The following is a 144179-nucleotide window of genomic DNA, read 5'->3' on the forward strand; positions in this document are numbered from 1 at the left end:
CACTCCAAATCGGCAAATCAAGTTATTTCTGACAAAATCTGCAACCACTTTCTTGGTGACGTCTCTATATGAAGCAGCTTTGACCCACTTAGTAAAGTAATCAATAGCAACCAAAATAAATCTATGTCCATTTGACGTTGGTGGATCTATTGGTCCAATAACATCCATACCCAAGCTACAAAAGGCCAAGGTGAACTCATCGCATAAAGCTCATGTGGAGGCATTCGAATTAAATCTCCGTGTATCTGACAATTTGTGTACTTCTGCACATACTTGCTACAATTATTTTCCATAGTCATCCAGAAGTAACCAGTTCTCAGGATCTTTCTAGCAAGGGAAAACCCATTCATGTGGGGACTTTAAACTCTGGCGTGCACTTTCTTTATTAATTTATTGGCTTCCACAACGTCAACACACCTTAAGAATCCCAATTCTGGAGTCCTCCTAAAAAGGATTTCCCCACTTGGAAATAATTATTCGCTAAACGCCGGATTGTTTTCTTTTTATTATTGATGGCTTCTTCAGGATACATTTTCGATTCTAAATACCTTTTAATATCATAGTACCATAGTTTTTCGTCAGGCTCCTCTTCAATGTGCGCACAATGTGCTGGTTGTTCCTTCAAGCTTATTTCCAAAAGATCAATGTAACTTTGATCTGGGTGTTGAATCATGGAAGATATAGTGGCTAAAGCATCAACAAACTCATTCTGTATTCTTGGTATATTTCTGAAGTAAACTTCCTTGAATCTTCCACATAATTTCTGCACCAGCTCCACATAAAGAGTAATTTTGGAGTTCTTTACAGCCTATTCTCCTCGTACTTGGTGAATCAGTAAATCTGAGTCTCCGATAACTAACAATTCACGAACACCCATATCAAGCGCCAATTAGAGACCTAAGATGCAAGCTTCATATTTGTCTATGTTATTGGTGCACGGGAAATGCAACTTAGCTATTACTGGATAGTGTTGGACTACTTCTGACACTAAAATTGCTCCGATTCCTGAACCTTTAAAGTTGACCGCCCCATCAAAGAACAACCTCCATTCGGGGTAAATTTCTGCAATGTCTTCTCCTACGAATAAAATCTCCTAATATGGGAAGTAAGTTCAAAGTGGATCATACTCCTCATCAACTTGATTCTCTAACTAAATGATCTACTAAAGATTGCCCCCTGATTGCCTTTTTAGTCACATACACAATGTCGAACTCACTCAGCAACATTTGCCACTTAGCTAACTTTACCGTAGGCATGGTTTTCTGGAATATATACTTCAATGGTCCTATTCTGGAAATGAGATATCTTGCGTATGAAGATAGATAATTCCTTAACTTTTGGGCGGCCCATGTCAAAGCATAACACATTTTTTCTACATGAATGTAATGAGCCTCGTATGGTGTAAACTTTTTACTCAAGTAGTAGATGGATCTCTCTTTCTTATCGATCTCATCATGTTGCCCGAGGACACATCTAAAAGCATTTCTGAGACTTACAGGTAAAGAAAAAATGGACTTTCTTTCCTCGGTGGAACCAAATCGGTGATGTAGACAAATATTCCTAGATTCGGTCAAAAGCTTTCTGACATTCTTCTGTCCACTCATTCACGGAATCTTTTTTCAGTATCCTGAGAATTGGTTTACATATAACTGTTGACTGGGCAATGAACCTACTAATATAATTCAAACGATCCAGGAAACTCATAATTTCTTTCTTGGTCTTTAGTGGCGGAAAATCTTTAATTGTTTTGATTTTACACGGGTCTAGCTCGATGCCTCTTCTGCTAACTATGAACCCCAGTAACTTCCTGACTGGCACACCAAAAGTACACTTAGCAGAATTCAACTTCAAATTGTACTTTCTTAATCTGTTGAAGAATTTTTTCAAATGGGTTAGATGATCCGAACTCTTGCGGGATTTGATAATTACATCATCCACGTACACTTCAATCTCTTTAGGAATCATATCATGAAAAATTATCATCATAGCCCTCATGTCTATTGCACCCGCATTCTTAAGACCAAACGACATTATCCTGTAATGATAAACACCCCAAGGCGTGATGAGAGCTATCTTTTCTGTAACTTCCTCATCCATTAATATTTGATGATACCCGATAAAAGAATTCACGAAAGACTGCATTTCATGATTTACACAATTATCGATAAGGATGTGGATGTTGGGCAGTGGGAAATTATCTTTAGGACTGACTAGATCTACTCAAATCTCTATAGTCAACATAAATTCAAATCTTGTTGTCCTTCTTCAGCACTGGGACAATGTTGGCTAGCTATGTTGGATATTTTGTGACCTCCAAAACCTTAGACTAAATTTGCTTCGTCACTTCTTCCTTGATCTTCAAACTTAAGTCAGGCTTAAATTTTTGCATTTTTTGCTTAACTGGATCATACTTGGGATTGATTGACAACTTATGCGACATAATGTTAGTGCTCAATCCGGGCACATCATTGTAGGACCAAGTAAATATGTCAATGTACTCCGGCAACAAGTGAATGAGTTCTCTTTTTTGTGCTTCTGCTAAGTGAACACTAACACTTGTTTCTTTGATTTCTTCATGATTGCCCAGGTTGACTGTTTTTGTTTCCTCCAGGTTGGGCTTATCTAGATTCTCAAACTCCTCTATGTCTTCTACTAGCCACTCCTCATCATCTTTTTTCCAATCATCATCATTTTTTTCACTTTGTTCATCTAAGCCTTGACATGACATAGGCAGGTTTTAAATTACTGCTAATATAATAAACAAACAAACCAAGTTAGATGATAACAAGCTAATAAAATATATTAATATAATCATATTTCAAAATAGCTTCTTAAATAAAGGGAGGCCATTTCATTAAAATTTTAAAAATAAGTACAAACTATGGCTCATGACCCATGCAAATACGGGCCCACGCCTTTTTGAAAGCAGTAAAACACAAAAAAGAAGTTTGAGACATAAAAGGGTGGATCACAGGGCCTCCTCTGGACCATCACCTATTTTAAAAAATACTGGCAATTTTCCTTTTATCTACCATGATAGGCGACGGGTTATAAGTGGAGTAGAGGTCCAGTTTTGCAAAGCCACTCCTGGTGCAACCTTCTTTACCCTACTAGACTTCGGGAAATCTTCTGGTACCGCATTGCAACCCTCGAACAGATTTCCTATCCCATCCCAAAGACCATCATTATTGGATATCTCACGCATATGAAATGACTGGTATAGGAGATGCAAGGGCCTAGGTAGACTCATCTTTGATTTATTATCAATCTTATCCTCCTCTATTGGCTAATATCCTAACTCATACTTAGATGCTTTCTCTGGTTCATAATAGGCTCAATAATTCCTTCCAGATTCTTACCCAAGCTCGACCAGGCTTGAACCCAGTTGTAACTGGGATAGATATCCATAACAAGAAATTTAGCCTTAAATTCAGCAGGTCCCATCTGGATGTAAAAATCAATTTCATCTATGGTATCTCTCTGCCCTCCATTAAATGATCGCACATTTACGTGGCTTTGGCAAATTTTCCCCAAATCATAGCCCATTTAAGCCAATGTAGAAAGAGGACAATTATTCAAACCAGATCCATTATCTATCAATACCCGATTAATCACATAGTCTCGATAAATGACAATGACGTGTAAGGCTTTATTATACATCACTCCGTCAAATGACAACTTTTCCTCACTGAAGGATATGCGATGACTTCCCATAATATTTCCTATCATTTCAGCTAAATTCTCGACACTTTTACTGCGGGAAACTACGCTTTATCCAAAACCTTCAATAAAGATTGTCGGTGGTATTGTGAACTCATTAATAGTGCCAAAATAGAAATCTGGGCTGGAGTCTTCTCTAAATAGTTGACAATTGATTAGTCTTTCGGTTGCATACGCCTCTAAAATTCCTCGGCCTCTCCTTCAATGATTGGCTTTTTCTGCAAATCCTTCATGTTGGTTAAATCTACAGGAATGTAGCATCGTCCAGATCGTGTCATCCCTTGGACGACGACATTCTTTACAATAAATTCCTTCCTAGGTCGAGGAGTGTACACCTGAGTTGGGGCTATCGTCACTATAAATAGAGGCTTCTCGTTGACACTTAAGGTAGCTATAGTTCTCTCTATCTTCTCCACCCCTTCTATTTTTTTGAACTTTTTTGAATTCACCTTAGTCATGGTCTTGCTGGACGTCCATTCGCCCTCTATTTCAATAATGTTAACTGCAGGTCCCTCATGATTAGGCAATGGATTACTGTTGATATTCGGTGCCGGTGACTGAAGCATGATGACCTTCTAATCAATCAAATCTTGAATCTTATGCTTTAAGTTAACACAATCCTCGGTACTGTGCCTCACCGCTCCCAAATGATAGGCATAATTTTTGTTGGCATGATAAAATTGAGAACTGTACTGATAAGTTTTGGTTGGATAGGCTATAAATGAATGGCGTACTTCAATCTCCCGAAGAGTTGGATATGACTTTCAGCCAATAGCGTGAAGTTTTGGGAAGGCCTTTTTTCAAGGTTTAGACGTGGGGTGTTATAATGATTTTGAGTAGCAGGAGGAGGTACTTGATGATAATTTAGAGGCGTTTGGATTTTTGTTCGGTTATTTAGGAGGGCATCTTGACCATGAGGCTGATAATTTGGCTATGGAACTTGATATTTGGGTAAAATATTTGGTTGTGGAGCTTTGGTATTGAGATTGGATATTTGGAAGTGGAGCTTGGTACTGGGGTTGTGTATTTAGAAGTGAAACTTGGTATTGGGATTGGATATTTAGAAATGGAGCTTGGTACTGGGGTTGGGTGTAAATACATGTTGAAAACTTGGTGATGGAGGTGAGAAAAGAATGTTCCTAAGCTTAAATTTCTTCTTCAACTTAGCAATAGAATCAGCAGAGACTGCACCTATATCTTTCTTTTAGACTGTACCTATATATTTTTTTTTCTTTGGGAACATAGAAGTCCCAGATGATGTTGGGGTTTTGACAATCTTTTCCGTTTGAATGCCTTCTTCTAGCGATTCCCTAATTTTTACCAAATCTACGAAAGTTGCCCTGACCATGGATACCATCCTAATATAATATTTTCCCTCCTGAGTGTGAGAGAATACAAACACCATCTCTTCCTCAGTCATGAGAGGTTGTACTTTGGAAGATTCTTTTCTCCAACGAAAGGCATAGTCTCAGAAACACTCATCATTCTTCAACTTGATCCGATCTAATGAGTATCGGTCAAGGACTATTTCAATGTTAAACACAAACCTATCAAGGAAACCTTTAGCCAATGCCCTCCAACTAGTCCATCTTTTCTGTTCTTAAGACGTGAACCAATCTAAGGCTTCGCCGCTTAATCTCTGGCTGAATAAGCCCATCAATAATGCCTTATTTTTCCTACCCCCTCTATTTGATCACAATACCTTATTAGATGGGCCATTGGATTTCCAGCACCTTCGAACACTTCAAATTTAGGGACCTTGTATCCTTCTACTAGATCTACTCCAGCGTGAACATATAGATCATCGTAACCTAGGCCATTATTGTCCCCCTCCCCGTGAGATTCCTTGATCTTTATAATCTCTTCATTTATAGCCAGTAACTTCATTTCATGCTCGTTCCTCCACTCTTTTTTCTTCTTCTCGTAATGGTCTATCTTGGGATTGGGAAAGGAATTGTAGATGTTAAGGGATATAATGACATGAAAAGGATTTGGAAGGGTAGCTTTATTTTGAGGATGAGAGGAGGTTGGGTGGTAGTTGGGGAGTACATTTTGGAACTTGGAAATTTTTTATGGAATTTGAGAGTAGTTTGGTGGTATATGAGAAGAATTTTACAGATTCAGAAATGAATTTTGTGAATTTTGGGATGGATTTTGTAGATTTGGGAGCAAATTTTATGGATTTGGGAGCGGATTTTGTGGGTTTGAAAATGGGTTCTGGGATTTGGGAATGAATTTTGTGGATTTAGAGACGGGTTTCGTGGGGTTAGGGATGGATTTTGTGGATGGTAAGCATTTGGGTTATTTTCTCGACTGGTGTTTTAGATAAGTTGAGGAGCAGAGATGGATGATATGTTATTTGGATGGTCCTCGAGAATAGGCATACTGAAGGGAGGGATCTGGAGTAGAGTCCCGTGTCCTCCTGGAATGAGTGCATTGACAGTGATGGCCAGGTTATCCAAATCTCGAGTATGATTTATCTCCTCCTGAAGCACTTCCAATTTTTTTGCAAGGTCAGCAATTATCTTGCTTTTTCTCTATTACATTGTCCCTAATGGTCAATGCATTTTCTTCATCACTTCCAGTAATATTAGAATGATGATTAGGGGATAGGATCTTATGCGCTTTTGACCAGGTGAAGTAAGGATGTTCTGCCAGCTTATTTCAACATGAAGTAATTTTATATTATCTGTAAAGTAAAATAACTCAAAGACAGATGTGTTAGTTTCCATATATGATAAGTAATGCAAGATACTTGACAAAAAGTAACCACATAGAGTTGTTGGTGCCATAGACAAACTGATCCACGAGAGCATAGTGGATAAATTTATCTATGATTCAAACAAACACACATAAACACATAAGGCAGTTATATCTCATAAACATTATAATAGTGTGTATCCTAACTGGGGTGACCTTTTTGAGGCAAGGGTTTGGGCCAAACAGATTTTGAAGAAAATATATGCCTTTTTTAAAGCCAGTCCATTATCCCCCCCAACTTTCATAGATATGTGAAAGGGCATAAATGCCTACAAAAGATAACAAAAAGGGGATACAATCTTTAGGGGAAAGGGAAATTACATGAAAGAAAATAAGGTCCTGCGCAGAGGAATAGAAAAACTAGCTACTGGATGCTCTTTCGTTTGTCCTTGCCTTCTTAGCCTTGTTCACCTCTTGTAATATTTGATATCTGTTGATTAGACACTGCCTAGCATCATCAGCCTCTTGTCTGGCTCGCTTTAACTCTTCTCTCAACATACGTATAGTTAAGGCATCCTCTATATGCATCTGTTGGTGTGCGATTTCAGTTTTTGAAATTTATCTTGAAGCCTGTTGATTAGGATCTGATGCTCTGATTCTATATCAATAACCAGAGTGGGTACATTCGGCCCCGAAATCAATGCTCCGGCGAGACTCTTCTTCAACCACTACTTGTAAGGGTCGCTGACTTCGGGTTCATACTTGATATGGAAAGAGACTTCCTTCCACCCTCTTCTTCTCCATCTATTTACCATGTAGTTTTTGAGCTGAGACTCGTCTTCGTCATACTCAGTGAAGAATCTAAGCATAGGCACAGTTTGACGTGTCTCCTACTTGATCTCAAATTGCCTAAGAACTTTGCCAGGATTATAAGGACGGGCCTCACCTCCTTGAATAGTGTATCTCCCTGAATGAAGATATTTAATGGACCATTGGACGTTGTAATCCCTTAATTCCCCAAAAGTCTTAAACCAAAATTCCAGAGATGCTTCCTTTTTTAGGTTGTACAGGAACAACCACATATTGTGCAATAATAGAAGATCCCCCCTCGTTTGATGATTAGGCTGTACCTTTTTAGGATTTACACTTAATGCATCATCATCCACCATTGCAAGATAAGGTTGCAGCCTTGAAAGAAGTGATTCTCGACTTGACACTTTTCCAAAGCTCGATATATGTCGGTTACAATCATGGGATCTAAGTTATGGAATACCTATTTAGAACCATATTCCACTCCATAGAAGATTGAGTGAGTCACCGTAATAACTCTTGGATGAATGGTGCCATTTTCCCCTTGTGGAAACACTATAGTTCCAAGTGGGCCTACCAAAAATGCGAATGCTCTTATCTCCCTCAATTTTGCTTCCAATTTAAACTTATGTTCGAACTTTTAAAAAGCATTAAACCTTCCAAACCGGCAATACAACTCACGAAAATGGATATTTTTCCCATCATGTTTCCCTAGCTAGGTGTCATCATCAATTAAAAATGCTTTCTTGATCTCTTGACGGTCCCATACAATCGGGGCTAGAATTTTCTTATCAGGTGTCTTTTTTCTCTTGAAACACATTTCAGTGTTCTCATAACAAATCAACACCATTTTAATAGTGGGGGTCAATTCAACATCACTGAAGCGAAACACCATATTTTGATTATCCCAAAAGGTTGTCAGCACATAGATCATTTCGGGCCAAACGTCTGTCTTGATCAACGAAGGCAAATACCTGATATGTTATCTAAAAAAATTTTTCTCTTCTCTGCTCATGTAATTCCACCATAGTTTTAGGAAGTTGTCAGGTCCAGTAACCAGCTTGAACTTTTTATGAGTATGCGTTGGGCCATACCCTACACGAAAGTAGACAAAGATAAGTTTCCCCTACCCCAAAGGGTAATGGATTGGATTAAACAAACATATATTTTCTTTAACAAATAAATATGATTCGTCTATAATTGACTCTAGGTCAATAGATGCAAGACAAGTTTTCTAATAGGCCCAATACCCCCTCGGATATTGAGTCGTCCTAGGCTCATGCCTAAAATAGGGTTTTGGTTTTGCTCTATCCTAGGTGTCTAGAGTGGATTTGAATCGGGTTACCAAGTGGACGACTTGGGTTTGAAAATACGAACAACCATCAGACGCCTCACATTCTAATAAACCGTCGTATTTTCAACACTTTATTTGGAGTTGAACAACAGGGGATGGAACATCCACGAAACCCCAAAACAATTTAATAAATCAATGCAGGATTATACTATGAGATGCAATAATTAAATTTTGCAAAATTGAAACATATAAACACGTAAGCGATTAAAAAGTTAATCAAAAGATTAAGTCAAACATTTGGTTAGAACCTAGTTAAATATCCCTAGCAGAGTCGTCATTTCTGTTTTGCAGAAATTTTGACTTTTAGAGTTACCACTTAATTTATTTGAAAATGAATTAAGAAAACCTTTGAAAGTTACTTAAACGATCCAAAACAAAAAAAAAATCATTTAAGTTTGAAGATTCTGAGTAAGCGGTTCCTACTAATACTCTTGGAAGGTTGTTAAGGCACCAAGAGTATCCGCTAAATTGTGGTTATCCGGACTGTTTGAAAACATCTTTTGACTAACTTCAAAAAGAAAGATTGATTGTTGAAAAGTAATTGGTTTTAGGAAAATATTGGGTAAAATAGATGTGGACGACTTAGTAGGAATTTTCACTAATTCTAAACAAATTAATAACAAAGCATGTAAAAGGGAAAAGGGAGAAAATAAAAGACTTAGGCCATTGGGCCCAAATCAATTGACCCTGTCCTAATCTAATTGGGTTTTTGGCCTACTTGCACCTGTCCTAATCTAAATATTGGGCTTTCGGCCCACAACCTGTCCTTAGCTAGTTTTTGGACCTTTGAGGCCCAAAATCTGTCTCACCTGTATTAAAATACAACTTTAGCTTCGAGTCTCAAATAAATGAATAAATAAATGAATAAATAAAAAGAAGAGAATAATAAAAATCGAGACTTTTCAAGTCTCTTAGTGACCTCATCAATGGGTTTTGATCTATATTCCTTCTTCATCTATCTTCTAGCACCCGCACGCCATGTAGTGGACCTTGGATTTAAACTTCGGACGTGACTCGAAGAGGTGAGCCTCATTGACCCTTTACGAAATGCAAGATGAGAGGAGTTTATTTGAACTCAAGATATTTTTTGCATGCAAAGAAAAGATAAAGAAATTAATATAAGTCTAAGGCATAATAGTTACATATTTCGAAGCAAAAGAAAATGCAAAAGAAAATACCAAGAATCAATTTTTGAATTACAATGATATGCACACGTATAACAAGAGTGAGAGTCAATAGATAAAATGTAAAGCAAAGACATCCACTTGCATGCCTCGTGATTTATGTTCATATTAAGAATGAATAAAGGTAAAAGGAAGAAGGTCATATTCAATGAATTAATGCGAGAAACAAACAATGTAAGCTTGAAAAAGTAAAGGGATGAGGCAACAAGAAAAATATTCACCACTTCTAAAATTGAACAAAGATAGACACTAATTCATATAACAAAAGAAAATAAAGGTCAACTTTTCAAGAAAGAGAATCTTTAAATTTCAATTAAGACGACATTAACGAAAATTCATTTATCTAAATTACAACCAACATTTTATAGAAAAACGTGTAACGACCTATGGTTTATATTTTTAAGACATCGTTGATTCTCTTTTGATATATGAATCAAGTCTTTACACATACAAAGAACATATATAACAATTTAGAAAAAGAAAAATAAGAATAAAAATTTAGCATCGCTAAAAGTAAAATATCGTTTAACAATCATGCTATGCATGAGTCAAAAATATCCAAATAATTTTATTTAGCCACAAAAGTCCGAACTTTCTCATCATTTTGACAAGACAACATGCTAACAAAAGAGGAATAAACATCTTGGATGAAAAATAAAGCTAGAACTTCATCTCTTATATGAGGATTCTGAAATCCATTAAAATAATTAGCAAGCAAATGACAAATTCTTGACTTAACTAATTACTATTTTTATTAAGGCGAAACAAACATTAATAACTATTTTTCCAACATAAAAAAAAAACAACTTTACATGCTAAAACAAACATATCCGCCAAAAATGAACTTAAACAAGACATGAGTTCGTCTTTGGAGAAAAGATCAAAACTTTATACATAACAATAAAATTATAAAGTCAAAAGGCAAAACAATCAATATTAACTATTCTTTTCAACATAAAAGATTAACTTTACATGTTAAAAACAATCATATCTACCAACAATGAGTTTAAACAAGACATGAGTATGTTTTTCAAACAAAGATCTAAATTTTATCCAAAATAATCAAAGAATAAGGTTAAAAGGCAAAACAATCAATATTAACTATTCTTATCAACATAAAGAAAATAATTTTACATGCTAAAAACAAACATATCCATCAACAATGAGTTTAAACAAGACATGAGTATGTTTTTAAAGCAAAGATCTAAATTTTATCCAAAATAATCAAAGAATAAGGTGAAAAGGCGAAACAATCAATATTAACTATTTTTTCAACATAAAGAAAATAACTTTACATGCTAAAAATAAACATATCCATCAACAATGAGTTTAAACAAAGCATATGTATATCTTTTAAACAAAGATTGAAACTTTATCTATAATAATCAAAGAATAAAGTAAAAAAGATAGGTACAACTTTTGCTATCTTATTTTTATATCATGAACATGAAAATAATTAAAATATCGATACCAAAACGTTCTATGGCCTTCAAAGTCATCTATGACAAACTATTCTAGCAAACAAAATTGTAACTACAAACTACGAAGAAGAAAAAGATGAAGAAGAACCAATAATAAAACTAAAAAAAATAGATGTGTTACCTTTTTGGGGGCAGCAAAATGAGACTACGAGCTTCGTCGGAATCAACCACCACCGAAAAACGTCGTCGGTAACTCAAAAATTTTGATTAGCCGACCAACTCTATGAAGCAAAAATATTACTAAATAAAAATAACTATTTTGCTCAAAAGGATCTTTTCTCCTTTCTAGCCTTTTTTTTTTTACTTTTCAACCCCCTTTTTCTACCAAAGTAGTGGTAGTATTCATAGGAGAGAATGAGGTTTTTCTTCCTTTCCTCCACCAATGTGGGAGAAAAGTATTTATAGAAAAGGATGACAATTTATTTCTTGTTATCCACCAATGTGGGAGAAAAGCCATTTGGGCGTGTTTTTAGAATTTTAAAATTGAAGATACGATGAGATGGGAGATAATGTAGGGGAAAATTGTACAATCTAGTAAAATTTTGAATTTCAAAATTGGAAAAGGACAAAGTTGGGGGGGAAATAGTACAATGTAGTACAATTTGAAATTATTTTTTTGTGGAAATTTGGGTAGAAGTTATGAGTTTTTTTGGGAATTTTGGAGTGGTTTAAAATATAACCCCAATTGGGATTTAAATTTAGCCATATTCATTTAATTTTGACCACATCAAAAATTGATTGACGGATCGCATTGCAATTATGGACAATTTGATTTCAATTATGGCCAAATCTAATAGATTGACTAAAGTAAATTGAAATTCGATATGAATTAATACTTCTTTTAATCCCGAGCTTCTTGATTTAATAAAATCAATTGCATATTTTTTAAATAAATTATTTTGATAATAAATTATATTAAAATTAATATTTTAATCATTATATTTATTTTCAAAATAATCCTTAATTAAAATCCAATATTTCATAGAATAAATATTTAAGTAATCAAATTATATAGTCTCGTATAACTGAACACGATAATCTATAAATGCTACTTAAAATGACAAAATTACGTACAAAAAATATTTTGAAAATTTTTTATTCGGATGAAATAAATATTCCAATTTTAATAAAAATCGAAGAAACTCATGATTAAATTTAGTATGATATTTGGTTGCCCAAATTTCCTTTAAAGTGGCTTTTTTCATGATGAAGCTTATGAGAGGAATTCCTATAGATGATAAAGTCAAGAAATTTAAAGTTCACGGGCCCTCTATTTGCAACTTTTACAGGACACATCATGAAGAGAACATTCAACATCTCTTTGTGGATAGCGATATTGCACAACTATGGGTAAAATTTGGCAATTGTTGTGGTATCAAAATTCACAAGGGATCCATTAATGTTATGGTGATGCAGTGGTGGATGGAAAATATGAATAACAAAATCCAAGAGACGATGAACCATTATCATCCTACTATTCTGTGTTGGGAGATATGGAAAAGCAGATGCACTGCTAGATTTGAAGGCATTAAGGCGTCCATATATAGAATTATTGAGCAGGTTACATGATTGATGACTCTTATACTCAACAAACGGTTTTCTTACCATGATTTTAGAGGAAAATGGGACAAAATTGTGCATCAAAATTGACAAAAATAAACCTTTCTTGAGTACCAAGTTTATTAAATGGCAAAAACCTACTGAGAACTACCTTAAGCTGAACATTGATGGATAATGTTCAAAAGGTAATCCCGGGGAGGCTAGTGGTGACAGTATACTCAATAATCATCAAGGTAATATCAATATGGTATTTCAATCCTACTTTGGTAATTGTAGTAACAATATAGGTAAAGGATTGGTTATTCTAAAAGGCCTTCAATGGTGTGCAACCAATCATTTACAAAATGTCATTTTTGAGACCGATTCTATAATCGTGGTTGGCATGATAAAGAGTAAGAATACTATTGTGTGACAAATGCAAAACATTGGTAAGCAAATAAGAAAGATCATGAAAGATGGAAATTTCCAGATTAATCACTGCTTTAGAGAAGCAAATAGTGTAGCAGATGCTTTACCCAAAATGGAGTGGAGGGGAAACATGAAACTTTCTTCATGGAAGCCTTTTCCTTGCCACGACATGTTAGAGCTGCACTGAAGAACAATCAAGACGGTCTTTCGAATATCAGAATCAGAGTCAGGAAAGGACACTTTAATTTCTTGACGTGATCTTTTGGTATCTACTGTATATATGGTATTATTATCCTTTGGAAATAGTTGCTCAAGTTGGTTATGATGACTATCTTATTTTAGATAGGAGTATCATCCGTGATCAATGTGTAGGACATTTTTATACAAGAATGAGATTTTCATCCTCATTATACCTCATAGAGTGAAGGACTATATTCTTCCTCTTGTAAAACTTTTGCTTGAGATGTGAACCAGTAAGGGTCTGCCTAACCCCTACCATGGAGGTGGTTTATTTTAAAAAAAAGTAATTATGTTGAGAAACATTAGCTAGAAATTTTAACTTTCTCAGAGAATCACGTAGTTTATTCATTCTTCAAACATGTTATATAGAGAAGAAATCAAATGATTAGCCACCACATTGGCACTCGGAGAGAATGAGTCAACAAAGGTGCAAATATGTCATCGATGGGTTATTCTTGGTTGTCTCGATCTTCAAATAAATGAAAGTCATCATACATCTGTTCGATTGGTAGAAGAAAAAGATTGGTGAAAACCAATAATTGAGTATCTCGAGCAAAGAAGGCTATCTGAGGATACACGAAAAAGAGCAGACACTAAGAGAAGGGCACCATGATTCATCTTTCATGAGGGAATATTATTTCGTCGTTCTTATGAGGGATTATTCCTGCGGTGTCTTGACATAGAAGAAGCTCAATAGACAATGGAAGAAGCACATTCCAACATGTGTGGGGCATACCAATCAGGGCCTAAACTTCATTTATGCATCAAAAGAATGGGTTACTATTGGCCGACAATGGTAGCGGATTGTCTAGAGCATTCCAAAAGGTGTCAAGTGTGTCAATTCCATGTTAATTACATCCATCAGTCTCCAGAGCCTCTTCATCCAACTGTGTCCTCATGGCCTTTTGATTCCTGGGGACTGGATGTGGTTGGACCTCTTCCACAGTCGTCTAAAGGGAAAATGTACATCTCAGCTACTACTGACTATTTTTCAAAATGGGCTGAAGTTGTGCTATTAAAAGAAGTGAAAAACAAAAATGTTGTTGATTTTATCAAGTCAAACATAATTTTCAGGTATGGCATGCCAAGATGCATAGTTACGGATAATGGAACTCTCTTCAACAATAAACTTTTGAAGACATTGTGTGAGAAATTCAATTTTAAGCAACACAAGTCTTCAATGTACAATGCACCTACCAATGGTCTTTCCGAAGCTTTTAACAAGACGCTTGGTAACCTATTGAAGAAATTTTTTTCAAAAAATAAAAGGGATTGGCATGAAAAGATCGGTGAAACTTTGAGGGCATATCGTACAACCTTTAGAACTGCAATGCAAGTAACGCCATATTTATTGGTGTATGACGTGGAGGCAGTCCTTCCATTAGAACAACAAATTCCATCATTGCGATTCAAGAAAGGATTACAACTGAACATAACGCTCAACTTCGTCTAGCAGAGTTGGAGGCATTGGACGAGAAGAGATTAGAAGTGCAACAAAGGTTGCAGTGTTATCAAGCCTAACTTGCTAGAGCTTTCAACAAGGGTGAGACCACGATCATTTCAAGTAGGTGACTTCGTCTTAGCAGTTCGAAGACCCATAATCCTCAATAAACGCATTGGTGACAAGTTTACATCAAAATGGGATAGATCATATGTAGTGAAAGAAGCGTATTCAAGTGGCGTGTATAAGATTGTCGATCAAGATGGTGTAAGAGTTGACCCTATCAACGGCAAGTTCCTGAAGCAGTACTTTCCTTGAAGGTTGGCTACGCTCCTTAAGGCACGAGCTTAAACTATATGCCACTCCTGGCCCGCATGAGTCTAAACTGTGAACGGATCCACAAAAAAAATTATTACAAAAACTAATACTAATAACTCATCATTCTTGAACTATGTTATGACTTGATCCTTCCGAGGTACGTAGGCAGCTTAGAGTATTTTTACTCTAAGTTCAGTCATATGAGTTAAAAAAATAAAAAAAAAGTGAGGAAATCGCATGTCATTGTTTGAGCACGGCAATAATATTTTGAATTGAAATAGGTACCATATGAGAATAGACGTTCCTTCGCTAAGCTTACCGCGGAGTGCAAAGGTGAAGAGACAAGCAAGGCAAAACTGATTTCGACAATGCATCAGTATAAATCCGTAAAGGTGTACATCATCATTTTTACATATGTGGTAGATCTTAAAGTCTTCCTCGCAACAAAAAAAAGTGACTGATGATTCGAAAGCTCCTACATCAAGTTATGAATTTTCTATCATAGTCGCTCAAAGTTGCAAAATAAGTCATCAAATTTTGAACTAAGCTGACTTTGATGACGTATCTGTGTAAATTCGTATAAGCGTTGAATGTGGTTGTTATGTATGTTGTAGATATATGAATCTAATTTTCAACCACAAAAACGACACCTAATTCCTATACGCCTACATCGAGATACAAAATTTATCGTGACGCTGCGCAATGCTGATAAAACTAGCAAACCAAGATTAGAAGATTAGTTTTGAGACAATATCTGGGACGATTCGGGTGTAATATGATTATGATTCCTACGTGAGACGTATCTCTACGAGTCTAGTTTTCAACGCAAAAAATGGCACCTGATTTTGATACTCCTATGTCAAGATACGGAATTTATCGTGACGCTGCACAAAGCTGATAAGACTATCGAACCAAGATAAGAAGAGCGGTTTTGGAGTAATATATGGGATGATTTGGGGACAATCTGATTGTGATTCCTGTAAGACATGTAGCTTTTCGAGTATAGTTTCCAACGCAAAAAATGGATCTTGATTTTGATGTTTCTATGTCAAGATATAAGGATTTTCGTGAGTCTGCACAAAACAAACAGAAAGTGACCAAAAGAACTGAAAGGCTGATTCCGGAAGGTTACCTGGGCAAATTCGGAGAACCTTTGGCCATGATTTTTACGTACATTATATTTACATGAGTTAGCCTGTCAACTGAATAAGAGTTTCATAATTTCAACCCACCTAGTTCGAGTCATGAATTTTTTTTACTATAGTCATTCAAAGCTGGAAAAAAAATTGGTTGTCACGAAGTTCAAAAGATTTGCACGAGTGTAAAAAAGAAAAAAAAATCTTTTGGTCATGACTTTCGTGTGCATTGTAGTTCCGAGAATTTTTATTCTAACAACACAAGTGACTCATAATTTTGAATTTTTATCTTATGTCACAAATGTCAAGGCATATGAGTCAGGAAGACAAGTAAAAGAACATGTTGGCGTGTCAAGTTTTTTTTTAAAAAAACTACATAGCGCGAAAAACATTAAAAAAAATGTCACTTTTATTGCTCCAAGAAAGACTGTCATTACATCGTGATAAGGTCCAAAGTAAAACTAAAAACGGAAAAGAGATCATTCTTAAGCAAAAAAAAAATTAAGGGAAAAGCTTATGGCCAAGAATTTGAAGGCGACTTGTCTCAGCGATTTCCATTAGCTTAGCAAGATCTATGGTTTCTGTTTCCGATAGTGGACTGATTTTCTCAAGGGAATGAATCTCGCCTTCAATGTTGGTGACACTCTTTTCATTTTTGGACAACTTCTTTTGATGTTCTTCAATAAGAAAAATGGTCTTTTTCTTCTTTGACGTCCAGGCTACTAACTCTTTGTCGGCTCTCTCAAGGAATTTTTGAAGCTCTGCCAAACGCTTGTCCATCTTGACTTTGTCTTCATTTGCATCATGAAGACGATGTTGCGCAACGGAAAACAAATCCTGATGAGCATCTCTAGTTATCTTTTGGGAACTAGAAAATTTTGCAACATCATAATCTCCATACTTCTTTAAAAAGTTTACAAGTAGAACCTCCAAAGAAGAGAGGTCAACCTCGACCTCCCGAAGACCTTTAAGAATTAGAGAAACACCTTTCTCTAACTCTTGAGGTTTTTGGAGGATTCGATAGAGAATTGTGTAATACATTCACACAAGGTACGCCACAATCCGAAAACGTAGGACAACTTGAAAGCCGAAATAGCCTTTTGTGGTTCAAAATGTGGGCAATTTGCTGTAATGGCCGAACCAAATCCTTAGGGGCATTTGAAGGTCTATTATCATTTGCTTTAGCCACCATATCAGTAGTTGGAACATTTTGAAAAAATTCAATATTTTTGGGCAACTTTACCGATTGATCCTTATTTGAAGCTTGAGTCATGGCATTGTCAAGAGAAAGGTTGGGACTCTTCAACACATTGGAGGATTCATGCTTGTGACACAATCCTCACCAAATACATCAGCACCAAATATGTTGCTGGAAACGTCCACAAGACCCAACTAAAAAAAAGTTAATGTTGAGTAAAGCGGTAAGTTCTGATATTAAAAAAGTAATCATTACCTGATGTGCCAAATCAGTCAAAGGCATTGTTGAGCTAGCGGCACTATCTTCAAAGATAGCAGTGTCATTACTTATGGAATTCAAATCAACAAACTCACAATGTTGATCGCTTAAGCCTTTATGCTTTTTCTTCAAACACTTCTAGTGTGGTTCCTGGCTAGCATTGCTTTCATCCGAACTAGAGGCGACACTACCAATAGCAACTCCATCGAGTGAAACAGGTGATTTGGATGCGTCACTACAAAATGGCACAATGTCTAGAGACTTTTCAACGCCTTTACCCAACGGGCTGGAAGATTTCTTTCTTTTGTGGATAACGTTGATCACTTCGGAAGTGGAGATGGCTACTGCCTTGGGAGCCGATGAGAGTCTTTTTACTCTTTTATCCACATGTGTATCCATGCTCTTTTAATTTTTAGATTTAGTAGCGACTTGGACAGATTGAGCAGGATTACCCATTACCACCTTAGACTTCGAAGAGAGACAAAGCTTGCCTTGACCATCCAGCTGAAGTTGGTCTCCTTTGGTTGATGAAGTGGCATCATTTTTCTTCGGACCTCTTACAATAATGTGGGTATTTCACCTTAACATAGTCTCCCGATGGGCTGACCACCAATCCAAATATTCTCGTGTTATAAAAGGTCAATTGTCCAACGGACGTATTGGTATGTTAAGATTTGACAAACTTCCAAGACGAACACAAGAATCCCAAAGTTGAACCAAAGCTAGCAGCGAACCGTCAAAATAATGCTTTTTTAGAATGCCGTGACAAAATCTAAATTGGCGACTAAATCGATGAGGGCTATAAGGATCCACGACCAAATCATCATCATGCCTCAAAGTGACAAAACTTGAACGAAGTCCTATGAAGAAGTCACTCCAAGAATTGGGCAATTTGCCACTATTATCAATTTGTACCTCTTTTCCTTGTAGCAAGGCCAAATGAGGAAGTTTTTTACATTGACTTGTTGAAATAACTTATGAGCATCAACAAGGTCAAATTGTTTTGTATCTTTTCTCCTTAAATTAGCCACATTTGTGCCCCTCACTGCGGATGGTTTACATGGTAATAAGTTTCAAAATACTCACCTATCCATCCATAAACATAATGGATGGGGAAGAGTGCATGGCAGGACACCAAGTTTGAAGAAGTAGAGATCTCCCAGAGGCCGCGATAGATGCTTGCAAGAACTGGGACCGCTAAAGAAAATTTTTCTCTATGAGCCATCAAGCTTGCGACTTTAAAGACGCTAGCACGAATACAACCAGCCTTCTTGTTGGGGAGTAAAAATTTACAAATCCAACATGCAAGGGAAGCCGCTAAATAAGTTTCATCTCTGAGTGATTCTTCCATGCCTAACTCAACAAAAGGGGCATTCTCTTCTTCGGTTCATGGTAAAAAATTCATGTCAATATTTTCCAATGGGTCATGATTCATCCTTGGCTTCGTCCAATTTTTTGACATCTTTAGTGAAAGCTCAACATATTTTCTTGGTCCTCGAAACTAGAAATTAGTCCAATCAAGAAAAGAGACATCGTCGGTGACATCTTTTGTAAGACAGTAGAATGTCGAAAATAAGTGTGAGCAGCTTCTAGGGAGAAAAGGTTTCCCTTTGTCATCCACATATGTCAACTCCTTAGCCGAGGGAATAACTTCTTCATAAAATGACCCATGAACATGAAGGCCCCCGATGTTTCTCAAGTTCCATAAATATATGGACAACTCTCCAATAAAAGTAGAAACTATGTTGGTGGAAGGACGCCAATTCTCACAGAAGGCCTGGAGCACATTATCGTTACGGTCATATGTGAACAATGAAGCAAAAATAGCATCATAAGTCTTGTTGCACTCCAAGGTCTCCTTATTATAGGCAAGGACTTCTTCTATCCACTTCCAGTAGTCGGATATATATCGAACCTCCCCGAAGCCAAAGGAAGGGACACACCAACTGCTAAGGCTTCATTGTGACTAGGAGAGCTTGCAACAACACAATTTTGATATGTAGAAGACTTCAAAAGGAGAACCTTTGCAGTCATAATTTTGCCTGAAAAGTTATCCATGACGTCCTTAATTTCCGTCGTTGACCATTCTGTCAGATGGAGGGAAGTTTCCAACGGCTTTCTAACAAGCGAAAAGGCGCCAATCACCGGAGGATGAACTTTCAAAGTGAGGGCTTTGGCATGCGAATCTGATTTGTTTTCCACGATCTCAAGGCAAGGGTATGGAGTTTTACAGTCGTTGAAACCAGTCATTATTGGAGACTAGAAGCACCCTACACCATTCCTGAGGATTAATAAGAGAATAGAGATTAACCGTTATGAACACAAAAGTTAAAAAAAATAGGACATAAAAGAACTTGAAGTTGAGTGTAAAAAAAAATGAATAGCTCGCAATTGCAGTCACGTATTTCGTATTGCAATTACGCAAATTTGAGCGAGCAAGAGGAAAAAGGATGCTATGAAAGTTGCAGTTACCTGAGGAGCAGTTTGTGGAGTCAATCGTATTGGGCAAGGTCATAGCTTCACCGTCCGACGATCAAGCACAATCGAACACTTTTTTGGTGTGTGTATGGCTATCTAGTGCTTTGATGAATTTTCTCTACAAAGGAAAATCTTATATAAAAGTTTGGAGGAGAATCTCAATTTCATATATAAGGGAGGTTGTAGCAAGATTGGAAGTAAAGATTCCTAGGAATTTCAAGTTTCCAAGTAGCTAAAAGAAAATTACCATGTTTGAAAGATTTCTTTGAAAAAAAAAATTGATTATTTTTTGAGGACCAAAGGAAAGTTAACATTTTCTTGGTTCAAAAGTTCAATGCAAGAATCTTTACTAACATGCAAGGGGCAGTAAGTTAATGATTTACTCAATATGGTCCTATTTCAAATCCATATGGAGGGGCATCAATATTATCTAGTTTGTAATGACTTAGAAATATATTAGGGATCATTTATTTCACGCTTAACCAAGAGAAGAATTTTCACTATGTGAAAATATGTGGAAAAAAATTTTAGATCACTCAAAAGTGGCGGTCTACCTAGAAGGCACCGACAAGAAACAAGTACATTTAAAAAAAATAAAAACACATTCATAGGTACTTCAAGTCTCGTCGCGAAGTTTTCGACCAGCCTACAACGTCGACAAGTCTCGAAGTAAGGGGCATTTGTAGACATGCAAAATTCAATGGGCCAAATTCATACAAAAGTTGAATTTAATTCATGATCATTTGATTTTATTAACTAATTTGGGCCCTACAAATTAATTAGTCCAGTTTGTTAAATTCAAGCCCAAGGTCCATTACACTTGGAAGCCAAACTCATCAAGTGACGGGCATCCCAGTCAAATCCAAGACCAATGAGACGCCTCCACACGTACAAATGCTGTGGAAATCTCATTCAAATTGAAGAACCAGTCAAGAGTCGCCAAGTGTCAAGGTGACATGTTTCGGCCAATCACAAGCAACTAGTCTTACCCCCTACAACTATAAATAAGGGGTAACATGACATGTTAAAAAGAAGAAAAAAATAAAACACTTTGACAAGCATTGACAATGTCAGCATTGACTAGCAAGCTCTTGAAAGGAGCAATCAACGGAGTTCTTCCCGGAGATTATTTCAAAACAACAAAATACTTTCCGACATTCCAGACGATTGAAATACTTCTCTAGAAGTCCAAATCATCTAACGATTTGGAAAACATGCTACTAAAGGCCCTCGAATCATTGATAAATTTAGGAGAGAAGAATCAAGAGAATAACGGAATTGTACCCTCAAGATTCATATTAATGAAATTATTATTTTCTTTTATTTATTTTTGCTTGCAGTTGATTTTCCGTATCCACCACGAAAATTTGTTGTGAACAGTGATGATAGACATTTGTAAGATCAATTTATAGAGCCACAAACAATTCTTATGATTCCACTTTGATTAGTAAGAGGACTGATATCTCCCAGTCTAATCATGGCTGCAGCAAAATCAGTGGCAAATGTGTGAGAGTTATTGCTATATTCAGAAACAATGCTATCTGTGGATCCGCCACTAAAAAGGACTTGATCTGATTGAAGGAGACCCTTTCTTTGAATCAAGTTCTTGAAATAATTGTTATCCAATTGATTAGGTGTAACCAAATCAAGTGGAGCTAAGTTTCCATTTTGTTCTTCTTGAGGACATTGACGTTTTCTAATGCTAGCGAATCCATCATCAATGTCTGTTTCATTGCTATAAATCCTATCACGGAAAAGAAAGCATTGCGCTTGACCTATTGAATGTGCACCTAGAATTGGATGATTAAAATCGTTACAACTTCTTATCAATACAAGTATATGTGAGATCAATAAAATATTTATTCAGTAATTTTATAAGGTTTTACCTGACAAAGCAACCACATCCCTTGTGCTAAGGCCTTTGTTAGCAAAGCCAGAAATAAGCCTATCAAGAGGATCAAAAGGACCGGGGATATCAATTTCTGCAAGAGGATGACTTGCAGTGGTTGAATCTCTTCTTCCAAGTTTCACTGTCCATGATGGACCTCCAACCTGATTTTATAAACATGATGTTTGTTAATTATAAGAAAAGAAAAACATTTATATCTTTAGAGTATAAAGAAAAAGAAATTCAAACTATGGATACTTACGAGAGTGGATGCATCCCTAGCGGCTACTGCAAGTATGTCAGCACATGATACAACTCCTGGACATGTTTTCTCAAGCTCTCTTTTTGCATCTTCTATTATATCATAGCCTCTCGCTGACCCAAGATTTGGTAAAGCAGTCTTCTCACTAACAATCGTAGGGGTCTCATCAAGTAAGATAGAAGCATCGCAACCCTAAAGTTTAGGTCACAAATTGATCAGTACATAGTTTAAACAAACAATATCTAACTTTAAGTACCATGTATGGAGCTAGTAATAAATAATGTATGTCATCTAACAAACCTGAACAAAGCAATCATGAAAATGAAGACGAATGAGCGATGCAGCCATACGACGTTCATTTGAAACTGCTTGTTCAACACTTGTACGGATAGTGTTGAGAGCATTAGGGCAAGTGCGGTCATAGAATGTGGAAGAAAGTTGTGCACGACATTGCATACTAGAGAGTAGAACAAGAGAAAATATACCAACAATGGTTGCAAAAGAGTTGTTTGAAATACTCATCATTTGGAAAGTGTGTAATGTATAATGCCAAGAAATAAGAATAGATGACTAGTAGATGAAATATGTGAAGGTGATAGAAGAGGATTGTGTTAGTGAAATATTTGTAGGCAATAAAAATCGTTAGAAAAAGAAAAGTTAGACAAATAAAACAAATTGACATGAAGGACGCATACAATCGTTAGAAGATTTCTCGAAAGGTCAAAACAAGTTTTAGAGTTTGTTTGAATAGAGTTATAGCTTATGACTTATAAGTAGAATGCCATATATTATTAGGATTTTTAATTTTTGAATTTTTCTTGTTGTTTGACTTAAAATAAATGCCTAAAAACACTTTATTATCTTATTCCAACACTACCAAATGAGTAAAAATTGTTGAAAATCTCATGAAAAATACTTCATTACAAACATTGTTGGAAATTCTTCAAAGCTTGAGGCATGTCAGGTGACACTGTCCTTAAGGATATTTCATCTGATGTGAATGTCCCTCCCATAATTCGATAAGCTCTTTTAATATTAAATTAGCGGCCAGAAACCCAACTCCAACACCAGCACCATATTATTTAGGAGGAAGAATTATTTCTTGGTCTTGCGCTCTGCTAAATAAAAGGCATATAAGAAGAAGAAAGTATAACTTTTTCACCTCTCATTGTAAGTATAGGAGAAAAGAAATATATAAATATAGCAAAAAACAAGTAACTGCCAAAGTATAGAATGTTTGCCATAAAGTTAAAAGTCATTAAATGCATATTGAAGAAGGCAAATCTATTGTAACGAAACGTTGCCAACTTTTTTTTTTTTTTTTGACAAAAATTAATCGTTTGTTTGTAAATCTTAATATTATAACATAATTTCTTAAAGAAATAATAATATTCCTTTTGAAATATCCTAGAAAAATTACTGATTTAAAAGCACGTAAAATAGGTCTAATTCAATCGAGTCAGGTTAAAGCATGTTAGAGGGTCATTAAAGCATAGGCTGGTTCATGCCATGAGGAGATTGGATACTAGAGTATTAAATTATGGAAATATAGAGTATAATTTTTGTGAAAATAATTTATTAATGATTTAAAATATTTGATCAAAATACTAGTCTTGGTGCTAGTTGTCCTAGTAATTGTATTTCTACATGTCTTTATAATAATAAAGATGTACTGATCCTTTTTCGTTTTCTAAACAAAAAAATTCTAAAAATATATGACCAGCAACAGAAGTGGAAAAGCATAGCTTATTAATATAATTGATCGTTGTTATTGTTAAAGGCAAACATTATAATAGAGATAAAATATAAATAACATGCAAAATCCTTCTAAAAAAAGGTAAGTTACATATATTTGGCTAACCAGCTATGATAATTATATTCACTATACAAAAAATATATATTATTTTGTATAAAAACTATATATTTTATATATATCATCCATTAATATACAAGTATATTTTTATGGCATCAATTTTTTCTTTTTTTAAAGATTGTTATAATGAAATGTTATTATACTGTGTAGTCAATGAAGGAACTAGTGTGGAACGTACAAAAACGACCAAACCCAATAAGGTAAATGAACTACTATCCTAAGTCCATAAACTCTATTGAGTTTAGGTTTTGTCCATTGTTAGTGTACAAAATATTTTATACTATCAGAGAAATCGATTGCTCAAATTTTTATATAAAAATTGTAAAAAAAAATAAATTGAATAACCTACACAATAATAAGTCAAATTACCTAATAGTATACAATATTTTATTCACAGATAGGTACAAAACTTAAATTCCACTCTAAAACCTTGATTTCGCAGTTATAGAAATATCTACATGTATTATTATAATTATATTAATGCCTTGACAAAGATTGTGGATATGTTTCTATGATTGTTCGTGTATAGTAGGTAACCATATATCATCTTGTCATTGACATTTTTCCTTTTATATATATTTCCTCTCTTTCCTTTTTGATTTTTCTCCCTCTCTATCTTGGGAAAGCAATATGATTCCAAATTTGCAATGATTTATAATCATATTTTATTAGGCTGAGACGAGAAAGTCAAAGGAACAACGAAATGTCAAAAGTCAACGGTCAACCATTAAAATATGTATTTAAGTAGAAGATTTATTATTAAACTGAGAAAGATACATATTCATTTTAATTTGTCTTTATTATAGTATGGATTTAAATTATACTCTCTCCGTTTCAGAAAGAATGAATTACTTTAACTTGACACAAAGTTTAAGAAAATAAAATAGACTTTTGAATTTTATGGCTTTAAATTAAAGTTGTATCAAATGTATCAAAATGTCCTTTAATCTTGTGATCCTAAACATGTCATGTGGAAAGTTGAAATTAAAGTATTGCCAAAAGAAAGAAAGAGTTCATTCTTTTTAAAATAAACTAAAAAAAGAAAGTAGGTCATTCGTTTTTAAACGGAGAGAGTATATACATTATGATGGGAGGCCAGTTATTTGTTTTATCAGATTAAGTATTAAGGAATATCACGAATTTTTTCTATGATTATCTAATAAATGATCTGCTTGTGTACTCATTATTTTTAAAATATAGTGTTATTATATTTTTAAATATTGATATGCTTTCATTATTTTCAGAAGTTATAGTACTCATTTTTTCAAGAGAAATGATCTTAAACTAAGTTAGCCTCAATTATTGTCAAAAGTAATAAGTCGGAATTTCTAGCGGACTTTTGGTTTCGAAGTCAAAAGGTAAAAATCAATCCAAACAAGCATATAATCTGTATATCCCATTGTTTTTCAAATATTGGTAAAATAATATGCTTACATTTCAATCTTATTACTGCAGATATGCATATTCATGATAGTTGTTTAATTTTTTGAGACTATTATAACTTAATCAATGTTAGCCGAACACATTGGGAAAACTTTTAACAGTCTTTAAAAAATAACAGAGATTTTATTTCATTCTTGAAACACAATACGTAGAGAAAGAATCAAATGAATACAAATATACTTGGCAAACATACAAGTGACAGACTTGAAATTAGATCAATTGATAGAACTACAGACAGTTCTTATGATCCCATTTTGACCGGTAAGAGGACTAATATCTCCCATTCTAATCATGCCAGCGGCGAAATCAGAGGCAAATGCTCGAGGGCTATTGCTATATTCTAAAACAATATCATCTGTAGATGCTCCACTCAAAAGAACTTGATCCGATTGAAGAAGACCTTTTCTTTGTCTCAAGTTCTTGAAGTAGTTGTTATCCAATTGATTGGGTGTGACCAAATCAAGTGGAGCTAGGTTTCCATTCTGGTCTTCGAGAGGACAACTACGTCTTCTAGTGCTAGCAAACCCAGCATCGATGTCTGTTCCATTGCTATAAATCCTATCACGAAAAAGGAAGCATTGTGCTTGACCGATTGAATGTGATCCTAGAATCGGAGATTAAAATCATTAGAACTATTATCAAGACAAGTATATGATCGATAACATTTTTTGTTCAATAATTTTATAAGGTTTTACCTGATAAAGCAACCATATCCCTTGTGCTAAGGCCTTTGTTTGCAAAGGCAGAAATAAGCCTATCAAGAGGATCAAAAGGACCAGGGAGATCAGTTTCTGCAAGAGTGTGACTTGCAGTGGTAGAATCTCTTCTTCCTAGTTTCACAGTCCATGATGGGCCGCCAACCTGATTGTTATTAACATAATGTTGGTTAGTATTTGACAACACCTTCTTTATATCATCATAAAGAAAATCTATTCAAGAAATGAAATTCAGAGTACTAAGGATACTTACGAGAGTGGATGCATCCCTAGCAGCAACTGCAAGTATGTCAGCACATGATACAACTCCTGGACATGTTTTCTCAAGCTCTCTTTTTGCATCTTCTATAATACCGTAACCTCTAACTGACCCAAGATTTGGTAAAGCAGTCTTCTCACTAACAATTGTAGGGGTCTCATCAAGTAAAATAGAAGCATCACAACCCTATTTAAAGTTAAAAGTGCAAATAATAATTAGTATGTCATCAAACAAAGAATTTCAACTTAAAGTACATGAGAAATATGGAAATGTTTATAATCTAACCAACCTGAACGAAGCAATCATGGAAATGAAGACGAATGAGGGATGCAGCCATGCGGCGTTCAGCTGAAACTGCTTGTCTAACACTCGTACGGATAGTGTTGAGAGCATTAGGGCACGTGCGGTCATAGAATGTGGAAGAAAGTTGTGCATGACATTGCATGCTACAGAGTAGAACAAGAGAAAATGTAGCAACAATGGCTGCAAAATTCATTTTGTTTGAAATACTCATTTTAAAAGTACAAAGATGGTCTATGTCTGTATGATCTGAAGAATTATAGATATGCTTATTAGCTTTGTGATGTGTTGAGGGAATGTGGCACTACAAATATTTATAGGCATGGAAACACGTTATTTTAAAACTCTCTTTGGTCACTATTGGCTGCCTATTTGCCATGCATATCCGCGTTATTGCCATTTTGTGTTGCTACAGATTGACTTATTCTAATAGCAATAGTTGTATTAGGTGAAATGGATCGTACAATGTCCAGGACCCACAATGGTAATTGCGGGTCCATGGAAATCAACAATTTTGACTCAAACATCTTATTTGTATCAAAAAAATGAAAAAGCATAAACATGCATCTTAATTTAATATATTTACACAAATTATCACCTTTATAAAGTAATTACAAAAGTTTCAACTGATTATGTATCTTGATGTTTCGAGAGCTAATTATGTATATCGACAGAGTCCAAAAATAAAAAAAATGTTTGGAGAACTAATTTTGTATATTTATTTAGGAAAAAATGTATCTATGAAACAAATAGGTACAACAAATAGTAACAACACTTGTATTAATAAGCCCCAACTCAACTTACAGCAGTAGCTCTTCTATTTAAGTCTTTAAAATCAGAAATTATAAGAAAATCTGCAGCTAAAAATTAACTAATGATAAGAGAAAATAGAGAGAAAGTGAGTATGTTCATAACAATCAAATTGCTTGTTGTGCACTGCTCCATTCATGATCTTTTATGCTTCTTGTTTGACAATTTTACCCTTCTTCACGTGATCTTGCCCTTTTCCAAACGTAATCTCCAAGTCGTTTAGGAGGAATCAACTTTCTAGAAGTCCTATGTGGCAGTCCCATGTGCCCATCCCTCGTGACATCCCATCCAGACATTCTCATTTACAACATTACTCCCTTCCTGTAAAGCAACTTTGGCCTCAAGGTTGGAGTCAGCTGGATTCTCTATAGTCAGAATATTTAGATGCAAAGGAGTCACCTTCTAGTTTGGAGTGCCAACACAACGTTTCAACGTAGAAATATGTAAAACAGAGTGGATTTTTATAGCTTCTGGAAGTTCCAGCCGATAAGCAATAGAGCCAATGCATTTTAACACCTGATAGGGCCCAAAATAACTCCTCTCAAGCTTATGATCTTGCTGTAAGCGTAGAGTATTCTGTCTAACAGGTTTAAGTTTGACATATGCCCAATCACCCACTTCAAGGACGGTATTAGTCCTAGACTTATCAGCCAACAACTTCAGGCGGTTTTGAGCCTTCAATAAGTTATTCTTGAGGATTTGTAAGACTTCATCTTGCTAAAGTAAGCAGGACTCAACCAGTTTACTTGCAGTACTCCCCAAAATATATCGAGCAATAGTAGGAGGTTCACGACCATAGAGAGCTTGAAAAGAGGTTATGCCAGCTGAGGTTTGAAATGAAGTATTGTACCAAAATTTTACCCATGGCAGCATACCAACCCATTGAGAGGGTAAATATTATTCCACGCACTTATTAAGAGCCTCAGATTGCCCATCTATTTGAGGATGATAGGTTGTACTAATGGCTAAAGTGGATCCCTACAAGCAGCTAATCTTTTGCCAAAAGAGTGTAATAATCGTGGATCACGGTCAATCACAATAGAATGAAGAAGGCCATGGAGCCTGATAATACTTACAACAAAGTCCTTGACCACTTTATGAGTCAAGAAAGTTTATGGAAAGGGAATAAAATGGTCGTACTTGGTGAGGCGGTCTACTACTGCCATGATTGTGGTATTTCCCTTTGAGATCAGAAGACAAGTAATGAAGTCTATAGAAAATCCTCAAATACCTAATCCGAAATCAGCAACGACTGTAATAGCCCAGCAGGATGTAGGTGAGAATCTTTTACCTGCTGGCAAATTTGACATGCAGCCATAAAAGTTTGTACGTCCTTGAGTATCTGTTTCCAGAAAAAATTGGATGCCAAACGATGGAACGTGCATGCAACCCAGGCATGTCCTCCTATAGGACTAGCATGGAACTTAAAAAGTAACTTCTGGCGCAACAGAGAGTCTGTGGAAATCACTATCCTACCTTTATGAAATAATAACCCTTCTTTGAACTGATAGTCATCAAAATTTTCATCCACGCGATGTAAAGCCTGCTATATTACTACTAACTCATGGCTAAACTAGTTCAACTTCTTCAAATCAGCCTCTATATCAAAAGAGTTGATTGAAATAGTCTTGAGAACAGCTTCTGAAGTCCGAGATAAAGCATTTATTGCTGCATTTTGTTTTCCAGGCCTATACAAGATGCGAAAGTCATTACCAACAAGATTAGTGACCCATTTCTACTGCTCAGGGGTCTGTATAGTTTAGGTAGTCAAGTTAAGCAGTGATTGATGATCAGTAAGGATTGTGAACCGGTGCCCCAATAAGTATTGTCGTCACTTACTCACAGACTGAGTAATAGCAAACATCTCTCAGTGATATGTTGAAGTTTGCTGCATCCTAGAGCTTAACTTTTGGCTAAAGTAAGCAATAGGGTGGCCTTGCTGTGATAGAATAGCCCTAATACCTTGCCCAGACGCATCAGTTTCCACTCAAAACTCTAGCTTAAAATTGGGCAAGGCCAAAACAGGGGTGGATCCTAACCAATCTTTCAAGGTTTCAATGGCATGCTGCTTAACTTCTATCTATTTAAAGGAATCCTTGCATAACAAGTTAGTTAAGGGACCTGCTATAGCTGCATAGTGGTGAATAAACCAATGATAATATCCGGCTAGCCCCAAAACACTACGAACTTCTTTCACAGATCGTGGTAGCTGCCATTGCCTAATGGTACTGATCTTATCCTAATCCACTCCAAGGACTTGAGTGGAGATGATATAGCCAAGGTAATCAATAAAAGATTTACCAAACAAGCACTTTGAGTGTATGGCCACTAGTTGATGTTGTCGCATCAATTGTAATACCACTACTAAATGCTCTAAATGCTCACTCCACGATGCACTATAGACCAAGATATCATCAAAGAAAACCAGAACAAAGTGATGCATATGTGGACAAAGAATTTCAGTCATAGTAGCCTGAAATGTTGAAGGGGAGTTTGTCAATCTGAAAGGTATTACCAAAAATTCATAATGACCATCGTGAGTACGGAAGGCTGTCTTAGCCACATCCTCTGGCTTGACCTTGATTTGATGATAACCAGAAAGCAAGTCTAATTTTGGAAAGTCTTGAGCACCATGTAATTCATCAAATAACTCATCAATGGTTGGAATTGGAAAGCTATCACGGACTGTGATGCCATTGAGTGCTCGATAATCAATATAAAAATGCCACGTGACATCCTTCTTACGTACTAATAGCACAGGCGATGAAAATAGAATAGTGCTGGGTTGTATCACTCCCTCCTCAAGCATTTCTGCCACCATTTTCTCCATGACCAATTTTTTAAAGTATGGGTACCTGTATGGTTTAACATTCACTGGTTGCACCCCTGGAATAAAGTGTATTGAATGATCTTGAGCACGAGAAAGTGGAAATCCTGTAGGTTTCTAAAACACATCATCATATGACTCCAAAATATCTCTCAAATTAGAGGTCGTTTCACCTACACAATTCTCTTCAAGATCTGCCATTGCCAATAAAAAGAAAGAAGTAATAGCATCAATTGATGTCATATGCCTTAAGCTATGTAACTGGATCTGATGAGCATCTGAGGACGAATCCCCCTTCCATAATCACTTAGACCCCTATAAATTAAATTCAAATTCTCTTGTTGCATAATCAGTCACAACACGCCCCAATGTGGCCAACCATGCCACTCTAAGGACTACATCAGCGCCTTGTAAGGTAAGACATAAAGATCCTCGACTAGAGTACACCCTTGAATTAGTAAGTGAACTTGCTTCACCATACCTTCACATGGTAGCCTTTTTCCATTTCCTACCATGATTGTAAAATGAGAAATGAGCTCTACTTGGAGCTGAAGATATTTGGCCGCACGTGGTTGCATAAAATTATGAGCACTCCCTCCATCTACCAATACTTGGACTGGTGACCCATTTACTTTCCTAGTGAATCGTAATGTGGAAGGCGAAATGCCCCCTGTTAAAGCATGATAATAAATAGATGATTGCTCTTGTAGCTCTAAAGATTGTAATTTCTTGACTATAAAATCACCAGTAACAAATGGCTCCGGCAAGTTAGGGTCCAAATCTGATCCATCAGTAAGAAAAAGGATTTGTAGGGTTTTGTTACATTTGTGTCCCGCCAAGAACTTCTCCTCACAATAATAACATAGCCCACGCTTACGGCGACTTTGAAGCTCTGCAAGAGTGAGTCATTTGAGAAGAGTACGACTTGAAAGGGAAGGAGAGGTAGTGTAAGGGGTTAAAGAAGAAGATGGATTTTGATTTAGGGATGCAACATTTGGGGTACGCAAGAGGGGGATTGTTCTGGCAAAATTTGGCCTAACGGGTCCTTTCTCAGCCTGTATCCATCGCTCGTATATAGAGGCTAAGTTAAGTGACTTTTCATAACTCTTGGGATTATGGACCAAACCAGAGTTCTTAATATATTTACGAAGCCCAAAAATAAAGAGACATGCCATATGTTTATCAACCATGTCGTCGGTCTCGTTTGCAATGGCCTCAAATATGGCTTGATAATCCGCGACAGTGGTCGTCTGCTGGAGCTTCGCCAGGCATCCTTCAGCAGACTCTAATCCCTTTTTATGAAAATGGATCTGCACCTACTACACAAAGTGCTCCTAATCCACCAGTTGTTTATTTTGAAAAAGCCACTTATACCATTCTCAGGCATCTCTATCCAAATAAAAAGAAGTAAGTGACAAACATTAGTCTTCTACAATCCTGTAAAAATCAAAATATCTCTCTGCTTGAAAGATCCAAGCCTTTGGATTTTCTCCACAGAATCGACCAAATTCCACTGAAGCTGGTTTGTGACGGAAGTTAGGAGCTACTGGAAAACGGTCATCATGTGCATCCCTCTCTGGGCATTGGGTTTCTTCCCACCACTTCCATTAACAAAGAACAAATATCTGCGAGAATTGAGTCCTTCATACCCTGAACTGATTCTTCAACAAGTGATTTAAGTTCTTGGTCATCCATGGAAGAGCTCTGGATGAAAGCACCAATGAAATAAATAGGTACAGCAAATAGTAACAACACTTGTATTTATAAGCCCCAACTCAACTTACATCAGCAGCTCTTCTATTTAAGTCTCTAAAATCAGAAATTACAAGGAAATTTGTAGCTAAAAATTAACTAATGATAGAAGAAGAAGAAGGAGGTGAGAAAATCAAAGGAAATAGAGAGAAAGTGAGTTTGTTCATAACAATCAAATTGCATGTTGTGCATTGCTCCACTCATGATGTTTTATGCTTTTTATTTTCTAATTTTACCCTTCTTCACGTGAACTTGCCCCTTTCCAAACATAATCTCCAAGTCGTTTAGGAGGATTCAACTTTCTAGAAGTCCTACGTGGCAGTCCCATGTGCCCATCCCACGTGGCATCCCATTTAGAAATATTTTCATTTACAACAATCTTTGTTGAATGTATTATGTATCCCGATAAACCTAAAATAAATAAAAAATGTATGGGGAGCTAATCGTGTGTCGTTACAAAAAAAAAGTGTATCTTCATTGGATATATCAGGAGATAATTATATATCTGGACATACCCAAAATAGAGATTTTCAATAATTATGTAAAATATCAAAAATATTTATAACTAACCTCCAAACTGTCGAAATTTATGTTGTTTGTTCAAAAAAAAATTCAATATGTACAAATGATTTGTATCCAATGTAATAAACAATAAAAATATAGGAAAAGGATCAAATATTCCCCTAAACTTTGCGAAAAGGTCCAAATATACCCCCCGTTGCAAGTTTGGTCCAAATATGCCCTCGTTATTAAAGTTTAGGAGAAACTATACTCCTTTAAACGTTAAGTGATTTGCTGAAAATTTGCCTGTCCCTTTTTTCTTTTCTTTTTTATATTTTTAATGGCCACATAAGCAAATAATTACCACATCACAAAAAATAAATTCACCTTACTCTTTTATACCCTGACCCAACCCAAGATCCGATCCAAGACCCCTTTTAACCTTCGTAATACCCCAACCCATTTCACCTACGTATGCAAAGCAGCTTATTGCATTTGTTGCTGGTAAATTTTCCCCGCAGAACCTCAGGTTATTTTAAGCCATTGCCTAAATACATCATCTTCGATATTCCCTTTCTTCTTCTTTGGATGATATTCATTTTTTCTTGGGGATCACTAGAGATGTGTATTCTTTATTACTTTGTGCAGTTTTCATCTATCATCAAAGTTTTTATAGAGTTCATAAAGTTGACTTAATGAGACATGTGGGAAGATTCGATTGTGTCTTCCAAAATCTCATAAAATTTATATTTTCAGGGAAAAGGGTGTGCTTTTTTATGTCTTTATAGGGTCGGTATTGTAACTTTTGATGGTCCCGATATGAATCTGTTCTTTTAGAATTTTTTTTATTCTATTTATGTGCTTGTAATGTGTTTGATCTGATATGGTTCAATTATGGGGGTAGTTGGGTCATTTCACCTGAATTTGTCTACATTAAAAAGTTGGTCCACTCGTGGCGTCATTTTGATCCTGAATTGTTAAGTGATAAAGATATATTTGATGAGTTTACTTTAAGGCTGGGACTTTCTCAAGTTAAACAATTGCTAGTGACTGGACCCTCAAGTAAGTATTATATTGTAGATGAAGATAGTGGCATTAGGGTTATTCTCAACTTATTGTGTGATTAATTTAAATTTATCAACTTTTTTATTGTGAAGGAGGGTGAACTAACAATCTTTACTCAATATATCACACACCATACTGAAACTGATTTTGTAAATATTGAGGTTGGCACAGACTGTGAACATAGTATTGATTCTTGTGTTGATTTTGGTCTTTCTAAGGGTGAGGAGTATGATTATGAGGGGTTGGAGGCTATTAGCAAGGAAAGGGGAAGAGTAGTAAGTAATAGGTTAAAAAACTACAAGGAATTGTATAGAGATAGGTTATTTAAGGACATGAAAGAAGGTAGGTAGGCTATCAACTATTATGCATTAGCTAACAAAAGGGCTTTAACTATAATCAAGGGTGATACAAAGAGATCAAGGGTGATACAAAGAGGACTAGATATGGTTGTGAAGAGGGGTGTCCTTTTAGGTGTTTGATTTCATAAGATGTCAAGACTGAAGGATTCAAGATCAAGACTTTAATCAATAGTCACACTTATGAAGAGGCCTTTTTTAACCCTAGAGCTGATTTAACCACTTTGGCCAAATACTTCAGAAATAAGCTTCAAAATAACCCCAAGTATAAGGTCAAAGACATGAGAGGAGAACTTGAAAATAATTTTACATTAAATGTGTGTCAATCCAAACAAAAAAGGACTAGGTGTATGATTCTTGAGAAGTTGGAAGGTAGTTTTATATATGAGTACAATAAGCTTGAGGCCTATGCACAAGAGATTAGGATTCTAATCCTGGAAGGGATGTTGTGATGAATATTTCCAAGGATATCTTAGCAGAAGGAAAAAAGCAATTTTTAAGGATGTACTTATGCTTTAATGCTTTGAAGAAAGGCTAGAAATGTGGATTGAGGCCACTTATTGGCGTTGATGGTACATTCTTGAAAGGTAAATGTAAGGGTAAGTTGTTGGTTGCTCTAGGACAAGATTCTATGAACAGTTTCTATCCACTAGCATGGGCAATAGTAGACAAAGAAACTAGCAGGACGTGGAGCTGGTTCATGGAGTTATTGAAAAGGTCTTTGGACCTTAAAGATGGTGTTGGAATCATATTTATTTCAAATATGCAAAAGTTAAGTTTTTCATTTTTAAATTAAATTTCAGTTTCAACATTCTTTTTTCATGATTAAATAACTTCTCTTTTATTTTTATTTTTTAATTATAGGGATTGGTGGATGTTGTTGACAAAGTGTTGCCCGAAGCTCACCATAGGTACTGTATGAGACATGTTGAGAGTAATTGGTGTAAAAAGTGAAGGAGTGGTAAAATAAGAAAGCTTATGTGGTGGTGTTCATGGAGTTCATATGATGAAGAATTCAAAGACCAGTTGAAAAAGTTAGGACAATTGTTAGAAGAAGCTGCAAGGGATTGGGTGAATTTTCCATCGAAGGCATGGTGCAGGTCTTATTTTGATACTCAGTGTAAGAACATGATGGTTGACAAAAATTTTATCAAGCCATTCAATTCATAAATCCTGGTGCCTAGAGGTAAGACAATAATTAAGATGCTATAAGAGATAAGAGCGAAAGTGATGAATCTATTAGTGAAAAATAAAAATAAAATAAAGGCTTGGGTGTTAATGGTATTAGTCCAGAATGCATGAATTTGTTCAATGACTGGTGGTCTATAGCATATTTATATAAGGTGGAATTCAATGGAGATTGGGGTATGAGGTTTCTGATGGAAAAGATAGACACATAGTTAGATTAGAGCATAAAAAGTGCACGTGTAGACTTTGAGATTTATCAGGTATTCCTTGCCCGCATGCCATCAAAGCATTAATGCTCAAGAAGGTGATTCCAAAAACTGAAATTCATTGGTGGTATACCAAGGATGCTTATATATTGACCTACAAACACAAGATGCAGTCCGCAAGGGGTGAGAGGTTTTGAAAGGTTGAGGCTTCTCATGCAATGTTGCCTCCTAATGTTGTGAAACAAATTGGCAGACTTAAATCGAATAGGGATGGAGAACTTGATGAGGTAAGAACAAGGAAGGATGAATGGTCACAGTCTAGAAAGGGCACTCAAATGACCAAATCACAATGCAAAAGATTGTTACAAGGTAAGCTACAAAATACTTAGTTACAACATCTTTTTAATTCTTATGTGATTAACAACATAATTATTGACAATATTTTTGTAGGAAAAGTCAGCTGAAGGTGCATCAAGGAAAGGGAAAAGTCCAATAATAGAAAGTAATTTGCAGTCAAAATAGTAGGAGAGGAAGATGATCTTGAACAAATACAAGTTGCAACACAAGATTTTGAACCATATGGTCTCGATGTTGGAAATGAAGAAGATTTTCCCCGAAGACCAATGGTATATCCTGAATTTGAATCTTGGGTTGAGAAGTTGATGACAAGAGGTGTTCCAACTGGTACAAAAAAAATCAGTTTTACTGGAGATCACACTGGTGTTTTAGTGCCAACTAATTTACCTTATTCTCCGGTCAAGACAACTTGGAAGGGCAAAAAAAGTATTCTTTTCTGGATAATTGCAAATGAAAGCAAAAAAAAAAGGATCAAAATGGGGGTTAAAGACAAAGGAGGACTTGCACCTGATGGTGCTTCTTTGTGATGTAGTTTAATTTCTATTTATATATTTGACTTAATTTTTTGGTGGTTAATCATAGTTGATTGACAAATAATATGGTAGGAAGGAACTTTTATTTTGGGTTGGTTAAGCACCTGATAATTAAGTTATGTCAAACTTTCATATGCCTTGATGAATGGCACTATGAACATATCTTTTTTTGTTATGATGATGTTATTGTTGAATGATATTGATGATACTATCTTTTGGTTAGTTGAATGAATGAAAGGTGTTGTTGCTGTTTTGTTCTATTTTCTTGTTGTTTTTGTTCTTTTTTTTTTTTCAGATTTTAAACTATTTTTATTCAGTTTTTGTTCTATTTTTGTTTAATTTTTTGACTATTTTTGTCCAAATTTTTTACTGTTTTTCGCCCAGTTTTGATGTTGTTTTTGTTCAATTTTTTTGCTAGTATTTTTTGTTCAGTTTTTGTGCAGTTTTGTCCTTTTTGGCTGTTTTTGCAGATTTTTATTATTTTTTGCCCACTTATTGTGTTGTTTTTTTATTGTTGGTTTATCCAAATTTTTTACTGTTTTTGTTTTTTTGCAGTTTTGTGTTGTTTTGCCAATTTTTTGTATTGTTTTGTCAGATTTTTACGATTTTTATTTAATTTTTTTGTTGTTTTTTATCCAATTTTGTATTGTTTTAGCAGAAGCCATCTTCCGAATCTCTGTGTCAATAATATCCAAGAACAGAAAGGTTTTACATGTACATGAATATATACGAACTTGAACTTGAGAAAAGGATGTTCATAGGGGGGTTACTTGCTTGTTATTCAATGATGATCAATCACTTTTAATTTCTGGCTTAAAGGATGGATCTGTTTGAGTTTGGTTGATTATAATGGTATTTGATGATTTGTTGAGGAGAAAAGCGAGACAACCTTATGAGTATAGTTTCTCTGAGCATTCTTTGAAGGGACTGATGTTGTACTTGAATACGGCGGAGTTAATGCTATTGTTGTTTCTGCTACAAAAGATGAAACTTGCAAGGTTTGGAGTCTTTCGAAGAAAAAATTATTGAGAAACATTATGTTTCCAACAATAATTAATTCAATTGCATTGGACTTTGGAGAAGATGTCTTCTATGCCGGTGGTAGAGATGGAAAAATATACATAGCAACACTAAATATTGTTGCTGATCCCAACACTCATTATGGATTGCACATTCTTTGGTTTCAGAAAAAGTAACGCTATTACATGCTTAGCATTAAGTATGGACAGGGGCTTGCTAATTTCTGTATTAGAGGATGGCATGATTCCGAGTGTGGAACATCAAAAATCATAACATCGTCTGCATTTTTAGGCATGCAAAAGGTTCAATTAACAATATTGTTGTTGTTAGACAACAATCTCTTCAGAGTATCAAAAGATCCTTGAATTTTCAAGTGTCCTTTATAAAGAGGCATGGGGTATCATTAGCTCCACCGTTGGAAAAGTACGCTAACTCAGCAGATGAAAATGACTATAAGGCAGTAATGGCCTCCGCACTGACCCTAATAGAGCTGTTGAAGCTTCATATATCGGTATTGAGACACTAAAGCCGGCCCAACGGGAACACTGGTAAAATATTTTTAAACGAAGCAAGTATTTATATTAAAATAAATAAGATATTTTTACAACAAAGTCTAACATAATGTACTGCAAACAAATGATAAACATGGTCACGATAACTTACATATTTTGGTCATCAGAAATTTCTAGTAGTATGTGTTCATCGATTTTTTCAAGACCAACTACTATGATTTAGATATAATCAAAATAAAGAAAAAAAATAGAACTGAAATTTTTTATTGAACTATCAGTAGTATGCCTTCAAGAAAATATCCATGACCAAGAAGACCAACATGATATGCTCTCTAAATGGCTAATAAATGCTACAATAATACAAGTTTTATACAACAAAATCGGCCACCTCTCTTCACTATTTCTTCATAAGAAGAACAACAGTATGAGCCGCGATACTCCTATTCTCACCAAGACTATCAACTTTCTCATGAGTCTTTTCTTTCAGGTTTACAACAGAAGGATCACTACTAGAAAACATCATTTTTTCAACGGCTAATGTAGTCGAAATGTGGTCAAAAAATAAGGTAGTTTCAACTACTTCCCAATAGTTTCATGATAGTCGGAATATAGCTTATCGGAAAAATATTTCTGACTATTGTAGTCAGAAATTTTCGTCTACTATAGTAGGAAACGTAGTCGGATATTTAATAAATATTAATTTAATAATTATAAATATTTTGACTACTCTAGTCGGAGATTTAATAAATAATTATTTAATAATTATAAATTTTTCAACTACGGTAGTTGAAAATTTAATAAATAATTATTTAATAATTATAATTATTCCGACCACTGTAATCAAAAAATTAATAAATAATTATATTTTTCCTACTACTATAGTGGGAAATGTAATAAATAATTATTTAATAATTTTATATTTTCGACTACTGTAGTCGGAAACTTAATATATATTAATTAAATTATTGTTTCGGCTACTTTAATCAGAATTTTAATCGGCTACTGTAGTCGAACGATGCCTACAAAGAAGGCTTCTGCAACTGACTGAGCAGAAAAAGTAGATGTAAGGGCAATGAAGTGCCCATATTTGGATAATCTATTCACGACAGTCATGATAATGGATTTTTTTTTGGAACTAGGCAAACATGTGATGAAATCCATTGTGATGCTTTCAAATACCATAGAAGGGACTGGTAGAGGCTGCAATAAGCCCGTGGGCAGATGATGCGAATTTTTCATTTGTTGGAAAACATGACAAGCAGATACAAAACTATGCACGTCCTTCTTCATATCTTTCCAATAGAAATTGAAAGATATTCTATGATAAGTACGAGCAACCCCAGCATGCCCCCCCCCCCTCCCCACTTTAATGTTATAGAATTCATGAAGTAATTTCTGGTACAAGGTCGAGTTTGTTGGAATAACCCACAAAAAATAGCAAACCATTCCGAAAATGAAATTTCGAATCCGTAGGATAGGTGTCTTGTACGAACTGCTGAAAAGCCACTATTCGAGATGAGTTTGGTTTAAGGCCTTGAGCTCATCTTCGAGATCATATCCTCTGACAGAGATACTGAAGAACACAGATTCACCAGTTCGTGAGAGTGCATCAGCAGCTTGGTTTAATTTTCCAGGCCGATAGATAATCTGAAAATCAAAACCAACTAACTTACTTAGCCATTTTTGCTGCTCTGGAGTTTGAATTGTTTGATTCGTCAAGTTTTTAAGGGATTGCTGATTGGTGTAAATGGTAAATCTCCGCCCAAGCAAGTACTGTATCTACTTGCTAACCACTTGGGTTATAGCAAACATCTCCCTATGATAGGTGGATGCTCTTTGCATTCTATTGCTCAATTTCTTGCTATAATATGCCACAGGGTGCCCCTTTTGTGTAAGCACTGCCCCTATACCTTATTCAGTTGCATCAGTTTCAAGCTCGAACACTTGAGTAAAATTAGGTAAGGCTAACACTGGTGTGGAACTGAGTTTGTTTTTAGAGTTTCAAAAGTTATACGAGTTGCAATCGTCCAGTGATAAGAATCCTTGCGAAGGAGGTCCGTGAGAGGTCTAGCAATGGTTGCATAATGACGTATGAATCTTCGATAATACCCTGCCAGTCTAAGAAAACTTCGTACCCGTTTCACATTCTTAGGTTCTGGCCACTGTTGCATTGTAGAAATCTTAGAAGAATCCATACTAAGACCTTGATATGAGATTACATGCCCTAAGTAATCAACTGAAGTTTGTCTAAATTGACATTTGCTTCGCTTGGAAACCAACTTATGATGTTGTAGAAAATCCAACACTATTTGCAAATGCTTCAAATGCTCCTCCCACGAAGAGCTATACACAACAATGTCATCAAAGAATACAAGGACAAAACGACGGAAACATGTTCTAAACACCTCATTCATGGTAGCCTAAAATGTTGACGGGGCATTAGATAACCCAAGTGGCATCACTAAAAACTCGTAATGTCCATTGTGATTTCGAAAGGTTGTCTTTACCACATCATCTGATCTAACTAGTATTTGATGATAACCCGACAAAAAATCAAGTTTAGAAAAGTATATGGCACCAAATAGTTCATCAAATAGCTCATCAATAGTGAGAATTGGGAACCTATCCCGAATGGTGACTGCATTTAAGGCTTTGTAATCCATGCAAAACCTCCACGTACCATCTTTTTTGTGAACCATCAACACGGGTGAAGAAAAAAGACTTGTACTGGCTTGAATTACTCCTTCTTGGAGCATTTCTGCAACTAACTCCTCCATGGCTTGCTTTTGAAAATAAGGGTACCTATACGGTTTAACATTAACTGGTTCTGCCCCAGCCACGAAATGTATTGTGTGGTCTTGTGGTCTAGATGGTGGTAGTCCTTGTGATTTTTGGAATACTTCATTGAATGATTCCAGTAGTGCAAGAAGGGTAGGATCAAGCTTCTCATCAGTACCAGGCGCGGGGTCCACTACCTATAAATAGTAATAAGATAAAACTGTATCCGCGGCCAAGCATCATCGGAGGCTATGCAACTGTATTGGTTGAGCACTAGAGGGTTCCAAACCCTTCCAACAAACAGTAGACCCCTGGTCAGTGAAATCAAATAGGCGTTGGCCATAGTCAGTAACTACTCTTCCCAAAGTGAAGAGCCAAGAGACACCTAAAACAATATTCGTACCATGTAAGGACAACACATACAAGTCAAGGGTGAGATTAAAACCTTGAATTGAGAGCATAACTTGGCGTACAACGCTATGATATCGCAGACGCTGACCACTTCCAACCACCACCAAAAAACTAGGGATGGTCTCAATTGATGCTGAAGAAAATTTGCTGCTCTATCCTGGATAAAGTTACGATCACTACCCCCGTCCACTAGGACTTGAACTAGAGATCCATTCACATGGCCAAGATATCAAAGTATGAAAGAGGGATTTCCACCGGCCAAAGCATGATAGGAAATAGCTGAATGTTCCTGGACCTCTAAACATTGCAATTTCTCTGCTTTTATGTCATTAGAAATAATTGGCTTCGAAACGGGATCGATATCGCAATCATTTGTGAGTAGCAATAATTTGGGTGGGAATTTGCACTGGTGCCCATCTGTATATTTTTCCTCATAATAATAATAGAGACCACGATCGCGACGACTCTGGATTTCAGCATGTGAGAGACGCTTTAAGGGTGGTCGTGAAGCAGCTCAGTTGGAGGTATTATTGCCGGCTAACGTAGATGATAAAGGTTGATTAGAAGACTATGAATTAGGACTAGGTAACAGAGGTGTACCTTTGTTAGCAAGAACTGGTCGGGTTGGGCCTTTTTCGGCTTGGATTTGACGCTCATGTATAAGAACATGTTTAAGTGCCTCATCATATGTGTCAGGCTCATGACTTAGGACTGAGTTCTTAATATCCTCCCTAAGTGCAGAAATAAAGAGGCTTACCAAGATCTTACCGGAGATATCATCTATTTCATTAGCAATAGCTTCAAACCTCCCTTGTAGCTCTAAAATCGTGCTTACCTATCGGAGTTTTACTAACCTTCCCGCTACTGACTCGAGTCCCTTCTCCTTGAATCAAATCCAAACCTTCTTCGTAAAGTGCGTCCAACCCACTAGTTGCTTGTTTCTAAATAACCACTGATACCATTCCAAAGCTTCACCATCTAGGTAGAAGGATGTCATAGTCAACTTTTGTCCATCCTCGATGCCATAAAAATTAAAGTAGCGCTCTGCTTGGAATATCCAAGCCTCTGGATTCGCACCACAAAACCTGCCGAACTCCACCGATACAGGCTTATAACGGAGGTTAGGTACCGCCGGTGGATGAATCTGGTACGTTGTCTTGTTACCAACAACCTCCAGAAGCATACCACGAATTTTTTCTAGTTCCTTGGAGATTGAAGTATTTTGTTCCTTCTCCGATTTTTCTACAAGAGCCTTAAGTATGGTAGGGTCCTCCATTAATGACCTCTGGATAAAAGCACTAGTGAAACAAACTAGAATTTCCAACCGCAATTAGGAGTCAACTGATTGTATTAAACTCAATCAAGAAATTACAAGATGGAGATTTGTAATGGAACAATAAGTAAAACTACCGAAGATAGAAGAAATAGGGAGATGGGAATAGAGATACTGAAAGAGACGAGAAGTAGGCACTATCTTAGGAATTCCCTACCCTAATACAATTACTGATAACTATTTATTTTCCTTATGCTGCAAACCCTATGCCTCTGTTTTACATTTTTTCCCCAACTCCCACTATGAAGTCAGCAAGTCTTTTGGATGGAATCCTCACGCGCTCACTTCTTCTCTTAACTTCAACTCGTTGCTGATTGTGTGTGTCCACGTCAGCAGGTGATGTGTCCTCCACATTAGCCTCATGGTTCACAACAGCCTCTGTGTGGGTCTTGCAAATATTCAATTTGAATGGGAAGAGACTTCATTTGCACATACTGGCATCAGTTTATGTTAATCAAATAAACAAAAATGAAACCTAGCTTATGCGGAATAAGAAACTAAATGCAAAAACTATTTCCTGTAAGCCGCATAGAGGGGTAGCCCGGTGCACTAAAACTCCCGCTATATGCAGTAAATAGTAAGTCACATTACTATCTCAATTCATTTACTACTTGAGATTTCCTCATTTTTCATCAAAAAGGAACCACTTGTCACTACCACAAAGCGAAACCAGAACATTTGTCAATAAATTATGTAAAGTAAATTAATAAAGTTAACAACTCTCCAAGCTGTGAGAGTGCATGAAATAAAGCTCTGCTACACATCATGTTGATATCAACTATTCTACTGGTTATGCCATGTATCAAGAGAAGAAAACAGTGGTTGACATAGGAGGCAGGTAGGTCAAACAGAGGGAGAGGACCAACTACGAACCCCCACCAAGGAAAATACTGTATATTATTTCCCTAAGTTGTTAAATTCTCTAAAACTTGTGCTGAGTTGTTTATTTATACAGTCATTATCTTATTTGTGTGGTTTGTATGCAGGTAAGTTGTATATGATGTAACTCATTTCATATTAAAAAAGTTGTATATAATGTTCCTGAAGATTACAATCAGTCAACTAAACATAAATATACCAAATGAGACATAAAATTTTAATGTGGTTAAGAAAATTGAAATGCATCTAATGATGAAGGTGCACAGTTCACTACTCCAAAGAGAATATAAAAGAGAGTACAAACAAATTGAGAGAATAACCGCAAAAAATTCATTCTTGAAGAGATTCACAAGACTTTTATCTTACAAACTAAGTTGCTAGACTGAACTCTCTAACTCTGCAAGTGTACAATCTGAAAATAGATTTTTTTAATAGGATATGAGTAAATTTTTCCTAAAAAAGGAGAAAGACAAATATGAAATTTTATATTAATTTTCTGACAAAATAATGTTACACCTCCTCCACATAATCTTTAATAGGTTGGATTTCTTTCTCTGCCACAGTAACCATAACGTGTGGGTTGAACAAGATGAAACAAACTAGACCTGAGCACATTAATGACAGAGCAAGTTTAGGAGAGATGCAGCAAGAAGGAAGGAATAGAGAGTTCCTTCAAAGCTCTGGTTCTCATGGTAGCTTCTCTACTAGGAATACTCGATTAGAATTTTGTAGATTTTCTGGCCAAGAGTTGAGAATTTAGTTGTACAAAGCTGATCAATTTTTAGTATTAGAGGGGTTAAAAGGGGTGTGGATTTTGGGTCGGGTCATAGGTTGATTCAAATTGATGGGTCGGGTTTAGATTGTAGAAGAGGTGGGTGGGTTTATTTTTTGCTTGTGGCAATTATTTGCTTATGTGGTCATCATAATATCCTATTACCTCCTAAACTATACCCAAAATGGCAGAGACAAACCTCAACTTAAAGAGGGTCCTATTACCCCCCTGAACAAATTAAAAGTATAATTTTGACACCCTTAATGTCTACGTGGCACACACGTGTGCCTACGTGGACACTTCAATGTGCTGTGCCACGTATGTACCACGTAGGCACTAAGGATGTAAAAATTATACTTTTAATTAGTTCAGGGGATAATAGGAAGTTGAGGTGTGTCTCTGTCATTGGGTATAGTTCAGGGGGTAATAGGGTATTATCTCTTAAAAAAAAAAAAAAAAAAAAAAAAAGAAAAAGGAGACTTGCAAATTTCCAGCAAATCACTTAATGTTTAAAGGGGTATATTTGCTCCTAAAAGTTAACAGGGAGGGCATATTTGGACCAAACTTGTAACGGGGGTATATTTGAATCTTTTCGCGCACAAAGTTTAGAGGCATATTTGACCATTTCTCTAAAAAAAATTACTCTTTATTCACTTTTACTTTTCCACTATTTCAATAAAATATCTATAAGCACTCAAACACGTTATTTATATTTTGTGTTGCTATTGTTTGACTAGTTCTTGTAGCTATTGTGTTAGGTGAAACGGATACGAACGATGTGGAGGGGAAGCAGACACATTAATAATTATCGATTTAGCAGAACTCGATAGCTTTAACTCAAATCTTATATTTGTATTTAAGTGAAATTCCTTTAATATTTACATATAATCTAATAATCTATACCAAAAACTTAAATGAAAAAAAAAAAATTGTGGTCTGAGACTTGAAAATCAATAATTTTTATTTTGTATTATAGTGGTACGAATGTCATTTTCCAATAACAGATTTGGGGATTACCTTGAAAGTCAACAGGCTATCTCATTACAATAATTGAATTATACAATCGAACTTTTTATTATAAAAAAAAATGGTGATGAACTCCAGCTAGCAAGCATCGTTGAATATTATGCATGAAACCTTCAATCTGAGTATATATTCTCAAACTAAGTTTTAATTATGTTAAACATCCTCGAAATAATTTCAAATGAAAATTTAATGCATTTCAAATAAATATATATATGTTTAGCTTAATTTAGTTATTATGATTAAATTGTTTACAGTTTGTTTACTTTACTATGTTCAAAGAACACTTACATTATTCGAAAAACGAACAATACAACTTTTTTATTACAAGAAGGGTTTGCCATTTAAGAAAATTTGATCCTCATCTACAGCACTTAATATTATATTACTTTTTAATTTCTAAAAATATTAATTTTAGTTTGAAAAGTAATATAATTTATCACTCTAAAAAAAAGTTAGATACATGGCGACTAAGACATTTGAACAAGATTTGGTTGAAATTTGGAAGGAAGAATAAAGTATTAATTAAAGTTGAAATTGGAATAGGAATTAGGTTTGGTCATGAATTTCAGTAAGAAAAAAAATTGAGCTGAAATTTGAAACGCTCCTCAAATTTTTTTTCCAAATTAAAAGTTGAAATAATAGATCAGATTATAAAAGACAAGTGGTTGATAAGTTGAATGTATTATTCCGACTATAAAATATTTAATTTTTATAAGTCAGAATTTTATGTTTCTAATTTATAGTTCGAAATTTAAAATTTTGATTTATATATTTTTTTTAAATTATTCCCCACGATTATGGTTTCATTAAAAATATGTATAACTTGAAATAATTATTTTGAAAAGTTTATTTTACTTCCACATTAAAAGTTAAGCTTATTTGTTTTACTTTCTACTTAACGTAGCTTATTTCGATCGCAAATTCTATTAGACACCAGACTTTGGAGGGTAGGACTTTTTGATAAACAGAAAGCAACATCTAATATTTTAATTTCAAAAGAATTCACATTATATTATTCAAATAAAGTGTTTTCATGAATTTTCTAATAAGCTTCCTTTGCAAAGATCTTTTTTTATAATTGTTTATATACGGACCTTATTTATATAGTATAGTCCTATCCTACATCATCTTGTCTTTGACAATTGTCCTTTTATATTTTCTCACTTTGTTCTATTTTGGGAAAGCCAAAGAAAGAGTACCTTTCATTCCAATGATTCGACGATATCTAATTGTAGGATAAAATAATAAAATGTCAAAGTTCGCTGTTAACGGCATCAAAATATTAAAATAACGAAATATCAAAGTCAATTGTCAACGGCACTAAAATATTACTATAGGAGATTTGTTCTTCCATCATCTAAATACAGTCTATTCTGAAACAGCCATTTTAATATAATATAAATTTAAATTATGTATGCTGATAGGATAAAAACTTCATTAATACTATAAGGAAGTTTTAATTTGTGATAGGATATTAGTTATCCATTTTATCATGGGAGTATTGGATAAACAAAAATCACCAATATAAGTATTCCCTCCGTTTTAAAAAAAAAAAATTAATTTGACTTGACACAGAATATAAGAATGTAAAGAAAGTTTTTAAATTTTGTGATCTTAAATTAAATTTAGATCAAATATAATAAAATATCTTTTAATCTTGTAGTCATAAACACGTGAAAAGTTGAAATTAACATATTATCAAAAAAAAAAAAAAAAAAATTTGAGTCATTTCCTTAAAACAGATTATAAACGAAACGAGATTTTCTATAATATAGATATATGAGGCTAGTCTAACTTACTATTGAAGCCAAGTAATGACAAATTGTGAAACATCTTATTATTATTACTTTATAATAAGAGGGAAAGGGCAGGAAAAGCAGACAGCCCTCCCGTCAACGCTGGCTTCTTCCGCCTGCTTCTTCTTCGGCTATTTATTTCATAATTTTATTATATCACCTAATAAATTATTATAGGTTATTTATGTATTAAAAAATTAATAATATTTAATAAAAAAGTATAATAGACATTTATGACGTGTTTGCTTCAGTTTCTTTAATCGTAGCTTCATTAAATATCACTCTTAATTAATTATTTTGTGTCATTTGAGTATTAAAAAATATATATATTTGATAGAAAAGGCAAAAAATAATATGAAATAATAAATTAATTATTGATATTTTAAATGAACTTGACAACTTATATGAGGTCTACTTAAAAAAAATCACAAATATTTTTTATAGTAATTTTGCTATATCACTTTTAATTAGTACTTGATTTTATTATATCACCCCCTAATTAATTATTATAAGTTATTCACATACTAAAAATTAATAATATTTAATAAAAAAAAAGGTAAAATAGGTATTTATGACATTTCTGTTTCAACTGCTTCAATTGTCTCCGTCAATATGTCTGTTTCTCCTGCTTATTTCATAAGTTGCTTCCTCTGTGATTTTATTATGGCATCTCTAATTAATTATTATAAGTTATTTATGTATTAGAAAATTAATAATATATAATTAAAAAAAAGTAAAATAAATATTAATGATATATCTGCTTTAGCTGCTTCACCCATAATTTGACTATATCACCTATAGTCAATTATTATAAGTCATCTAAATACTAAAAAATTATTATAAAGTCATCTAAGTATTAAAAAATTAATAATATTTAATATTAAATTTACCTGACGTTTTTTATAAGGCCCATTTAATTTTTTTCGCGCAAGTATTTTTGTATAGTAATTTTGTTATATCACTTCTATTTAGACATGTCTATTTCGCTGTTTCAATCATGATTTTACTATGTCACTCTTAATTAATTATTATGACCATTTACATATTTTTTTAATTAATAATATTTGATAAAAAAGATAAAATAGATATAAAATGAGAAATTAACTCTTGATGTTTTAAATTAGCTTGATGTCTTATACAAGGTCCACTTCAAAAAAAAATCACAAGTATTTTTTAAAGTAATTTTGTTAAATTACTTCTAATTAGTTGTTGTGAGTCATTAATACATGTCTGCTTCGCTGCTTCAATCGTAACTTTACTGTATCACCCATAATTAATAATTATGGTCATCTAAGCATTATGACACTTAAATTGGAATAGAAGAAAACAATATCAGACATCACAATAATTTAAAACTTAAATTATTTAAAAAAATGTAATTGACTATTAATGGCATAAAAGTTTGGACAACGAGAGCAATATATATTATTTGAAAATTGCATAAAACATATTATACATTACAATAGTTGATAACTTAAATATCTACAAAAATAATATATTATATATTTTTAAAAAATATTATAAATCACAATAATTGAATCCGTGGGAGAAGCAGGCAGGTCTCCGTCAACATGCCTGCTTCTCCTGGCTGCTTCTCTTCCCTGCTTCATCAGTTGCTTTCTCCGTAATTTTATTATGTAATCTCTAATCAATTATTAAAAAAAATTATTACAAAGTCATTTAAGTATTAAAACATTTATAATAATTAATGTTAAATTTACTTGACGTTTTATATGAGACCCGTTTGATTTTTTTCGCAAGTATTTAATTATTATAAGCTATTTATATATTAAAAAATTAATAATATTTAATAAAAAATTAAAATAGATATTTATGACATGTTTGCTTCAGTTGTTTCACCCATAATTTGACTGTATCACCCATAATTAATTATTATAAGTCATTTAACTATTAAAAAATTATTATAAAATCTTCTAAGTATTAAAAAATTAATAATATTTAATGTTAAATTTACTTGACGTTTTATATGAGACTCATTTAAATTTTTTTCGCAAGTATTTTTTATAGTAATTTTGTTGTATCACTTCTAATTAGACATGTCTGTTTTGTTGTTTTAATCTTGATTTTACTATGGCACTCCTAATTAATTATTAGGGAAAAGGACACTCTATAACACTTTTTAAAGCAAATTGCCATTAATTATTAGGGAAAAGGAAACTCTATAACACTTTTTTAAGCAAATTGCCCAAGTTTGAAAACTTTCCAAAAAGTGGTCAGTCGGATATACTATTTTCGTTGTATAGTCATTTCTTAATTTGGATCATTTTGGCCTACGTTGTCCATATACAATCCATATACAATACTGATACAGTCTATATACAATACTGATACAATATTCAACTTGGACAATTCGGCCATTTAAAAATATTTTAATTTTTTTTTGCTATAAATTTTTTAACTGATCAGATATTCTGCTTTCTTTTATTGTTTAAAAATAATAATTAAATTGTATAAAAATGATATAATTGTTAAATAGAATATGTATCTACATAAAATAAATTTATAGAAATTGTATAGTTCTATCAAATATGTATATGTATAAAATATATATAAAAAAATATATAGAAAGTGTATGAAAATTATATAATTGTTGTATAAAATGTGTAAGAATAATGTAAAGTTATTGTATAAATTGTGTGTCAAAATTGTAAAATTTTCATATAGAATATTTATATGTATAAGATATGTATAGAAACTGTATAGAAGGTGTGTAGAAATGGTATAGAACAAGTCAGTAAATTCAAATAGCTAGAAAGTGACATTTAAATTTCATGGCCATTTTCATGAAAATAGTTTAATTTAAAGTGTTGTTTCTGTCATTTTCCCTAATTATTATGACTATTTAAGCATTGTATCAATTAATAATATTTGATTAAAAAAAAAAGTAAAATAGATATAAAATGATAAGTGAATCAAAAAAAATTACAAGTATTTTTTATAGTAATTTTGTTATGTTACTTCTACTTAGTTGTTGTGAGTCATTAAGACATGTCTGTTTCGCTGCTTCAATCGTAACTTTACCGTATCACTCATAATTAATTATTATGTTTATCTAAGCATTATGACACTTAAATTGGAATAGAAGAAAAAATATTATACATCACAATAATTTAAAACTTAAATTATTTTTAAAAATATAATTGACTATTAATGCCCCAAAAGTTTGAACAGCAAGAGCGATATATATTATTTGAAAACTACATAAAAGGTATTATAAATTACAATAATTAACAGTTTAAAATATCTATAAAAAATCTATTATATATTTTTTAAAAATATTATAAATCACAATAATCAAAATAAATTTTTAAAAAAATATTTGTTGGGCCCGGGCTATTAATAACTAGTTATCTTATAAGAGGGAATGGGGTGGGAGAAGCAAGCACCTCTTCATCAACGTGCCTGTATCTTCTACCTACTTCATTAGCTGCTTCCTTCGTAATTTTATTATCTCATTTCTAATTAATTATTATTAAATTATTATAAAATCATCTAATTATTAAAAAATTAATAATATTTAATGTTAAATATACTTGACGTTTTATATGATACCCGTTCAATTTTTTTCTGCAAGTATTTTTTTATATTAATTTTGTTAGATCACTTCTAATTAGACGTGTCTGCTGTGATGTTTTAGTCGTGATTTTACTATGTTGCTCCTAATTAATTATTATGACCATTTAAGCATTGTGTCAATTAATAATTTGATAAAAAAAAAAAAGCAGGCACCTCTCTGTCAACGTGCCTGCTTCATCAGTTGCTTCCTCTGTAATTTTATTATCTCATCTCTCGTTAATTATTAAAAAATTATTATAAAGTCATCTAAGTATTAAAAAATTAACAATATTTAATGTTAAATTTATTTGACGTTTTATATGAGACCCTTTTAATTTTTTTTTCGCAAGTATTTTTGTATATTAATTTTATTATATCACTTCTAATTAGACGTGTCTGCTTCGCTGTTTTAGTCGTGATTTTACTATGTTACTCTTAATTAATTATTATGACCATTTAGGCATTGTGTCAATTAATAATATTTGATTAAAAAAAAAAGGTAAAATAGATATAAAATGATGAGTTAATCAAAAAAATTTCACAGTTTTTTTTATAGTAATTTTGCTATATCACTTCTAATTAGTTGTTGTGAATCATTAAAACACCTAACTTTATTATTAGTATAAATAACATAAATACCAACCTTTTAAAAGTAATTATACTCTCTCCCACTTTTTAAATTATTTTACTCTCTCTCCCTATTAATATACATAACATAGCCTATAGATACATAACATTCTGTGTATATGTGGAATTTTTGTAATTTGTTTAGGGAGTTGGGATTTTTTGTAATATTGAAAACATAAGTTATGTATTTGTGTAATTTTTAGTTATTATATCACTCATAATTAGTTATTGTGTTCATCTAAGCATCATGACACTTAAATTGGAATAGAAGAAAAAATATTATACATCAAAGTAATGTAAAACATAAATTATTTAAAAAAATATAATTGACTATCAATGCCACAAAAGTTTGTACAACGAGATCGATATATATTATTTGAAAATTATATAAATAGTATTATAAATTACAATAGTTAACAACTTAAAATATCTATTTTATATATTTTAAAAAATATTATAAATTACAGTAATTAAAATAAATTTTAATAAAATATTCGTTGGGTCCATGACTTGCACAGGCTATTGGTGACTAGTTATAGTAGTAAAAACATTCAACTTTCTTAAAGCTTAAGGAAAATTTTATTTCGTTCTTGAAACAATACATAGGTAAAGAATCAAATGAATACAAATACACTTAGCAATCATACAAGGAATAGGCTTCCGAAAATTAAAATTAATTTATAGCTCCGCAAACAGTTCTTATGATCCCATTTGAACCAGTTAAAGGACTGATATCTCCCATTCTAACCATGGCAGCAGCAAAATCAGAGGCAAATGCACGAGGGCTATTGCTATATTCTAAAACGATATCATCAGTAGATCCGCCACTTAAAAGAACTTGATCCGATTGAAGAAGACCTTTTCTTTGCCTCAAGTTCTTGAAATAGTTGTTATCCAATTGATTTGGTGTGACCAAATCAAGTGGAGCTAGGTTTCCATTTTGATCTTCTTGAGGACATTGACGTCTTCTAGTGCTAGCGAATCCAACATCGATGTCTGATTCATTGCTGTAAATCCTATCACGGAAAAGGAAGCATTGTGCTTGACCTATTGAATGTGATCCTAGAATAAGAAAATTAAAATTTATATTCTTAGAACTTCTTATCCATACAAGTATATCTATGGTACAAATTTGTGTTCAATAATTTGATAAAGTTTTACCTGACAAAGCAACCATATCCCTTGTGCTAAGGCCTTTGTTGGCAAAGCTAGAAATAAGCCTAGTAAGAGGATCAAAAGGACCAGGGAGATCCGTTTCTGCAAGAGTATGACTTGCGGTGGTAGAATCTCTTCTTCCAAGTTTCACCGTCCATGATGGACCTCCAAACTAGTTGATATTAACATAACATGATTGATTAGCATTGACAATACTAATTACTAGCATGAGCAACTTTTTCATTTCGTAGTGTAAAAAATGTGAAATCTAAATTACAAGCACTTACAAGAGTTGATGCATCCCTAGCTGCAACTGCAAGTATGTCAGCACATGATACGACTCCTGGACATGTTTTCTCAAGCTCTCTTTTAGCATCTTCTATAATACCATAGCCTCTAACTGACCCAAGATTTGGCAAGGCTGTCTTCTCACTGACAATCGTAGGAGTCTCATCAAGTAAGATGGAAGCATCACAACCCTAAAATTAAAGTCACAAATTAATTTGTATATAGTCAAATTAAACAAAAGATATCTAACTTTAAGTACCACATATAGAGCTAGTAATATATAAAATGTGTCATCATCTAGCCTACCTGGACAAAGCAATCATGGAAATGAAGACGAATGAGAGATGCAGCCATGCGACGTTCACGTGAAACTGCTTGTCTAACACTCGTACGAATTGTGTTGATAGCATTAGGGCAAGTACGATCATAAAATGTGGAAGAAAGTTGTGCATGGCATTGCATGCTAGGGAGTAAGAGAAGAGAAAATATAGCAACAATGGCTGCAAAAGAGTAGTTTGAAATACTCATTTTGAAAATGCTACGTGTATGATATGATCTATGATATAAACTATAGATGCTTATTAGCTTCGTGATGTGTTGAGGGAATGTGGCACTACAAATATTTATAGGCATAGAAACACGTTATTGTAAAGCTCTTTGGTCACTATTGGCTAGCTAGTGGTTTGACTTGTTCTTATAGCTACCTATTGTGTTAGGTGAAAATTGAAATGGTTCCGTACGGTGTGTAAGGAGGCACAATTGGATTTAAGATTTTGACAAATTTCAGTAGCTTTGATTTAAATCTTATATTCGTGCTAAAATTAAATTAAATTAATATGTATAAATAGTTTATATGAAAAATCCAATGAACAAAAACTATGTAGTCTAAAATTTATATTAAGTTAAAATTTCTGATTGCCATCTCGTTCCCTAGGTTTTGTCACTATAGGAAGCGTCATGACTCAAATATCTTAATTTTGTATTACAGTGGCATGAATGTCATTTTGAAAAACATGGTATTTTGGGCATTACATTGAAAGTCAACATGCTATATCATTAATATAATAAAATTAGAATCGAACTTTTATTATTAAAAGAGACTTGGTAAAACTCCAGCTTGCAAGCATCTATAAGAATGTTCTGCATGAAAACTTCAAATGAAATTTAGTGCTCTTCATATTAATATATATTTTTAGTTTAGTTTAATTGTTATGATTAAATTACTTGATTTAATACAATTAACATCAAGAGTGAAACAATTTTAATAGACAACTCTATAATATGCGCTTTGATTTGTATAAACACTTGGTACGAATAAATTTTACCTTTCTATTTAGTTATTATTGGTTGCTACACCATGTTACTCCCAAAGTTAACTTGTAAGAACCTATCTTATATAGTAAATGGACTCTTAGTTGGCTGTCTTTCAAAAGATTATCAAAACATTCACTTATTAGTATTTTTTTTATCTCAATTTATATGATTTAATTTTCTTTTTAGTCAGTTCCAACAAAATAACATATTTCTATTTAGTAATAATTTAGCTCGCTATAATACTAATATTTATATTATTTTTTAATATCTAAAAGTATTAATTTTACTTTGAAAGCAATATAATTAATCTCGGTTAAAAAAACTAAATGCATGTTAACCAAGGTGTTTGAATATGATTTTGTTGAAATTTGAATAGAAAAACAAAGTATTTAAAGATGAAGTTTGGAAAAAGATATATAATGTGTTTGGTCATGAATTTTAGTTAGAGAAAAAATTGAAGTTTTGTGGGAGGAACTTGGAACGTTCCTCAAACTAGTTTCCCAAATTCAATAAAGTTGAAATAATAGACCAAATTATAAAATACTAGTGTTTTGTATTTTCAACTCTTTTGGGTAATTAATATCAAAATAGGCTGGTTGGTTAAAAGAAAAAACCATGCAGGTGAAGCTTCTGAAGCTGGCAAACTTCTAAAGATGAGAGGCATATAACATATTAGACAAATTTCATATTAAAATACAGAGAAAAAAATAAAGAGTTTTCATAAAACAGCATAATTAATTAGCTCATATGATACACAGTACACACGCTTCTAAAAATGTATACGCCATAATTCAAAAAATTAAATTTGTATGAATCCGATCTCCAAGATGAATGATACGTATACCATGAACTTGAATCATGACATATCTTGTATAGAACCACGTTATCAATTTTATTTTTTTTCAACACATCAATTACTTCCTTTCATATTTGTCGTAATCATCAACCACAGTAACATAGTACCACTTCCTATCATAGGTAGCCTCACGACTTTTTAAGAAAATATCTTAAAATATTCGTCAAAATTCTGATTCGGCTTCTTGACATCTTATTAGTAAGCTTTGTAAATCAGTCATTTTTTTATTTTGTATCATAGAGGCATGAATGTCATTTTCCAATAACAGATTTGGGGATTACGTTGAAAGTCAACAAGTTATATCATTACAGTAGTTGAATTAGACAATCGAACTTTTTATTATAAAAAAAAAAAAAAAATAGTGATGAACTCCAGCTAGGAAGAATCGCCGAATTTTATGCATGAACCCTTCAATAATATTAGTATGTATATTCTCATTTGAAGTTTTAATTATCTTAAACATCCTCGAAATAATTTTCAAATGAAATTTAATGCATTTCAAATAAATGTCAAAATAGGCAAGTCGGTAGAACATGCATGTAGGTAACTTGTGATACTCTCGATGGAAGATGGGCTTATGTAGGACAATAATGTCAAATAAGACGACAGATTTTTAGGCTTCAACTTCGAACACTGAGGTGTACATAAGTGAATCTCATATTGAAATGGATAGGAAAAAAATAAAGATTTTTATATGACACAATTCAATTAGTTCATCAGGTGGTACAGCACGCTTCAGAGTTCAGAATCTCAATATGTCATATTCTGAAAAATATATCTTTGTACCAAAACCAAGAATACATAATGAAGGTTAAATTTGTACGCACTCGGTGTATACATCAAGTCAATACATGCATGATATGTGTTTAAATTTAAAGTTTATATTATTTAACCATAATTAAATAATATGTATTTTATTTTATTTTATTTTATTATTTAATATTAATAAATAACATTAATTTAATATATGCATAGTATAGAACACCTCACTTTGGAGGGTAGGACTTTTTCATAGACAGAAAGCAACATCTAATATTTTAATTTCAAAAGAATTCACATTATATTATTCAAATAAAGTGTTTTCTTGAATTTTCTAATAAGCTTCCTTTGCAAAGATTTTCTTTTATAATTGTTTATATACAGAGCTTATTAATTTATATAGTATAGTCCTACATCATCTTGTCTTTGACAATTGTCCTTTTATATTTCCTCTCTTTGTTCTATTTTGGGAATGCCATAGGAGAGGGAGTACCTTTCAATCCAATGATTTGATGATATCTAATTGTAGGATAAAATAATAAAATCAAAGTCAAGTGTTAACGGCAACAAAATATTAAAATAATGAAATGTCAAATCAATTGCCAATGGCGCTAAAATATAACTATAGGAGAAGATGTGTTCTTCATCATCACAATACAGTCTATTCTAAAACAGTCATTTTAATATAATATAATAAATTTAAATTATATATTCTAATAGTTTAAAAATTTATTAATACTATAAGTAAATTTTAATTTATGATAGCATATTAGTTTTTTTTGTTTTGGTTTCCCATTCGGTATTTGGTATCAGCATTGGAGTTCGATTAATCCGAATTTGCGCCCGAACCTGAGACCTCTGATTAAGGAAGGAGCAGTCATATCGGCTGCACCACATCCTTAGGTTGTATAGCATATTAGTTATCAATTCTATCACGGGAGTATTAGTCTATTGGATAAACAAAAATTACCAATATAAGTATTTCCTCCATTTTTATTAAAAAAAAAATAATTTGACTTGACACGGAATATAAGAACGTAAAGAAAACTTTTTAATTTTGTGATTCTAGATTAAAGTTTGATCAAATGTACCGAAATGTCTTTTAATCTTGTAGTCATAAACACGTGAAAAGTTGAAATTAATATATTGCAAAAAAAAAAAAAAAATTGAGTCATTTTTTAAAAACAGATTTAAAAGAAAAATAGATCATTCTTTTGTTAAACGAAAGGAATAAGAGATTTTCTATAAATATAGATATATGAGGTTGTTCTAACTTACTAGAGACAATTTTGATTCCTAACCACTTTCAAAACTTATTTTGATTCATAGACACTAAATTTCTTTTTGATTTATTTTTTAAGGTTAGGTCTTGAAAAAGGTAAAAAGTGGGGCAGGGTTGTGGGTCATCGGTTCCTTTAACATTTTTAAAATTTGGAAAAAAAAATACAACTTTTTAAAAACTACAACATGATCCCTTTATATATTTTTCCATTTTTAAAATATCATTTTTAAAATATTTATTAAATCATTTAATATTTTCAACTACACATTTCTCTCTCCTCAAAACCTTCCTTCTCCCGATTTTGGTTTCTATTTTTTCGAGAAAAATAATTCGGTTGATTCTTGCTTCCTCAGGCAAAATATTTCAATTTAACTTGCTCAGGTTACTATAATTTTCTTCCCCAATCAGTTTTAGACCCATTTTAGTAAAAAATTTTTATGACGCTTTGTGTTGGGGTTCTTCGATTTTGACAAAAATTGCACTGTTCTTTGTTGAATTAGTCGAAATTTGAGTGTTTTTAGTTAACATTGTCGATTTTGCATGTTTAATCAGGTTTTGCTTTGGATACTGATTAGAGATTTTTTCAATTTTTGTAGTTATATTGCGTTTGATTTTAAATTTTTTGTACTGAATTGGACCCATTTTAATGGTGTTCTTGTTGTTGTGAATTGCACTGCAAATGTTGGAACTTGAATTGCATGTCTGATGTGAGGTATTTTCTCATTTTTCTTAATAGACCAGTGATCGATAGATCGACCATTGCAGATTTATTTTTGCTGCATTTGTTCTTTTTTTTAATAGACCAGTGGTTGATAAATCGACCACTACAAATTCATTTGTTGTTGTAGATCATAAATGGTGAGAAGAGTTCATAGAGCGATTAAAAAGCCTGTTTCCACTGCTTCTACCAGCAGGAAGCAAAAATCCGAAGAAGTTTTGAAATTTGCAAGAGAAAAAAACCCGTAGTCGATGAATCGGAGTTGAAAATCGAATCAAGAATCCTTATTGATATTTTTGAATATGACGAAAGTAGTGCACACGAGAGTGATGATACTGAGGATACCGAAGGTAAAGCGAGGGGGAAAGCGAAGAAGAATGTGAAAGTGATAGCGGAGACGGTGAGGATAGGAGAGATAGCGGAGACGGGAAGGAGGATCCCCATCATTGCCAATTTGTGCGAGAGATATCTCCGTTGAGTCGTACGGCCTAACAACTTGGATGGATGATCTTGGTTTTTTTCCTGCAAAGATTTCTATGAGAGAAAGAATGGCGGTGTATCAAGAGTTTAGACTCGTTCTTGTTGAACAAAAGTTGTATTGTGATTTTAAGAAGACATATTTCGGACACTTAAGGCATATTCCAAAACTTTTTAAATTTAATGGATAGATGGTTCATTATATGTTGCTGCGACGTATTAAAAATTAAAAAAAAACTGCATGAAATTTGGTTTTGTGTGAACGGTAAGCCAGCTTGTTTCGGCTTAAAGGAATTTGCTTTGATTACAGGGCTGAATTGTTCAGCATATCCCCGTGAATCAAAAATGAACAAAGTCCTCCAAAATGGAGAAAGCTTTCATTTTAAGGTGACGAAGAACAAGAGTATTACTACTGCAAAGTTGATTAGATTGATAAAAGGTAATAGGCTGAATAATGAACAAAAGTTGAAGTGTGCTTTGATTTGATTTGTGCATGCGATGCTGCTGGCAAAGGACCTGTCAAAGAAGGTGGATTCGGACCACATCAATATAGCGTCTGATTTAGAATTCTTTAGGGGGTATTCATGGGGAAAAGAGTCCTTTGAGCTGAGCTTGAGCTATCTGAAAAAAGAAGACTGATCTGACCAAGCAGAAAGAAGCTTTTGTCAAGAGGAACAATGCATCATACGCATTATTTGGCTTTTCCTCGACATTTTTTGTACTTATAATCAACCAACCTATTGATTTATTATAGACTCTTACATATTTATTCAGTATACATAGACATCGTAGACTTACTTGTGCTTCTATTGATTGGAGGTTTAGATATATGAGGCCTTTCCTCATCTAGGAAGGTACGCCGGTAAGTCATTGGATTCTTCCCTGTCCATTTTCCGTCTTCTTCGATGGCACACGTTGAAGTGCAACAACATAATGGAAGGCGACCCGTTTAAGTACAAAGGAAACAACATAAAGGTAAAATTATATTTATTATGATATGATACTAATATTATTATATTAGCGAATGTTTTGTAATTTATTTTTATTTTTTGTAGATTGTGCACCCGTACCTTACTTCTACTGTCCATGAGATGGAGCATAGATATGCAAAAACTTTTAAGTCATATACGGATGAAATTAAGGATACGTCTATCAATATGTTGAAGGCGTAGCTAAAAAGTGCGACTGTCCTGACTTCATCAGTGGAGGTCGCAGACGAAGACGAAGATTTGGGTGGCCACCATTACGTTCCAAGTCCACCACGCGTTTCTGATCATACTGGTTCAAGTGGACTCAAAACTTCACCAGACGCTTCTAATAATGATGACCTGCGCAAGCGCGTTTCTTTGATCTAGAAAAATCTACTGGATATTGCTTCTTTTGTTAGAGATTAGAGGCTAAGGAGAATCGAGAAGAATAATAAGAAGCAACAAGAAGAAGCTAAATTAATTTATTTTTTGCTCTTTCAATTTATGCATATTTTTAGTAATCCTTTCAAAATAATATAGTGCAACTCGACAGCCTCCCTCTTAGCCGGCATTAAGTAAACCTTGAAGAACTTGCAGTCGCAGTGACGGACATGGCTGCAGTAGATGAAAAAGTGAAGAAGAGAAGAAAGAAGAAGAAGCGGAAGAGGAGAATTCAAAAGAAGAAGAAGAAGATGAAGGAGGAGGAGGATGAGGAGGAGGAGGAGGAGAAGAAGAAGAAAAAGAAAAAGAAAAAATAAAGGAGAAGGAGAAGGAGAAGGAGGAGGAGGAGGAGGAGGAGGAGGAGAAGAAGAAGAAGGAGGAGGAGGAGGAGGAGAAGAAGAAGAAGAAGAAGAAGAAAGAAAAGAAAAAGAAAAAGAAAAAGATGAGGAGATGATAGCTGAACCAGAAGAAGAAAATGAGGAGAAAACAAAAGAAGATGGTGAAAAGAAATCAGAAGAAGAAGAAGAAGTAAACAAAAACAAGAAGGCAGTTGAAGAAGAATTAGTAGTCGAACAGGAGGTTGAAAACATTGAAGAAGAGAAGAAATCGGCAGAAGAACAAGAGAAGAAAAATGAGAAGAAGTTGAAGAAGAGAAGAAAAAACAGGAAGAAAAAGAAGTGGATGTGATGGGCATTATTGCGGAACTTAATCAAGAAAATAAGTAGTTTTGTGGATTTGGAACAAACAATTTTCTCAATGATTTATTTTTTTAGTGATTTGTTCTTTATGGATAATTGAATTACATATATTATTTTTCTTTATGGATAATTGAATTACATATATTTGACATGTCAATGATGACATTTACTGATGAAATAATGTTCAGTTATTCCATTATCTTGTTAGATTAAACAGCTGGCTGCATTGTGTTACCAGTTTAGTTGTTGTCCTAATTTATAGTGGTTGATTGGAAACATAATAGAAGTTGTTCTCTATAATTTATAGACTTAACATACTATCGATTGAGTAACTCATATATTTACTTACCGTAACTATCATGGTTTATAGAGGTCGATGATAAAAGACATAGACATGATTCTCTATTAATTATAGATTATACTCAGGAATGGTTTAAGAAACCTTACGTCTATTTATTCAGTTTCCTATATCTTTATTATCACTACAAAAAAAAATCGCGTTTAGCAACAGACCGATAACTTTGCTAATCAATATATATCCGTCGCTAAAGCAATTTAGGGATGGATCAATGATGGAATATATGTCGTGGCTATATTGCGCGTTGCTAACAATTTAGCAACGAAAAAAATAAAATTCATTGCCAGATTTGCAACGTCATAGAGACGACATATATCCGTTGCCATTTTTTAGCAACGAATATATTCGTTTTTATATTTATAAATGTCGTTACTAATTTCATGTTGTATTTCAGCGTTTTGACTATTTCATGACCAAATATTTCATTGCTAGTCCGTTACTAAAATTTTGTTATTTAGTCCCCAATTTTTCTGACAAAAAATTATGTTCCTCAATCCGTTGCAAATGTTTTTTCTTAGGCAATGATTAAATTTGTTGCTAAATCTGTCGTCATTACTTTTCCTCCAATGTCTTTTTTTATTTGTATTTTGAATATTAAAAGCATATTATAAAATTCTTAAAATACCCAACATTCATATAAAAAAAAGTCACATATATAGATAGCAAAATCTTCTTATAATATCCAACATTTATATAAAAGAACCCACATATATAGATAGAAAAATTTAAACATCCTCAATAGCAAACATAGTAACATGTAAAAACATTAGTATGTCCAAAACATCCTCAATACCTACATCCATCAAGTGTAATTTGTTGTTGCATAATTTTAAATGTTTCAACAAAATAGACCATCAAAAATCAATGCACTGATCGTCAAAAGTATCACAACTGATCAAGATCATTGAAATTATCATCTGAGAAATCAAGATCGTCCAAAGTAGTAGTCGGAGGTGTGACAAATGATGGTGAAGAAACTAACTTCTGTACCTCCTCAATGACAATAAGAATAAATTAATTTTTAAGTGCGGGAATCGATCGCTTCACAAACGCATTCAATTCTAAATCTGCAGCTGGTACTGATTCATGTGAAGCTGAAGATGAAGTCTTTCCACAAGAGATACAAAAAGTTTGCCTGTAGTAGCCTTGGGCTTCAGATCCAAGACCAGATACTTTTCGCTTCTTTTCTCCTCCGGCAGCTTGGTAATATGCTTCAATTTGATCAATAACAGACTCTGACAATATTTTTTCTTGCAGTATTTCTTCAAATCTTTTCTGTAATAGTGGAAGTGAAACTATAAAGGATTGTACTTACAAATGATTAGATACCAAAAACTACTTTAAACTAAAAAAAAATAAGAATTAAGTAAACTACTACATTAAGATTTAGTCTTACATGGATGATTCGGGAACGTTCATCAATGAAAGATTTTCCATCATGACCATGTGTGTGAACATGCAAATGTAACTCACTTGGTGTCGGATCTAAACCCATTTCAGCAGCCTGTAAAAAAGAATTGTTGAGCATTGTACTACAACGAAACTACTGAAACATTTTATGTAAGCCAGAAATGTTTCTAAAATCATAATTCAATTGGAATCTAGTTGGTCATCAAGTAAATATTATTATTCGCGTGGTCAGAACTACGTTAGCTAATTTCATATTTCATATTAAGCAATCACTGGAAAGAGATTGTTGCATTTCATTTTAACAAAATCACTGAGAATATATGTTAATGAACATTTGGTTATATACATAATGTAATTTCTCAACTAACAGAGTTTGAATAAATCTCTCCTTTAGCTCCGTCCCTGATCCTTGGGGACTATTTGATAGAATACAAATGAAGAGAAAGTAGATCACTACTCATTCAGTGATATCTAACAAAATAAAACATATAGGAGAAATAATATGCATAGTCTTACCTGCGGTTACAAAATCAACAACTAGCTAAGATATGTTGCTGCAATTCTATAAGATAAAAGTTCAGATACAAAATCATTCATGGCTTAAAAATGTCCCTATTTGACTATGGAAACAACAACGATATACCCAATAAGATCCCAAAAGTAGGGTCCGAGAAGGGTGGGATGTACGGAGACCTTACCCCTACGAGTAAAAATGCTATGATGAAAATGCCCCTATGGAACTATGACATAAATTTTCTAACTGAGGTGCCAATTTATGGACTAGCAATCCTCCGTTTCTATTTTCAATTCTTACTTGATACCCATTTTCAGCCATTGATCAGAAATGAGCTCATCACAATGTCTATGGTTAAAATAAAAAAGAAGGCCTAATGACCCAAGCGAATTATTTTCACTATCTTCCATGCTTAAATCTAATGCCTTCATTCGAGAAGCAGAGATCGTATTAGGGGAACCAAAATAAACATAATGAACTAACCCATGAGAATGCTTATTCAGCCATTCTATGGATGTCTCCTCGATCCCATTTGTAAAAGTGTACTACTAAAAGTGTATAAGATCTTAATTCTACCCAATACATCTCGAAGAATATATAAATATAAGAATCCTCAGTAATACACCACTAAGCGACATATAAGCACAGTTTACACCACAGAATTTCAGGTTACAAAACAACAACAAAACACAACATACAAAATACTACACGAAGACAGAAACAGTAAAGAGTGATCACTTTTTTTGGACTATTTTAAAGTAAAAAAGTAGAATATGTAAAATAACCACAAAGTCATAAGAAGTAATAGACAGGAAGCAGGAACTACAATATAGTCACTGAAGGTTAGAACAATGCAACAATACAACATAGTAGTCTCTTTCAAAAAGAAAAAACCAATACGATATAGTCCCCTACAATCGCAATTAACCATTCACGCACTTGGTTTTCAACAAGAAATCACCACCAGCCCCAAAATAAATAGACGCACACATACATAGATTCACACACATGTTAACACACACAATATAAATTTAGAACCTAAATTATATTTATCCGCAAAAATGCAACAACAACATAACCTTGAACTAAGTTTAGACAGTCTCACAACAAATTACAGTTTAATACTTGAAATATATACTTACAAGTCTCTTTCGATACTCTCCAATTGAGATAGATCCTCCCGTGTGAGTTCCAGCAGTGACTTCTCCTCCCGTGTGAGTTCCAGCAGTGACTTCTTTACCGCCACGATGATTCTACATATTTATTTTTGACTTTTCAACACACTTTGGATCTGTCCAAAGTCGCTGTCAGCTTTCCCAGACATCTTCAGGTATAAAATCTTGCCTAATCCCTTTCTCTTTGATTTTCGCAAAGAAATTTCTATACACAGTTGCTGTCTTACTCTGCCACTGTTTCTTTACTGCAGCATCACTAATGGAATAATCCCAATAGAAGTGTTTTTGAAATAAATTTTCAAAATAACACATTAATAATGTATTTATAAAAGTAAATACACTTTAAAAACTCAATTATGATGAAGATGTGTACCTTAAATTCTCCAAAATAGCCATCTTTTATATCACATGAGACACCTTTCCAATTGACTCCATTGTGATCAAGCTTACTTTTGAAAGACTCGTGTATGCTATTAGAGCATGCTTTAGAAGGTTGCAATCTGTATCAATGTGACAACATGATTTAGAGGTCTATTATAAAAAATATATATAATAATAATAATAGACAAAAAGTAGACTAAGCCTACAGAAGTTATAGTAACAAGGGTCCGTACATGGCTCCTACTGGAATTATCTTCTCCATTTGTGTTGCTATGAGATACGTCCTCACCTATTTGGTTGGTTTGTGAAGACGTACCAACAGCTGTTGGGTTGATCTGATTTGGAGTAGTAGGAGGCATACTACCATGATTAGAAGTTGGAGCACCTACGCCACCAGCTGTTTGAGGCGCAACTGTAGGAGTGGAAATAGTAGGCATGTTTGCAGTAAGAACAGGAATATTACTCCTAGCTACTGACTTCCCCGCACGCCCTAGCTTCCTCGACCTGTACCTCTACCCTGAGTCATATCTATTAAAAAAATTGTACTTGTTAAAGTGGAAATAAGATGCAAATTTTGCACAAGAAGTCACATCAACATACCTCATTGTTATTCTTGAATCTCATGTAACACTAGAATACTCACAACAAGAATCAACAATAGATCAAGAACCACTAACATAATAAGAACCACCAAAATACTCACAACAAGAACCACCAACAGATTAAGAACCACCAATAGAACCACCAAAATGCTAAAAAATACTCCCATTGTAATTTTTTCCACAAGAATTTCTTTCAAATCAAGAACCAACAATAGAACAAAAACAACCAACAAAATAAAAACCACAAACAGAATCACCAAAATACTCATAGAAAGAGCCACCAATAGAATAAGAACTACCAACAGAACCACCAAAATGCTACAAAATACTCCCATTGTAATTCTGTCCACAAGAACTCTCAAATCAAGAACCAAAAATAGATCATCAACCAAAAAAAATAAAATATATACATATATATATATACACACAGAAAACAGACTACAAGTTGATTATATTCATCCATATTCAAGGATTAAGTAGATTAGTTAAGACCCTCACCTATTTGGTTCCTTAAAGTAGATGTACCTGCAACTGTTGTGTTGATCTGATTTGGAGCAGTGGGAGATGATTCAGGTGTTGTATGATTGATACCATCACCAGAAGTTTGAACCATTGATATAATGTGAGGAATTAATGGTTGAACTTGATTTGTATCATTTTGACCACCTATGCCATCAGCTTGAGGACTAACAATAGTAGGACTGGGAACAGTAGGTATGTTTGTCGTAACATCATTATTACTCCTAACTACAGACTTGCCTCCATGCCCTGTGCTTTCGCGACCTCGACCTCTACCTCTAGCCATATCTATAAAAAAAACTGTATTAGTTAAGTGGAGATAATATACAAATTGAATATTATCAAGAGAACCAAACAACAATATGTAGATTAGGTATCAGAAAATGTAAAAGCACAGTTGTAGCTTAAAAATATGGATGAGAAATGAAAGAGTCAAAAATTGACAAGCAGAGCATAAAACCAGTTGAAGCAACAAGTTTTGAGTAAACAACGAGTTGAGACAAAGAAAATGATACTAGTTTGACAAAATGACTGCTCCCAAAATAAAATTTTGATACAATAGCATGTTTTTTATCAAGCATTAATTAGTATCTGTGTCTTCTTTAAAATCTTTCTCTTCATCTTCCTCAGTTTCCTCAGTTTCATACACTTCTTTTGTATCATCCTCTTAGACCTCATGATGCTCTTGTAATAAACCATCATCAATGAGTCCATCCATTTCAATTAAACCACCATTTGGATCATGTAAGTGTATGCTTTCATCCATGGCAACATTCATGTCTATCTCATAGACTTGAACTTCTTCAACTTGAAATGAAATATTTAGTTCTGCATCTGTCTCTACTTCCTCATTGGGTAATTCAACAATATTTTGAGGTTTGATCTTCAATACAGCTGCCCAATCATCCTTGTCTTTTTTCTTTCTAGGAGAAGATACATAACACACTTGAGTATCAATCAATTTATACTGATTATGCTTTTTAACACCAACATCCATAGTTGGGTCAAAACATTCACATTTGAATAGTATAGTTCGATTTAAAGGTGCTTCACGGTATTCCACTTCTATAATCTCTTTTATCCGCCTATAGAAATCACCAAAATTTGGATCAGAAATACAAACTTCACTGTTCATTGTTGATCTTGCGCTATCTTAAAAATTCGTATGAAACTTGTATCCATTAACAAAATTCACTGAATGATATGTAGCGCCTATCAATGGTCCACGAGCAAGACTACATAGGAATTTATTCTCAATATGATGAGCCGAACCTATTTAGAAGATTATAAAATATAGTTCAATTTCAGAAGTCAATTTAACTGCATAATTGTATAAAAGATATTAATTTTTGAAGCCTTACATATTGCTTGAACCATATAGAGAAATTTACTTCAAGGCTCTCATTTATTTGATCTTGAGAGACATTTGGAAATTCTTCGTGCAAACATTGCACAAACATACTTCATTTAAAGGAAAAAAAATTAATTTCAAGTCTTGATATATGAACATGCTTATAAAACTAAGTTGATCCAACTAACTTTGTTACCTCACATATGGCTCAACCTCATCACAATTTAGCAAAATGTAGGTTTGGGCAACCTTGATTTCTTGAAGAGTAAGATTCCTCTTTTTTTCTCCCCATAATCGATCGGGATGGGTGAATATTGATAAATTTTCTTCAACATCTTCCAAAATACCACCATCATCATTTTGATCCATATTATGATTATGTGTCATGACATATGGTTTAAAATAATGAGAAAACAATAGTGCTGACTCTGTCATCAAGTAAGCTTCACATATAGAACCGTCAATGCTTTCTTTATTTCCAATCATTCTTTTAAGACTTTCAAGATACCTAAATAGAAAAATGAATAAACCATCATATGTGAAAAGTTAATAATAACATAATTGTCACAAGTTCAACTTAAATTTTTGCATTACCTTTCAAAAGGATACATCCATTGATATTGTATAGGTCTAGCAATCTTTGCTTAATATGGAAAGTGCACAGGCAGATGTTCCATTGAGTCAAAGAATCCACGAGGAAATATACGTTCTAACTTGCACAAGATTTGTGGAATATCTCCCTGTAATACTTGGAGAGTAGTCGATGTAAGATCTTTAAAGAATAAGCTCAATTCTGTAAGTGCCCTCCATACATTACTTGGAAGTAGTTCACGAAAAGAAATAGGCATTAATCATTGCATGAACACATGACAATCATAACTTTTCATACCAAATAACCTTTTCGCAGTTGTGTCTGGACATCTACCCAAATTTGAAACATACCCATCTAGAAATTTTAAGCCTTTCACTTAATTGAACAAGATAGTTCTTGCTTCCTTGTCAATGGTATATCTAGCTTTGGGATATTTTTCAGAAGCATCCTTTGCCAACTGAGGTCGATCACAGTACTTGACCATATCTAGACGAGCTTGTGGATTGTCTTTGGTTTTCTTATCAATATTGAGGGTCGTATTAAATACATTATCAAAGAAGTTCTTCTCAATATGCATGACATCGAGGTTATGTCGAATCATGTTAAAACTCCAATAAGGTAAATCCCAAAAGATGCTTCGCTTTTTCCATCCACTAGAACTACATATTCATTGATTAACTTCTTCTGCATCTAACTCTGTTACTTTTCTTATGCCCAAATCATAAATTTAATTCAATATCTCTTCTCCAGTTCTGTAGGGTGGTGGTGATCTTTTGACAGTTCATCCTTTAAGAAAATTTTTATGATCTCTCCTAAATAGTTGATGTTGGTCAAGGAACATTCTGTGACAGTCAAACCATGATGTTTTCCGACCATTTTGTAATCTAAAAGATTGTGTTTCCTCCATACAATAAGGACAAGCAAACTTACCTACAGTATTCCATCACGATAAGACAAAATATGCTGGAAAGTCACTGATTGTCCACATCAAAGCTGCCCTCAATTGAAAATTTTATTTTTTGGAGATATCAAATGCTTCTACACCTGTCTCCCACAACAAGATCAATTCCTTTATTAGAGGCTGCAGATAAACATCAATTTTATGTTTGGGATTGTTTGGTCTAGGAACAATGACAGTTAAGAACATATAAGCCTCTTTCATGCACATCCTTGGAGGTAAGTTGTATGGAGTGACAATTTCTGGCAATGAAGAATATTTTCTCCAAGTTTGACTAAATGGTTGGAAACCATCAGTACATAACCCCAACCTAACATTTCTTGGTTCATCAGCAAAAAAAGAATGACTTTCATTGAAGTTCTTCTAAGCTTCAGAGGCTGATGGATGACGCATTACTCCATCCTCTTTTATATGTTCATGATGCCATGTCATGTCAGCTGCTATAGTATGGGGTGCATTTAATCTCTTTAATCTAGGAATCAAAGAAAAATAATACATCCTTTTGTAAGGGACCAATTTCCTCTTACGAGAGCCAACTCGACGTTTATACCTCTCTTTTTCACAAAATTTACAAGATGTAAGATGTTCATGCTCTTCCCAATACAACATACATCCCGATTAACAACAATCAATCTTTTTAACCGGTAAACGTAAGCTACGCACTAGCTTCTTAGTCTGATAATAACTATCAACTAGTAGGTTATCTTTCGGTAAAGCCTCTTTAAACAATTGCATCATTTGGTTAAAACCCCTCTGTGACAAGTATTTTCCATCTTAATATTTAACATTCGAGAGATTACTGCAAGTTGAGAAAGGGAAGAACCAGGATAAAATTTTGCATTAGCAGAGTGCAACAGTTCATAAAATTTTTGATACTCTAAATTGGGCTCCTCCTCCATCGAAGTTTTATGTTCCTCCTCAATTAAAGGTTCATACGGATGAGATGGCCCAGATTCATTATTATTGTAAGGTTGTCAACTCGAACCATGGTTAAAGTTGGGACCAGTAGCATCCAAAATCATTTGTTGATATGGATTATCATATCCTAATTCAAGTTAAGCACCATTGATCAAATAATTACCGAAAGAAATATCACCTATCACATTTGTTTCTCCTTGATGTTTCTAAATAAAATAGTCCTTAACAAATCCATCATGAAGAAGGTGATGTCTAACAGTTTCAACATCCTTATATTTAATGTTGCAATATTTTTTACATGGACATCTAATGTTATTACCACTCATGCAATTTTGTTGAGAACATGAAAACTGGATAAAGTTATTCACACCGATAACGAATCTAGAGTTTATAGCCTCTCGGCCGTCCAACCTATCATACATCCATCCATGCTCTAGATCAGTCATATTCCTATTAATGTTGACATAAACAACATAGTTAGAGTTTTATATTTTAATACTTTATACATCCAGGATTATTACTAAAGAGAAGAAAAATTAAATATCTTAACAAACTAGAATATCTCTTTCTATTTTTACAAGGAAATAGAATATATCAGTCATTTTTTGCTAAATAAACAAGAAATCACAAAATACAACATATTATTCATTGTCTTTCTTAATAAGTATTAGCGAAAAAGTTTAATTACATATAAAACTGAAACTTCTAACATTACAATCACAAGGCATAAGGCAAAAGCTCCTAACAACAATATTAAAACATCAAATTTCAGCAAAATACATACCTAAAATCTGAACATTAAACAAAACCTAAAAATAAGTTGCAACTTTGTTGGCAAAAATAAACAAATGAAGTTTACAACTTTATCACAAAGTTACATCACAAAAGTTAAGAATAAATGAACTGATTGTATTTCAATGGTGAATCAGATTAAAAACAAATCCTCAATTGAATGTAGACTATTAAGGCATCAGAATATTTATGGTTGCTCCTTTTCAAGCAATCGGTAAGTAAAGAAAATAGAGACAGTTTCACGAATAATTAAGAACACAAACGGCAACAAAGAAACATCTGAAAAACTGATCGAAAATCATTTAAAAGGGAGAATGTTATAGTATCAGATAGCTGCTAGCTCACTTTGTGGCACTTGCTGGTATTCTTAGTGGATCTCTCTGAAAATCAAAAGCATAACATCACAATCAGATTAAGAAAAATAACAACATATACCAAGTGTGATCCCACAAATAGAATATGCAAAATGATAAAGGATAAATAGTTAACAAAACAAAACAGAAAATGATTACACAATTTCAAAGGAACATGAAACATACTACATTTTGTTGTTTACACAAAACTAGATCAACAATTAGAAAAAATGACTCAAATTGCTCTATATTTTCTAGTTTTTTCAACATGCAACACACTGAGTACAACCTTACAAAAACACTATGCATAAAAAAAAAGAAAAAATTAAACCACACAAATGAAAAATTTGTTGAAGAAATCAGAGATTAATGAACCAGCAGCAGAATATACAGAAAAAATCACAAATATAAGAGGAAAAATATTATTCTCATTTCGATTAAATAATCTCTAACACAATAATCGGACAAAGGAAAGTTAAAGAGCTCAAACAAACCACAAATGGAACTTCTACGAAAAAAATCAAAAACCCTAACATAATCAGTGTACGCAAAACAGTTAAAATTCAACCACACAATCAGAAAATTTGTTGAAGAAATTTCAGATTAGTAAATTTCAGATTAGTAAACATGCAACAGAAAATATCAAAAACCCAACAAACAGAAATTCTGAGAAAAAATCCGGTTCCCATTTTGAGTAAATAACCAATTATCGAACTTTTTAACACAATAATTGAAGATCCCTAAGTAAAAGAGCTCAAAAAACTCTAAACCTATCATTTACAACTGACTTCTAACATAGAAATTAAGAAATTAAAAGAGGAGAAACAACTAAAATTACGAGATATAGAATCTTACCTCTTATTTAAATTCGAAATTCACCGATTGACACCCTTTTCCACTGATATTGAGTGATTCCCTTTTCTCAATTGAGAGAAAAGATAGAGAAAAGGGAAAGGAGACTGTTTTTGAAGAGAGGCGGATGATACAATATTTTGAGACAAAGTGAAATAAAAGACTTAGCCCTAATATTTATTTGGTCGGGTAACGGATTCAGCGACGGATATAAAAATCGTTGTGAGTTATTTATTAAAAATATACTATTATTTGGTCGGGTAACGGGTTCAGCAACGGATGTTAAATGCGTTGCCAGTTATTTATTAAAAATATACCTAATATATTTTCTAAAAATATTAAAATACTTCCAGTGACAAAACTTTCGTTGCTATTTCCGTGTCCACCATGTCAAAAAAAATTTCCACCATTTATGTCGCTAATTTTGTCACCGAAATAAAGGCGCCAATATTTACCGCCAAAATATAGCAAGAAATTTTATATTCTGTCGCTAATCCGTCACTAATTAGGCTATAAATTTTAATTTCATTTATTTAGCAATAAAATTTCTATTGTTTTGCAATTCCATCGTTATTTAGCAACGAAAATGACCTTGTTGCTAGAAATCAGTTGCTAAACGCGGTTTTTTTGTAGTGTACACCTTTTCAGAAAGCCAACAACAATAACAAACCATACAATAAATTTTTTAGGCCTTTCTCTTTTTTCTCGGCCAAAATCAGCCTTTGCTTTACTTGATCCCTCAACATTTCGACTTCTTTTAGCGATCCTTTCAACTAATCCCTTTGCTCTTCGACTTCTTTTAGCAATATCATGAGTAGATCTCTATTTTCTTCGGATTCCCGAAGCCTTTGGAGTATATGAAACTTGAAAGCGCCTTTGGAGTATATAACCTTTCTTTTATAGAACAAAAAAGTAAGATATTACCGTTGGGTGTTGATTTGACGTGTACTTTATGACCGTTGTAAAAATCTTACATTTTCATTTTTTACTACTGGTCTTGTTTCATAGACCTTATTTATAATCGGTGCCTTCTCAGGCTTTTGGTAGATGCTTCACTGAATAGATATACAGTCTCGCATATACTAAGAACTAATTCCTTAATAACCGCACTAGATTGTGCTACAAATTTATAGACCATAACTAGCACATATTTTGAGATGGATTTTTTAATCAATAAAATAATAGATAATTGAATTTTATGCAATTAAAGGATCTTGAACAAGTCATGTGATCGTATGAGAGTCCACATAAATTAGATAAGGTGATCAATGATGTGTGAGGATGGGTAGTGCATGAACAACAAACATGCTTGGGGCAATGTTTACCCAAAGCACAAGTATGTTGTGGATAATTCATTTGTTCAACCACAACTCATCACCTCGCATCTTTGATCACCACTTCTATTTATGTGGACTCTCTTACGATCACATGATTTGTTTAGGCTCATTCGATTGAATAAAATTCAATTATTGATTATTCTACTAATTAATTAATCCTACTCAAAGTATGTGCTAGTTATGGTCTATGAATATGTAGCACAGTCTAGTGATTTATTTGTGGAAGTAGTTAAGAGTCTATGCTAGACTATATCAGGTCGAGGACAAAACTAAGCATAGTCTAGCATAGATTTTGTACTACTTCATTAATACATGTACTAGACTATGACACATATTTATAGACCTTGACTAGCACATATTTTGAAAAAGTATTATTTAATTAATGAAATAATAAGTAATTATATTTTATGCAATCGAATAAGCTTAAACAAGTCATGTGATCGTATGGGAGTCCACATAAATTGAAAGTAGTGAAATAAGATGTGAAGTAATAAGTTGTGGTTGAACAACCAACATCCTTGTGCTAAGGCCTTTGTTGGCAAAGCCAAAAATAAGCCTAGTAAGAGGATCAAAAGGACCAGGGAGATCCGTTTCTGCAAGAGTATGACTTGCAGTGGTAGAATCTCTTCTTCTAAGTTTCACCGTCCATGATGGACCTCCAACCTGATTAACATAATGTTGGTTAGTATTTGACAACACCCTTTTTATAGCATTTAAAAAAAGTTTCTTTCGAAGAAAAAGAAATCAAATTATGGATACTTACGAGAGTGGATGCATCCCTAGCGGCTACTGCAAGTATGTCAGCACATGATATGACTCCTGGACATGTTTTATAAAGCTTTCTTTTTGCATCTTCTATAATACCACATCCTCTAACTGACCCAAGATTTGGCAATGCAGTCTTCTCACTAACAATCGTAGGAGTCTCATCAAGTAAGATGTAAGCATCACAACTCAAAAATTAAAGTCACAAATTAATTAGTATATAGTCAAATTAAACAAAAGATATCTAACTTTAAGTACGACATATAGAGATAGTAATAGTATTATATAATGTGTGTCATCTAACAAACCTGACCAAAGCAATCATGGAAATGAAGACGAATAAGGGATGCAGCCATGCGACGTTCACGTGAAACTGCTTGTCTAACACTCGTACGACTCGTGTTAAGAGCATTAGGGCAAGTACGGTCATAAAATGTGGAAGAAAGTTGTGCATGGCATTGCATGCTAGAGAGTAGTAGAAGAGAAAATATAGCAGCAATGGTTGCAAAAGAGTTGTTTGAAATACTCATTTTGAAAATGCAAAGTATATGATGTAATCTATGATATGAAGAATTATAAATGCTTATTAGCTTTGTGATGTGTTTGAGGCAATGTGGCACTCAAATATTTTTAGGCATAAAAACACGTTATTGTAAAGCTCTTTGGACACTATTGGCTAGCTAGTGTTTTGACTTGTTCTTATAGCTACCTATTGTGTTAGGTGAATTGGATCCGTGCGGTGTGTAAGGAGGCACAATTGTATTTACCAATTTGACAAATTTGAGTAACTTTGACTTAAATTTCATGTTTCTATTAAAATTAAATTAACTTAATATGTATAAATAGTTTATATTAAAAAGCCAATGAACAAAAAGATATGTGGTCTAAATTTATACTATTAAGTTAAAACAAGTTTTGATTCTGCCTCGGTGTGCCATCTTGTTCCTAGGTTTTCTCACCCTAGGAAGCTTCATAAATCAAATATTTTAATTTTGTATTATAATGGCATGAATGTCATTCTGAAAAACATGAGATTTTGGGCATTATGTTGAAAGTCAACATGCTATATCATTAATATCGAACTTTTATTACATTAAAAGACTTAGTGAAACTCCAGGTTGCAAGCATCTAAGAATGTTCTGCATGAAACCGTCAATACAATATACATCCTCGGATTAATTTCAAATGAAATTCAATGCTCTTCAAATTAATATATATTGTTAGTTTAGTTTAATTTTTATGATTAAATTACTTGATTTGATATAATTAACATCAATTGTAAAACAATTTTAGCAGACAACTCTATATGGCACTTTGATTTGTATAAACGCTTGGTTCGAATAAATTTTAGGAAAAAATAAAACACATACATCTTAACTCATCATATTTATACAAATTTTTATTCTTACAAAGTAATCACAAAAACTTAGCTAATTATGTATTTTCGTTGTCTCACCCCCTTTTTAACCAAAAAGATAATTAATTTTAAAGTTTGAAAAAGTTTTATTATTAAGTGACAAAAAATGAAAATTTATTTCGAAAAGGATTGTTTATATTCAAAACACAGAGTCGCCACTTGGCATAAATCTTGTGTGCCAAGTCACCTTTGGAAATTTTTTTTCGAAAATGATTTTGACTCTTTTAAACTGATCCGCGAACAGAGATTTCGGTTAAGGAATTTTGTTGACCGAGGGGAAGGTGTTAGGCACTCCTCGATCCCGTGGTTCGACCACGGTCGCTCCATGAACTATATCGGCTAATACGACACTATGAATGTATAAACCAATAAACACATAAACACAAAACAAACAATCAAACAAACAAAACCAAAATTAGTGTCTAGTCCAATTTATTACAGACCCAAAATAAAAGGTACTGAAATGTAAACCTACGAACCTACACTAATCTTAAACTACGCTCCACCCGGTGCCTCGGGAATTGATCACGAACCTCCTTCGAAAACATGATATGTTGGGGCATTCCTCGGTGAATAAATATAACTTTTTTTGGGGCATTCCCCATCCAAATGAGTACAATTGGTCCAAATTCATAAAATAAAATCATTCAACAAACATTTTCAATATTCGACAATTCACAAGTTCTAAATTTGCCTACGCGAACCTATTATTTGCCTATCCGACTCGACTTATCATGATTCTATTACGTTCAACATCATCAATGAATAAAAATTTATCCAAATTTACTTTTATCGAGACCAATTCTTTCCCGCATTCATTCTCAAAATAATTAATCAATTCTTCAACTACCAATCCAAGTTTCCACATTCAAATCCAACATCAACCAACACAAAATAAAGATTCAAATATGTCAAACAACAAATCATTCACATTCACATAAAAATTAAAGGGAGAGAAGATAGAATTGGACCTCAATACCACTTTCAAAATCGATGTATTATTCCAATTAAACCCAGTAGAATCCACATTCAAAACCTTTGATTCGCACCTCAAGAGCGGACTAACTCCAACTCAGTCCCCAAAATTGAAACCTAAAACTGACCACGATGAACCAATCGAAACAAACAGAAAACAAATCCCTAAACCCGTACGAAGACCGATGAACCAAAATAGAAAATTGCAACTAAACAACCAAACCCGTGCGCGAAACTACCGGAAAATCGATTCAACACAGAACTAATTTTCAGCAACAAAAACAAATACGCTACTGGTTTACGTTTTTCCGGCGATTATGACCTTTTTTTGAGTTTTTTGGCGACAGTTTGCCGGAACAGTCGGCCTGTACCTTTTTTCTTTTTGATCTCCCTCTTCTATCTCTTTCTCTAAATTTTTGTTTCTTTTCCTTTTTCGATCACAACTCCTCTCAATTTCTCTATATCTCTCCCGTTCTCCGATCAGCTCTCAATTGTTCACCGTCTCTCTCTGATCTCCATTTTTCCTCAAAGGTGTGTATGTCAAAGCTGGGAGGTGTATGTGTTTGTAATGTTTTCGGTCAAAAATGATGAAGCGGATGTATATTTATCTAATGGAGCTTGTCCAGTGAGGTGTTTATTCTGTAATTCTTATATATGAGTGATGTGTGTTATTGTGTAGAAGAGACATATGGAGATGATGATGTGGGTTTGTGCGTATGTTCTGTGTGTATATGTGAGGGTGATTGTATATTGTTGTTCTGTGAGTGCCCCAAATTCCAGTGAGGTCCCTGTGTGTGATATATGTAAGTACCAGTAGGGAAACCGTAAAGGGGATAGGTAGGGGGTATGTGGGGGTAGGGTATGGGATGGTGATGTGTCAAAATTTGAGAGGGAGGGATTGTTAGTTTGTTCAAATTGGGATTATGTGGAAATTTAGGGATAAAATTTATTTAGAGTTGGTTATTATTTTGTCATTTTGTGAAAAAATTATAGAATGGGGTTGAGGTGCGTGGTAAGATAGAGTAAATGGTAAAAGTAATTATTGGAGGAACAAAATTACGTGTCTACATCATGCCCCCTTTGGATGTAAACACAAAGTGTTTTCAAACAAAGAAGTAAACAACGAGACAGAATTTTGTACCGAGCATTTTTCAAAAGAAAGAAACAAAAGGAAGAAGGAAAATCGAGTCTTGATCTTGGACATACTACTTACCCATATTATGAGGGCATCGAGTCACAGGTATCTCAAAGGGTTGGAAAGGGAGAGACTATACCGAGTTGGAGAGCCAACTAAGGCCCTGTCGAGGTTTCGGTCTGTGTCTCTGTTATTACATCAAAAATGAAAATTTCAAGTTAAAAGATAACATAAATTACAAAAGTTCTATTTATGCAGCTTCTATGAACTCTTGACATGAGTTTCTGATGCTTTCAAAATTGACAAAAAATCTGATCTTCTTTGGGGTTGAACTTGAGAATAGATTCTTTCTCCATACAAAATTTGATGTTGGAAATGAACTCACAAATCGATCATGTTCTGTCGGAGGTACTTCTGAACCTTGATCTTGAATTTGAAAATCATTGCCCTATTCTTTACGCAAGCTCCAACCTTACAATTTCTTCACCTTGTTGCTTGACTTTTAATTTCACCACCCTGTTCTTCAGGCAAGCTCCTGACTTGCTATTTTTTAATCTTTTGATTTTCAATTTCATTACCCCGATCCTCAAATGGGCTCCCGACTTATAATTTCCTCATTTTATTGACTTTCAATTGCTTCACCTTGTTGCTTGACATTCAATCTCTTAACCTTGTTGCTTGACTTTCAATTTCTTCACCCTATTCTTCAGGCGGACTCCTGACTTGTCATTTCATTATCTTGTTCTTCAGGCGAGATCCTGACTTTCATTTTCTTCACCCTGCTCTTCAGGCGGACTCCTGACTTTCAATTTCATCACCATATTCTTCAGGTGGGTTCTTGACTTACAATTTTATTACCCTTTTCTTTAGGTGGGCTCCTAACTTTCCATTTCATCATTTTATTCTTCAGGACGGCTCCTTACTTGCCATTTTATCACCCTGTTCTTCAAGCGGGCTCCTATCTTGTAATTTCCTCACTCTATTCTTCGGGCGAGCTTTCCACTTTTAATTTCATCACCTTATTCTCCAGGCGGGGTCCCAAGTTGAAAATTCTTTACTCTATTCTCCGAGCGAGCTCTTGACTTTTAATTTTATCACTCTATTCTTAAGGCGGCCTCCCGAGTTGCAGTTTCTTCACTCCGTTCTTCAGGAGAGCTCCCGACTTTCAATTACACCTCCCTATTCTTCGGGTGGGCTCCTGAGTTGCAATTTCACCACTCTGTTCTCCGGGAGAGCTCTCGACTTTTAATTTCATCACCCTATTCTTAGGGTGGGCTCCCGAGTTGCAATTTCTACACTCTGTTTTCCGGGCAAGCTCTCGACTTGCAATTTCATTACCCTATTCTTCATGTGGGCTCCAGACTTACCATTTCATCACCCTACTCTTCAGGCGGGCTTCTGACTTGCCATTTCATCATCCTGTTCTTAAGGCGGGCTCCTGAAATCAAAATCAAAACTAGAAAAATAACTATCCCACACAAAGATTATGATAAAGAAAGATTTCATTTTCCAGAAAAATAAAGTCTTATTTTGCTAGAAGGGTCCTAAAGTGATGTTCCTAATAACAGGAATTAAATTTTCTTTTTGTCCTAGTTTATCATCAAAAGCTTTTGTGGGCGTCAAACCCAATCACAACTACTTGCAAAAATTCATAATGCAAAGATGAATCATGATTCTAATCAACAAATGCACTCTTTTGAGGATAAATTGAATGATTGAGACCAACAAGTCCCCCTCTTAGGAATGAAAGTGAAAGATTCTTACTAAAAGTGCATCTTTTAGGATTAAACGCTCAAATTAGGAAGTACACCTACTAGCCATGAGACATAAAAGACCCAAATTAGAGAATGTATCTCTTTGGGTACAAGATGATGAATTTTACCACAAATGTGATTACCAAACCTGTACATCAACACTGCTCTTGCATTTGCAGAAATGAGGAATTGTACCTCTGGATATTTGCGCTTTGAAGTCCTTGATTTGAAGGTAACAATTGTTCCTATTTCATACAAAGAAAACTTGTTTAAAACAATGGTGGTTGATTTGCGGGTTTAGCTTTTGCGACAATCGCTCTTGCCCCCGTCACATTTAATCTTGCTTCTAACCATTAGCATATGTCATTGACTTGCTGTATCATTGACCCGAATTCAGATTATTAAGAGTGACTCTGAAACAAACATAGTATCTCTGATTTGCCTTATTTCTCAAATACACCTCTTGAACCTTGGTATTTTCATGAGTTCCCAAAATTGTTTGTCGATAAAACTTTCTGCATGCCTTATTTCGGCTTGCAATCATCTCTTTCATGTGCTGGTTTTTTTCTTACTTTGTCCAATTAAAGAAGCTGGTAGCTAGTTTTGAAATCTTTTCTCACTTGTTTTGACATAGACGATTCAAAGACAAGAAAAAAATGACAATGATTATTTATTTGGATAATTGACTCAAGAAAATAAAATAAAAATAAAGAGAAGAAAGAAAGACAATGAATGTCCCCATTTGAAGCAAAAAAATAAAAAAATTATCTAAAATGACAATCAACTCTGGTGATTATACGATGCACTTTGGATTAAGCTGCCTGATCTTTCCATCCAAACTTTATACCAATTGTTGTTGAGTTAATGGCCTTGAAACTTAGTTGTTTTCTTTGGTCAATTGCATTTAAAACCTCATTTGGCTAGTGGGGCCTTGTAGGGTTTTCGCCAACAAGCCTCTCTCATTTTTTTTTTCTCAGCTTACCATTGTCTTATGGTGTCCGTGAGGATTTTTCACCAATGAGACTCTCTTATTTTTATTTCTCTCGACTCACTATTGTCTTACAGTGTCCGTGAGGGTTTTTACCGATAAGACTCTTATTTTTATCTCTCTCAACTTACCATCGTCTTATGATGCTCCTGAGGGTTTTCACCAATAAGACTCTCTCATTTTTATTTCTCTCCCGATTCCTTATGCTGATTAATACAAGTAGTTCCCAAAATACGTCATCACATCCATTGTATGCTTATCCTTAACATTCTCAAAGATTGATCTGAAGGTCTTTCTTTGATTGCAACTTGGCTTTTGGATAGGTTAAAAAAAAGGATGGCATGAGGCCCAAACAAATCTTGAAGTGGGGTAGGACTTACAACTTTGGGAATCGACTCAAACAACAAAGATTAACTCATTCCCTAGTTTCTTTTGACTGGGTGATTCTAAATTATTTATTTGGTTGGACCAAGTCCAGAGTAGGGCAACCTACGTATCTCACTTCCGAGAGAGGAGAATCAGGTCAGGCGTAGTTCCTAAGACTTATTCCTTTGCATGATTCTAATTTCTTTTTTTTTTCAACTCTTTTTCTCTTTGAAACTTCTTCTGACTTTATTTTTCCTGACACTCTTTTTTTTTCTTTCTTTTTGGACACATTTTTGTCTCTCTTTTTTTCTTTTTGAAACTTTTCTGACTCTATTATTTTGCTCAACACCTTTTCTTTTGAACTTTGCCGATTCTATCTTGATTTCAAAAGAGGGGAATGAAAGAAAATAGAATTAAAGCTCAAATGGGGTAAACAAAGGATAACACAATGTTTGGATAGTAGAATGAAATACCTTCACCATATCAATCCTTGACAATGCAAGTACACGTCATGCAATATGAAATGAAAAATGAAGATCATCTGTGACATTTTAACAACACTAACTTTAACTGAGCATCTGTGCCACTTCTTCTTCTATACTTTTCAAACATACAACTCCACCTTTGGTGTACATCCCTCACATTAAAGGATCCATGTTTTCATGGAGCTGGTTATCTTTCTATTTCTCTTGATATAGGGATCACACGTCTACTATTTGACCTAATTGAGACATATCTTTCAATTGATGATCAAGTTATTCTTTTCATTCTCAAAATAATTGCTTTAATTTTCAAAGAAGGCTTCAACTTGTCACCAAATGTCTCAACACCCTACTTATTTTCTCAGATACTTTTTTCTAACTTTATCCCTCTGATTCAAAGTTCATGCTTAAATTGGATTTCAAGATTTGGCTGAAAATTCCGATAGCATGTCATGTCACTAGAATCAACATAAAATGTACTGTGTAAAGAAAACAAACAACACACATTTAAAACACAAAGGGAAAGGGACACTTCATTTAGTTGAAATAAAAGATAGAAGGGTTTGAATATAAACGACAAAGAGACAAAACAAGATAGATCCTGAACTATAACCCTAAAATAATTCAGAAAACAGAACAGAAAACAAAACAAACTACCAGACCTCTTCCTAGTAGGGTGAAGGGTGACTTCTCAATTGCTCAGCCCAACAACTTAGCCATTGATTTGTATATTAGCATCACTAGAACTTCCACCATGATCAGACATAATCCCTTCAACAAATAAGTTCCGGATCCCTATGCTTAACTCATTACTTCCCACTCATTATGCAGTACCACATGCTGGCGAAGAACTCTGTGGGACGGTTGAGGTGCCAATGTTTTGCACCACAATTAATTTTTCTTGAATCATCTTTTCTATTTCTCTTTTCAAAGCACAACAATCTTTAATAATGTGACCCTGAACATCAGAATGATAAACACATCGTACATTTGGACCAAAACTTCTTAAATACGGGTCGGAGTATACCCAAGAATAGGAGTGATCATACCCCGCTGTACCAATCTCTGGAATAAACTGGCATACGACTCTCCGATTGGTGTGAAGCTATCCCTCAACTTCTGCCTCATTTTATTGTTTGGCTTAAATCAAAAATCAGGCCTAGAAGGGCTTTGGTATGTTTTTAAAGTTCGAGGATGACTCTGAGGAGTCGACGCGTGCCATTGTGGGTAAGATGGAGGTTGAACATATGGTTGTGCATTATACATTGGATATGGAGGTGGGGGAATGTAGTATAAAGGATTTTAAGAGTGATTCTGTAGAGCTTGGGTATAAACTTGGGTTTGAGCCTGAGGGTAACGGTGGCGTGATCCTCTTGACCGTGTTTGTTGCCCAACTACAATAGCAGATGCATCTTCCTCATTCTTCTTCCCTCCGATACTTCCCGAACCTTTTAGAATTGCTTGAGTAATCGCTTTCAATGTTGCAAAACTCACAATGCGACCGGTCTTAATTTCATCGTCTATCATCTCTCCCATTTTGAGGACCTCAATAAATGGCTTGCCTAATGCAGGTAACAAGTGTTGATAACATATTTTATCCTGTGCTTCAATAATCACCTCCACTATCTTACTTTCTTTCATTGGTGGTTTCACCCTAGCATCTTCCATCTAATCGTATACTCTCTGAAACTTTCAGTACTCTTTTTCTTCATATTAGTTAGGGATTTCTCGTCAGGAATCAACTCCATAGTGTATTGAAATTAATGCACGAATTCACTAGCTACGTCATCCTAACAATTCCACTTGTCGATGCCTTGGTCAAAAAACTATTCTGAAGCTAGACCTGAGAGACTCTTGCCGAAATATGCCATGAGTAATTTTTACTTCCCTCCAACACCCCTTAGTTGGTTACAATAACGTCTCAAATGTGCTACAGGATCATCATGTCCATCATACTTCTCAAACTTCGGCATTTTAAAACCAAGAGGGAGATGAACATCTTGGAACATGCACAGATCTTTATATGAGTCACCTTTGTAACCCCCGAGTCCTTGAAAGTTCTTCATAGCCAGTTCCAAACTTTTTAATTCTCTGTTCATTTCTCTTGTTCTCCTGTCATTATGGATTTCTTAGTGTTAAGAGGAAATTCAGGCGGTTGAGTGTAGCCATAAGGACAAGTCAACTTAAATGTGGGCTCGGGAGCATAATGCTGATCACCAAAAATATCAATACATGATCTCCCGCAGAGTGGGGAATCACAACCATTGGATGGATATTAAAAATAGGAGCTTCAGGTGGAGGTGGTGCCGCAAAAGCATGAATAGTAGGTGGAGCTGAGCATGTGGTAGTTTTGTGCTGAGAAATGAGGAAATGAAAATTAGAAGTATTTGGATAGTGTTGCCTTGGATTAGACCCTATGCATGTTGTAGCATGTCAACAGAAATAGAAAACTGTGTATGCGAAACTGGCGGCAAACTAGAAAGATATTTCAAATTATCGATGGAAAATGGAGGAGGTGGCAACCCATTAGCCCAAGCTTGATGCATTTCTATCATTTGCTGCCTTAATTTCCGAATCTCTTTATTAGGTTCTAAATTCTCATTTCCCGAACTTCCTATCTGATTAGTAACAACAATCTCAGTATCTTTGTTGGCCATATCTTTTATTTTGACTCGGTGCAATATTGAGGACCAGCCAAAAATGTCACGATCCAACCACCTTAAACTAACTGAGCAACAGAAACAACAAAGGCGTTAGAATGCAACACTTTTCAAAAACTTTTTTTCTTTTTGTCTTTTTTTTTAAAAGACCACCGAACCCAAGAAGGGCGTCTATGTATCTCACTCCCGAGAGAGGAGAATCAGGTGTGCGTAGTTCGTGAAGTTTGGCCACAAAATGACCGATCAACTCTCTTTCTTTTTCTTTTTCTTGAAACTTTTAGAAGAAAAGAAAATAACAAAGTCAAAAGAATTGACGAAAATCTTTTTTTTTTTTTTTGAATTTTTCAGCTTTAACATCCCTATACAAAATGAAACCTATGATTACCAAAGAAAAATCTTTTTGAATTTTCAATATTGAATTTCATACGAAAATGAAGCTTGAAACTATTAAAGAAAAATCTTTTGTGGTTTTCTTTTAGAGATGTATATGACACCTACTCTAAATGAATAGTGAAGAAAATCTTTTTGAATTTTTCAGATTCCTATACAAAATGAAACCTATGATTACCAAAGAAAAATCTTTTTAGGTTTTCAATTTTGAAATTCATACGAAAATGAAACTTGAAACTATTAAAGAATTTTTTTTTGTACTTTTCTTTTAAAGATGCATATGGAACACCTACTCTAAATGAAGAGTCAAAAAAATCTTTTTGAATTTTTTAAATAAGATCTCCGAACCCACAATAGACTGCCTACGTATCTCACTCCCGAGAGAGGAGAATCAGGGGTGCGTAGTTCATCCAGATTAGACAATTAAGGACTAAATAACAAACTGAACCTTGACTTGAGAGACACAATCAACGACATGCAATAAAAAAAATGTCAATAAAATCTTTTTTGAGTTTCAATTTGACACTTCACATAAAACTGACACCAACAACTATGAAAGAAATTTTTTTTTTGGTATTTTCGTTATACGAAATGTACAAAACTTCTACCATCTTTTGAAATTTTCTTTTATAAAAACTCCCATTAAGAAATATCTTGTTTGAAATTTTTGAATTATGGATGCTTACTAAAGAAATAAAAGGAAAATCTATTTGATGTTTTTGTTTTTGACAAAATGAGTACAAAAGGTAAAAAATTTTAAAAAAATTTAAATTGTGAAAAACAAAAACCATAAAGAACACTAAAAAGATAAGAAACTCTTTTTGACTCATTTTTTCTTTTTTTTTTCTTTTTTTTTTTGCCTAAACACATGCTCCTTTAATTCTAGCACATGCTTTCTTCAAATCAATCCGTCAAATGGCCCCGTTACCCTGAAAGATGCAACATTTAGCATATAGAGATGGTTTAGAAGGGAGTCTCTTATGCAGGATTAAGTGGGTCCCGCTAGGTCTCAATATAATGCAAATAAGCATAACCTAAAGGTTGACCTACGCTGGGATCCACTAAGAAGGCTGTTTGGAGAGAGTATGGTCGATAGTGGCTGCGAAAGCTTTCCAACCACTCCATACATCTGACGGCCCCCTCCTAAAATAAGGGTGACTCAACTAGAGTTAGTGTACACGACGTGCACTCCGAGGCTTGTTGCAAAAAGAATTGACTCGGGTTATGCAAATGATGTCAGATATAAAATGGTAACACATAAAGAAAGACTGTAAACACGTAGCACGTAGGCACCCAACAAAGATAAAATAAACACACACTATACAAAATGGATCAAATTGCGGGGGTTAATTTTGACGGTTTACGGGGGTTTTAAAACCCCATAAAATGTAATTACGGTGGTTTCCAAAACCCCCGGAATACGAGCCGTCACAAACAATTTACAACGGATTTTTTTTACCCCCATAATTATTTTACGGCGGTTACAACCCCCGTAATTAATTTGCGGCAGTTATTGACCTCCGTTATTCTAAATTTAATTCTTTTTATAATAAATTTTTATTTAAAACTTGCGGCGGTTAAAACCTCCGTAATTGTTTTAATTTTTTTTTAAATTTAGTAGCGCCCATCAACTTTCAATAACTAATTATAGATTCTAATTTTAGTTCAAATTTAATTGTTCCTTTAGACATAACCTACAATCCAATATTTGTTCAATTCATATATCATTAATACAACATGAGTAATTAAATATTGTAACTGACAAGCATATCAAAAATACATTAAACATTAAACTTTAAACTTAAATTTTCAACATTAACATCTTCAACCTTCAAATTTTCAACATTAACTAGTATCTTCAAATTCCAAAATCAAATTTACACACAAAACCTTCAATATTCTAAGATTCACTCCAACCACACAATTACATCATCATAATTGAATATCCAAGACAAATGCAATGAAATCAAAGAATTTCATTAGGATCATTATCATCACGTGATCTTCTTGCATCCATGGGCGAAATGGATCCACTAGCTGCATCACTTGGCTACATAAAAATGCAAAGAATAAAAAATCAATCAGATAAACTGTTTGTCTAGGCTACTAGAACTAAATGCGTTGACTCTATTCAAATACTCAACATAAAGATAAATTAGAGGTTCTTTAAATTTCTCACTTACCCCTGTACTAACATACAAATCTCTAATCAAGCTAAAATGTACTCCTAACAAACACTAGACCTACTGCTCCTTTAAGGGAACAAATACTTTATAGAACTAATTCTAATGTTCCCAGGAGAATTTGTTTTCTAGCCAGGGGGAAAAGAAAAACAAATTCTAACACAGATATTACATTCCAACTATTTTATTTTTTCTTTGTAAAATTAATTAACTCACTAATAAATTAACATAAACAAAATTAAAACCCGTCGCCGAAAGAACATATAGTGAAAATATGTCTATGCTGAAAAGAAAGTATTTCTTATTTATTAACTAGAATATGAGAAAATTAGGAAATGCCCAAAAGACCAAAGAACTCAAGAGGCAAAAAATGACTAAAAAAATTAAAGAAAACTAATTAGAACTCCAGATATAGAGTGGTAATTGGATTGTGCAACTTGTGTACCTTGCATAATATGGAAAGTCATCAAATGATACTTCTATATTTTGTCTGTCAATGATTGCAACATAAATTTTTTCCATGACTGCAGCAGATTTGGAAGACATCTTTGAAGTTGAGGCAGGTATTGATTCTGTAGTCCCCGGTCTTTCCTCCAACATCAGTTAATAAATACGTTTTTAGTTATGTATGGATCAGTCTGTGAGCTCATAGAAAGAAGGCCAAAAGAAACAATTCAGCCAATGACACAGCGTTGCCTACCTCTATTCAAGAGGGAAGATAATCTCACTAGTTATGTTACCGATATTTGCAGCGGAATCTGCTTCAAGGCCATCAAGCTTGTAGCAATGGATAATTCAGAATCAGAATAACAAGGGAAGGAGGCAGCTCATTTCTTGGGTGTTTTTTACCACTAACCTGAGATGTCGGTTTCAACGAAAATAGATCTCGACATGGGTACGAAAATGAAAAATCAAAAGCACGAGCAATAGCTAATGCATCTTTTACCTGATTTTCATATTCAACAATTCACTTCTTTCGGTACTGGTCCCAACATCTGAAGGTGACTTAACTGTAAGTTCAACCAATAGTAGCTGAAAAATCTATATAAAACAATGTCAAGGATATACAATCATAAAGATAAGAAATAGTAAGAGAATAACAGAAACCAAAAGGGCTGAGCAAATACAAATGGAATCATAATAGCTACTACAACATGCAGAGGATACATAAGTATTATTTTCCACTTGACCCAAGACTACTTCATCGCCTGAATTGAGAAAGCAAAAAGAATATTTGCTAATGGTCTTTCCATTGACTTGTACACGTTCGCTTCCTTTTCTCTCAAGCAAAGCCACCCACTTGCCTTGATGTTGATCATTTCCACAAACTATGAGTAATCTATATACAATATGATCCTACCTCTACAACCTCTCCTCCTACGTCGGTAGCTATTACAATCAAAATCATTTTAGAGAACCATAAACCAACAAGAATAAAATGCATATTACAATATATCTAACAATTATCCCTAAAATTAAAGAGAATGTCCAGGTTGTCTTGATGCCTTCACTAGTTAACTTCCTATTCGAGTACAATACCATTAACAACAATTGATGTTATTCAGCATAGTTGATCTTCCTGGTGTCATCAAACTTTAATTCATTCTATTTTTCCAGAATCTAAGTTCAGGTCCACTAACTCATTAAATGCTACACAAGCAAAATAAACTCCATTTCTAAAAACTTTATGACCACAAATCTTTTGCCTATCAAATTCTTTACCTTTTTATGTTATCATACTCGATCTCTCAGATACTTTACGCTGATGTACAATACACTACCTAACAACCATTCAAACAAAAGTATTTTAATTAGTAGGCAGTCGGTTGAAGCTGATTCAATAGTGGAACAAAACAACTACGTACTAACAATCAACGTAATTACAACAAACATGGATTGGGGGAGAAACATGAATACATCTGCACCAAACGTGAATACATCTGCACCATATATGTACTGCAAAAAATATTTAGTAGTAAGAAATTCAAGAAAAGAGCAAAGAACATCCATCTGCACCATATATTGCCCAATTTCATTCCCAAAATAATTGCACATAATCAATTTCTTGGTAAACAAAGTTATAATAACAAAATTAACACAGTAAACCTGAAAGTCAAGCCAAACATCTCCACAGTACCAGTGACCGTAGATGCCTTTGAAGGGTCTTCCAAAGAATTTCCAAAGAAAATAGGCCAAATATTGTGGGTACGTTATTCGAAGATGCCTCATCTAGGGGGGAAATGGAAGAAGGGTCAATTTGGGGGGAAATGAGAAAGAGAGTCAGTCCTAAAGCTATTTTGGCCAATTAAAAAAATTAAGAGGGAAATGTTTTGGCCAATTAAAAAAAAAAGGAAAAATGTTTGGAATCTTTTTTTAAAAAAAGAGGGAAAATGTTTTTATTATTTTTTTTGATTGATAGCAGGGGTTTAAAACCCCCACAATTGATAGCGGGGGTTTAAATCCCCGCGAATTTATAAATTTTAGCAATAAATTTTTAACCCCCGCATTTCATAAAATTTTACGGAGGTTAAAATAACCCCAACAAATAAACTCCCATAATTTTACCAATTTTTGTAGTGATAAACGCTATCACAAACAATGTTTATACACCCATAATGTCAAACTAAGCTGATACAACTCCAAAAAAAAAATAGAATTCTAAAAAAAATCCGCAGCAGATTCGTCAAAGCAGTCACACCCCTTTTTTAACAAAAAAAGATAATTAATTTTAAAGTTTGAAAGGTTTTATTATTAAGTGACAAAAAATAAAAATTTATTTCGAAAAGGATTGTTTATATTCAAAACTCAGAGTCGCCACTTGGCATAAATCTGGGGATCCAAGTCACCTTTGAAAATCCTTTTTCAAAAATAATTTTGACTCTTTTAAACTGATCCGCGAATAGAGATTCCGGTTAAGAAATTTTATTGACTGAGGGGAAGGTGTTAGGAAACCCTCGATCCCGTGGTTCGACCACGGTTGCTTCATGAACTATATCGGCTAATACGACATTATGAATATATAAGCCAACAAACACATAAACACGAAACAAACAATTAAACAAACAAAACAAAAATTAGTGTCCAGTCCAATTTATTATAGACCTAAAATAAAAAGTACTGAAATGTAAACCTATGCTAAACTACACTAATCCTAAACTATGCTCCACCCAGTGCCTCGGGCCTTGATCACTAAGAGTGTGCAAAAATCAAACCGACCGATAAAAATGCTATTGGATTATCGGTATTGGATTATTGGGTTAACGATTTTTTATTGGTTTTATAAAAAAATTTAATGGGTTAACGGTTCGATTTTATCAAAATCCTTAAAGATAATTCACCAATAAGAATAAATAATCTTATTGAAAAAACAGATGCTTTTGACAAAGACTTAATGCAAAGAATTAGGATATATATATATACACTACTTATTCACAATTTGATGATTTACAAAGTATTAACCTATTCAGGGCAACAAAGGCACAATATAAAGCACGAGTATTATCGTATTGGAAAGCTTGAAGCATTTATTAGCTTCCAACAATAAGGATTTAGTTTTTTTTTTTTTGAACTAACATTCAGTTCAATTTTGAAGATTCTTGTAAACTAAAATGCCTTGCGTAGGATTTTCGCGGTAACTAAGCTTTTTTTTTTTTATGTTAGTTGTTACTATTTCTATTTTATGAGTATTTTCTTACTAATTAAATCGAAAATCAAACCGTTAAGGACCAAAACCGATAAACCAAAAATCAATAAGAAAATATCTTATTGGTTAGTTATTGATTTTACATACTTAAAAATCAAAAATCGATAAACCGAACTAATAATACATAAAACCGAACCGACCAATGCAAACCCCTATTGATCACAACCTTCTTCGAAAATATGATACGTCGGGGCATTTTCTGGTGAATAAATACAATTTTCTTCGGGGCATTCCCCGGCCAAATGAGTACAGTTGATCCAAATTCATAAAATAAAATCATTCAACAAATATTTTCAACAATCCACAAGTTCTAAATTTGCCTACCCGAACCTATTATTTGCCTACCTAGCTCGACCTATCATGATTCTATCACGTTCAACATCATCAACGAATCAAAATTTATCCAAATTTACTTTTATCGAGACTAATTCTTTCCCGCATTCATTCTCAAAATAATTAATCAAGTCTTCGACTACCAATCCAAGTTTCCACATTCAAATCCAACATCAACCAACACAAAACAAAGATTCAAATATGTCAAACAACAAATCATTCATATTCACATAAAATTAAAGGGAGAGAAGATAAAACTGGACCTCAATTCCGCTTTCAAAATAGATGTATTATTCCAATTAAACCCGGTAGAATCCACATTCGAAACCTTTGATTCAAACCTCAACAGCGGACCAACTCTAACTCGGTCCCCAAAATTGAAACCCAAAACTGACCACGATGAACCAATCGAGACAAACAGAAAATAAATCCCCAAACCCTTACGAAGACCGATGAATCAAAATAGAAAATCACAACTAAACAACCAAACCTGTGCGCGAAACTATCGCAAAATCGATTCAACACAGAACTGATTTTCAGCAACAAAAACAAATACGCTACTGGTTTACATTTATCTGGCGATTATGACCTTTTTCCAGGTTTTTTGGTGACAGTTCGCCGGAATAGTTGGCCTGCACCTTTTTTTCTTTTTGATCTCCCTCGTCTATCTCTTTCTCCAAATTTTTGTTTCTTTTCCTTTTTTGATCACAACCCCTCTCAATTTCTCTATATCTCCCCTATTCTCCGATCATCTATCGATTGTTTACCGTCTCTCTCTGATCTCCATTTTTTCTCAAAAGTGTGTATGTCAAAGCTGGGCGGTATAAGTGTTTGTAATGTTTTCAGTCAGGAATGATGAGGCGGGTGTATATCTATCTAATGGAGCTTGTCCAGTGAGGTGTTTATTCTGTAATTCTTATATATGAGTGATTTGTGTTATTGTGTAGAAGAGAAATATGGAGATGATTATGTGGGTTTGTGCGTATGTTCTATGTATATATGTGAGGGTGTTTGTATATTGTGAGTGCCCCAAATTCCAGTGAGGTCCTTGTGTGTGATATATGTGAGTTCCTGTACGAAAAACGTGAAGAGGATGGGTAGGGGGTATGTGGGGGGTAGGGTATGGGATGGTGATATGTCAAAATTTGATTGGGAGAGGTTGTTAGTTTGTTTAAATTGGAATTATGTGGAAATTTAGGGATAAAATTTGTTTAGAGTTGGTTATTATTTTGTCATTTTGTGAAAAAATTATGAAATGGGGTTGAGGTGCGTGGTAAGACGGAGTAAATGGTAAAAATAATTTTTGGAGGGACAAAATTACGTGTCTACATTCGTTTGATGTATCGGGATGCTAATTATGTATCTCGACAGACCCGAAATTGAAAAAAATTATTATCGGAAGCTAATTATGTATATTTACAAGAAAAAATATAATTTTGTTGGATGTATTATGTATCTTGACAGACCCAAAATCAAAAGATATGTATCAGCAGCTAATTATGTTTTTTTACATAGGAAAAAATATATCTTTCTTGACTGTATCGGGAGTTAATTATGTATCTCGACAGATCCAAAATTAAAATTTTTCGTAATTATACAACATGTCAAGACTTGTTTTAATTAAGCTCCAAACTATCAGAATTTATGTTGTTTGCCTTGTATTTTACCTTGCGATTTAGTCATTATTGGTTGCTACACCACGTTACTCCCAAAGTTAACTTGTAAGAATCTATCTTATATAGTAGCTAGACAACTAATCCGAGCTTCGTGCGGCTTCAAAAATATTGCATTTTATTTTTGTAAAAAAAATAATAACTAAATATTGAAAATATGTTAAATATTTTTTTTGTCTCCAAATCCAAAGGATAAAATTTAAAATTTTAATCAATTTCATTGTTAACACTTCACTTTATTCTTTTAAATAATTTTCATCACTTGGAGTTTTTAGCTAATAACGATATTAATATATAGGGTAAAAATCTCATTTTTAGCAGAAAAGCTATGGCATGTCTTTAAAAATCAATAAAACTGTTTTTCTGAAGACTTTATCCCATTTAATTTTTACTAAATTTTGATTTTAAAATTTTAAATGTCTTTCAGTTTTCTATAAAGATAAATGATCAACCATTATTTCTAAAACTCAAATTTCATAGAGAAAACTGCATACAAAGTGCTATAAAGCTTATGAATTACAAGTAATAATATGTAACTCATATATTACAATCTTTTGGTATGACTAAAATAATAGAGGAAGAAACTAATGTGACATATTTAATATATATATATATATATATTTCTATTTTTTTAGCAATTTGTTTAGGGAAAATTGAGATAAAAATGTCAAAAAAATGAGAGAATAATGACAACGCCAAATTAAATCTTTTTTATTATTTTAAGATTTATATGCATGTATAAATATATATATATATATATATATATATATATATATATATATGGATCGTTATGTACCAAAAAAATATTAAAAAAAACAAAACAAAAAAAATTAATGAATAAAAGAAAAACGAACACCTTCTTTCTTTTCTTTTTCTATGGTCACCTCATTGAATGTAACAAAAATATAAAAAATTAATGAAATAGAAAAAATCAATTGAATGCATATATCGTTGAACATATTCTCATATTATAATCATAGTGCCCTCTTTCCTCTCTAAAACTTTAGAACATAGAGCTTCTGGTCATCGTCTTCCACAAATCAAATGCAAACTTTTTCATAACCTTGCACACACATCATAGGAAGAAATCAAAAAAGGTAAAAAAAGAGAGGATATATGAATTATTAGAGAACCAAAAATAAAACACAAAAATCTAATGAATACATAATAGTTGTCACCTGCTTTCATTTCTTTTTCTATGATCTATTTGTAGTAATTTGTGGTTGACAATTTACAAAGTATGAAAAAAAAAGTAGAAAAAAAATGAAATAGAAAAAAAAGCAATTAAATACATACATCCTTACTTGAAAATATTTTTATACTATCCTCCTCTTAAAACTTTGAAACATGAAACTTCTATTTCTTTTTCTATCTGTTTTATCGATACTCTAGCTAATATAGGGTTGAGCACTAAGGTCATCATCTTAGATAAAGTCAAATGCAAATTTTTCATAATCTTATACATACGTCATATACATCATAAAATAACTCACAAATTTAAAAAGTACAAAGTGATGAAGAATAAAATGAAAATGATAAAGAGAAGAAAATGCTAACTCAAAAGTTCCAATTAGTTAGAGTAAAAGTAATACAGATGTGACCTTTTTCATCTTTTTTCATATGTATTTTATACACAACCTCAATAGATTTTTGCATTGAATTTACTTATTTTTTTTAATATGGTACATTAATAGGCATACTTGAAATGGTAAAATTTGAAAAGGTGGGATAATAATAACTATTTTTGCAATAACATAATTGTGCAATAAATCTTGCTATAATTTCATAAATTATTATTAGTTTTTTAACAAAAAAAAAAAATTAAAATGCCAAAAAAATGAGAAAAAAGATAAATTAAAATCTTGGCCTTAGAGAGGTGCCACATAGGCATATCTATAACTCTCTTTTATAAATATACTACTAATAAAAGCCGCGCTTCACGCAGTTAAAAATAAGAATTTAAAAAATTATATTAATAGATATTATTGCAAATTATTAGAAAGAGAAATATTTTGTTTAATTATATGCATATGATAATTAATTATAAATATTTGATTACATTACAAAATCTTTATTTGTGTTTAAGTATTTTGTTAGACAATGAAATTTTTATTTCTTTATAATTTCTTCTATTTAATTAACATGAGGATGAGAGTAAAAAAATATAACTTGGAATCGTCAGAATACAAATTAAAACAAAGAAATTAAATTCTTAGTTAATCAATCTATATTTTTCTTTGTCAATATAAATAGTTTTACTCAAGAAGTTTGGCCACATCATTTTTTGCATGTATGTATTATTGAAGTTCTCTTATCTTAAGATATTCTTATATATCGTTGAAAGAAATGTATCAGAAAAAACATTAGTCAAATAAAATTCAAGCTGAAAATAAATCACAAATTTTAAATTTGATAGCACCATTAATAATGAATGAGACATTTATAAAAGATTTAAAAATTTCACAAAATAGTGGTAATATAACTCTCAAGTTATGAATTATCCTGCAATACAAAAATATAATAAAAAAGAGTAAGTGAACTTATGAAGTCTACCAAAAAATAAATTGAACTTTTACCATCAATAAAAAAAAATAGTGGCACATAAATAGGAATTTATAGGATCAGAAGAGGAATTAGAAGAGTGAAAAGATTCATAGCCATTTTAAAACTTAAATGTTTAATGACAAGTCATGCATTTTAAATTTTAATTAAAGCCTGTAAAGATTTGTAACTTCTAATATGTAATAATAATGTTTTGACATTAATTAAAAAAATAGAAGAAGTCCAAAATTTTACCTTTAAAATCAATGCAAAATGGTGCGAATTTATCAATAATTTTTTTGATCGATTATATGACATATAAATTGCTCATATTGATTAATTTAAGTTATGAATATGAAAAATTTGGGAGTTATGAAAAGTAAATAAATATAATAATATTATTAAATAAATAAATTGATTAATATGAAGAATGAAAGGAAAAAGAATATGGTTAATATGACACTTATTGAGAATGTTCTAATTTTATTTTATTTTTTTGAAAGAAGACAAAGAGGTTTGATGAAATGAAATAAATTCCAATAATTAATGATCCAAGAAAAATAATTTTCTTTAAAAAAATTTTGGCCAAAATATTATGAAAAAAGTTCAAAACTCAAAAAAAAAAAAAAAAAATCTGATGATAGCCTTAATATTGTACCATACCATACCATATCAAACTGAACCATACATTATGAAATCATGACAAACCACCATCCAAACAGAGTGTTAGAGACATGCCATATCAACAATCTTCTATGTTTTATTTTTATATAGAGAGATTGAAAAAATCTATATTCAAAGTCAATTGAAATTTCATTTATTAACACTTTAAAATTCCTCTTTAAGGTTTTTAGAGAAAAGTAATATAACGTAACCAACTAACCATCATGATTCATGGTCATTAGCCAAATAAATTAAAATTAGTGCATCATTTGAAGATGCATGCTTTCAATTAAACAGATCTATAAAAAATGTATTTTTTATCCCCAAAAATATCACCACAGTCATCATCACCCATTCTATCACAGTATCACCACAGTCATCATCACTCATTCTATCACTGAATGTAAAAATTATATCTCTATCAAAAGAAAAAGAACTTTTCGATGAATTAGATTATTCTAGAGTAAGATCATTACAGAAATCAATGATGTGATAAATAATTTTTCAAATATGTTCAACATCAAAGAATCATAGTTTCGAATATTTCATCTACAAAAACAACAAAACAATATGTGAGAAAATTTAACTAAACAAATATAACACATTCAATCAGTTATAACACAATAAAATTTAAAATATAAATTGTCAAAACATAAAATATGAATAAAGAATGACGAACAACTTCAATACAAAAAAATATAAAATTAAAGAACATACCAAAATAGATACTCGAAATTCTACCATAATATTGTCACTATATTTATAATAGCAAAATGAAATTTTTAGACAGATAAAAATTTTGATGAAAGAAATCACATTCATGTGTGAAATATAAATCAAATAAAGAAGATGAAGGAGGAAAGTGCTAATTAATAATTAAGAAAAGACCTTTTACTTTTTAAAAATTGTATATTTAGTATGATTCCTTGAATTTTTATTTAATAAATAAGAGAAAATAAAAGGGAAAAAAAAAGAAAAAGAAGTCATTTAAGAAAATAATATAAATGCCATTAATGATGAGATTAAGGGAAAAGAAAACGTACAGCTATAAAAGAAGGAATGAGTATGTTTTAAGAAAAAATATGGCAATCATTAATGCTTAATTGTATTAAATTGTGGCTAATTAATAGGATAATTAATTTATTTTTTCAGCACAAATATTGAGGAAAAAAGGGAAGAAATCACTAAAAATTTGAAAAAAAAGATAATTGTCTTTCCTGACTTATGAGAGGTGCCACATTAGCGCTTTACTTATATATATATATGATTGGACTCTTAGTTGGCTGTCTTTCAAAAGATTAGCAAAATGTTCCTTTAGTAGTACTCTTTCTGGCTAAATTTATGTGACTTATATTATTTTTTAATATCTAAAAATATTAATTTTTCTTTGAAAATAATATAATTAATAGATGTCAAGAATTATAAATGCTTATTAGTTATATTGTGATGTGTTGAGGGAATGTGGGTGACTAGGTGGGAGGAAGATTTTAAAGTGTTAAGTATTTTTAGAAGAAAATAGAGATAATTTAATGATATGAGGGAATGTGGGTGACTAGGTGGGAGGAAGATTTTAAAGTGTTAAGTATTTTTAGAAGAAAATAGAGATAATTTAATGATATTTTTATCTTAAATATAAAAAAAAATTTGATATTTAAAGGCAATTTCAAAAATATTGATTAACTGATCATGGAAATAACTCTAATATGTTATTATAAAGAATTAAGCTATTTTGTCACTATTGGCTGCCTATTTGTCGTTTTGTCTTGCTATGACTTGTTCTAATATATTAACATTTACCTATAGTGATAATTATGAATTCGACAGAATTTAATAATTTTAGCTTCAACAGGTTAGGCTATGATTTTAATTTCGTCAATATGAACTAAGTTAATAGATGGGTGGATTGAGTAACTTATGTTGAAACGAAACAAATTGAATTAAAATGAACTAAAAGTGGATCATAACTCAATCTGTTCGTTGAACCTTGAAAATCAAGATTTTCTGGTGGAACACATGTTATTTTAGTGCTCACACATGTTGTAATAGAAAATCGCGGTGACGATTTTTCTATGGTTTGCATGTTGATTTTAAGCGTACATGTTGATATGAAAAATCGTTTGAAGGACTAACAATGAAATAGCCTTGATTTGAAGTCCATGTTGGCTATTTCTTGCTACACTACCACATCATTTGGTTTATGTCTATGAAACTTCAGTGTTAGTAATTGTGGACTGGTCTTGTGTCGTTGGTTGATGCAAGTACGACTGCAGTTCAATAGTGATGTTTTGCTTGACTGAACTATGTTGGAAATGGCGTTCCACCACTAAATATTTATGGACATTATCTATTCAGACCGAGAGTCATTTTCATAAAAATAAGCTTTCTAAAACTTTTCTTTAAAAGTGAACGTTGTCCAAGTGGGAGAATGTTAGAATTATTTATTTTATGTGGACTTAACATAAACTTTTTATTACGTTAAAGGTAAAATGGGCTGATGGTATTAGTTGGTGGACAAGACACAGGCCGTGTATTCATACGGATGCCATATGGGCCTATTGTAGTACCCCGTACTTCTACTTAGCTTAAAACCATCCCAGAAATATTAAAGACTTGCTTTAAAGATGAATCCACTTTTATACATGTGGTATTTTCAAGATTTTCACTTTTTATCATGTGGAAAATTTAATAAGCTTTCAATCAATATCAAATTCGCCCAAATCCGACACCCGGACGAAGAGTTAGAGCCTTTTTAGTGAGACAGTGTATCATCTGAGGCATCAGCGCGTCGCGGAGCCAGCTTAAATGACAATTGTCAATGTCCAGTGTTGCTCCGCGATAGTGACGCATCGCGCCAAACTTTCAGGTCGCAAACAAAGTGGTAACGCGATAGCTCCGTGTCGTGCCACCATACAGATTCTCAATTGTCCAGTTCCAGTGACTTGACATGATAGTGGCGCGTCGCGCTAAGGATGAAAATCGAGAAATTTTTTCACAAAATTAAAAGACGCATCCAGAGTTAAAAAGGTCAATTTCCCACCCCTATATAAATCCAATAACACGTGATTCAGCCATATTTCACCCAAATTATAGTGTTTCTCTCAAAATCCTCTCAAGAACACATTAGGGTTTTTCATAGAAGATTCAAGTTCAAGAATTTCTTCCATCAAACTTCATAAAATCAAGAACTAAGGTATGCGTAGTGAGTGTTCATTCATGGATTCCTTTCATCCAAGAAGTTCAAGAACCCTCTTTTAAATTATATATCATGAGGTTTATGTTGTGGATTAATTATGTTCATGTGATTGATGTTGAATGATTCACAAGTTGGAATCTTTATGTGTTTCTATGAATCTAGAATATCATATGAGTTGGAAACATGTAAATTTGGTTGTTCATGATGAAAATATTTGATGATTAACCCTATGCTTAAGTTGTGCATGTAAGGTGTTTGATAAAACGCCTAAGAGACTAGAAATCATGTACTATAGTTAAAGTATGACCTAGATGACAAATGTACGCTATGCCCTTATAAAAATAATGGCTTCTATGATATTGTTATGCATTATGATTGTTGATGGAATGTTCATGAAACTAGATTGATGGACTCATGGCATGTTGTTATATGTATTCCCTTCCATGTATAAGATTTTGAGAACTATGTGTAGTACGAAATCCCCAACTTATAGTATTATGAAAATTATGAATTTGTTGATATTGGTCATGTGATCAAAAGTGTCAAGCCTTGTCAGTCTCATTCTATCGAGTCTTAGGGGTACTTGTACCCGATAATTTAGCTATGTGCCTAGAGCCATGTCATGTTTTCACGATATCCTCAGTTAAGCCATGATCCGTAGAACTCAGTCAGTCATGTGACTCAGGAAATACTCAAGACTCTCAGTAATCTCAGTATTCAGTATTCTAAGTAATCTCAGTAACTTCAGTACTCTCAGTCAGTCCTCAGATCTCAGTAGTATTCCATCAGTCAACGAAACTCAGTGAACTCAGTTTAGCTCCACTAAACAATACCATTAATCAGTTCAGTTCAGTTAATCAGTTCAATTCAGTTAATCAGCTCAGTTTCTATTCAGTTGGGAGTAGGATTCAGCATCGAGTGAACCCAAGGATGGGGACTCACCTGTCATTAAGTGGAGAGTGTGATCCTTAGAATCAATCCTTGCATTCCAGAACTACATAGCCAGTGTAGGTTGAGATGTACCTCTATGCGTAGGGTTACTAATACATCTCATTTGGGTTGCCTACCAGGAGGGGATGAGGGAAGAGCTCCCTGTCAGAGAGGATATACTCACAGCTTGTCTTTACCCGTGGTACGGTATTGATACCCTTCCAGTTGAGGTTACAGGTTGGACCCCACCAGTTCAGTTTCGGGGCATGTTAGTTAGGTGATTACCCCCCACAGTCTCAATTTCAGTCTCAGTCTCAGTCCTAGTAAAAGAACTCAGATAGTTCTTCAGAACTTAGACTGTCAGATACAGTCAACTCATATACAGTACGGAACTTGGCTAGTTCCATCAGATTCAGGACTGTCAGATATAGTCACTCATGTTATCAGTTATATCAGTTATTAGAACTCATGTTATCAGTATTCAGCTTCAAGACTGTCAGATACAGTCAATTAGACCAGTTTTTCATAACCAGAACTGTCAGAAACTATCATTTATTTATCAATAATATGTTATCAGTCCCTCAGTATTCAGTAATACAATATCAGTTTCTCACGTATTATTGACTCATATATCAATATCAACAGACTCAGTTATTCAGTACCCAGTGTTAGTAAACTCAGATCTCAGTAAATCCATGTTATCAGTAGAATCAATAGTCAGAACCTAGTATTCAGCCTTATCACAATCTCAGTTTCAGTTACGCATTCATGCATATATTCTCACGTTCATGTTAGTAGCCAGTTATTATTGTTCATACATATGAACCATTTCATTCAGCTTACCTCACTTGCATACTAGTACATTCCACGTACTGACGTATTTGCACTATGGTGTTTTATACCATATGTTTAGAAGCACGAGATCCCGAGCATCCTTAGTAGATCAGACATTCAATAGCCAGACTAACAGTGAGTCCTCATCATTCGAGGATAACATGATTATTTTTAATACTTTATTATTTTAGTAGTTCGGAGTTAGTTGGGGACATGTCCTATCAACTACACAGTTTTCAGACAGTTTAGAGGCTTTCAGACTACAACATATTTTCAGATAGTTTATTTCAGTTTTAGGTATTATTATTTTAGGTATTATTATACCCCACTACAGACATTGTTTTATATTCAGTATTAGTTCAGTTTTGAACCTTATGGCCTTACGGCCTTACAGCTTATATTTTGCATATTTTCAGTATATTATTCAGTGCTCAGGTACAGATATCAGTCATGGGTTAGCTTATGGTCCTTCGGGGTCATGAGCATCGTGTAGCATTTTGGGTACCAGATTCGAGGCGTTACACCTGTATCCATTTCGTGTTATTAGTGTGGGCTGGCAATAGTGTAGGCCTATAGTAGACCTGTGAGCCTATAATGAGGGGTGACTAGGTTAAGGCTTTTAAGCCTATAAATATAAGGCTAGGTGCCCTCTCTTGGCTTTAACATAAGACGTATTCCCATATGCTGTCAGTTGTCATAAGCAAAGGAGAGGAAGACTCAGTTACATGTTGTAATATCGGACAAACTATCTCTGGTTACGTGATATAATGGCAGACAAAGGTACGCATCTTTCTACTCGCATATTCCTTACTTTATAGGTGTTCTTGATTTATGTGAATCTGTGGTGTGTTTCTATGTTAATTTAACACGAATACCAATCAACAAGTATCCAATTTAGGAGCATACACACAATTAAATCGATTCTAAACTCTAATTAAATTGCAACCTACCTCAACCTAAGAACTCAAATACAAGCTACCTTGCAAGGGTCTTACCCTCTAATTAAATTGCAACCTACCTCAACCTAAGAACTCAAATACAAGCTACCTTGCAAGGGTCTTACCCTTCCGTAATGCTTCTGAATATTTCAAATCTGGAGTTCGTTCTCCATCTCTCAGCGCCGCATCAGTATTTGTCCCTTTTTTTCCAGTTTTGTTTATGGTATAAAAGGATTAAACCCTATTAACTGAAAGTCACGTAATATTTGATAGTATAAAGATTGTGGTTTTGACTCACTAAACTACTAATTAAACTAATTATCTAAAATCCTCGAAACTTTTAATAAATTCTCAAAATTTATTTCAAAACTTCATAGACATAAATCAAATATATATATTGACTAAAAATACATTCCGGACCTGCTGAAAATATTATGACATTAATTCGAGGTCGTCTCGATTAAAGGTTGACCATTATCGAGTTTAACTTTCTCAACTCAATAACCCCGTTAATGACTTAAATTACTTTCGAACACCTCAATAATGTACTAATTCCGTGAGTCATAATCCACATATACAAACAACGGATAGCGCTAAAACAGAGAAGACGAGAAAATTTTACAAACGATCGGGAGGGTCGTTACAAGGTCAAGCAGGACCAGGGGCGGACCTAGGTTGAAAATTGTGGTATTTCGGTACTCGTTAAATCTGACACAAAATAGATATAATTGTATAACAAATGTGTAAAAATTAATATGAAACCAAAAAAATAGCTGGGTGCTTTGTGATTTTCATTCGAAACCTTATACCTTTAGGTGTCAATATAAGTGTTTGACCCCAAAGATCTATGAATTCTAAATCTTGAATCCGCCACATGTAGGACCAACAATATCTAGGCTAGCAGTCATTTAAAGATGAGCTATGCAAAACTTACGTAAATTTCACATCAAAATGGAAAAGAAAATGAAAAGTTTTATAAGTCATCGCTCAAATTCATATAACATAAATGGCATCTACGATATGGTTTTTGGACTTAATTTGAAAATCTTAAACAGAAAGAACAACATCTAATATTTTAATTTCATTCGCGTTATATTCTATTAGGAGCATTAAATTAAAAGTGTTTTCTTTTGAATTTTCTAATAAGCTCCCCTATCAAAGATTTTCTTTTTTTTTTTATAATTGTAATTATTTGTAGTCCTACTCGTACTACATCATTTTGTCTTTGACTTTTCCCTTTTATATTCTCTCTATATATTTTGGGAAAGCAGTATAGTGCCTTTCATCCCAATGATTTGATGACGTATCTAGTTGTAGGATTAAATAATGAAATTTCGAAGTCAATTGTCAACAACATTAAAATGATTAAAATTTTACTTTAGGGGAACATTTCGTTTTCCATCTCAATAAAGTTTATTCTGAAATAGATAGTACTCATTTTAATGTGTGTATAATATATTCTTCCTTAAAGCACAACAAAGATTTTATTTCATCCTTGAAACAATACATAGATAAAGAATCAAATGAATACAAATAGACTTTTTAGAAATCATACAAGTAATAGACTTTGAAAAAATAAAATTAATTTATAGCTCCACAAACCGTTCTTATGATTCCATTTGAACCGGTTAAGGGACTGATATCTCCCATTCTAATCATGGCAGCAGCGAAATCAGAGGCAAATGCTCGAGGGCTATTGCTATATTCTAAAACAATATCATCGGTGGATCCACCACTCAAAAGCACTTGATCCGATTGAAGAAGACCTTTTCTTTGCCTCAAGTTCTTGAAATAGTTGTTATCCAGTTGATTGGGTGTGACCAGATCAAGTGGAGCTAGGTTTCCATTTTGATCTTCTTGAGGACATTGACGTCTTCTAGTGCTAGCAAATCCAGCATCAATGTCTGATTCATTGCTATAAATCCTATCACGGAAAAGAAAGCATTGTGCCTGACCTATTGAATGTGCTCCTAGAATCAGAAGATTAAAAAGTTGTAACTTCTCGTCAGTACAAATCTATGATGATACAATTATATCTTCAATAATTTGATCAGAATTTACCTGATAAAGCAACCATATCCCTTGTGTTAAGGCCTTTGTTGGCAAAGCCAGAAATAAGCCTAGTAAGAGGATCAAAAGGACCGGGGAGATCAGTTTCTGCAAGAGTATGACTTGCAGTGGTAGAATCTCTTCTTCCAAGTTTCACTGTCCATGATGGACCTCCAACCTGATTGATATTAACATAACGTTGGTTAGTGTTTGACAACACCTTTATATCATCATAAAGAAAATCTTTTCAAGAAATGAAATTCAGACTATGGATACTTACGAGAGTAGATGCATCTCTAGCAGCAACTGCAAGTATGTCTGCACATGATACGACTCCTGGACATGTTTTCTCAAGCTCTCTTTTTGCATCTTCTATAATACCATAACCTCTAACTGACCCAAGATTTGGCAATGCTGTCTTCTCACTGACAATGGTAGGGGTCTCATCAAGCAAGATAGAAGCATCACAACCCTAGAGTTAACATCACAAATTAGTACACATATAGTCAAAACTAAAGAGTTAACTCAAAAGTTGTGAGAAACATAAAGTTGCGTATCAATCGCCATCTAGCCTACCTGGACAAAGCAATCATGGAAATGAAGACGAATGAGAGACGCAGCCATGCGACGTTCACGTGAAACTGCTTGTCTAACACTCGTACGAATCGTGTTGAGAGCATTAGGGCAAGTACGGTCATAAAATGTGGAAGAAAGTTGTGCATGACATTGCATGCTAGGGAGTAGGAGAAGAGAAAATATAGCAACAATGGCTGCAAAAGAGTTGTTTGAAATACTCATTATTTGGAAGTGAGCAATGTATGAAGAAACTAAGAATATAGAAGAACTTATTATGTTTGGTAAATGGAAGAAGTGAAGGTGATGTGTTGAGAAAATGTGGTACTGCAAATATTTATAGGCAAATAAACACGTTATTTGAAAAGCTCTTTGGTCACTATTGGCAGCCTATAGCATGCATATCCGCGTTATTCCTTGCTTTTGTCTTTGCTATTATTTGACCTTTTCTAATAATTGTACATATTAGGTGAAAAGGATCCGTACAAGGAGTGGGGGGCAGCCATAATGATAGCTATTGATCCTGCATAACTCAACAACAACAATATGTCCGGCGAAATCCCACGAGTGAAGTTTAAGAAGGATAATGTGTACGCAGATCTTATTAATACCTGGGGATATAAAGAGGTTATTTCCGAAAGACCCTTGGCTCAACATACCTATGAAATTCCATGGTCTATGGAGGGTAAAGTGTACGCATACCTTACTGCTACCTCTTGGAGAGGTTGAGAGTTGTTTTCGAAAAACCATCGGTTCAAGTATAGCAAATTCAGGTACAAAGAAGAGAAAAACAATGAAGAAAATATCGCAACTAACAAGGAAACAGTGCAAGTCTACCAGAAAGGAACAATATATAGTCAATTTCAAAAATAGTGGGATAATCGAAACACAATAATCAACAACATATCATAGGTATCACGAGCAGGAATCAACTCCACCACAACATCTACGTCTAAATCCTAAACTACTATACACCCTCGAATGCAAGACAACACTCCTACCCAGCTAACCTATCAATAACTTTAACTCTAACTTAATATTTACAGTAAAAAATAAATTAATATGCATAAGTAATTTATATAAGTCGAGGGCCTATTGGAAACAATAGATCTATCTCTAAGGTGGAGGTCAGGTTTGCATAAACTTAACCTTCCCCAAATTCCACTTTCTGAAATTATATTGGATTTATTACACCCTCCGTCCATCTTTTCTTGTCCACTTTCCTATTGGCACATGAATTAAGAAGCAGTAAATGATATGGGTAATTTTATCATATTACCTTTGAATATAATAAATTTAATCTTTTGAAAATAGCATTAGATAATGAAGCGTATTTAATGTTATGGGTAAAATAGGTAGAATAGGTAAATTATCCATTGATTTTATAAACTGAACAAATATTATTAAACATCCCAAAATAAAAAAAAAAAACAAGTAAAAATGGACGAAAAAAATATATAAATACTCTATATCTAAACTTAGTATTCAAAAATATCATGTTTTAGAACTTATAAACTCAAAATTCAGATTTCGCCCGAAAATGTGACAACTTGCATCTTCCTAGGTTTTGTCGTGCTAGGAAGATATTCATGTATTAAATAATTTATTTTTAATGGCATGAGGTCATTTTCAGACAACATAAATCTGGGTACTACGTTGAAAATCGAAGGTCAGACGAATATATCATTATAATAATAGAACTAAAATCCTCCTTTGATAATAAGAATTAGTCAAGTTCCAACTAGTAGCATATCGTAGAATATTATGCATGAAAGATGAAACCCTAATTACCATATTTATAAAGAATTAGTCAAGTTCCAAGTTGATCCATTACTACTTGTCCACTTTTCTATTGACACGAGGTTTAAGAAATAGTAAAAGATAGGGATAATTTTATCATATTACCTTTTGAATATAATAAATTTAATACTTTGAAAAAATGCATTAGATAATGGATCGTATATACTACTACTAAGGGTAAAGTGGATAAAAATAGCTAAATTATCCATTGATTTTACAAACTGACCAAGTATTGTTGGACATTCTAAAATTAAAAAAGATTCTAAAATTAAAAAAGTGAACAAGTGAAAATGAATGGGGGAAATACAAAGGTTTGACATTTTTTGAAACTTTCATTTATTGCATTAATTTTTTATTTTGAAGGTATGTAAATATTGAACACTCCCAAACATAATAAGTCATGAATTATGGCGTTTAGACATGATTTAGTTGAAATTTGGAAGAACAAAAAATATCTGAAAGTTCGAAATTGGAAAAGAATATGCATGCAGGTACATGCTACTTAAAAAACAAGAATTAATAAGTCATGAATTTTGTAGCTAAACAGAAAATTCACTGCTAATATAGTTACGAATTAGTGACCATTGACGAGCTATCACAAAATTATGTTAATTAGCTATGAGCAATTTAGCGATAAAGTTTCTAGTGTATCATGTGACACTCTTGAGGAATGCGGGCCAAGGTGGATCAGGGGCGAACCCAGGTTGAAAATTGTGGTGTTTCGGTACTCATTCAATCCGAACCAAAATAGGTATAATTATATAACAAATGTATAAAAATTAATATGAAACCAGAAAAATAATTGGGTGCTTTGTGATTTTCATGCGGAACCTTATAGCTTTAGGTGTCAATATATGTGTTTGAAGTTTGAACCACTCTAACATCTACGACTTCTAAATCTTGGATCCGCCACTTCTAGGCTAACAGACATTTAAAGATGACCTATGCAAAACTTAGGTAAATTTCACATCAAAATGGAAAAGAAAATGAAAAGTTTTATAATTCATCGCTCAAATTCATATAACATAAATGGCATCTACGATATGGTTTTTGGAGTTAATTTGTAGGTTTTTGTACAGTAAAAGAATGAAAGAGTAACTGCAATGCAGTAGTACTCAATTTTCAGAGAAATGGAAGAAACAGAAGGAAGAAGATGAAGTCATTATCTACTATATTGATCTTTTATTGAATGATTACAAATGAGGTATATGTGTGTATATATAGGCTGAAATAATCAGTAACTAACTACCTAATTAGTTAGAGAGTTAATTACCTGATTAAGGCTCAAGTAATAACTAACTTAACTAACTAAGTAGTTTCTTAGTTGTGGACTTAAATGACTAAACAGTCCCTATCTCTCTTATGTATTAACACTCCCCCTCAAGCCGGAAGGGATGAAAATGTTCAGGATGCCAAGCTTGGATAAGAACAATTCATGTTGCAATTTGCTAAGTCCCTTAGTGAAGATGTCTGCGAGCTGATGTTGTGTAGGCAAGTAGATGATTTCAATCAATCCTTGTTGTAGTTTCTCCCTGAAGAAGTGACAGTCTATTTCTATATGTTTGGTTCTCTCATGATATACAGGATTAACTGCAAGTTGAATAGCAGCCTTACTGTCACTAAATAGTTTAACAAGAAGCTTGACTTCTGCACCTAATTCCTTTAGTAATCCCACTAGCCAGACCAGTTCTGTCGTTATAATTGCCAAGCTTCTGTACTCATCTTCAGCAGAACTTCTTGACATAGATGATTGCTTCTTAGCTTTCCATGAAATCAAGGAATTTCCCATGTTTACTGCATATCCAGTTACTGACTTCCTAGTAAGAGGGCATGCTGCCCAATCTGCATCACAATATGCAGAGATAATGTTATCTGTACTACTTGATAATAATATTTCTTGTCCTGGATTTTTCTTAATGTACCTTACTATCCTTAAGGTGGCATCCATGTGAGACTTTTTAGGTTGTTGAAGGAATTGACTCAAGGTTTGTACACTAAATGAGATATCAGGTCTTGTCATATTTAAATACAACAGTTTTCCAATGAGTTTCTGATAAGCACTTTGGTCTACAAGAGGATCTTCAATATTTTCTCTTAGTTGATCATCATATTGTTTAGAAGTTAACTTGACATTCACATCTATAGGTGTACCAGCTAGTTTAGATGCAGATAAACCAACTTCAGAAATAAGCTCAAGTGCATATTTCCTTTGTTGCATTGTAATCCCAGCTTTGGACCTTGCAAATTCAATGCCTAAGAAGTATTTCCATTCTCCCAAGTCTTTCATATTGAATGTTTGTTGTAAAGACTTCTTTGTTTCTTCTACAAGCTTCAAACTACTAACTGTGACTAGCATATCATCAACATAGACTAATACCATAGTAGTTCCTTCCTTTGTCTTCTTTGTGAATAAAGAGTAATCATGTTGACTTTGCTTGAATTGTAGTTTTAATAGAGCTTCAGTTAACTTGTGGTTCCACTGCCTTGGAGCCTGTTTTAGGCCATATAAGGATTTTTTTAGTCTACATACTTTCTTCTCCCCCTGACGAAAAAATCCTTGAGGAAGGGACATGTATATCTCATCATGGAGGTCACCTTGTAAAAAGGAATTGTACACATCCATTTGATGGATATGCCAACGTCTAGAAATAATAAGAGCTAAAATGGTCCTTACAGTGACCATTTTGACCACCGGTGAAAATGATTCCTTATAGTCTATCACTTCCCTTTGACTATAACCATTGGCTACTAACCTTTCCTTGAACCTTTCCACTTCACCTGTAGATTTGTACTTAATTTTGTAAATCCATCTACATCCAATGGTAGTTTTTCCTGTCGGTAATTCTGATAATTCCTAGGTTTTGTTGCTTTCCAACGCTTGTATTTCGGCTTGCATTGCCTTTATCTACCTAAGATCTTTAATAGCTTCTACATATGTTGTTGGTTCAACTAGAATAAATGTAGCAGCAATAAAGTTTTGATAGTGATTAGAGAGATGAGCATATGACATGTAGCCAGAAATAGGATATTTAACATCTTTGTTGATGTTACGAGACACAAAATCCTTCCACCATCCTGGCGGATGAGATTCTCTTACAGATCTTCTAGTAAGCATCACAATAGGATTAAGCACTTGTATAGCAGGAGTCGAAGTAGCCTGTTTTGCACTCTCAGTTTGTATTTGAGGCGATATTGCATTATCAGATGGTGATATATGATATGTAGGCTCATTAATAGTTAGATAACTTGGAGACCAGTTTGCTATGTCAAGTAGAAAATCTGAATTGGCAAATATATCTACAAAGGGAGCTTCAGATAGTTGAGTCTGAGCTTGAGAGAAAGGAAACACAGCTTCTTTAAAAAGAACATCTCTACCGACAAAAATGGACTTACTTAACAGATCATATAGTATGTAGCCTTTATGAATTTCTGAATATCCCATATGAACAGATATCTTTGATCTAGGAGCTAGCTTATCAGATTCTGTTATATTTTTTGTAAAACATAGACATCCTAGCACTCTTAAATGCAGGATAAGAGGAGGTCTACCATATAATCTCTCATAGAGAGATTGATCATTAATGACTTTCCTAGGCATCCTATTAATCAAATATACTGCACCTAACACACAATGACCCCAAAAATGTGGAGGTATATGACCTCATCAAGGCTCTAGTTACCTCTAAAACATGTCTATGTTTCCTCTCAGCTATACCATTTTGTTGAGGGGTATATGGACATGATCTTTGATGAATTATTCCTAATTCTTTAAAGAACTTATCACATACAGAATTTACAAATTCTGTACTATTGTCTGATCTCAGAGTTTTTACTGATTTGCCAAACTGAGTCATAACATATTTCACAAAGTATTGAAGATATACACACACATCTGATTTAAATTTCAATAAGAACAACCATGTCATTCTAGTAAAATCATCAACGATAGTGAGAAAGTATTTATTACCATCAAACGTAGGAGTTTTATAGGGTCCCCATACATCAAGATGCAGTAATTCAAAGCCAGCACTAGTTTTGATACTACTTAAAGGAAAGGGCATTCTTGTTTGTTTAGCACAAGGACATATAGTACATTCATCAACTATTTTGGTACTTGCAGAACTACTTGTAGATAACAATCTATCTAAGACTTTAGAAGACATATGACCAATCCTTTTATGCCATAGACTTATATCTGCATCTTTCATAGTTTTATGCTTATCAGAAATTCCTATAGCTGTCCAAGACACATTCAGTAACTAATTCTTAGTCAGTTTATTGAGTAGCAGGTATAATCCGCCATCTTCTTTACCAATTTCCCTCACCTTCCCAGTGTAGAGTTCCTAGAAAACACAAAAGTGAGGGAAAAATATGACTGAGCACCCTAACTCTTTAGTCACTTTGCTTACAGATAGAAGATTATATTTAAATTCAGGAACATGAAACACATTTGTAATAAGACTTCTAGGTGAAATGAGAGAAGATCCAATATGAGATACAGTAGTTAGATCTCCAGTAGGTAAATAAACTTGTTTAGGATACTCAGGCTTGACAATAGAATCTTGTGTGCCAATCTGTGACGCCATATGGTTTGTTGCACCTTATCAATTATCCAAATATCACTATTTGGAGACACAAATAAAGTTTTACCTGTTATAGTAGCTGCATTAGCATAATCTACGTTGGTTGTGTTGGTTGCAACATAGTTTTGATTCAGCAGTTGTAGAATTTGTTCATATTGTCCCTTAGTAAATGTACAATTCTGTAGTTGGCTAGCACATTCCTCAACATCTTTACCCTGAGCCTTCACTGGTACATTGGTATTAAGTCCATAGTTGAGCCTTCCTTGTGCATGATCAGTACCTCCACCATAACCCTTCTTTTTTTACTTGAAATCAGATGGATACCCTACCAATTTATAGCACTGATCTTTTGAATGCCATTTACAGTTACAGAATTCACAGATGATATTAAAATTCTTCTTGAACTTATTTGTATTACCAACTTGATAACCAGAACCACCATAACCTGAGTTGTTTCCTACATTTTGATTTTTACCATTGTTACCACCAGTTCTTGAGTACATAACCATAGGGTCTATTCCATTTGACATCATTGTGTTCATGCCAATATTACCACTGCTGGAGGCCACTAATTTCTGACATTCATCACTAACTATCATAGCATAGGCTTGATTAACACTAGGAACTGGATCCATAAGTAATATTTGACTTCTTGCCTGATTGTAATTTTTATTTAATCCCGTCAGAAATTGGTATAACTTTTGTCTATTCAAGTGAGCCACAAACCCTCTTGATCTATCACAATTACAGCCAGGAGAGGGAACCAATGGCTCAAACTCATCCCACAATGATTTAAGTCTAGTGTAATACACAGACACAGTAGAAGTACCCTGCTGCAGAGTCACAATTTCCTTATGTAGACTAAAGGTCCTTGATCCATCTACTCTATCAAATCTTTCTCTCAAGTCCTCCCAAACACTATAGGCAAACGAAGCAAAAGCAACCCCTCCAAGAAGACTTTTGGAGACAGAGTTTAACAGCCAAGAGAGTACAATTGCATTAACTCTCTCCTATTGACCCCATAGCTCTTCATTAACACTTTCTTTTGTAATAAAACCATCAACTAAACCAATTTTATTCCTACCAAGTAAAGCTAAACGTATAGATCGACTCCATAAGGCATAATTTTCAGTCCCAAGTAACTGAAATGAGATCAAATTTACACCACTAATATCAGTAGGACTTAAGAACAAGGGATGATTATAATCAATACCTTGACTCGAATTCATCTGAGGATTCGAATTGTTAGAATTCCCTCCATTGGTTGATGTTGATCCATTTGCATAACCACGGGAGTTTAATTCACGCAGAAGATCTGCATTGGCATGTTCATTTCCAGTCCCCATTTGGGAAAATTCTTGAATGAACTGAATAGTAATTTCAACAAACAGTTCTCAATCTTCGGATTAGAATTGTTCTTTGATCTTGAAACCAAGATCTTTTGCGGAAGCTTTCTTTGTATTCTTTCTAAGAAGAACGATGATCGAGTTCAGCACATGAAAGCTCGATCTACTCAGACTTCGATCGTTGCTTTGATACCATGTAGGTTTTTGTACAGTAAAAGAATGAAAGAGTAACTGCAATGCAGTAGTACTCAATTTTCAGAGAAATGGAAGAAACAGAGGGAAGAAGATGAAGTCATTATCTACTATATTGATCTTTTATTGAATGATTACAAATGAGGTATATGTGTGTATATATAGGCTGAAATAATCAGTAACTAACTATCTAATTAGTTAGAGAGTTAATCACCTGATTAAGGCTCAAGTACTAACTAACTTAACTAACTAAGTAGTTTCTTAGTTGTGGACTTAAATAACTAAACTGTCCCTATCTCTCTTATGTATTAACATAATTCGGAAAGCTTAAACTGTAAGAACAACATCTAATATTTTAATTCCAAAAGAATTCGCATAATATTCTAATTAATAGGAGTTTTAAATTAAAAGTGTTTTTTTGAATTTTCTTATAAGCTCCCCTAACAAAGATTTTCCTTTTCTTTTTGATAATTATAATTATTTGTAGTCCTTCTCCTTCTACATCATTTTGTCTTTGACAATGCCTTTTTATATTTTGAGAAAGTCGAAGGATATTTAAAATACAGCTAGCAATTGCTTTAAAATCAAATTAAACTAATTTATTGTTTTATATCTATTTGTCTAGTATATTAAAAATAGTTATTTAAATTTATTGTCTCAGTTTGTAAAATCAAAATGTAATTTATTATTTTATATTTATTTTATTCATATTATTAAATATTATATTTATACTTCAATTTTTAGATTACTTCTAATTAATAAGATTAATATGATAAAATTATTTTTTTATTTATGATAATCTGAATTTGTCCTTGTTGTAATTAATATGACTTTGAAGTAGATTAGATTTATTTGGAATAATTATGACGGTGTTTATAATAATAATTTGTAATTGTGCCACCATCTTCTTACACTTTGACGTCATTTTCTTGACCTTCACTAGTTTTTTTTATCAAAGTTTGATTCTAATGATTATATTATGATAATGATGTAACATGTTGACCTTTTAACTTTCAACATAATGCCCAAATCTAGATATGCTATTGGAGAATGACATACCTACACATCCTGAAGATTCCTAGCACGCGATAAACTGCAGGAATAAGTAATAAGTTCCTTTACAAAGATTTCTTCTTGTCCTTTTTTCATAATTATTTATACGAAAAATATATTTGACTCAAAGAAAAAGGATTTCAATGACTTGAAAAATAATTTTTGATCAGTGTTTTAATAACTAAAGTGACAAGGGAAGGTTATATTGTCATTTCACATTTGTTTATATTCAAACTATCCTTTCTAATTGAAAACTATTCTTAATATCCTAATTAGTGAATTTAATAAAGTTAGATATAATATTCACAAATTGAGAATAGTCGCAATTCATGGTGTACATTCATTGAACAATCCCATGTCACGAGTGAATTTAATAAAGTTTGATGTAATGTTCACAAATTAAAAATCGTCGCTATTCATGACGAACATTCATAGAACAATCGCGAGTGAATTTAATAAACTTTAATGTAATGTTCATAAATTGAGAATCGTCGCAATTCATGGCGTACATTCATTCAACAATCCCATGTCACGAGTGAATTTAATAAAGTTTGATATAATGTTCATAAATTGAAAATTGTCGCAATTCATGACGTACACTCATTGAACAACCTCATGTCATGAGTGAATTTAATAAAGTTTGATATAATGTTTATAAATTGAGAATAGCCGCAATTCATGACGTATATTCATTCAACAATCCCATGTAGCAAGTTAATTTTAATAAAGTTTAATGTAATGTTCACAAAATTGAGAATTATCGCAATTCATGATGTACATTCATTGAACAACCCCATATCGCGAGTGAATTTAATAAAGTGTAATTTAATGTTCACAAATTAAGAATCGTCACAATTCATGACGTACATTTATTCAACAAACCCATGTCATGAGTGAATTTAATAAAGTTTGATATAATGTTCACAAATTGAGAATCGTCGCAATTCATGACGTACATTCATTCAACAATCCCATATCGCGAGTGAATTTAATAAAGTTTGATATATATAATGTTCACAAATTTAGAATCACCGCAATTCATGACGTACATTCACTGAACAATCCCATGTCGCAAGTGAATCTAATAAAGTTTGATGTAATGTTCACAAATTGAGAATCGTCGCAATTCATAACGTACATTCATTGAACAACCCCATGTCATGAGTGAATTTAATAAAGTTTGATATAATGTTCGCAAATTAAGAATCGTCGCAATTCATTACGTACATTCATTGAATAAGCCCAAGTTGCAAGTGAATTTAATAAAGTTTGATGTAATGTTCACAAATTGAGAATCGTCGCAATTCATGGCGTACATTCATTCAACAATCCCATGTCACGGGTAGTTTTAATAATGTTTTGATACAATGTTAATAAATTGAGAGTCAACGCAATTCATAACGTACATTCATTCAACAATCCCATGTCATGAGTGAATTTAACAAAGTTTGATGTGATGTTGATAAATTGAGAATCATCGCAATTCATGACGTACATTCATTGAACGATCCCATATCACAAGTGATTTTAATAATGTTTGATATAATGTTCACAAATTGAGACTCAACGCAATTCATACGTACATTCATTCTACAATCCCATTACACGAGTGAATTTAATAATGTTTGATATAATGTTGATAAATTGAGAGTCAGCACAATTCATAACGTACATTCATTCAACAATCCCTTCTCACGAGTTAATTTTAAAATATTTGATATAATGTGGGCAAATTGACAATCGACGCCACTCATGACGAACATCCATTCAACACCTCCATGTCACGAGTGAATTTAATAATATTTGATATAATATTAATAAATTGAGAGTCGACGCAATTCATAATTGTCACGACCCAAGACTACCCCCTAATCGTAACACAGTGCTTGGAACCAAAAGTGATCCCAAACTAACCATGAACTGGCATACTGCTTGAGCAACTGAATTAAGTTGTATAAAAATAATCTTTTTTAATGAGCGGAAACATGATCATAAGAAAATCTGAATAAGTATATAACTAATAAAGTTTATGATCTGGTAAAATCTGAAAAAAGAGCATGGATTACATTTCATAACTCCGACTGACTATCTATGAAATCTCTACTATACTGACTGTAAATAGCTGGGAAATGCCTCCAACTACCACAACTCAATACATATAAATAATCAAAGAAAAGTACATGAACTACTGCTGACTGGAGTCCTCGAAACAAGAGAATTCATTACCTGCTGACTGAAAGCTGCGAACTGTCTAATTATATCGTGTAGGCTACAACTGGTACCTATATTATGAGATAATATAGCACATAGACATATATGTGGATCAGTACTTTGGATTGTACTGAGTAAGTGGGGGTGAATGCAATAAGTAAAACTGATTTCATATGTAACCTTAAAACATGCATGCTAAGTGCAAGTAGACTCACCAAGAGACTGAAATAAATTGAAAGTTAAAGTATCTTAAAACATGAGTAACAAACATTATTTGATAAGCTGGTGAATCACTACACTTAGTTTATTAAAATCTTTACTTTTGTAAAGTGGAACTGAAGCTGGAAAGCGGTGAAACATGAATACTGTATGTAACTCTTATGTAGGCTGAACGTGTTGTAAAACTGAACTGAAGGTCATGTATAGATACTGAGCATGAAAAATATGAACATGTAAAATTGAGAATATAAGACCAAGCATAAACATGTACTGAGCTGAAATCTGAATAACTGAAATTTGTATAACTGAACATCTGAAATCTATACACTTGGTCATTCAAATCTGAACTGACATACTCTAAATACTGAAGTAAGAATGTGGGGAGCTACCTACAACCGACATGCCCCAATCTCAGCTATCGAGGTCAACCTGTAACCCTAGTTGGAAGGGTATTGGTACCTTACCAGGGGTACCAACACATGAATGACGATGTGGATCTATAAGGTTGATATTTCGAAGAATGAGGGTGCCATGACTCTACTGGCGGGGGACCCCTCATAATCTACGGTGGCGCCGTAGGTTTAGAACTTAGAGACTGCTACTAACCACTCATGCTTCTACTGACGGGGGAGTCGTCATTCCTATGTTCACGCGGTGCTAAGTGTTACTCCCAACTGAAAGACTTTGGTATTAGTAGTTGTTTAGCATAACATGGTACTGTATGTGTAAATGCTCAGCATGAACATGATGTTCTGAATATAAAAATAAAATCATGATCTGATTGACTCGTTACTTGAAAACAGAAAACATGTAAAACACATAGGTATCAGGTGTTCATTGTTAGCCTCCAATGTTTATATTTAAATAATGACAAATTACTAACTAGTGAATCCTTGCAGGATATTAAAGACCACTGATGAAGGAAGCGGGCTCTAGAAAAGGAAGGACAATCAACCACAAAAAGATTATGACATTCTAACAAACATGACAGATAAATTAAATATGCTAAAGGAAAGGAAAGAAGAATCATTATCCCAGAATTATGGCAAAACAGGAATCACGGCAGAACAAGATTAATCAAAAATCAATTGAGATCTAAACAAAAGAAGAAAGGACCCAATCATCACATAAGACATTCAGGTTAAAAGGAAGGAAAGATCACGGACATATCTGATATGGATGTGATCCACAGTCATATATGGACATATCAAACGACTATATTCCTCAATCAAGGAATCAATCTAAATCCTTGATTGAGAAGAAATATCTTGGGTTTCCTCATGAAAAATAGCATTTAGAAATAATTTAATTAAAATTTGACCAAAAAAAAGTATCTGGAAGTTGAAATTGGAAAAGAATATGCATGCCGTTATGAACCAATTGTCCCACATTGGAAAAATAAAGAAATGCTAAGGGGATTATAAGTCAAATGGATTCTCCCACCTATTAGACTAGTCTTTTGGGTTGGGCTCTCCCATTTGGTTTATAACATTGGTGCTTTCATTAAGAGTCTCACGCGTTGGGCCGTGAGGAGTGGTAGCCTGCGTGCTAGGAGTGGTGACCTGGACCCAAGAGGGGTGCCAGCCGTGATCAATTGGGCGTATCCGTGACCAACGAGGATCGATCCACGTGTGAAGAGCCACGCGTTGGGCCGTGACTCGTAGTGGTGGTCTGTGTGCCAGTAATAGTGGCCTGGACCCAAGAGGGGTGCCAGCCGTGACCAACTGGGCATAGTCGTGACCAATGAGGATCGATCCACGCATGAGGTCACGACTCGAAGTGGTGGCCTAGACCTAAGAGGGGTGTCAGTCGTGATCAACTAGGACGTTGGTCCTCAAGCGGAGGCGATTGTTATGAACCAATCGTCCCACATTGGAAAAATAAAGAAATGCTAAGGAGATTATAAGTCAAATGGATTCTCCCACCTATTAGACTAGTCTTTTGGGATGGGCTCTCCCGTTTGATTTATAACATTGGTGCTCTCGTTATAAACCAAACGGGATAGCGCAACCCAAAAGACTAGTCTAATAGGTGAGAAAACTCATTTGGCTTATAATCCCCTTAGCATTTCTTTATTTTTTCAATATGAGACAATTGGTTCATAACACATGCAGGTACATACTACTTAAAAAAAAAAAAAACAAGAATTAATGACTTAATGACTAGTAAATTTTGTAGCTAAACAGAAAATTCAATGCCAATATTATTTAATATAATGAATTAGTGACGACTGACGATCGAGCTATCACAAAATTCTGTTAATTAGCCATATATGAACAATTTAGCGATGAAATTTATAGCTCACATTAATTCTATTTCTAAATTAAGGAGTGTATCATGTGACACTCTTGAGAAATGCGACAACTTCTAGGCTAACAGTCATTTAACGATAGATGTGTTTCGTTTTAATTGACCCTCTTCTATAAATATTTGTTTTAATTTAATTATCTCTTTAATGAAATCAAGAGTATTTTATTATATTTTTTCAATACTTTTCTTATTATTAAATGACTAAACAAAGTGTATATACTCAAATTTATATTTTGAAAGTATAATTAATAAAGCTAAAATAAATCCTAATAAATATTTTTTAAGAAAAGTATCAAGTAAATAAAAGCGAACTATTTTGAAACGACGGGAGTATGTAAATTTCACATCAAATCTGAGTATTAAATAAAAGTGTTTTTTTGACTTACAAAGATTTTCTTCTTCCTTTTTTTTATAATTATTTATAGTCCTACTCCTACTATAGCATTTTGTCTTTGACAATGTCTTTTTATATTTTGAGAAAGTCAAAAGATGATTAAAATACAGCTAGCAATTGCTTTAAAATTAAAAAATAATTTATTATTTTATGTTTATTTGTCAAGTATATTACAAATAAATATTTTATATTTGCTTTATTTATTTGCTTCAGTTTGAAAAATTAAAAAATATTTTATTATTTTATATTTATTTTATTTATATTATTAAATACTATACCTATTTTTTAATATTTAGACGACTTATAATTAATAAATATAATATGATAAAATTACAGTTTCATTTATCGTAATCTTAATTTGTCCTCATTATAATTAATATGACTTTGAAGTAGATTAGATTTATTTGGAATAATTATGACGGTGTTTAGAATAATAAGTACTACTTTGTAATTGTTCCATCATCTTCTTAATTACACTTTGGCGTCATTTTCTTGACCTTCACTAGTTCTTTTTATCAAAGTTAGCTTCTAATAATTGTATTATTATAATGATGTAACATGTTGACCTTTTAACTTTCAACGTAATCCCCAAAATTAGGTATGTTATTGGAGAATGACATACCCTATACATCATGAAGATTCCTACCACGTGATAAAATGCTGGAACAACTTCTGATAAACTTTTTAACATGTATTTGGACATATGATTTCATCACGTGATTTGAAATTATGATATAAAATTAGTATTCAAACATGCAACTTAACGCAAATTTTATCTCATGATTTTATATCTTGAGATGAAATCTCTAAATTTCCCCCGGAAAAAAAATAATTGATTTTGAATTTTATATCATAATAATTTAAATTTTTTCAAATACAAAATTGACCTACAAGCTAAGTTTGTATCTCATAAAAAATAAACTCGTTCATCCGTCTTTTATATCTACCAATTATCTATTTCATATACATATAAAATTTATAACTCATATTATTACTCTTTAACTCATTTATATTTTATAAAACTATTACTTTCACCAACATAAAATTTAATATTACTTCAAATCAACTCCTACTTTACAATTTATTATTCACCAAATTCATTATGTTTTACAAACAAATGAAAAGATAATAATATTGGTTCGTCTTCTCGGTCATTTAATCGAGAAATACAAGCTCAACGTCATGAGGAGATTGTCTGTACTATGTGGGAGGATCGTATTAAATAGTAGTACGCTACAACTCATGTTTAATTTTTTTACTTTTTTTTATTGAATTAAGTTTGATCAATAAATTTTGTATTTTTAAAAAAAAAATAGCTTTATGATAATTGATTATGCTTTTGTTATAAACTTTTGCTTATTTAAGTTTGAACAAAAAATTGAGACAATTTTGATAGTTTTCACAACTTATGGGGCTTTTATATTTATTAGAAAATATACGATATAAAAGTTCCAGATTGCATGTCCAAACAAAACTTCAACTTTATATCATAATTTCAAATCACGATTTTATATCATGATTTCAAATCATCATTCACATGGCCAAACGGAGCCTTATTAGTTTAGCCATTTTTGTCTAATCCGGTATTATTCCCCCGTCCATCCTTACTTGTCCATTATACTAAAAATAGATGTCCAACAATACTTGGTCCGTTTGAAAAATTAATAAATAATTTTCTCATTTATACTCATTTTACACTTAGCATTAAATATGATTCATCACTGCATTTTTCAAAGCATTACATTTATTATATTTCAAAGATAATATAGTAAAATTACCTCTATCATTTACTATTGATTAACCTATGTACCAAGCTAATAATGGAAACCATTGACGGACGGAGGGAGTATTACTGTGGCTATATTGCGGATTTAGGATTTTCATTAAGAGGGTTCGAAATATTATGATTTAGTGTTTTGAGGTTTAAACTTAAACCCAAAACGTGAATTTTAAACTCCTAAACCACTAAGTCAAACTCTACTTAATTTTGTGTGTAGAGAAATTCAAATTTATATTTATACATAAAAAATAAATAAAAAGATTATTTTATATATATAGTATAATTATTTGTTAAGAAAGTTAGGGTGAACGCGCTCGACTCAATCTTTATCTGCCCGCTCCCAAATATAGATAGCTAGAGAACAAGTCTAACTATAGCAAAGACAAAAGCTAGCAATAACACAGATGCATGGCAATAGGCAGCCAATAGTGAAAAAAGAACTTTATAATAACGTGTTTATTTGCTTATAAAAGTGGATAAATAAAGATGAACGGGGATATAATTTATAACATCTATACGAAGTTTAATAAAATTACTGAATTTTATGAAACTATTAGAACAAGTCAAACAATAGCAAGACAAAAGCTAGCTAGCAATAACGCGGATATGCATGCAATAGGCAGCCAATAGTGACCAAAGAGCTTTAAACTAACGTGTTTATTTGCCTATAAATATTTGCAGTAACACATTGTCTCAACACATCACAAAGCTAATAAGCATCTTTTATTCTTCATATCAAAGATCATCATCTTATATTTTGCATTTTCAAAATGAGTATTTCAAACAACTCTTTTGCGGCTGTTGCTGCTATATTTTCTCTTGTTCTACTCTGTAGCATGCAATGTCATGCACAACTTTCTTCCACATTCTATGATCGTGCTTGCCCTAATGCACTCAACACGATTCGTAAAAGTGTTAGACAAGCAGTTTCAGCTGAACGTCGGATGGCTGCATCCCTCATTCGCCTTCATTTCCATGATTGCTTTGTTCAGGTTGGCTAGATACATGTGCACTTTGTGTTTCAAGCTCCATGTACTTCAAGAGTTCAAGTTTGAAAGTATTAATTTCATTTGCTTCCATATTCTAACCAATTTATGACTTTAACTTTAGGGTTGTGATGCTTCTATCTTACTTGATGAGACACCCACTATTGTCAGTGAGAAAACGGCATTGCCAAATCTTGGATCAGTTAGAGGATATGGTATTATAGAAGATGCTAAAAGAGAGCTTGAAAAAACATGTCCAGGAATTGTATCATGTGCTGACATACTTGCAGTTGCTGCCAGGGATGCGTCGACTCTCGTAAGTATTTATAGTTTCATTTTCTTCAAAAGAAAAACTTTTAATATGCTACAATGAAGGTGTTGTCGAATACTAACCAACGTTATGTTAACAATCATCAGGTTGGAGGTCCATCATGGACAGTGAAACTTGGAAGAAGAGATTCTACCACTGCAAGTCATACTCTTGCAGAAACGGATCTCCCTGGTCCTTTTGATCCTCTTACTAGGCTTATTTCTGGCTTTGCCAAAAAAGGTCTTAGCACAAGGGACATGGTTGCTTTATCAGGTAAAAATTGATTAAATTATTGAACATATAGCATTTTATCAAGGATATACTTATATAGATAAGAATTTCCAACGTTTTTAATATTTTATTTTTTTTAGGATCACATTCAATAGGTCAAGCACAATGTTTCCTCTTCCGTGATAGGATTTACAGTAATGGAACAGACATTGATGCTGGATTTGCTAGCACTAGAAGACGTCGGTGTCCTCAAGAAGATCAAAATGGAAACCTAGCTCCACTTGATTTGGTCACACCCAATCAATTGGATAACAACTATTTCAAGAACTTGAGGCAAAGAAAAGGTCTTCTTCAATCTGATCAAGTCCTTTTGAGTGGTGGATCTACCGATGATATTGTTTTAGAATATAGCAATAGCCCTCGAGCATTTGCCTCTGATTTCGCTGCTGCCATGATTAGAATGGGAGATATCAGTCCCTTAACTGGTTCAAATGGAATCATAAGAACTGTGTGTGGAGCTATAAATTAATCTTTCAAAAGCCTATGCATTAATGTTGCAAAGTTTATTTAATTTACATTCATTTGATTCTTTATCCATGTAGTATTGTTTCAATAAAATGAAATAAATTCTTCGTTATGCTGCCTTTACAAAGATCTCTTTGAAATATTCAAATTCTCAATAGGAGCTTTTGTTAGTGTATTCGCTACCAAAAGTCTAATATGTTCTGTCTCCAACAATCTAAGTTGTCATATTTGTTGCTGAATTCCGGATAGTACGAGGTCATATTTGTCGTTCGGTTCTTTCTCAAACTCCATATGTAACGAAAGTTTTAGAGCATCGAATTTTCCTTTGAAGGTCAAATTTGTAGCTTTCCCTAAATGAAAAAAGAAAAAGACAATGAACAAATAATTTTTTCACTACCAAAAGTCCAATATGTTTTATCTTTAACAATCCAAGTTGTAAAGTTCATTGCTAGAAAAACATCAAAAATTAACTACCTAAAATGATATAGTTTGACTTGTTCTAATGGCAACCTACATGTGTCTTGTGTGTTAGGTGAATCGAATCCGTACAGTACATACCCGGTGAGATAATTAAGTACTTATTTGATAGAATTAAATAGTTTTAGCTTAAATTTATATTTTATAAAAAAGATTATTTTAATAAATATAAATAAACAAATAATAATAACGTATCAAATGACATTCTGATCACAAATAAAGTTTGAAGAAAATATAGCGTATGTAAAAATTATCACTACTTCAAAGAAGTACAAAAATTATTTCCTAAAGACTTCAGCCGTATAAATAAAAAAAAATTAAAAATCAAACATTTTAGTTCCGCCTCTAATTATGACACCTTACTTATTCCTAGGTTTTGTCACATTAGGAAGATGATGAATTAAATGTTTTATTTTGTAATGGCACGAATGTCTTTTTCCAAAAACATTGATTTAGACATTACGTTGAAAATCAAAGGTCAATGAGCTATATATATTAGAATATCACTGCAATAGAAGAATTAAAATCGAACTTTGCTAAAAAGTAGTGAAGCTCCAGCAAGGTAGAAGCATATTATAGAATATTATCCACCCTAATATATTTCCATTTTAATTTTTTATTTATGTTATAACCTCATAATTTTTTAAGTTATTTTATAACCTCAGAATAACCTCAAATAAAATCTATAATATACTTCAAATTAATATATCTCCACTTTATTTTTAATTGTTAGATTAACATTAAATCATTTGACTCAATGTAATTTAAAAAAGAAAAAACAGTTGATCCGTACAGCAATACTATATGCACTCTAACTCGGATAAATAGTTAATGCGAATAAATTTTTACCTTACACACAACTTTAGTCAATATTGATCGCTACGCCGCGTTACTTCAAACATTAACGTGCAAGAAATTGTTATATCTTTATTTATAATTTATCTATAATATAGGAAATTGCATGCTATAAATTCAAATATGGGTGGCTTTAGATATTTAACCCCAATAAGAAATATCTTTAAAAAATAATCTTCTTTACCTTTTAAGTATAGTACAAGTACCATTTTACTCCTCTACACCTCAAATATATTTTTAAAACTTTTCATACTTATTTGTCTCTCAAATTTTATTTTTTATTATTTTCACTTCTTATTTTTTTTATTTAATTTATTATTCTTTGTTTTATTTTTTTCTTTAATTTTATTATTTTCACTTTTTATTTTTTTTCCTTTAATTTTATTTTCTTGTTTTAATTCATTTTTCTCAAACTTTATTTTTTTTTGTTTTCTTTTTTTCTCAAGCATTATCTATTTCTTTTTTTTCTTTTTTTAATTCATTTGTCTTTAAACTTTATTTTTCTTTTATTTTTTATTTTTATCAGTTCTCTTTTTTCCCCTTATTTTTCTCAAACTTTAATTTTGTTTTTTCCTCTCATTTTTATTTTTTCAATTTTTTTAATTCTTCGCTCTTTTCTTAATCTTTATTTTTCCTTTCCTTTTTTTCTCAATCTTTTTTTTTTATTTCTCTATTTTGTTTGATCGTTTTTTTCTTTTTCAGTTCTCTTTTTTTTCCTCATTTTTTTCATACTTTATTTTTATTTTTCCTCTCATTTTTATTTTTCTCAATTTTTTAAATTCTTTGCTTTTTTCTTGATCTTTATATTTTTTCTTTCCTTATTTTTCTCAATCTTTTTTTTATTTCTTTATTTTATTTGATCGTTTTTTTTCTGTTTTCTCAACTTCTATTATATTTTGCTAATAAATAAAAAATTGGATAATCCATAATGGAATTTTCTTTTTTTGACATCAAAGCAAATTTAAGGGCATGAATTGTTGTTACGAAGTTCTTTGAAAATTCTTGAGATTGGTCGTGTCTCTAAGGCGAGAGTTGTAGGATATCTTATAAATAAAGACATAATGTGGTAGTGTCAACTCTTACCTGTGGGGCATAATTTATTATTTGAAAGTCCTTGAGCAAAGTCTTGCCTCTAAGGCAAGAGTTGTAGAACATCCCATAAATAAAGATATAACGTGGTAGTATCAACTCTTCCCGTGGGGCATTATTTATTATTTGAAAGTCCTTGAACTAAGTCTTGCCTCTAAGGTAATAGTTGTAGAACATCTCATAAATAAAGACATAACGTGGTATTGTTAACTCTTGCCCGTGGGACATAATTTGTAGTTTGAAAGTCCTTGAACTAAGTCTTGCCTCTAAGGCAATAGTTGTAAAATATCTCATAAATGAAAACATAACATGGTAGAGTCAACTTTTGCCCGTGGGGCATAATTTATAGTTTGAAAGTCCTTGAGCTAATTAAGTCTTGCTTCTAAGGCAATAGTTGTAGAACATCTCATAAATGAAAACATAACGTCGTAGAGTCAACTCTTGCCCGTGGAGCATAATTTGTTGCTTGAAAGTCCTTAAGCTAAGTCTTACCTCTAAGGCAATAGTTATAGAACATCTCATAAATCGAAATACAATGTGGTAGTATCAACTCTTTCCCATGAAACATAACTTGTTGTTAGAAAGTCATAAGTCTTGCCTCTACAATGTAGTAGTGTCAACTCTTGCTCATGAAACGTAGTTTATTGTTCGAAAGTGGTAAATCTTACCTTTATGATGTGATAGTGTCAACTCTTACCCAGGAGATGTAACTTGAATGGAAGAAATCGAAGAAAAGAACAAAAATAATAAAAATTGCAAAAAAGAAGAAAATGAAGAAAAATATCAAAAAAAATAAAAATCAAAGAAAATATAGAAGTTGAGAGAGAATAATAAAAAAATAAAGGTTGATAAAAAAAAAAGATTAAATAAAAATAAAGGTCAAGAAAAATTTAAAAAGGAAAAAAGAAATAATAAAAATCAAAGAAAAAAAAATTATAAAAGTAGACGTTGAAAGGTGTAAAGAAAAAAAGTAAGGGTTGAGAAAAACTAAAAAGAGTTAAAAAAAAATATAAAATGAAAAAGAAAAAAAAAGAAGTTGAGAGGCAAAAAGTAAGGGTTGAGAAAATTAAAAATAAAAAGAGAAAAGAAAAAATAAAAATCAAAGTAAAATTAAAAAAAGAAAAAAATAAAAGTTGAAGGATATAAATATGGAGTTGTTATCCATTATGAAGATCATTTATGTAATTTACTGCATTGATCAGGGGCAATTTTGTTTAAAAAAATACTAGTTAATAGGTAAAGGTTATTTTAAGGAAGCTTTTTTATTTGGGGCTAAAATTTGAAAGTCACCCTAATTTGGATCTATTTTTGAGATTCTATAAAAAATGTGAAGACCCTTAGAAAAGTGATTTGAAATTTTTATCCCTAATTCGTTAAAAGTCTCTGCAATAAACAAAATTGTCTTTTCACTTATTTTCTATAATTATTATATCATTATATTTATAATAAATAAAAATATTCTAAAATATATGGTAAGGAAAAAATATATAAAGACTTATTATTGATGATTTTTTTTTTCCTCGTGTACTTGAGAGAGAAAGGATTCCAAAGTACAAAATAAGAGGAAAAAAAGGGGGGAAATGTGATGGTTTTTATCAAAATTAGAATAATAAACTTAATAGCAGCCTTTTTCTTATAAATTAAAACAAGGAAAATAATTAAAGCATTAGAATTTTTTTCTTCAAAATTTAGTAGTATTAGGACCTCTATTTATATTTTTGACATAATAAAAAGAAAAATAATTTTAATAGTGTATATTGTTCGAACGTGCAGGATTTGTGCTATATTTGGGAATCTTTATTATTTTTATATTATATTATTATTAGAAAATTTTGAGAAACTTTTTTACAAATGCTAGGGTTTAATTGTCTCGTTCTAATATCTCGAGTATGGTATTGTTTTGTTGTAGTTTACAGGTGTTAGATGAATGTTCGATCGGACTTTGAAAAAAAATTGTAAAGATTAGGTTTAATCATCTTACTATACATTATTTTTGTTATCATCCGTTATGTGATAGATAGCTCACGTCGTAGTAGACAATCAAAATACTGATACTTCAAGCATGCCTTGATGCATAAAGTTGTTTGTCTTCAATTTTTAAAGTCAATTGCTATTTCTTATATATATATATATATATATATATATATATATATATATAAAACACAAACACATTGATTGATGGCTTGACATTAAACACACGTGCAATGCACGTATACTTGACTAATTATATTAAAAATGTAAAGGGTTTTAAAAATGTTGTTTGAACTTTTTGCCCTTCATTAAAAATTTCTATTTTAGATAAAATCATTTTTTCACTATTTTCCTAATATTTAAGAATTGAAAATCAATTAAATATTTACAGTAAAAATTTTCCTCATTAGAAGTACTCAGAATTAATGACAACTAATATCTTTTTCATTAGTTTAAGAATTTCAAATCAACTAAAGTTGATTTTAAGAAGATCAAAAATTTTAGAAATAAATATGAACGCGTTAGAATAAGAAAAATATAAAAAGTACCAAATTTTTAAAAGATTTAAGTAATCAAAGATTTTTTAAAGATTTAACTCTAAAAATAAGAAAAGATTTTAAATATAAAAAAAATAAAGGAATAATAATACTACACTAGTGGTAAGGAAAAAAGGTACTGCATGACAAACGCAAAAGTGACGATCCATTAACAACTTTAAACTTCTGATGGTAAAATATATATGTGCTTACAGTAAAATATATGTTATGTTTACATAAAATAAGTGTGAAGGATCTTTGAGAGTGATTTAAACTTTTTGCATTTCATTAAAAACCTTCACGATAAATAAAATCATTTAATTTTAAATAATCAAAAATTATTTATGCGGTTAAACTAGTATATATAGTAAAAATAAATAAATTATTATTTAAATAATATAGTGAGAAATATGAAAAAAAAAATCCTTAATATAATAATATATATGATTACTTTTTGACGTTCAACGTAATGCCCAAATCTATGTCTGTTATTATTCAAAAATGACATTCATAAAATACCAAGAAGCTTTCTACGTGACAAAACGTAGGAATAAGTAAACCATATCAAAATTTATACGAAAGACTTCAACATAGAAAAGCAGGGAGTACAATGATATCCTTTTGGGTCATTATTTTTTTTTATATTTTTTGCTTACATTGATTTTAGAGAATTTATTTGTATATATTAAATAAATTTTATAACATAAATACAAACTTGATTAAAATTACTTAATTTTACCTTACCCATAATTATCCTAGGGAGCTATTAGAACAAGCCAAATAATAGCCAGACAAAAGCTGTTTCGTTTGTGGTGGAATAGATTTAAGCGTCCGGGCTAGTAGATTCACAGCAAATAAGTGTTGACTTAGTTGTTTTTGCAATTTATTTGTTTTCCGTTATTGATCCGACGCAACTTAGCAGTGATAGTCTCAGCACCAAGAGCATTCAAGGGAGGGGGTCAAGATCTCTAATTCTGTTCTGGAATCAAAATAAAAAATGTAACTAAATAGACAGCGAGCCGTTCAGATGAGACCGATGAGATTGAAATCCATGAGTATGAAGGCTAGAAAGATGCTATTTGCTATTCTATCAATTTGTACATCAAGTTTGAAGAAGATCTCAATTTATAATAAAAAAATGATAGTAGCTCTATGTTTTATAGGCTTTATCATATTCAAAGTCACTCTCGACAGGAGAATCCAGGCTAAAGCAATAACGCGGATGCATGGTAATTGGCAGCCAATAGTGACCAAATAGCTTTAAAACATGTTTCTAATTTGGGAGCAACATTCCCTCAACACAATCACATAAGCTAATAAGCATCTATAATTCTTCATATATATATGTACATATGTATATATATGTTAGTCTTTTCAAAATGAGCAGTTCAAACAATTATTTTGCAGCCATTGTTGCTGTATTTTCTCTTATAGGGTTGTGATGCTTCTATCTTACTTGATGAGACTCCAACCATTGTCAGCGTGAGAAGACAGCATTGCTAAATCTTGGGTCAGTTAGAGGCTACGTTATTATAAAAGATGCAAAAAGAGAGCTTGAGAAAACATGTCCAAAAATTGTATCATGTGCCCATATACTTGCAGTTGTTGTTCGGGATGCATCAACTTTCGTTAGTGTTTGCAGTTTAAAGTTCACTTTTTTCACGCTATGTCACCATGAAATGAAAAAATTCTTATGCTCGTAATTAGTATTTGTCGATACTAATCAATGTTATATTATTAATAACCAGGTTGGTGGTCCATCATGGACAGTGAAACTAGGAAGAAGAGACTCAACCACTGTAAGTCATGCTCTTGCAGAAACAGATTTTCCAGGTCCTTTTGATCCTCTTGGTAGGCTTATTTCTGGCTTTGCCAAAAAAGGCCTTAGCACAAGGGACATGGTTGCTTTATCAGGTAAAAACTGATTAATTTATTGAAAAGATAACTTCATCGATCATAGATTTGTGTAGATAAGAAGTTGTAACGATTTCAAAATTTTCTAATTTTAGGAGCACATTCAATAGGTCAAGCACAATGTTTCCTCTTCCGTAATAAGATTTATAGCAATGCAACAGACATCGATGTTGGATTTGCTAGCTCTAGAAGACGTCAATGTCCTCGAAAAGATCAAAATGGAAACCTAGCTCCACTTGATTTGGTTACACCCAATCAGTTGGATAACAACTACTTCAAGAACTTGAGGCAAAGAATTTTTTTCATTTGCAGTACTCTTGATAAATTCCTAGATGTCTCATCGAAGGAAGAAACTTATATAGGATGGAGAAGATACCCTGTAAAGTCATTCTTTTGGATTTTCCCTGCTAAGTGGTGAAGCCAAAAACTTCGTCAAGAATATCCAAGATCTAATATATACATACAAAAAGTTTTTTTTATATATACAATATAATTTTTCGAGAAAGGTGTAGCTCCAACACTGAATTAGTTCCACAAACTACTAATAACGCAATATTTAGATTTAATAAAGGATGGCAAATATCAAGTATGATTATTGTATGGTTTACCATTTATCTATTTAATTAGTTTGGAGTTTTTCACATATTATGTTTAGCACTGGCAGCAACCCCTCACTCAATGTTTGCTATAGCATATGTAGGACTTCCTGTAATGTAAGATAGAAGTGAATAGGCTCCAATAATAATTGAGCTTAACCAAAAAGTGGTGTGATGAAATAGTTGAGATTTCTTTACTCTAATTAAATAGTTGTAATGATTCTCTTATCCAAGAACATCAACTTGGAAAAATCTGTAAGATAAAATTTGAGAGAAAGATATGCTGCCCAATTATTTTTGCCCAAAGCAAGAATTTCCAAGTACAACCAAAGACATGGCTATATTATTTTTCCATCTATTTATCATTCAGGATGGAACAAAAGTGACAAACTGATCATACAATAACCAAAAGTTAATACCACTAAACCTATGTCAAGTAATGTAGATCACCCAATATGCCCACTCTGTCATTAAGATCCATAATAAGCCTTTTACTAGCCTCAAAATTGGAATGGATCAAGAACCCTGACGAGTGTACTGACCACCAAAATGCTCCCCCCTACAAAATGGATTCAAGCAAATGTTTTTTGATTATAAATTGCTCATCATATCAGTCAAATCTAGGATGACAAATAACAACAACATAACCAGTGAACTCCCGTAAGTGGTGTCTGGGGAGGGTAAAGTGTGTGCGGACTGTACCCCTAGCTCATGGAGGAAGAGAGGTGGTTTCATGAGGACCATTGGCTCAAGTACAATAAATCAAAGTATGAAAAGGAAAAACGACAGTGAAGAAAATATAGCAACTAATAAGGAAACATTAAGAAAAAATTTTCCGTGTGTGTTCTATATATGAACAATGAAGAAATAGATATGTCAAGCATCAAAGAAGACCAAAGATTGAATACCCTGCCCATCCAGGATCTATCAGGTTTTCAACATCACTTGGTGTATCTTAAGAAGTCCAGAACAATTACAAACCTAAATTCCAGATCGGTCTTACGTCAAGTTTTTCCAGGACAAGATTTTTCTTATGTTTCCTTCTCATTTACTTTTCCTGAACATTGGAGACGGACGGAGAAAATCTCAATCCAGAGCTTACCAATGAAGCTCACACAAGGCAGAACCCAAACAAATTCAAGAAAAGGAAGGAGAGAAAATAAAACGGACATGGCTTAGAATTGAGGCTTCTACTACTAGCTCAACAGTAGCTCAACCAAAAGCAAGAGTTGAGGCTTCTGCTACTAGATTTACAGCTTCAGCCGAAAGCAAGGTGGAAACAGAAAGTGCAGAATCTTCTCGTCCTCTGAGTGAAGCAGAGAGCCTAAAATAACTTGTTCGGCAAGAAAGGAAGAAATGCACTTCTGGAGTAGGTGATCATGAGTTGTGAATATAGAACTTTGGAGAGTCCGAGCAACTTAGGGAAGTAATTACAAGAGGGACTACATTAAGAAATGTATAATAGCTATCTACGTTATTCTCCATCCTTGAGAAAGCACAAACACATATCACATACAAGAATTCCCTATATTACACCCACATAAAAAGCAATGTGCTAAAAGATGTAATATAGTTAGGCAACACTGGTGGGGCATATCTGAAGATTTATACAGTTTTCTGCAGGTACAAAAGTTTATGTTTCAAAGATATAATACAAGTTCAATAACAGAATCAAGAATTGCAGAACTTACAAGATCCAAATACACCAAAATTATAATACATCTAATTAACAGGATGCAACAGCTTTCTGATAGCAGTCAATTACAAGAATTCTAATTCTCATTATCATGGTAATCTTCATACAAAGAGAGTGTGTCGATGAATCTAAAGCAAGAGTATATTCCTATTATTGAGCAGTTTCTATAGAGAGCGCATAGTTGTTTTTGAGGGAACACATTTATTCAGAAAACTACCTTCTCCATGAAACATAACAAAACCTTGGGTACACTCGTTCAAAGTCGATACTTGTTCACGATACATACAGAATCCAAATAATAAAGAAAATAACATTTTCTAACCTGAAAATTAAATCATCTGTAAACTCATTTATATTCAAAGGTAGGTGGGCTAGGAGCATCAAAGCTCTCTAAAACCTGTGTCTTGCTACCGCTGCTTGTCGTTGTCTCCTCCTTCTTTCCACCACCAAAAAGTCCCCCAAACCAGGAAGTTGAGGCAGAAGAGGATGGTGCTGAAGATTCTGTCATCATACCATCGATACTTGCGGGAGCTTGACCAGGAAGCTGCCCCATAGGTTGACCAGGCAGCTGCCCAGGTGGATATCCAGGCACACCAGGGACATTCGGCAGTGGCTCCTCCATGGGTGGGAAATTCTGGGGAGCACTCATGACTTTATTTAACATGATTCCAGCTCCCTCTATCAATGCGAGTAACACTCCACCAAACACTGCTGATCTAGAAGCAGCACCTAATCCCTGTCGCATCTGTAGAAAGCCACCAGTTGCTGCACCAGCAATGATTGAGTTCCAAGGATCTTCTTTCTGCCGGAGATAAACCATTGTACAATCAAATGTGGAGAATAGTCCACCCCACACAGCAAAACTACCACCAATACGAGGAGCATTCATGCGCACTGCCTGCGTACCACCAATCAAGCGCTCACCTTTTGGTGAGTTGTATATGCCCTTTAAGAAGTGGAAAGCTGAACCTCCAACAGCACCCATACCAAATGCACCGCCAACATCATCAAGTATACGGTCAGGGCAAGGCTCACGAGAGGTCTCTGGTGTTCCCATTGTAACAGGGGACTAGCACTGACTCAGAGGAAAAAAGTTAAAAGGGGATGACACCAACCAAACAAACTTGCTTTTACTTTCCAAGGAAGTGATTGGTTTGATTTAGTAACATTAGGATGCAGACAATTCACCTGCATAAAACATTCCCATCTAGCTCCGCATCAAGGGGTTGTAAGTGAAAATTACAACGAACATTAAAAACAACAAAACCACTAATATGAACACAAATTTTGGACTCAACACTTGTAACAAGAACAACTTTTGAGTTTTGTTCTGTAGCTCTTAGCCTCTTACAATCAAGGACTCAGATCAAGTAACTAGTAAATTCTTTTTATATATAAAGAGGTAAATAACAATTTTTTTATCAAGGAAAGAGGTCAATAACTTCTTCTCAGCTACTTATCCACTTGCCCGTTTCTTTATAATGCAAAGCATTTACCCATAAGGATTAATCTATAGTTTTTTCAATAATATTCAAACAACTTAACAACTTCACATCACACTTAGACCAGATATATTAAAAAAAGTAAAAAATTCAGTAAATTAAAGAAGCCGAGCTATAAACTTTGATAGACTAACTTAGATTAAAATCAATAGGTTCTAGAAAGTTGAACCAAATGTCGTTTTGAGGATAACGTTGGACCAGACATCTCAATAACGAAAACCTTTCTTTTAAATAAGAAAACCATCCCTCCTCCATCAACCATAACCCGAAAAATATGCATTCAAGAGTTTGGCATAGTAATCAATTAAGTGCTTGAGAACTATGAAGTCTCAAGTTCAAATTGTAGTGGAGAAAAAATACTAGGTGGTTCTTACCGTATGTCCACCATGTGGAGGACAGAGTGACCCAGACACAAAAGTTACTTAAAAGAAGAGTTAGGGGTCGTTTGGCAGGATGCATTAGAACAAATAATGCATGTATTAGCCCTGTGTATTATTAATGCCTTGTTTGGTACACTTTTTCAACTGATGCACATTCTATTGTATACTATGCTGCTATGCCATTACTAATACATGAGAAACTTTGGTATTAGAAATGCAAGGGATTTCAATGCATGCATTAGCATGTGTAAGGACAAAATAGCACCTCAAAACCCTTTTCCACATCAATTTCATTATATTTGTGGAGGGTATTTTTGTAAATAATTTTTTAATTTAAGAATATGTTATGTAAGTTTTTTTTAACACATCAAACCAAACAGTGCATAAGAAATAATCTCGGCATAACTAATACATCATATTTTGCAATATTCTAATACACCCTACCAAACGACCCCTTAATGATCAAAAACACCCTTGAAGTATCACCGTTTGCGAGTTTACCTACCTGAATTTTCAGGCACTCACTTCTTCTACTTGAACTATCACCAACTATTTATCAAAACACACCTCAACTATTAGTTCTTCCCTTTTCCTACCTGAAATATCATCATCATTTGGATAGAATGATGGGAAAAGGTAAAAATTGATCGTTGAGGTGTGTGATGATAGTCCAGGTAGGAAAAATGGAGACCTCATGGTTCAAGTAGGAAAATCAAAAAAAAATTGTGTGATGTCGTTCAGGTAGGAAAAGTAAACAACTGATAGTTGAAATATGTGTCGATAACTAGTAGATGATAATTCAAGTAAGAAAAATAAAAACTAGTTGAGGTAGGAAAGTCAAAAAAACGTGATACTTCAGGCGTCCCAGTTCAAATGAAAGGGAACATGCAAGAAAAGGAAACAACTGATAGCCGAAGAGTACGTTTCGCATTAATTGGTGATAGCTCAAATAGTAAAATGAAGACCGAACAGTTCAAATAGGAAACTTGCAAAAACGTGATACTACTACAACAACACCAATATATTCCCACCAGGTGGGGCCTGAGGAGGAAAAGTGTATGCAGTTTATACCACTACCTCAGAGGTGAGATAGAGAGGTTGTTTTCGATAGACCCCCGATCAAGATAAAACAATCTAAAAAAGAAATAGTAAAATACCAAGATACAATAGAAATTCCCACACCCAAAAATATCATTAAAAATACTCACCAAGTAATACAACAAATGATACAACAATCTGAAATAAAACTAGTACTATAGCTACTAGCACGGATAACAAAGTCCTGTGGTACTGACGCACTCGTTCCTGCTATCCTTCTGCCCTAAAATGTGATACTAGATGTATGTTATTTACCCTTATACAAGCAAAAATTACCAAGAAACAACTTCCAATACAAAAAATGAAATCTTTAATTAATCAATCAACCACACCTCCCACCAGCAACAGTACCAGTTAGCTAACTTCTGTTACTTGATATTTGTTGCTAGTGGAAGGTGGAACGTATCCCGTGGATTTACCGACCATTATTAAAAAAAAATGAATAAATAAGGGAAAAAAAATTGAGATCTGGAAAATTAAAATTCTTTTTTTTATTATTTTTCTTTTTTCTGCAAAAAGAACATTGATGAGAATTAATTACTATAAGCAAAGATTTTGCAGGAGATGATGGTGAATTTTACCTGAAGGGGAAGGAGTGGTATCGACCGACCCGACAGAAATGAGAGATGTAGAAAGGTGGAGAAGCTTGGAAAACCTAACAAGGGGTTTGTTGAAATTTAAAGGGGAAGAGTTAGGTCAACAAAAGAGAATGTCAATTCAAATAAAAATACTCCCTCCGTTCCATTTTATGTGTCGTCATTTGACCAGGCATGAAGTAGTATCGCCATTTGACCGGGCATGAAGTTTAAAAAATAAGGAAAAACTTGATAAAGTTTACCAAATTATCTTTTATTAAAAAATATGTCAATATCTTTTTTTTTTAATTAAGTAGGACCAATAAAGGTAAAAGGGTAATTGTGCTTTTAAAAAGTTGTCAAATAAGGAAAGACAATACTTATTTTGGGACGAATTAAAAAGGAAATAATGACACATAATTTAGGACGAAGGAAGTACTATATTAAATATATGAAAATATATACGTATAAAATAATAAAAATAAAAGTTACTATTTGATTAAATAAAATAAGTATTTATATCTGATAGTAACGGTGGAAATGATTTTTAATGCGGTGGTAGCAACAATGGTTGATGTTAGTGACTAATAATCGTGGTGATGATTGGTATCCTAGTAACTAACTGATGGTGGTGGTTCAAAGTGATAGAGGTGATTGTAATGGTGGAGTTGACTGGAGCTAGTAGTTGGAGGTGCTAATAGTGGTGATTGACGATGTGTTGATTGGTAGCTGATGAGAGGTGCTAATTGTGATGGTGAAGGTGATTGGTTGTATAAACTGGTCACAATGGTGATAGCGAGTGATAGATGTGGTGGATGTGGCGTTGATGAGGAGAGCGGATATAATTATAATGATGAGGTAGTAGATATGGCAACTATTTTCAATAGTCTGATTATCAGTGATGGTTGGCTAAGGCTACCTGGCTAGTGATTGACAACAATGATGGCGATAGTGGTTGTGATGACAGAATCTAGAGTTGGTTAGTAGCCGGTGATTGTGAATCGAATAATGGTTAAAATTAGTCATATAAAAATACCTCATAATGATATTAAGACTTTATTTAAAATCTTAGTAATAGAACAAATCAAATAAGCGCCTAAATTTTAATGTGAATAAATGAACGATCAGAACTATCCATATTCAAAAGTCAATGGTGCAAATAAATAAAATTAAAATCTGAATATCAAGATATGAATTTAATTTAAAATAACTAAAATTGTCTTTTTTATAAAAAAAAAAAATATATATATATATATAAGATTTTTCTTTATTAAAAAATTAATAAAACATGAAACTACTCTAATATTACATAAATAAAAAATTACCTAGTGATTGCGTACCTAGTGATTGCGAATATCGATCAGAGAATGTTAAATTGTGAATATCAATCAAGAATGTAATTAATGATGGTCTTTAGTACTTAGTGGTAATAATGACTAGCAATAGTGGTTGATGGTGATAGTGAATGAAACAGAGACTGGCAATATATAGCAGCTACGAATGATAACGATTGTTGATGGTGATTAAAGATTGTTATGGTAATGGCAATTAGTAATAACAGTGGTGATGGCTGTGAAATTTGAATGACTAGGAGGGGAGAACCGCCAACCTTTGAATAAACAACTTAATGACATCAATCATAATGAGATTAAAATTGTAGAACAAATCTTAGTCATTTGGACTTACTCAGAATCATTAAGTGATTGGAACACAAAATAACACACACACACACAAAATAATTAAGATTTTATTGATTGAGATTTAAACCCACGAAACGAACTTAATGACTTAGAATGATATTCAAGATTGCAGTACTCTATCTGTGACGGGCGTCGCACTCACAGATCATGCGTTAGCTTGGGCCACTCTAGATGTGTTTGCCGTCTACGAAAAAGTTTAACCAACTACGGTTTCAACAATATATTCAGTGAAATCCTACAATTAAAGTCTAATCTAAACACTCTTTCCTTTTTTGAAAAAAGCATATTAACTACAAAAAGTACCACCACACACAAGGAATCATGTTATCAAGAAAAATTAGCCCTGCAAAAAGACCATTAATATGCTGGCCAAGCATGTGTTTCCATATACAAGCCATAAACCTACCATATTATTTTTCAATTTGTGTGAACAAAAAGTAGCCAAACTCATACAACAATCAAATGTTAGTACCATTAAACCTAGACCAAATGAAACATTACCCTCAATCAAATACTATAAATTTAACTGCCTCAACCAATAAGCCCCACTCTGTAATTAAAATCCATAATAAGCCATCTAGTAGCCTCAAAATTGGCATGTATGAACCGTGACAAGTATACTGACCACCAAAATGCTCCGCCCTGCAAAATGGATTCCGGCAAATATTTTTATTATAAACTGCACATATCAGTAAGATTATAAACTGCACATATCAGTAATGTCGTTTAGTGTGAGGTATAAGGGATAAATAGTCCCTAGGATAAAATGAAGGACTATTTTATCCCATGTTTGGTGTGAGGGTCTATCGGAAACAGCCTCTCTACGTCTTCGGATGTAGTGGTATAGACTGCGTATATTTTACCCTCCCAAGACCCCCATTATGTGAGAATATACTGGGTTTGTTGTTGTTTGTTGGTTGTTTGGTGTGAGGCATTAGTTAGTACCGGGACTATTTATCGCACCATTTACCACCATAGTGATGGGATAAGTTATCCCCCCATATACATGGTGGGATAGCTAATCCCGGGATAACCCTTTCCCAACCAAACAAGCAAGATAGGAAGAAACAAGTAATATGTCAAAGCATCAAAGAAGACCAATGGTTGAACACCCTACCCATCCAGGATCTATCAGGTTGTCAACTTACCTTGTAAGAGAAGGGGAGACATACACTGCTGGAGTAGTTGTGAATTGTGAACATATTATGCCAAAAGAGAGGACAAACGAAATTCAAGATTACAGTGACAGATGAATGAGACAGAGGAAGAACAAAGAGAACTTGAGCGTTAGTGTTTCACACAACAGATGGCAGATAGAAACCTCTTTGGATAAGAGGTCCAGCATTTTATCCGAAAAAGTGATACACAGAGGAACTGGAAGTGCGAGCAACTAGCGTAAGTCTTCAACGTACTTGGAGAAACTGTTAGGAACACCTCATAAGGATTGTATTGTCTGTAATCCACTGATAGAGTGGGATGAGAAAAACTGGCAGGGTGGCAGGAATAGATCTTTCAAAAGGAGGGAAAGGAACCTTCATAGAGAGTACTACACCTAGCATACCAGCCTATTAAAAGTCTTTAATGTTCATCCTAATGTGTGGTACAAATGTCAAAAAGGAATCTGCTGCTATGTTGAGACAGGAAGGGAATCCTGCAGTGACCAGTGTGGAAGTCTCTGTAGAGGATTTTCCCAGAAGTGCATGAGAAAGTTTGCTGCTGCCTCTCAGGCTTGATTTTGAGATTTTACAAGGCAATGAGGCATCCCTTTGTTTTTTTGGGGCGTTGATTTAAGCAATATAAGGAGTTGTCTCCTTGCAATTTCAAAGTTTGTTCTTGAAAAAAGAATGACAACAAGAACTCCCTCGAGGATGGATGATACAAGAACCATCACATCTCCTAGCTGAAACTTGAGAAAGAAAAGCCACATATGTTAGCTCATGCTTCATGTGCAAATGCTTAGCTTACATATTCTTTCTTTGTTGCATAGTGAAGTGGCAACCCAACTATGGAGACGATGCTAGACTATGCTGCAGGGCAACAAGTGATTCCAATGAGAGAGGTCTGTAAAGTTGAGCCTTTAGAAGAAGAGGATAAACGAACGGCATAGGAGTGCTTCCCCTCTATATCTCATATGGGTCCTTTGGAAGGTGAGAGACTGGAGAGATTTTGAAGGGTTAGAGACTGATTTCGTACATTTGAGGAAACTTTGCAACTATCGATATTTGTTAGTATAAAGACAATATGTTTTGTTAATGTACTGGCAGATCAACCAATTTGTAGATTAGTCCCTGTTAGTATAGTGTTTTTGAAGGAAAACATTTATTCAGAAAACATTGGCCTCACTGATTAGTCAATACTTGTTCACAATACATAAAAAATCCAAATAATAAAGAAATAACATTTACTAACCTGAAAATTAAACCATCTCTTAAACTCATTTAAATTCAAAGGTAGGTGGGATAGGAGCATCAAAGCTCTCTAAAATCTGTGTTTTGCTACCACCGCTTGTCGCTGTCTCCTCCTTCTTTCCATCACCAAAAAGCCCTCCAAACCAGGAAGTTGAGGAAGAAGAGGATGGTGCTGAAGATTCTGACATCATACCATCAATACTTACGGCAGCTTGACCAGGAACCTGCCCCATTGGTTGACCAGGCACCCCAGGGACATTTGGTAGTGGCTCCTCCATGGGTGGGAAATTCTGCGGAGCAGCCATGACTTTATTTAACATAATTCCAGCTCCATCTATCAATGCAAGTAAGACTCCACCAAACAATGCTGATCTCGAAGCAGAACCTAATCCCTGTCGCATCTGCAGAAAGCCACCAGCTGCTGCACCAGCAATAATTGAGTTCCAAGGATCTTCTTTCTGTCGGAGATAAACCATTGAACAATCAAATGTGGAGAACAATCCACCCCACACAGCAAAACTACCACCAATACGAGGAGCATTCATGCGCACTGCCTGTGTACCACCGATCAAGCGCTCACCGTTTGGCGAGTTGTATAAGCCTTTTAAGAAGTGGAAGGCTGAACCTCCAACAGCACCCATACCAAATGCTCCGCCAACATCGTCAAGAATACGGTCAGGGCAAGGTTCACGAGAGGTCTCTGGTGTTCCCATTGTTACAGAGGACGAGCACTAACTAGGAAGTAAAAGGTTAAAGGGGATAACACCAACCAAGCAGACTTGCTTTCACTTTCCAAGTGATTAGTTTGCTGTAATAAGACTAGGATGCAAAGAATTCACCTGCATCAAAATATTCTCATCAAACTTCATCATCAATTTGAGCAAACACCTTCCAAAGGCTGTAAAGTGAAAATCACAACGACCACTCGAAACAATAAAACCACTAACATGAACAAAAACTTGGCATTCAACTATACCAATAAAATTTTTTTCCTACAGCTCTCAGAAGGGGCTGTAAAGTGAAAGTCACAACAAACACTTGAAACAATAAAACCACTAACATGAACACAAACTTTGCATTCAACTATACTGATAACATTTTTTTCCTACAGCTCTCAGCATCAGAACTTAGCTCAAGCAACAAAGTAAACTCAGTTTATATAAATAGATCAATGAGGAAAGATGTTAATAACTTCTTATTTGCTACTTATTAGCTTGCTATTTCTTCATAAGCAACGCATTTTGCTCCATAAGATTAATCTATAGGTTTCCTGCAACAACAACATGTACGCAGACCTTCCCCTATCTTGCAAGTAGAGAGGCTGTTTCCATAGACCCTCAGCTCAAAGAAAGCAAAACCACAACATTTATGAAGACATGAGCAGTAAAAATAGCAGGATAGTCTGAAAATACAGGCATACGAGACAACAAGTAGTAGTACAAAACTAAGACAGCAGAAACAATTAATACTAGGTGATTTCTTTACAGAGTTTCCCCATAACCGTGCCAGTGGGAGTTACCAGGTACCCCGTGGAACCGGTTATAAAACAAAAATGCAAACCCAAATTAGCAAGAAATCAACAACTTCCACTACAAAAGCTGAAATCTTTGATTGATCAATCAATCAACTACACCTTAATACCAAATTAATTGGGTTGGCTATACAAAATACTCTACATCACTTCATCATAGGTAACCTATTTTTTTACTCAGGTTTTGTGGACAGAGTTACCCGGTAACTGTGCTGGTGGGAGGTCGCTGTAGAAACCCAAATTAGCAAGAAATGACAACTTCCACTACAGAAAGTGACATCTTTAATTGATCAGTCAATCAATCAACTAAACCTCAATCCCAAATTATTCAGGTCGGTTATACAAAAGAATAAGTTACACTAAAGCACCCCAGGCAGGGAAAGGGTAACAACAACAACATACCCAGTATATTCCCACAAAGTGGGGTCTGGGATGGTAAAATGTACGCAGTCCGTACGACTACCACAGAGGTGAGGTGGAGAGGTTGTTTCAGGTAGACCCCCCGGCTCACGACAAAAAACAAAAACAAGACTACGACAAAGTAATACTAAAATCGGTCTTTCTGAAACAACAAACACCACTAGAACTACAAGAACAAGACACTACAAGCATAGCATTACGACTACTAGCATGGATAACACAACAAAGCTGAGATCTTTAATTGATCAATCTATCAACTACCAACAAAGCTATACATGGTTTAAACTATATTTCATAAATATAAATATAATAGATGTCGAACCCCTTATCTTCTTCATATTTTGAAACTCCTTAGTAAAAATCACAGCTAATACAAAATACTCTGCATCAACACATCATTATTTATACAATTTCTCACATGGGGTTTTAACAAACCGCAATATTCATCATTATATAGGTCCAACACCATCAACAATTCACAAAACTCACGCAAAAAACGCCAAAAAAAATGAAAAACGTTGAAATCTTGAAAATTATATTCAACTTTTTTCCAACCAAAAACCTAAGAACTGAAAACTGCAAAACTAAATTGAACAAAAAAACAAAGATGGGTATTGAAGAAAGAGATTTTTTTTTTAACCTGAGAAAGGGGGGCTGGGGGGGCACCTACCCAGGTGGGAGACGCAGAAAGAGGGAGAAGATGGAAAACCTAAAAAGTAGTAGTATATAGAAAAAGAAAGGGTTTTTTGACCCGAATTTAAATGGGTAATACCCGATTGAATTATTTAAAGGTGAAGAATTTGTTTGCTTTCTTTTTGGAGTTTTTTCTTGTTGCACACTTTATTACAAAAATCAATAAATTATGAAGCTCTATACATAATATTTATATTTTTTTTTTCCTAAATAAACTTTTATGCTGCACAAAATTATTGTATTCAATTAATTTAAGGTGCGGAATTTTATTCGAACTCTACGTGAATGTAAAATATTCCGTGCAGCAAGAAGTCATTGTTTATGGAACACACGTACAGCCCTTAGTGTGACAAAAAGGTGCCTCCCAACTTGAAAGGCAAATTCTACAGAGTTTCAGTCCGTCCGACCATGTTGTATGAAGCGGAGTGTTAGCCAGTTAAGAATTCTCACATTCAAAAGTTGTTGAAGGTGGTGGAGATGAGGATGTTGCGGTGGATGTGTGGACTTACTAGGGGAGACAGGATTAGGAATGAGATTATTCGAGAGAAGGTGGGAGTGGCGTCAGTGGAGGACAAGATGCGGGAAGTGAGGTTGAGATGGCTTGGGCATGTGATGAGGAGGGGCACTGATGCCCCTGTTCGTACGTGTGAGAGGTTGGCCTTGGATGGTTTCAGGCGGGGTAGGGGGTAGGCCAAAGAAATACTAGAGAGAAGTGATTAGACGTGACATAAAGCAGTTACAGCTTAATGAGGACATGACCCTTGATAGGAAGGTATGGAGAACGCATATTAAGATAGAGGGCTAATATGTGTGGTTGAGTCGTAGTCAGTAGTTAGGAGTACCTTGGGGTAGCGAGGCTAGTAGTCGTAGGGCTTTGTACATAGGTTGTATCTCTGTTATTATATCTTGTTTCTTGTTCTATGACGATTTTATTTATTGTCATTGTGTCCTGAGCCGGGGGTTTATCGGAAACACTCTCTGTACTTCTTTAGAGGTAGGGTATGGACTGCGTACATTCTACCCTCCCCAGACACCACTATGTGGGAATATACTGGATTTGTTGTTGTTGTATTGCCCTTAGTCATGAGCAGTGGCGGATCCACCTTATAATTAGGGGGTTCGAACCCCGTCGACGGAAAATTATACTATTTTTATATTATTTTTACACCATCAAAAATATTTTTATGTATATATAGTAGATGTTGAACCCCCTTCGAGTCCATATGTTTATTTCTGAACCCCTCAATAAAAATTTTAGCTCCGCCACTGATTATGAGTTAATTGATCTATCAAATTTCAACCAAATACTATTAATCACTAGTAGGATTTAGACACACTCCCATTGGCCATAAGTTAATTCTTTTCCGAATAAAAATATTATGTATTCCTCAAACGGTAGTCCAACGTACAAAGTAGTAAGTGTTAGAAAAAATAAGATGAAAAATAAAAATTATTGCTTTGAGGCGTGAAAGATTACTATTTTTCAAGAGCTATTGTTCTATATTCTTTAGAGATTGCAAGCAATTCTCTATTAAAGATAAAGATAATACCCCATTAACCCCCTGAACTATACCCAAAACGACAGAGACACCCCCTAGTGCCTATGTATGTGCCACGTAGGCACTAAGGGTGTCAAAATTATACTTTTAATTAGTTCGGGGGTAATAGGACCCTCTTTAAGTTGAGGTGTGTCACAACCATTTTGGGTATAGTTCAGGGGGTATAGGGTATTTTCCCTTAAAGATATAACAAAACCCAAAAATATATTTGCAAATTGAATTCACTACTTCTAAAATTTCATTCGTATTTATAAGGTCTCAACAGTCGCAACTTAACTATTCTGTTTTAACACTTATTTAACTTATTAAACTTAATGTGTTTGGTTTTATATAGCCTTAAGGGTGTCTTTAAATCACCAATGTAGAAGAACCCACATATTACAACTATATTTTACAGTAGAAAGCCTCATTAACAACTCAAACCACTAACATAGGGTGTGGTGCAGTGGATGAAGCTACTCCACCCTTAACCAGAGGTCGAGCGTTCGACCCTGGATATGGAGAAAACTCTGTTGGGAGTGCTGTCACCTTAATGGGCCTTGCAACGCGCGATCTAGATTAGTCGGGGCTCCAATGCAGGCACCAAACACTAGATGAGAAACCAAAAAAAACAACTCAAACCGATAAATTTTCATGCCAAGCGACTTCATGAAGTAGTGATAAAGCAAATCAAACTTAGCTATTCTATGGCTACAAGTACTACCACTCCTACTTATATAATTAAATAGTTGGCTAAATCGTGCTACACACGGGCCCAATATTGATCCTTGAAAATTCTACGTTATGTATAATTTTATTATTTAATTAAAACTTTCATTTGTTTGGTTGATAAATTCTTAGTTAAGCATATATCATTATATTTAGATTAATGAAATGTGTATAAAAATATTTTAGGTTGTTAATATGACACCCATATAATTTCGAGAGACAGTAAATTTTTTTATATTTTTTAAAAAATATTTATAGTTGTTAATTATTGTGATTTATATTATTTTTCAAATAGTAATTATCAAATATATAATAAAATATTTTAAGTTAGTTAATTGTTGTACTTTAGAATACCTTTTATGTAATTTTCAAATAATACATATTACTATCCTTGTCCAAATTTTTGAGGTACTACTGCAACAACAACAAATCCTGTGTATTCCCACATAGTGAGGTCTGGGGAGGGTAAAATTTACGCAGTCCATACCACTACCTCCGGAGAAGTAGAAGGTTGTTTCTGCAAACTTTTGAGGCGCTGATAATCAATTATATTTTAAAAAATATTTAAGTTTTTAATTATTGAGATTTATAATTCTTTTTTTTTCTATTCCTATTTAAGCGACACTGATATAATTTCGAGAGTCAACGAAATATTTCATATCTTTTATTTTTTTAAGTTGTTAATTGTTGTTATTATTAATTATTTTTTTAGATATTTTAAGTTGTTAACTATTATAATTTATAATACTTTTTATATAATTTTCAAATAATATAAGTCACCCTCCTAGTCCAAACTTTCGTGGCATTGATAGTCTATTACGTTTTTTTAAAATAATTTAATTTTCTTATTTTTGTGATTTATAATTTTTTTTCATGTATTCCAATTTAAGCGACGCAATGCTTAGATGGTCAGAAACAACAAAGTAGACATGTTTTAAATTACTTATAATAATTAATTAGAAGTTATATAACAAAATTACTATAAATTTACTTGTATACAAAATTAAGTGAGCCTCATATAATACGTCAAGTTAATTTAATATTAAATATTATTAATTTATCAATACTTAAATGACTTATAATAATTAATTAGGAGTGACATAGTAAAATTACGGTTGAAGCAAGTGAAATAGATATATCATAAATATTTATTTTATCTTCTTAATTAAATATTATTAATTTTTCTAATACACAAATAACATATAATAATTAATTAGGAGTGATATAGTAAAATTACTAAATAAGCTAGTAAAATAACGGCAAGCAGACATGACGATGAGTCGATGATCTCCTGTCCGCTCATTGTCACTTTTATATAAGAGAAAAAAACAGAGAAAAGAAAAGACCATCATCATCCATAAAGTCTAAGATTGTTCTATAAGTTAATTGATTTGTCAAATTCAGAGTCTTTTTTTATGGTCAGTAGGGGTGTACATAAGTCAGGTTGGTTTGGTTTTCTATTGAGAAAAAACCAAATCAATTATGTCGGTTTATTAAAACTATAAGTCAAATCAAACCAACATAAAATTGGTTTTTCCGGTTTAGATTTTAGTCGGTTCTTTTGTT

General features: G+C 33.4%; 9 protein-coding genes and 2 pseudogenes across 11 annotated transcripts; 3 read left to right on the top strand and 8 right to left on the bottom strand.

The window, feature by feature from the left end:
- Positions 1–21687: 21687 nt before the first annotated feature.
- Positions 21688–23071, bottom strand: LOC107866093 (lignin-forming anionic peroxidase-like). The gene is made up of 4 exons (XM_016712276.2): positions 22737–23071; positions 22437–22628; positions 22173–22338; positions 21688–22076 (listed from the first exon to the last, which is right to left on the bottom strand). The coding sequence occupies exons 1-4, from the start codon at positions 22959–22961 to the stop codon at positions 21688–21690; spliced, it is 972 nt and encodes a 323-aa protein (XP_016567762.2). The 5' UTR covers positions 22962–23071.
- Positions 23072–25853: 2782 nt separating this feature from the next.
- Positions 25854–27312, bottom strand: LOC107866094 (lignin-forming anionic peroxidase-like). Its single transcript, XM_016712277.2, has 4 exons — positions 27017–27312; positions 26722–26913; positions 26448–26613; positions 25854–26356 (listed from the first exon to the last, which is right to left on the bottom strand). Exons 1-4 carry the CDS (start codon positions 27239–27241, stop codon positions 25968–25970), a joined length of 972 nt encoding a protein of 323 aa, XP_016567763.1. The 5' UTR covers positions 27242–27312; the 3' UTR covers positions 25854–25967.
- An 8638-nt stretch (positions 27313–35950) lies between these two features.
- On the top strand, positions 35951–38194 carry LOC107865009 (annotated as a pseudogene).
- A 13587-nt stretch (positions 38195–51781) lies between these two features.
- Positions 51782–53422, bottom strand: LOC107866095 (lignin-forming anionic peroxidase-like). Its single transcript, XM_016712278.2, has 4 exons — positions 53102–53422; positions 52795–52986; positions 52514–52679; positions 51782–52414 (listed from the first exon to the last, which is right to left on the bottom strand). The coding sequence occupies exons 1-4, from the start codon at positions 53321–53323 to the stop codon at positions 52026–52028; spliced, it is 969 nt and encodes a 322-aa protein (XP_016567764.2). The 5' UTR covers positions 53324–53422; the 3' UTR covers positions 51782–52025.
- Positions 53423–61680: 8258 nt separating this feature from the next.
- Positions 61681–65553, bottom strand: LOC124898431 (annotated as a pseudogene).
- A 7299-nt stretch (positions 65554–72852) lies between these two features.
- On the bottom strand, positions 72853–73715 carry LOC107865010 (lignin-forming anionic peroxidase-like). Its single transcript, XM_016711381.2, has 3 exons — positions 73493–73715; positions 73184–73374; positions 72853–73083 (listed from the first exon to the last, which is right to left on the bottom strand). The coding sequence occupies exons 1-3, from the start codon at positions 73713–73715 to the stop codon at positions 72853–72855; spliced, it is 645 nt and encodes a 214-aa protein (XP_016566867.2).
- A 28093-nt stretch (positions 73716–101808) lies between these two features.
- LOC107866096 (lignin-forming anionic peroxidase) lies at positions 101809–103269 on the bottom strand. Its single transcript, XM_016712279.2, has 4 exons — positions 102969–103269; positions 102673–102864; positions 102405–102570; positions 101809–102313 (listed from the first exon to the last, which is right to left on the bottom strand). Exons 1-4 carry the CDS (start codon positions 103188–103190, stop codon positions 101925–101927), a joined length of 969 nt encoding a protein of 322 aa, XP_016567765.1. The 5' UTR covers positions 103191–103269; the 3' UTR covers positions 101809–101924.
- A 16348-nt stretch (positions 103270–119617) lies between these two features.
- Positions 119618–121028, top strand: LOC107866097 (lignin-forming anionic peroxidase-like). Its single transcript, NM_001324912.1, is given in 4 exon segments — positions 119618–119845; positions 119964–120155; positions 120257–120422; positions 120521–121028. Coding segments are annotated over 4 exon segments (969 nt in total). The 5' UTR covers positions 119618–119623; the 3' UTR covers positions 120910–121028.
- A 6184-nt stretch (positions 121029–127212) lies between these two features.
- LOC107865011 (lignin-forming anionic peroxidase-like) lies at positions 127213–128165 on the top strand. Its single transcript, XM_047412079.1, has 4 exons — positions 127213–127251; positions 127315–127461; positions 127582–127747; positions 127843–128165. Exons 1-4 carry the CDS (start codon positions 127213–127215, stop codon positions 128163–128165), a joined length of 675 nt encoding a protein of 224 aa, XP_047268035.1.
- A 444-nt stretch (positions 128166–128609) lies between these two features.
- LOC107863011 (mitochondrial import inner membrane translocase subunit TIM17-2) lies at positions 128610–133745 on the bottom strand. 2 transcript variants are annotated; one of them, XM_016708758.2, is made up of 3 exons: positions 133601–133745; positions 130362–131227; positions 128610–128902 (listed from the first exon to the last, which is right to left on the bottom strand). In XM_016708758.2, the coding sequence occupies exon 2, from the start codon at positions 131094–131096 to the stop codon at positions 130386–130388; it is 711 nt and encodes a 236-aa protein (XP_016564244.1). In that variant the 5' UTR covers positions 131097–131227; positions 133601–133745; the 3' UTR covers positions 128610–128902; positions 130362–130385. The 2 variants fall into 2 exon arrangements, with proteins under 2 accessions (XP_016564244.1, XP_016564245.1); XM_016708759.2 differs by having other exon boundaries at positions 130362–131246; positions 133601–133710.
- Positions 133746–135618: 1873 nt separating this feature from the next.
- Positions 135619–140566, bottom strand: LOC107863012 (mitochondrial import inner membrane translocase subunit TIM17-2). Of its 2 annotated transcripts, none has more exons than XM_016708760.2 (3): positions 140294–140566; positions 137704–138541; positions 135619–135936 (listed from the first exon to the last, which is right to left on the bottom strand). In XM_016708760.2, exon 2 carries the CDS (start codon positions 138413–138415, stop codon positions 137729–137731), a length of 687 nt encoding a protein of 228 aa, XP_016564246.1. In that variant the 5' UTR covers positions 138416–138541; positions 140294–140566; the 3' UTR covers positions 135619–135936; positions 137704–137728. The 2 variants fall into 2 exon arrangements, with proteins under 2 accessions (XP_016564246.1, XP_047268515.1); XM_047412559.1 differs by having other exon boundaries at positions 140324–140500.
- Positions 140567–144179: the final 3613 nt, after the last annotated feature.

Source organism: Capsicum annuum, chromosome 5, assembly GCF_002878395.1.
Source record: "Capsicum annuum cultivar UCD-10X-F1 chromosome 5, UCD10Xv1.1, whole genome shotgun sequence".
NCBI classification, from domain to species: domain Eukaryota; kingdom Viridiplantae; phylum Streptophyta; class Magnoliopsida; order Solanales; family Solanaceae; genus Capsicum; species Capsicum annuum.

Excerpts from the sequence above, each read along its gene's own strand:
- LOC107866094 (XM_016712277.2), bottom strand. The coding sequence starts at position 27,241 with ATGAGTATTTCAAACAAAATGAATTTTGCAGCCATTGTTGCTACATTT. Across the intron at positions 26,914-27,016 it reads TCCATGATTGCTTCGTTCAG|GGTTGTGATGCTTCTATTTT; the intron begins GTTGGTTAGATT and ends AACTTTAAATAG. Across the intron at positions 26,357-26,447 it reads GGATATGGTTGCTTTATCAG|GATCACATTCAATCGGTCAA; the intron begins GTAAAACCTTAT and ends CTCCGATTCTAG.
- LOC107865011 (XM_047412079.1), top strand. The coding sequence starts at position 127,213 with ATGAGCAGTTCAAACAATTATTTTGCAGCCATTGTTGCT. Across the intron at positions 127,252-127,314 it reads ATTTTGCAGCCATTGTTGCT|CGTGAGAAGACAGCATTGCT; the intron begins GTATTTTCTCTT and ends AACCATTGTCAG. Across the intron at positions 127,462-127,581 it reads TTCGGGATGCATCAACTTTC|GTTGGTGGTCCATCATGGAC; the intron begins GTTAGTGTTTGC and ends ATTAATAACCAG.
- LOC107863011 (XM_016708758.2), bottom strand. The coding sequence starts at position 131,096 with ATGGGAACACCAGAGACCTCTCGTGAGCCTTGCCCTGACCGTATACTT.
- LOC107863012 (XM_016708760.2), bottom strand. The coding sequence starts at position 138,415 with ATGGGAACACCAGAGACCTCTCGTGAACCTTGCCCTGACCGTATTCTT.
- LOC107866096 (XM_016712279.2), bottom strand. The coding sequence starts at position 103,190 with ATGAGTATTTCAAACAACTCTTTTGCAGCCATTGTTGCTATATTTTCT. Across the intron at positions 102,571-102,672 it reads CTAGAGATGCATCTACTCTC|GTTGGAGGTCCATCATGGAC; the intron begins GTAAGTATCCAT and ends AATATCAATCAG. Across the intron at positions 102,314-102,404 it reads GGATATGGTTGCTTTATCAG|GAGCACATTCAATAGGTCAG; the intron begins GTAAATTCTGAT and ends TTCTGATTCTAG.
- LOC107866093 (XM_016712276.2), bottom strand. The coding sequence starts at position 22,961 with ATGATGAGTATTTCAAACAACTCTTTTGCAACCATTGTTGGTATATTT. Across the intron at positions 22,629-22,736 it reads TTCATGATTGCTTTGTTCAG|GGTTGCGATGCTTCTATCTT; the intron begins GTTTGTTAGATG and ends CCTAAACTTTAG. Across the intron at positions 22,339-22,436 it reads CTAGGGATGCATCCACTCTC|GTTGGAGGTCCATCATGGAC; the intron begins GTAAGTATCCAT and ends TTATAAAATCAG.
- LOC107865010 (XM_016711381.2), bottom strand. The coding sequence starts at position 73,715 with ATGAGTATTTCAAACAACTCTTTTGCAACCATTGCTGCTATATTTTCT. Across the intron at positions 73,375-73,492 it reads CCATGATTGCTTTGGTCAGG|GTTGTGATGCTTACATCTTA; the intron begins TTTGTTAGATGA and ends TTTAATTTTTGA. Across the intron at positions 73,084-73,183 it reads CTAGGGATGCATCCACTCTC|GTTGGAGGTCCATCATGGAC; the intron begins GTAAGTATCCAT and ends TATGTTAATCAG.
- LOC107866095 (XM_016712278.2), bottom strand. The coding sequence starts at position 53,323 with ATGAGTATTTCAAACTACTCTTTTGCAGCCATTGTTGCTATATTTTCT. Across the intron at positions 52,987-53,101 it reads TCCATGATTGCTTTGTCCAG|GGTTGTGATGCTTCCATCTT; the intron begins GTAGGCTAGATG and ends CTTTAATTTTAG. Across the intron at positions 52,415-52,513 it reads GGATATGGTTGCTTTGTCAG|GATCACATTCAATAGGTCAA; the intron begins GTAAAACTTTAT and ends TTCTTATTCTAG.